Source organism: Chanodichthys erythropterus, chromosome 12, assembly GCF_024489055.1.
Source record: "Chanodichthys erythropterus isolate Z2021 chromosome 12, ASM2448905v1, whole genome shotgun sequence".
Taxonomy (NCBI): domain Eukaryota; kingdom Metazoa; phylum Chordata; class Actinopteri; order Cypriniformes; family Xenocyprididae; genus Chanodichthys; species Chanodichthys erythropterus.
In genome coordinates, this window is record NC_090232.1 from 1,399,705 (window position 1) to 1,520,661 (window position 120,957).

General features: G+C 37.0%; 7 protein-coding genes across 9 annotated transcripts; 3 read left to right on the top strand and 4 right to left on the bottom strand.

Annotated features, from left to right (window-relative positions):
- Positions 1-9,605: 9,605 nt before the first annotated feature.
- Positions 9,606-15,465, bottom strand: LOC137032297 (uncharacterized). Of its 3 annotated transcripts, none has more exons than XM_067404032.1 (4): positions 15,359-15,465; positions 14,666-14,983; positions 13,385-13,611; positions 9,606-10,278 (listed from the first exon to the last, which is right to left on the bottom strand). In XM_067404032.1, the coding sequence occupies exons 1-4, from the start codon at positions 15,396-15,398 to the stop codon at positions 10,219-10,221; spliced, it is 645 nt and encodes a 214-aa protein (XP_067260133.1). In that variant the 5' UTR covers positions 15,399-15,465; the 3' UTR covers positions 9,606-10,218. The 3 variants fall into 3 exon arrangements, with proteins under 3 accessions (XP_067260133.1, XP_067260134.1, XP_067260135.1); XM_067404033.1 differs by having other exon boundaries at positions 9,606-10,871; XM_067404034.1 differs by lacking the exon at positions 9,606-10,278 and adding an exon at positions 13,047-13,156.
- A 21,797-nt stretch (positions 15,466-37,262) lies between these two features.
- Positions 37,263-55,656, top strand: LOC137032590 (uncharacterized). The gene is made up of 6 exons (XM_067404405.1): positions 37,263-37,334; positions 47,332-47,661; positions 48,987-49,259; positions 51,562-51,801; positions 52,949-53,031; positions 54,083-55,656. The coding sequence occupies exons 1-6, from the start codon at positions 37,289-37,291 to the stop codon at positions 54,104-54,106; spliced, it is 996 nt and encodes a 331-aa protein (XP_067260506.1). The 5' UTR covers positions 37,263-37,288; the 3' UTR covers positions 54,107-55,656.
- Positions 55,657-61,603: 5,947 nt separating this feature from the next.
- Positions 61,604-63,705, bottom strand: si:ch73-41e3.7 (uncharacterized protein LOC572312 homolog). Its single transcript, XM_067405069.1, has one exon. The coding sequence runs from the start codon at positions 62,533-62,535 to the stop codon at positions 61,624-61,626; it is 912 nt and encodes a 303-aa protein (XP_067261170.1). The 5' UTR covers positions 62,536-63,705; the 3' UTR covers positions 61,604-61,623.
- A 353-nt stretch (positions 63,706-64,058) lies between these two features.
- mrpl16 (mitochondrial ribosomal protein L16) lies at positions 64,059-67,628 on the top strand. Its single transcript, XM_067403984.1, has 5 exons — positions 64,059-64,252; positions 64,483-64,554; positions 64,628-64,776; positions 64,856-65,149; positions 67,140-67,628. The coding sequence occupies exons 1-5, from the start codon at positions 64,195-64,197 to the stop codon at positions 67,329-67,331; spliced, it is 765 nt and encodes a 254-aa protein (XP_067260085.1). The 5' UTR covers positions 64,059-64,194; the 3' UTR covers positions 67,332-67,628.
- A 931-nt stretch (positions 67,629-68,559) lies between these two features.
- On the top strand, positions 68,560-79,398 carry cenpq (centromere protein Q). The gene is made up of 9 exons (XM_067403858.1): positions 68,560-68,591; positions 70,082-70,171; positions 73,484-73,538; positions 74,649-74,754; positions 74,853-74,921; positions 75,212-75,341; positions 75,413-75,532; positions 75,643-75,720; positions 79,246-79,398. The coding sequence occupies exons 2-9, from the start codon at positions 70,091-70,093 to the stop codon at positions 79,396-79,398; spliced, it is 792 nt and encodes a 263-aa protein (XP_067259959.1). The 5' UTR covers positions 68,560-68,591; positions 70,082-70,090.
- Positions 79,399-80,015: 617 nt separating this feature from the next.
- On the bottom strand, positions 80,016-82,674 carry LOC137032204 (C3a anaphylatoxin chemotactic receptor). The gene is made up of 2 exons (XM_067403857.1): positions 82,494-82,674; positions 80,016-81,086 (listed from the first exon to the last, which is right to left on the bottom strand). The coding sequence occupies exon 2, from the start codon at positions 81,077-81,079 to the stop codon at positions 80,024-80,026; it is 1,056 nt and encodes a 351-aa protein (XP_067259958.1). The 5' UTR covers positions 81,080-81,086; positions 82,494-82,674; the 3' UTR covers positions 80,016-80,023.
- Positions 82,675-94,916: 12,242 nt separating this feature from the next.
- On the bottom strand, positions 94,917-96,025 carry LOC137031567 (chemerin-like receptor 2). Its single transcript, XM_067402598.1, has one exon. It carries the CDS (start codon positions 96,023-96,025, stop codon positions 95,042-95,044), a length of 984 nt encoding a protein of 327 aa, XP_067258699.1. The 3' UTR covers positions 94,917-95,041.
- Positions 96,026-120,957: the final 24,932 nt, after the last annotated feature.

Here is a 120,957-nt window from a genome sequence, read left to right on the forward strand (position 1 = left end):
GTTTTGTCTGTTCTTGGAAAGCTGCTTTGCAGAGCTTGTGTTGCCATATCCACTCATTATAGGAAACTTTGAGCTTGTTGTTTGGGTTTGGCTCATATAATGATCAAATTTATGGAGTTATTTATGTGTACAGATGCAGGTAACAATTTTAGTTTTATATACTTAAATACTAATTAAACTCACACTCCACCCAGTGTCCAACAATAGAATTACAACATACATTAAATGGAGCATAATGTCTCTCTCTCTCTCTCTCTCTCTCTCTCTCTACATATGAGCCACTATGCTCCATTTAATGTGTGTAATTCCACTGTTGGACACTGGGTGGAGTTTGAGTTTAATTAGTATATAAGTAGCGAGAGAGTAAGAGAAGTCAGGTGTGTGATGGAGGGAAGCGCAACAGTTTTTGACCGTGTCAAGACATGCAAACATGTGGAATTGCAATGTGTTTGAGAAACTGTGAGTTTAAAATTTCATCTGCAAACTTTCTGATAAATGAATTTGATAAATGCAGTAGTGGACTGGATGAATCTTGTTTGCATCTCACGCATCAAAAACAACCCTTCAACACCTATAAGTGATAAGATGGTCATTTGTCACTTCAATATATGTAATCGAGACCTGATCATCTTACACTCCAGATGCCCCAAATAATGACCCCCAAATTTACAATCCTCCCCAATATCAGACTCACAACTAAATGAAAAGAACAGGCAGAAACATAATGCCCAAAGATCACAAGTTTATTTATCAAAGATCACTACTAATACACATTGAGCTCAACATCAATAATAAAAAAAGACACTTTACACTTTAAAAGTCAACCACATGGCTTAAACCAAAACTAACATTAATTGGCATTGGAAGCAGAGGTGGACATGACACTTTACTTATAAAGTTAAAATTGCGAGTTACAAAGTCAGAATTGCCTCATATTACTATAATTTTTTGCCCTCAAAATTGAACTTTATAACTTGCAATTGCAAGTTTATATCTCACAATTATGAGAAAAGTCTGACTTTATAACAAGTAATTTAATTCAACTTTATATCATGCATTTCTGACATTATAACACACAGTTGAGAGAAAACAAAGTAACAATTTCCAGAAAAAAATACAGAATTCTGAGATAAAAAAGTCAACAAGACAAACTTATCATGGAGAATTTGATTAACGTCTTGTGTTGACACCTGCATATATCACCTCAGTCTCCTGTTTCACATTCTGAAAGGAAACACAAACACAAAAGTTATAAAGTCTTAAAGGGGACCTATTGTGCAAAATTCACTTTTTCGTGGTGTTTGGACATAAATGTGTGTCAGCAGTGTGTGAACACAACCACCCTATAGTGATAAAAATCCACCCAGTGCTTTTTTTTAATCCCCATAAATCATAAGCAGTGTCTCAGAACAAGCCGTTTCCAGATCTCTGGCAGTGTGACGTCACATTAATTCATTTATGTCTGCGCAAATCATTTCACACCGGACTGCTTTGTGAACGAACATCAATACAAAGGGACAATACAAAACAGAGGTTGAGCTAAAAAGTCATTACTCAAGGATAGATCAGTAACTGTTCGTGATCCATCTTACAGTCACCAGAGTGATACAGCAGTAATGAAGGTGAGAGCACTTTATTACAGTTCATCGGAGTTGATTTACGGATATAAAGTTTACCAGTTTAAGCACCACCCGAAAAGGCATAAGGTCTTTATATATTTGTTTACTGTTAGTTGTAACGAGTGTTTCTGTGTTCTTCACTGTGTATGTTGGTGATAATGCAAGGGAGAGAGAGAGAGTTTATGAATAATATTTTAATGCACACTTGCAGTGTTTTATTAAGCTCTTACAGTGATTTCAGTGAACAACCAATGACTTTACATTCATTTTTTTTTTTTTTCAAACGCTATCATGTTTAGGATTTTGGATATCTTTTTTTTTTTTTTTAACACAATGTGTGTAGCCAAGGATAGCACATAATGTTACACATCTTTGTGTTAACCTTTCTGACACATTTATGTGTTAAAATCATGTGTAGAAATCAAGACAACAAATGTTGTCCCTAAACTCACCCAGTGATGTGTGAGAATTTAACACGGTTGGAGTCAGTTTTAACATCTCTTCTAAGAGTGCACAGTTTGTTCAGGAAATCCACAGTTTCCTGTGTGACTGTTTCAGCAGCAGAAACACTATACAGCTATAACGTTTTTGCCAGTAAATAGTTTAAATTATGCTATTTTAAGTATTCTATATGATATGAACAGTAATTATGGCCCAACAATACTTCATACCAGTGTTGTAGCACTTGAAACTGAATAAGACCGGACTTGGACTCAAGTGTGACTCAAGTGTGAATCCAAGGCTATTTCAGGAGCACTTGAACTCTGGTCTGATCTGGTCTTGACTATAGTCATAAAACTCCAGTAGAAGTCCGAGTTTCATCTTGAATACTATAGCTCTATGTTTTACCTCATGTGTTGCAAACATGGCAGTTAAAAAAATACTTATGTAAAGAAAGATTGTACATACTTTTACTAGCTGATCCAGTTTTGGACATTCAGCCACTGAATTCTTCAGCAGGTAGTACAGAGTACTGATTCACAGGTGGATCTGAAGACTAACTCTCCTCAAGCATGGTTTCTCGATGGCAACCTATAATTACAATTAACAATTGAAACTTAAACTTAGTTTTGAGTTTTATGTTAATTTTAGTCAAACAGCTTTTGGTATTACAGGAAACTCTTTAAGCATCAAGTTTAGAAATGTTTATAATAGCAGAAACACTGAACCCTGACACACATACCTGTGTTACAATTATTTTTGAACTGTGTCAAGATCTTATCTGATCTTTCTTTCTCTGGTTATTGAGGGCATTACCACAAGTCAAGCAATTTTTTCAGCACTTTTATTTCCTTTGTAGGTCAGCATGTGTGTGAAAGCCTAAATCTGTTAGTATACTGTATACTGTGAGGCCGCTGTAGATAATATACAGTTGCAATCAAAATTACTCAACCCCTAAATTGCAAATTATTACAATGGTTCAATTTGTTGAATAAAGTGATTATTTTTGTTTTGTTTTTGTGCACAATAAGTATTCTTGTCTCTTCATGATATTATTGCTGAACCAATGAACTGTTTTAACCACATTTTTAACTACCTTTATGGACGTCAAAAGGTGCAATGACATTGCTGTCTATGCGTGGATCAGATACCCTCGGATTTCATCAAAAATATCTTAATTTGTGTTCTGAAGATGAATAAAGGTCTTACAGATGTGGAATGATATGAGGGAGAGTAATTAATGACAGAAATTTTGGGTGAACTAACCCTTTCAGCTTCCTCACAGACGGCATGATGTTTTCTTGACTTTTTTTTTTTTTACTTTATATTTCTAACATGCAGTCAAACATTACACTCAACAAACCCCTAGCCAGTTCATGTATTTCATCACCCCCTGTACTCTAATTCACTCTGGCATCTGAGAGGCAGCTTTCTGTGTGCGCACAGAAATCTGAATTTAAAGAAACAATCCACTATTTTGAAAATAGGCTCATTTTCCAACTCCCCTAGAGTTAAACAGTTGAGTTTTACCGTTTTTGAATCCATTCAGCCGATCTCCGGGTCTGGCGGTACCACTTTTAGCTTTCATCAGAAATTAAAAGTTTAGACACCTCAATATGCATGGCGAGTTTTTGAAGGCTGTGATATGGTTCGTTTTAGGCAAAGACTGTAAAAAACATATGGACGTAGCGTCCGTGACGTCACCCATAGAGTTCTGAACAGCAGTTTTGACGCGTAAATGAGGCCGCGGCCATCTTAGCAGCACGTGACCGCACGTCACTCACGGATAACTGAAAATGGGCAAAGAGGCAGGACGTAGTTGGAGCCCATGCGACTTGTTGCTGAAACCACGCCCGCCCTAGCTATCTATCTTAGATACTATCTAAAATATTAATAAATATAACAATAGGCTAATTAATTTGTGTGGGGTGTGCAAATAACACAAATCAAATGGGATTTCATACCTTTATAATGAAATAGAGATCGCAAGATGAATCCAATCCGTGGCACTTGGGTAAAATATATATATATATATAGGGCTTGACATTAACTTTTTTGCTCACCAGCCACTGTGGCTAGTGGTTTTCCAAAGTTACTAGCCACTCAGCATTTTCACTGGCCACAATTGTGATGTTGGTAAATTACATTTTATATCATTAAAGTTGACTTTGTTATGCTTAAATTACTTTATTTTGAGTCATTTTACTTGATTTAGAAGATTTAAAACATTTAAGACATCTGTGTGCACGTGTATTTGACTATTCAGCAAGCGGCAACCTCCCCCAGTCTCTCATGAAGCCAATACGGAAGTAACTTAAACTGCGATTCATCGACTGGCCGCTAGGGACAGGCTCCAAAAGAGAGCAGAATCTCATAGAGTCCCATGTTAAATTGGCCAAGTTTATAGCAGAAAAAAACGTTTACAAGTTGGTTCAAATTGTGCTTTTGGTCTATACTGCTATTTTTGCCCTTCATGACAACTCTGAGGGGGGTGAATTTTTTTATAACTTATCCGTTTAAATTATATTAAGCCTTAAAGTTCTGCATAATTAAGGGCGTGGTCACTTGAGTGACAGGTGGATTGGCACTGCTCTCTGTGAGCCGTCACTTTACCTCAGCTAATTCCAGCCGCTGAATTTGGCATCTCAGCCGTATTTGTGCTTTTTTTCTCGATTATTTTATACAATTATAAAATATGGCTTGCTGCATAATATTCGAGACTGATGTGTGTCTGTGTAGATGTGCATGCATGCGGAAGAAACAGAACACACATTGTTGGATCGTGGCATTGGCTAAAAGTTCCTGAGATTTACTACAATGACAATACCGGGAGGATATACAACTCTGACAGCACTGCTTGGATATTATAACTAAAACTGCTGCACTATTTTGAAAAAAATATACTTTGGACACGGGCTCATTTGTTTGTTAGATACGATCGTATACAGTTTTACAACATAAACGCTGCTCAGATTGCATTATTTCTTGAAGAACGATGACAGAGAGCAGATCATTCAGAAGAAATGTGAAATGTTTTTTTGTTTTGCAATGGACACTCATATTTTACCCAAGTGCCACAGATTGGATTCATCTCGCGATCTCTATTTCATTATAAAAGGTATGAAGTCCCATTTGATTTTCCATGTTGTTATTTGCACAACCAACACTACTGGTGTTGGAGCATCTATATCTTAAAAAAATACCGTAGATTGACAGTAAACCTTTAGAACGTTCTGATGATAAAACTTATCTTCATTAATATTTTAGATCGTATCTAAGATAGATAGATAGCTCCTTTGCTTGCTAACATGGTCACGTCGAGCTAGGCGGGCGTGGTTTCAGCAACCAATCATATCAGCTCAAACCACCTCCCCGCCTCTTTGCCCATTTTCAGTTATCCGGGAGTGACGTGCGGTGACGCGCAGCTAAGATGGCCGCGGCCTCATTTAGGCGTCAAAACTGCTGTTCAGAACTCTATGGGTGACGTCACGGACGCTACGTCCATATTTTTTTACAGTCTATGCTATTCAGGCGCGAGGAGAACTGATCGCGCGCGCGACAGAGAGAGAGAGAGCGTACGCGAGAGAGCGCTTTTGTTGTGTGTCATTCAGCGCAATTCCACCTATCCCTCCTTCACTAACTGCACGTAAATAACGAATTGTGTGATTGGATTGTAATTTTGTGCTACGACGATCTTCGACGATCATTTGGCTGTAAACTGAAATTATATTCAACCCACCAAAGTGGCTAGTGGGAGTGGCTGTCTTACCCGCCACAGCTGAAATCTACCCGCATTTGGCGGGTTGGCGGGTGTTAATGTCAAGCCCTGTGTATATATATATATATGTATGTACCAGATGTATAACTCTCAAATGTTCTCTCAAACTAATGAGCATGTGTCCAAAGTATTTTCAAAATAGTGCAGCAGTTTTAGTTATATCCAAGCAGTGCTGTCGGAGTTGTATATCCTCCTGGTATTGTCATTGTAGTAAATCTCAGGAACAAAACGTTTAGCCAATGCCACGACGATCCAACAACGTGTTCCGCATGCGAGCACATCTACACAGACTGACATCTGTCTCGAGTATGCAGCAAGCCATATATTGTATAAAATAATCCAGAAAAAAGCACAAACACGACTGAGATGCCAAATTCAGCGGCTGAAATGAGCAGCTGAGGTAACATGACGGCTCACAGACAGCAGCGGCATCTACCTGTCACTCAAGTGACCACGCCCTTAATTATGCAGAACTTTAAGGCTTAATATAATTTAAACAGATGAGTTATAAAAAAATTCACCCCCCTCAGAGTTGTCATGAAGGGCAAAAATAGCAGTATAGACCAAAACACAATTTGAACCAACTTGTAAACGTTTTTTTCTGCTGTAAACTTGGCTAATTTAACATTCTGCTCACTTCTGCAGCCTGTCCCTAGCGGCCAGTCGATGAATTGCAGTTTAATTCACTTCCGTATTGGCTAAACGAGAAACGGGGAGGTTGCCACTTGGTTTTAGGCAAACAAAGCAAAAAATACTCAAGTACAGATACTCAAAAAGTGTACTTAATACAGTACTCAAGTAAATATACTTCGTTACTGTCCACCTCTGGCTGTAACACTGAAGTGTGGGACAGAGCCATTTTTCTTTTCATTTCTCTGTCCTCCTTATTATGTACTTCAAGGGACAACTATAAATTAAAACATGTGGTAAAACATGTATTATATAATACTTGTTACAGCTAGGATGTAAGTATACGCACGACAAGGAAGATAAAGGGTAGAACAGTCTTTAATAAACCCACAGGCAAGTAAATTGGCAAACACGAGACACAACCATACAATGAACGATACCAGACAATGATGAACTGAAAACACAAGACTTAAATACACAGACAAACGAGGTGGTTCATGGAAAACAGCTGATAGTGATTATGAAGGTGATCAGTAACTATGGTGACAGATTAGTGGCGGGAAATGGTGCAAAACAGGGTGAACTGGTGACATCATCCTCAATTATTAAATGTATGTTCAGACTGTACAGTGTATTATCTTACCGCTTTTTGTGCATTTTGCTTGTGGAACGGTGAATTATCATAAATCATCTGGGTCTGGACTGTTTCAATATCTTGATCCATATTTATGCAGATGCAGAAGATCACGACTGTGACCACAATCAATAGAGATCCAGCAGCAGCAGCAGCAGAGATCAGCACTGTGTGCACACTGGGCATCGACACTTCTGTAAGTGTAAATAAATAAGGATAGTTCTGTCAGCAGAAAACATCAGAACTATCAGAGATATAAAGCCTGGAGGATGAGAAGCTAATAATCCATGCAATCAAAAGAAAAAAAAAATTAAAAAAGTAAATTATAAAAAAACATTAAATAAAAATAGAACTCTTACTATATGTTTTTTAAGATTTATTTTTGGCATGTGATTGCCTTTATTATGACAGGACAGTAATTTGTTTTTCATAGTCTTAAAAATGTTTTGTTGTCGCTGACGCTTGTTTGAAATCTGTCCAGACCTTTGAATTCAGTCTGTAGTTCACAACAGGTTTTAAAGCTCTCTTCTCTTATCTATACCCAGAATCTTTGGTTTTATTCAATTTTAACACTATGTTTGGGACAAAGAACAGACAGAAGAGCATCGATGCAGACTTGTGGTTTAATAGTAGGAGGCCATATTAGGTTAAATAATTCTGCAGACCTATTAACTAACATTACAATGAACATTAGTAGTAGTTTTTTAATTTACATTTATTGGTGTAACAATAAGAACGTGAAGAGATTGGACAAAAATACACTGTTATTCTGCACTCACCATTAACAGTGACATTGAATTTCTTGATTGTCTCCTCGGTCCCAATGAAGATACTTAGTTGATAAACTCCAGAGTCTGTGATTCTCATGTTGTTGATGGTCAGAGATCCAGTCTGATTGTCCATCTTCAGTCTGTCTCTGAATCTCTCATCCTCATATTGAGGTTTGTCCCCGATCTCTATCTTGATTCTAGCAATACGCTCGTTTTCAAACCTCCACTCCATCCTGCTATATGTCTGTGTTCCAGTAAAATCACTATGTAGAGTTACAGAATCTCCCTTCTTCACTGAAACTTCAGCTGTTTCATCACAAAACACACCTGGAGAACAAAAGCAACAATTACTCAGAGAAGGATGAAGGATCTTAATGTAATGTTGTTTAAGCACAGCTGTTTGTTTGCTGCCAGCCTTTGGACTTTGCATTGTTTCCTGACCTGTGAATGATATCTGCCTGTATCCTGACCACGATTCTGCCTAGCCCTTGCTGTTCCTGTTTGCCCCTGCCTAGACCCTGCCTGTACAACCACGCTTACTTTTAATAAAGCTTGCAAATGGATCTCTGCCTGAGTCCCGTCTCATTACAATAATGCACACAAATAATGCTCGGCTCATAGAGTTTAAACTTGTTGGACTCAAATATAAAGAAATGCAGTCAGTGCTTATGTCAAGGAGTTCAGTAAAGTTGGCAATATACAGATTTGAGCTCTATGGCTGCATTTACAGTGCAAGTCTTAATGCACAGATCCGATCTTTTGACCATATCCGTTTTTTTTGGCTTCTATGATATTAGACTGCGTAGCCTATAGTAAAAGATAATGAATTTCAAACCTGAACCAAACATATTTTTATCTAGAGTCTGTCATTAGTCTTTAGTCTGCCACAAAAAAAACAACATTAAAATCATGAACTCAAATGTCATTGTGAAAAGAAAAAAAACAATGACTGTTGTAAGTAACAGTGCATAAATCAGACCTTTCTGTATAGCCTAATGCTAAGCTTAAACGAAAATAACGAAATAGTTGTGTAGTGAAGTATTTTTTTGTACACAGTGTCGCAAACAATAGCTTTTTTGCAGAGCTTGTGTTGCCATATCCACTTATTATAGGCAACTTTGAGCTTGTTGTTTGGGTTTGGCTCATAAAATGATCAAATTTATGGAGTTATTTATGTGTACAGATGCAGATCACAGTTTTAGTTTTATATACTTAAATACTAATTAAACTCACACTCCACCCAGTGTCCAACAATGGAATTACAACATACATTAAATGGAGCATAATGTCTCTCTCTCTCTCTCTACATATGAGCCACTATGCTCCATTTAATGTGTGTAATTCCACTGTTGGACACTGGGTGGAGTTTGAGTTTAATTAGTATATAAGTAGCGAGAGAGTAAGAGAAATCAGGTGTGTGATGGAGGGAAGCACAACAGTTTTTGACCGTGTCAATACATGCAAACATGTGGAATTGCAATGTGTTTGAGAAACTGTGAGTTTAAAATTTAATCTGCAAACTTTCTGATAAATTAATTTGATTAATGCAGTAATGGACTGGACGAAACTTGTTTGCATCTCACGCATCAAACCCTTCAAGACCTATAAGTGATAAGATGGTCGAGACCTGATCATCTTACATGCCCCTAATAAGGACCCCCAAATTTACAATCCTCCCCAATATCAGACTCACAACTAAATGAAAAGGACAAGCAGAAACATAATGCCCCAAAATCACAAGTTTATTTATCAAAGATCACTACTAATACACATTGAGCTCAACATCAATAATAAAAAAATACACTTTACACTTTAAAAGTCAACCACATGGCTTAAACCAAAACTAACATTAATTGGCATTGAAAGCAGAGGTGGAGAAGACACTTTACTTATAAAGTCAGAATTGCGTCATATTAAAGTTTTTTCTTGCCCTCAGAATTGGACTTTATAACTTTTGCGATTGCAAGTTTATATCTCACAATTGCAAGAAAAAAAGTCCAAATTGTGAGATAAAAAGTCAACAAGACAAACTTTTTTTCTACATATCGTTTCAAAACAGCTTTACAGAGAAAGCATGTCAACATTACAATTTAGAGAATCTGGTATCAGAGGTGACTGTATGTGATTTTAGAAATGTACATATCATTCAGTTAGCTAACGAAGTAATCATTTAGGCAGTTTAGTTTACAATCACTGTTAGCAGTTTAATGTTAAGGTAGAAGCAATGAGCTCCTGGAAATAATAAATTACATATTAACAATAATTAGGATATATAGAAATTTGGGAATGTGCATGTTGATCCAGATGTTGTGTCATCTGAAGTCCTTGCAGGAGTTGGTGCCAAACTTATGATGAATGTTTCGTGTTGACACCTGCGTATATCACCTCATCCTCCTGTTTCACATTCTGAAAGAAAACACAAAAGTTATAAAGAGACAAAATTAAGTATCGGACTAAATAACCATGCTTTACCACTAAAGAAAACCAAAGAAATCCCCTTCTTATTACAACAGTAAATAAAAACACAAGTTTAATCACACACTTAAACATTTTATTTTTAATGCATGCACAATCAAGAGAAAAGTCATTTTTATACATTAATTATGATAAAAAAAAAAAAAAAATCGACATACAACAACTTGGTGGCAACTTGATGCACTAGTGTTCACTGTAGAGGCTGATGTGCAACTATGCCTTCAAAGCCCATGCTGAAAGAAAATGCTTTTTGAATAGCTGTCCACTGTAGTGACCTCTATGTGTGAAAACGTTCTTAAAATATTATGTTATAACAGCATTATTATAACATTGCGCTATAATGCAACTATTTATTCTCTAAATTTTGTTTAGCAATAGCATTGTTCATGTTTAGTTTTAGCACTTTTGGTTAGGCATTATTTCTAATGAAGGATGGAATATTCACACTCACATTCACAGGAACACCAACAGTGTCCTCACATTTTGTTCAGGAAATCCACAGTTTCCTGTGTGACTATTTCAGCCTACAGAAACACTATACAGCTATAAGGTTTTTGCCAGTAAATAGTATAAATTATGCTATTTTAAACATTCTTAATGTTGTCTTGGAAGTCTCCTACAACAGGTTTACATGCAAACAAAGTAAAAAAACAACAAACAAAACAAACAAACAAAAAAAAAAACTTTAATTGTCAAATAATATACATTGAAGTATCAGCTCTTTTCTCAGTGTCTGAAAATGGTTCAATAAAGGATTCTGTCTCTTTAATCTCCTCTTTTCTTACAGCCTCTGTTGTGATTGGTCAGATGGCCCAGTGTGTTGCAAACATGACAGTTAAAAAAGAAATTATGTAAAGAGGGATTGTAGATGCTTTTACTAATTACAAATGACAACTGAAACTTAACTAAATTATAGTTTTCAGTTCTATGTTATTTTTTGTTGAAATGCTTTTCAGATTTGCAGAACTATCTTCAGCTTTTGTTTAGAAATGTTTATAATAGCAGAAACACTGTGAGCCTGGCTGACACACATACTGGTGTTACAGTTATCTTTGAATGAAGTGTCAAGATCTTATCTGATCTTTCTCTTTTTCTCTGGTTATTGAGGGCATTACCACAAGACAAGCTAATATTTTCAGCACTTTTATTTCCTGTGTAGGTCAGCATGTGTGTGAAAGCCTAAATCTGTTAGTGTACTGTGAGGCCACTGTAGATAATATACAGTTGCAATCAAAATTACTCAATACCTAAATTGCAAATCAGGCTTATTGGCAAAATTTGCAGACTTTCCGCTGTTAGCAATGAACTAATAAAAGAAACAACAAAAAGTTGTGCACAAAAAGTATTCTCGTCTCTTCATAACATTAAGGCTGAACCACTGCAGTCACATGACCGTTTTAACGATGTCTTTAGAACCTTTTTGGACCTTGAAAGTGTTGATTAATTGTCATGTTGATTATAGATAGAGTAATATACCTCTCGGATTTCATCAAAAATATCTTAATTTGTGTTCTGAAGATGAACGAAGGTGTTATGGGTGTGGAACGGCATGAGGGAGAGTAATTAATGACAGAATTTCATTTTTGGGTGAATTAACCCTTTCAGCTTCCTCACAGACAGCATGATGTTTTCTTGATGCTTCAGTTAATCTATCTTGCCTTCCACATGCTGCAGTTTTCCAGTGCCAGAGGATGCAAAGCAGCTCCAGAGCATCACCAAGCCACCACCGTACTTAACTGAATGAGTGTTCTTTTCATTCTTCTTCCTCCAATCCAAAGGGCCGAAATGTTCCAGTTTTGTTTCATCACTCCACAAAACAAAATCCCAAAACCTTTCATTTAATTTAATTTAATTTAATTATTTAATTTTGATCAAATTAGAGGCAACTTTTCTTGTTCTTTTGGGTCAGTAATGGTGTGTGTCAGTTGTTCTGGCATGGAAACCGCACATGCGTTAATGTGCAAACTGAAACCTCAGTGCTTGTTGCAACCTCAGTCTTTTGCTGCAGGACTTTTGCAGCCGCTTGAGTTTTTTTCCCCTCAGAAATCTGGTTGCAGACTTTAATAACTTCATTTTTTCTGTCTTGTTCCTTTACATTTGAACTATGCTTCCAACACTCTAGGATCACGCAGTCTCTTCACAGTCTTAAAGGCGATTATCTCTTCTCTACACTTTTTGGACCTATTTTTTTTACTTTACCATATTTCTAACATGCAGTCAAATGTTACACTCAACAAATCCATAGCCAGTTCAGGTATTTCATATTTTCATCTAACCCTGTACCCTAATTCACTATTCCCTACATTAGTCCACTAATATAGTTCACTTGAAGGAGTGAATGAAAGCGAGTGAGTGAATTCAGACAATGAGTGTCGCTTTTGCATAGTTTGCATTTGAAACGTAGCAAACTAACAGCTACAATTGTAAGATTAAAGGATTTATCTTGAACTCTGTATTGGAAACTGTGTAAACCTTAATTAAACAATTTAATAATCAATGATCAAAAAGAAATGTATACCTGTATTATATTATGCTGTATGTCATGGACAAGCGCTTTGTAAAATGAACGAACGGATGACTAAAATGGCATTTAGTTTTAGTTGACCAAGAATAATAATATTTTAGTAGATTAAAAATTCAGTACTTGTGTTCTGGCGTTTGAGAGGCAGCTTTCAGATTGATTTGATTCTCTTTCGTGTCGTCGCCCTTATTCAGATTTATCCACATGTCTGCTCTTCTCTCTCTCCCAGATGTTATCGGGTAGATCAGCACATTACAATTCAAAGCTAACGCAGGACATCATCCCTTCCTGTGATGTTCGTTTTAGGCAAACAAAGCAAAAAATAATACTCAAGTAAAGTACAGATACTCAAAAAGTGTACTTAAGTACAGTACTCAAGTAAATATACTTTGTTACTGTCCACCTTATGTACTTCAAGGGGCAACTATACATAAAAAATGTGGTAAAACATGTATTATATAATACTATCATCATCCTCAATTAATAAATGTATGTTCAGACAGTGTAATCTCTTACCACTTTGTGTCCATTTCGTTTGTGGAACGTTGGATTAGCATAAGTTATCTCTTCATCATGGGTCTGGACTGTTTCGGGTCTGGACGTGACAGATGTGTTGCCTTCATGGTCCGTTTTTCTGTGTTTCCTGCAGATGCAGAAGATCACGACTGTGACCACAATCAACAGAGATCCAGCAGCAGCAGCAGCAGAGATCAACACTGTGTGCACACTGGGTATCGACGCTTCTGTAAGTGTAAAAATAAATCAGCAGAAAACATCAGCACTATCAGAGATATAAAGTCTGGAGGATGAGAAGCTAATAATCCATTCAATCAAAAGTAAAAAAAAAAGAAAAAAAAAAAAAAAAGAAGTAAATAGTAAGAAAACATTAAATAAAAATAAAATGCTTACTAAAATATTTAATATGTTTTTTAAGATTTATTTTTGGCATTTGATTGCTTTTATTTTGACAGGAAGCGAAATTAGAGAGAGAGAGAGGACGGGGTCAGGAAAGGTCCATGGATGCCCAAAGCACAACTGGGTGAAAACTTTTGAACAGGATGAAGATGTCACATTTTTTCTTATTTTGTTTAAATATCATTGTTTTTCATTTAGTACTGCCCTTCGGAAGCAACAGAAGATATTTGCATGTTTCCTGGAAGACAAATTAAATACAATTTACCTTGATATTTGAATTCAAAAGTTTTCACCCCTCGACTCTTAATGCATCGTGTTTCCTTCTGGAGCATCAGTGAATGTTTGAAACTTTTTTAATAGTTGAGTTTGAGTCTCTCAGTTTTCCTCAGTGTGAAAAGATGAATCTCAAAATCATTCAGTCACGGCTGGAAAGGGTTCAAATATGCAAAAGATGCTTGAAAACTGATGAATCTGCAGGATCTGGAGGATTTTTCTGAAGAACAGAGCTCAGTTTAACTGCTCAGGACAAACAAGAGACTCATGAACAACCATCACAAAACACAAAAACAGTCGTGGATCATCAGGTAACACACACAGTATTGAGAATCAATGCTTCACAAACTTATGAATGGGGTTATTTTAATAAATTCAGCTATTGTTTTGTCTCATGAACTAAACGCAAACATCTTTTATGTAAAATATCTTACTCAGGACAGTACTAAACAAAAAAATAACATGCATTTTGTATGATCTCTCTTATTTTATTAAAATTGTTCACATTTTCACAGATTCTGCAAGTGGTTCACATACTTTTGCAACTGTATATTGGTGTAACAATAAGAACGTGAAGAGATTGGACAAACACTGTTATTCTGCACTCACCATTAACAGTGACATTGAATTTCTTGATTGTCTCCTTATTCTCAATCATAATAGTTAGTTGATAACATCCAGAGTCTGTGATTCTCATGTTGTTGATGGTCAGAGATCCAGTCTGATTGTCCATCTTCAGTCTGTCTCTGAATCTCTCATCCTCATACTGAGGTTTGTCCTCGATCGATATCTTAATTCTAGCGATACGCACGTTTCCAAACCTCCACTCCATCCTGCTATATGTCTGTGTTCCAGTAAAATCCCTATGTAGAGTTACAGAATCTCCCTTCTTCACTGAAACTTCAGCTGTTTCATCACAAAACACACCTGGAGAACAAAAGCAACAATTACTCAGAGAAGGATGAAGGATCTTAATGTAATGTTGTTTGAGCACAGCTGTTTGTTTGTTGTTTAATTAAAGCATCGCAGCATTTTGACTGAAATCGAAGTAATTAAGCATTTGAAATGGGATCTTATTGGATTATAGAAAGACCCAGCTGAAATAACAGCATTCAGACAGAATTTGCACACTGAAGCAAAACTAACCCTGCTAGATTTTTAGCTCATAGTTAAGAAACGTTTAGATGAGCGATTTACTGATGCCAATAAACTGCTGAATCTGTCCATTATTTACCCAAACACTAATCAAAGATTCAAACTAGATCTTATAGTCTATAAATGAATCAATCTAGAAACACTTACCAACAAGAAGCCACAAGAACAAACAGAGCAGAAGAAACATGTGGAAAATAGTCAGTTGAACAGCTCACAGTATATTAACACAGAGGGTCTGAACAAGCCACAATGGACATGTGGTATAGTGAGCATACCTCTTGCTGCCTCCACCTCTTCCTCTTCCAGATTGTGTTTGTCTGAAAGAAGAGAGTCATTCACACCTATGGCTTGAGGGTGAATAAATCATGGGGTAATTTTAATTTGAAAGTGAACTAATCCTTTAAGGCACACTGTATGATTTTGGGCTGTCCTAGAAGAAAGATGACCACTGTGAAACAATTATGGTGATTTCTTTTCTCTACCCATGACCGGATCTACGTTCTCTTCTTTCACCTCTGCCTCTTTTTTTTCAGCGCACACAAGTGTCAAAGTGTGATTCATCATGCTCTTTTTGTTCACCACTAACACATACTGAGTCAACAGGTGTCATCTACTGCAAAGTACCAAAGTCTAATATGCTCTGATTCGTTGTTAAACGAATAAACTAAACTAGACAAAATATTGTTTTGGAGATCCTACGGAATCACTGAAAAATGCCGTACTCGATTACATAAAGTTTCATGATTTAACAATATTTATTTTTTTTTACTTCACTTTACAAAAAAAAAAAACTATACAGGGACTGGTCATATAATTAGAATATCATGAAAAAGTTCATTTTTTTATTGTAAATTATTTTAAAAAATGAAACTTTAATTTATACTAGATTCCCTACATGTAAAGTAAAACATTTCAAACGTTTTTTTTTTTTTTTTTTTTTTTAAATTTGTTGATTAGAGCTCATGAAAGTCCAAAATCCAGTATCTCAAAATATTAGAATATTTACATTTGAGTTTCATTAAATGACCATCCCTACAGTATAAATTCCGGGTATCTCTTGTACTTTGAAACCACACTAATTGGGAAGACTGCTGACTTGGCAATGGTCCAGGAGACAATCATTGACACCCTCCACAAAGAGAGTAAGTCACAGAAGGTCATTACTGAATGTGGTGGCTGTTTACAGAGTGATGTATCAAAGCATATTAAATGCAAAGTTGACTAGAAGGAAGAAATTGGGTTGGCAAAGGTGCACAAGCAACAGGGATGACCACAAGCTTGAGAATACTGTCAAGTAAAGCCGATTCAAACACTTGGGAGAGCTTCACAATGAGTCAAATGAAGCCGAGTCAGCGCATCAAGAGCTACCACACTCAGACATCTTCAGGAAAAGGACTACCAAGCCACTTCTGAAACAGAAACAAGGTCAGAAGCATCTTACCTGGGCTAAGGAGAAAAAGAACTGGACAGTGAACAGTGGTCGAAAGTCCTCTTTTCAGATAAAAGTAAATTTTGCATTTCATGTTGAAATCATGGTCCCAGAGTCTGAAGGAAGACTGGAGAGGCACAGAATCCAAGCTGCTTGACGTCTAGTGGGAAGTTTCTGAAGTTAGTAAGGATTGGGGGTCCGTGACGTCTGCTGGTGTTGGTCCATTGTGTTTTATCAAGTGCAAAGTCAATGCAGCCATCTACCAGAAGATTTTGGAGCACTTTATGCTTCCATCTGCTGACAAGCTTTATGGAGATGCTGATTTCCTTTTCCAGCAGGACTTTAGCAACTGCCCACAATGCAAAAACCACTTCCAAGTGGTTTGCTGACCATGATATTACTGTGTTTTATCGGCCAGCCAACATGCCTGACCCCTGAATCGATGGGATATTTTCAAGAGAAAGATGAGAAACAGTCGATCCAACAATATACAGATGATCTGAAGGCTCAATAGTGCCTCAGCAGTGCCACAGGCTGATCACTTCCATGCCACACTTCACTGATGCTGTAATCTGTGCTAGGAGCAAGTCATTTGCTGTAATATGTGCTGCCGACCAAGTATTGAGTGTACAAATAAACATACTTTAAAGAACTTGAACTTTTCTGTTTTGAAAATCCATTTTTTGATTGATCTTAGAAAATATTCTAATATTTTGAGATACTGGATTTTGGACTTTCATTATCTGTACACTCTAATCATCAAAATTAAAAAAAAAAACTTTTGAAATGTTTTACTTTTCATGTAGGGAATCTAGAATATATAAAAGTTTAATTTTATATATAAAAGTTTAATTATATATATATATATATATATATATATATATATATATATATATATATATATATATATATATATATATATATATATATATATACATATATATATTTATTTATTTAATTAAAAACAAATGGAAAAAGTTGCAAAAAATATTTCAATATAATTTTCATAAGTTGAAATTTAGACTTACAGATATTTTAAATATCATTGTGGGATTCAATAGATAATAGAAGGATCTGAATACAGTACATTGAATACTTAAATGCTTTTTAAATGTGTTTTTCGGTTGTGGGACAGCAGTTTGCACCAATTCTGTAATGGCCCATATACATCCACATATTTTTATTATATTTATTATATTTTAATATATTTTTTAACTATATTATTATTATAATCAAACTGAATTTACCCTACTTAAAAAGGAAAGTACTTAAAAGAACTTTTGGATATTTTAATTTACATATTGTGCCTTTAACAACATGTTTTTGATTGTCCTGATGTTTGATTTTTTTTTCTTTCTTTTTTTTTTTTTTTTCTGTCCTGTTCTGGATTTGATGTCATAAACCAGAACAACACATGCCACCACAGCAGCCACGCCCATCAGAGCAGAGACGACCAATCGGATCACAGTGCCACAATTGTTGACAGAGTCTAAAGAAAGAAAGTGAATTCAGCTCAGATTAGCTAAGTAACTCTATTGAACACTATAGAAAAAGCTAATATCACACCAGACCTACCTGAACTCAACCAATGGAGTCTGCTGATATCCAGATGTTTGGTCTGATTGCTGATGGGATTGTTCAGCACACATCTGTAGGTCCACTAGCCAATTTGGCAGGTTATGATTCATAAATTATGTTCTATCACTTTGCATGCCATCTTTATCAGAGCCCGTCCCCTCAAACATTAGACAATGGCCTTGAGCAGGGCCATTTTAATATATATTTATAATCACATTCCAATAAACATAAAAAAATGATAATGTATCATGTCTGCTATAAAACACTCAATAAGTTACAGAGGAGAGGCTAGTAGCCTAATTTGACTTCTGTAAAGAAACTTTATAAATTAACAGCCTCTGTTTACCATTGCATTCATTGTGGAGTGAGCTATATTTAGAGTTCACAACAAAACAAATGCTGATAATTATAAGAGAAGTCCCAGAGATTTTTCTTTATCGTATTTTAGTATCTGCAGTGATTGACTATCATAAAGCTGAAAGCGATTAAATGATTCTGAACCAGATTTAATAATAAATAGATTTAAATCTAAGTTGTAACATATATAAATATATATATATATATATATATATATATATATATATACACACTGCATTCCAAATTATTATTATTATTATGCAATTGACATATCAGTAAGATTTCAGTACAATAAACATTCAAATTTTAGTTTTTCTAAGAAAATGTTTGTTTGTTTGTTTATCCATGTCTTTTTAGATAACTGGTATCAATCTCAGACAAAATAATTCAAACTCAGAGGTTGTTCCACATTATTAAGCAAGTCACAGTTCTCATGCAATATGGGGAGGAAGAAAGATCTTTCTGTCTTTCTGAAAGCATGAAATGGTGCAATGTTGTGCAAAAGGCATGAAAACAACTAATATTGTGTGAAACTGAATTTCAAATTATCATAAGATTTGTGAGTGATTTAGAGCACAGCAGAACTCGGTCAGATAAAGGCTTATTGAGGAAAATTCCTGTCAAAAAATGTATTGTATTAAAAGGGCAGCTATAAAAAAGCCAGTGTTGAGCAGCAAACAGGTATTTGACGCTGCTGGTGTCTCTGGAGTGTTGAGAACCTCACCATGCAGGCTGGCAGTTGTGCGTAAAATGAAAATTAATTACATTAACAATAATTAGGATATAAAAATTGTGCAATGTGCATGTTGATCCAGATGATTGCATCTTCTGAATTCCTCGCAGGAGTTGGCGCCGTCTCTTCATAGGTGTTGGTCATCTGAGGTCTTCTTAAGAGGCTGGATGAGCGACTTTAAACTGGGTGAGCGAGTCTGAGCCCCGAACATTATCAGGAAGGCTATTCCAGAGTTTCGGAGCCAAATGTGAAAACGCTCTCCCTCCTTTAGTGGACTTATATCCTAGGTACAACCAGAAGTCCAGAGTTTTGTGATCTTAAAGAGCGTGAAGGATTGTAGGGTGACAGAAGATTGGTTAAGTACACAGGAGCTAAACCATTTAGAGCCTTATAGGTCATTAGCAATACTTTATAATCGATACGGAACTTAATGGGTAACCAGTGTAGAGATGATAAGATTGGTGATATATGATCATATTTTCTTGACCTGGTAAGAACTCTAGCAGCTGCATTTTGTACTAATTGTAGCTTGTTTATTGAGGAAGCAGGACAACCAGCTAATAATGCATTACAGTAATCTAGTCGAGACGTCATGAAAGCATGAACTAACTTTTCTGCATCAGAAATAGATAACATATTCCGTATCTTAGCAATGTTTCTGAGGTGGAAGAAGGCTGTTTTTGTAACATATGAAATATGATTTTCAAAGGACAAGTTGCTGTCTAATATAACACCTAGGTCTTTAACTGTCGAGGATGGAGTAACAGTACATCCTTCTATATGCAGATTGTGGTCTGAGAGATTCAGTGTACAATAAGTAATACTTCAGTCTTATCTGAATTTAATAGAAGAAAATTACTAGTCATCCAATGTTTTACTTCTTTAATACATTCTGTCAGTTTGGATAATTTAGAGATTTCATCTGGTTGTGTTGAAATATATAAATGAGTATCATCGGCATAGCAGTGGAAACTAATTTCATGTTTTTTTATAATATTGCCGAGTGGCAGCATGTATATTGAAAATAGCAGAGGTCCTAACACTGATCCTTGCGGCACTCCATAGTTTACTATCGTGATCTTAGATTTTTCCCCGTTTATATAAACAAAATTGTGACGGTCTGATAGGTACGACCTAAACCACTGCAATGCCTGTCCCTGAATACCAGTGTAATTTAGGAGTATTTTATGATCTATAGTGTCAAACGCAGCACTGAGATCAAGTAACACTAGTATTGAGACACAGCCTTGGTCAGAAGCTAGAAGTAAGTCGTTTGTAATTTTAACGAGCGCAGTTTCTGTGCTATGATGAGATCTGAATCCTGACTGAAATTTTTCATAGAGTTTTTTTGCAAGAAGGAGCACAGTTGGACCGACACCACTTTTTCTAGTATTTTAGACATAAATGGAAGATTTGAAACGGGTCTGTAATTTGCCAATACATTTGGATCTATTTGTGGTTTCTTAATGAGAGGCTTAATAACTGCTAGCTTGAACGGTCGTGGGACGTGACCTAGAGATAAAGACGTGTTGATAATATTGAGAAGAGGCTCTTCTGCTACAGGTAACAGTTCTTTCAGTAGTTTAGTGGGTATTGGATCTAATAAACATGTTGTTGGTTTAGACGTAGTAATAAGTTTGTTTAGCTCTTCCTGTCCTATAGTTGTAAAGCACTGCAACTGTTCTTGAGGGGTGATAATTGAGGCTGAATCATAAAAATCTGTTAAAGGTTGTACATTTACAATTGTATTTCTGATGCTTTCGATTTTCTCAGTGAAGAAATTCATAAAGTCATCACTACTAAATTGTAATGAAATGTTTTGTTCTGGTGGTGTCTGTTTATTTGTTAATCTAGCTACTGTACTAAACAAGATCCGTGGATTGTTTTGGTTATTTTCTATGAGTTTGCAGAGATGCTCGGCTCGGTGCAATTTGACAAATATCATCAGTATGCAGTACGCAAGTTACAAGGTAGTGATCAGAGACGTCATCACTTTGCGGTAGAATTTCTATATCGGTTGGATTGATTCCATGTGATATAATTAAATCTAGTGTATGATTAAAATGGTGAGTGGGTCCAGTGACGTTTTGTTTGACCCCAAATGAGTTTAGTAAATCAGTAAACGCAGCCCCTAACGCATCATTTATATTGTCTACATGAATGTTAAAATCTCCAACAATCAGCGCTTTATCGACGTTGACCAATAGGTCTGAGAGAAAGTCTGCAATCTCTTTTAGGACATCAGCATAAGGCCCTGGAGGTCTAAAAACGGTAGCTAAAGCAAGAGATAGTAGCGACTTTTTACTTATATCTGAGAGTGTAATATTTAGCATAAGAATTTCAAATGAATTAAACCTATAGTTTGTTTTCTGAGTAACATTAAGATTACCTCTATAGATTGTTGCAACACCACCGCCACGGCCAATCAGACGGCATTTGTTTTTATAACAGTAGCCAGGTGGACAAGACTCGTTAAGACCGAAATAATCATTTGGTTTAAGCCATGTTTCAGTAAGGCAAATGACATCAAGACTATTATCTGTGATCATTTCATTTCTGATAACTCCCTTAGGTGTCAGTGATCTAATGTTTAGTAGCCCTAGCTTTAGAAATTGTTTTTGTTCAGTAATTTTGCGAATTTCTGGTTTGATTACGATCAGAATTTTTCTAGATCCTTTATTTTTATTGTTAGACCTCACTATTCGGGGAATAGACACAGTTTCTATAGACTGTACTACACTCACATTTCTATCAATTAAGTGGGCAGAACACAGACTGTGATTTGAGGTTGGACTTACTAGTCATACGGTGCGAAGCGTCGTGAAATTTAAAATCAACCATGTTTTATTTGTTGGTATTTGATAGAATCCATGATATCATGTATCTGAACAAGTTGTCCAGGACTTCCAGCAGAAAAATAGGGTCACAGCAATAATGATCCAGCAGTATATTTAACCGTGGGCATGGGGTCCTTTTTATCCATGTGTGCGCCAAACCCATCTGGTGGGTTTGCTGCCAAAAAGCTCTTATTTTAGTTTCATCTGACCATAGAAGCCGGTCCCGTTTGAAGTTCCAGTCCTGTCTGACAACTGAATATGCTGGAGATTGTTTCTGGATGAGAGCAGAGGATTTTTCTTGAAACCCTCCCGAACATCTTGTGGGGATGTAGGTGCTTTTGATAAACATTTTTTTAGGCTTTCTGAGACTCAAGAATCAACTAATCTCTGCAATTCTCCAGCTGTGATCCTTGGAGAGTCTTTGGCCACTCAAACTTTCCTCCTCACTTCACATTAGGACGATTTAGACACCCGTCCTCTTCCAGGCAGATTTGTAACATCTTTAGTTGATTGAAACTTCTCAATTATTGCCCTGATGGTGGAAATGGGGATTTTCAATGCTTCAGCTATTTTCTTACAGCCACTTTCTATTTTGTGAAGCTCAACAATCTTTTGCTGCACATCAGAACTATATTCTTTGTTTTTTCTCATTGTGATGAATGATTAAGGAAATTTGGCCTTTGTGTTTCCTCATGTTTATACTCCTGTGGAACAGGAAGTCATGGCTGGACAATTTCATGTTCATGATCACCCCGGTGTGCTAAAAAATGTAAATGTGAATGGGAATATACTTCAGAGATATTTTACTCATAGAATTTCTAGGGGTGCCAATAATTGTGGCAAACATGTATTGGAGAAAGACATTTATTTCATAATGTGAGTTTCCCCCACTTTCAATTGTTTTACATGAAAGGTTAAAATTTTGTACATTTTTTTGAAGGAAAGATCAAAAGGATAAAGATTGCCGATTTATTTTCACAGCCACCTTTGCTCATATTTACTAAGGGTGCCAATATTTGTGGAGGGCACTGTATATATGTAAAGGGGTTAAATTGGGATTTGTTATGTTGGGGGGCTGTGTGGTTTCAGGTGCATGTGTATGCGAAGACTACAAAATCATATCAATTGACAAACTAAAATATAAAGAGCCCTCTGCTATGAACACTAAAATGCTGATCAAAATTATTCTATAGATACTGGTAGTGTGCAAAGCTACATCTCATGACAATAAAATCTTTCTGCCTCAACAGCGCAGTAAGCTATCACCGCCAATATATACGTTAGGCTACATATATTACTATCCATTATTACTATCGCCACTTAAACTAATTGAATCATTCTCGTGTTTTGGTTGTTATTGACATTTTAATCAAGCTACTTATCTGGTCATGCAAGTAAAATTCTCTTTCACATCAAAAAATCCACTTGTCCTGCCGTTCCGGGCAAGCGTATGTCAAGCCCTGGTAAGCCCATGTGCTGGGGCTCAGCCCAATTTAACCCCAATTTAACCCTGTAAAATATATATATATATAGATATATATATATATATATATATATTATATATATATATATATATATATACAAACCCGATTCCAAAAAAGTTGGGACACAGTACAAATTGTTAATAAAAACAGAATGCAATGATGTGGAAGTTTCAAATTTCAATATTTTGTTCAGAATACAACATAGATGACATATCAAATGTTTAAACTGAGAAAATGTATCATTTTAAGGGGAAAATAAGTTGATTTTAAATTTCATGGCATCAACTCATCTCAAAAAAGTTGGGACAAGGCCATGTTTACCACTGTGTGGCATCCCCTCTTCTTTTTATAACAGTCTGCAAACGTCTGGGGACTGAAGAGACAAGTTGCTCAAGTTTAGGAATAGAAATGTTGTCCCATTCTTGTCTAATATAGGCTTCTAGTTGCTCAACTGTCTTAGGTCTTCTTTGTCGCATCTTCCTCTTTATGATGCACCAAATGTTTTCTATGGGTGAAAGATCTGGACTGCAGGCTGGCCATTTCAGTACCCGGATCCTTCTTCTAAGCAGCCATGATGTTGTTATTGATGCAGTATGTGGTCTGGCATTGTCATGTTGGAAAATGCAAGGTCTTCCCTGAAAGAGACAACATCCGGATGGGAGCATATGTTGTTCTAGAACTTGGATATACCTTTCAGCATTGATGGTGCCTTTCCAGATGTGTAAGTTGCCCATGCCACACGCACTCATGCAACCCCATACCATCAGAGATGCAGGCTTCTGAACTGAGCGCTGATAACAACTTGGGTTGTCCTTGTCCTCTTTAGTCCGGATGACATGGCATCCCAGTTTTCCAAAAAGAACTTCAATTGTCTGACCACAGAACAGTTTTCCACTTTGCCACAGTCCATTTTAAATGAGGCTTGGCCCAGAGAAAACACCTGCGCTTCTGGATCATGTTTAGATATGGCTTCTTTTTTGACCTATAGAGTTTTAGCCGGCAACGGCGAATGGCACGGTGTATTGTGTACACCGACAATGTTTTCTGGAAGTATTCCTGAGCCCATGTTGTGATTTTTCTCTGAGAAACTCCTTTCTGATATTGCTCCACTATTTTTGGCCGCAGCATTGGGGGAATTGGTGATCCTCTGCCCATCTTGACTTCTGAGAGACACTGCCACTCTGAGAGGCTCTTTTTATACCCAATCATGTTGCCAATTGACCTAATAAGTTGCAAATTGGTCCTCCAGCTGTTCCTTATATGTACGTTTAACTTTTCCAGCATCTTATTGCTACTTGTCCCAACTTTTTTGGAATGTGTATGTAACACAGTTCGTATATACGGGAAGAAGGAGGCGGGAACCGGCGAACATTCAACGTAACTTTAATATAAAATAAACAAAGAACAAAACGAAAGTAATGCCGGCACTGGCCTCAAAGGCTGCATCCTCTAGCGTCAATTGCTAGAGCATCTCTTGAAATCAGAGGAGTGAGGTTTACTCGCACAGCGCCTACTAGCTGGCCTCCGTTACACTCACCCCCCTAAACCTCACTCCCATCCGGGTCACGGTACCAATTTAACCCCTCCACCCAGGTCCTACTTGCCCTGCTCTGCGCTGGCCTCAAACTTGGGTCTTGAGAATGAGCTCAGTTTAACAGCACAGCTTCGTGGCTTTGTTTTAAATTAATCCTCTTTATGATGATGATATTGTGTTATATTACTCTGTGTTTCTAAAGATTGTGATATATTTCAGTAGATTAACGTTATTGATTGGTATTTTCTGCAGTCTTTCCTTTAGTTCAGCTTTCTGTTCTCATCGTGTTGACTTTGACACCCAGCTCTCTCATGCTCATAGAGGTGTTATTCTTGCCTTTACAGACTGGCAGAGGAACAGTCGTTGAGTATAGTGGAAATCTGTCTCCATCAGTCAACCACACAAGTAAACACAATGAGAGATGTTTTGTCCACTCAAAAGACACTGAAATAAACTTAAGTAGTTTCACACTGACTCAGAAACTGAGCCGCTGATGTCTCTAACACTTTCTGTTAAAGATATTTTGTCACTGTTTAGCAGCAAAAGAAGCCCTCCCTCTAAACTTACAAGCATTAACACCTTTTTTTGAGCATGTTTTTGATGCAGTCTTTCTCAGTTCTCTCTTTTGCTTCTTGTCTGGCACTTTTTTATTTAACTTCATAAACCAGACCAGGAGATGTTTTAACATGATGATTTTGTACTCACTGAATGCAAGCCATCTTAAATGATTCCTGTTCTCTGATCTAAACGCAGATTGTCTCAGTTCTTGTGGTTTAATTCAGACCCGTAGGGAACAAAATTAATCACATTTACAAACATCTCATCTCACAATACAATCTGAATGGAATACATGAACAGATTTGTTTCCATGAAATAACAAAACAGATCACACTCAGTTCAGTGAGACGAAGACAATCATAAGATTAAACAACAATATATGGTTGCTATAAGTGCAATAAAATGGATGCAAGTCGTTTTAGTTTTTATATTTACTTTTTATTCGTTTTTGTATGATATATAGCCTATATATAAAATCCTGACAGTATATTGTGTTCTCTCTCGGTTTGTCATGTGATCGGATCTGTAAGTGACATAATTCCGAGATTGGTGTATGCGTTTATGTACTTTATTTAGAAACCAGTTTCAATATATAAACAAATTAAGAACACTTCGAAATAGTGATGGGAGAAACGAAGCTTTTCAAACACCTGATGGTCGAAATGCAACAAAAACTCAGGCCAAAGTGTGCCACAAGTGAAGCCAAAGCATCTCGATCGCCCCCAGGTGGCTGGATGCAGTACAGGTTATAAACCCCGCCCTCTCCATGTAATAAATAAAATAATATGTTTAAAACATATTTAAACTGCTCATAATAAAATAAAAACAAGCAAACAACAAATATTAAACTTCAAAACACTTAAAAATTATAAGCCCATATCATGGCATTTCAAAACATCTTTTCATCCCTGAAAACGAAATGAATACGTTTTATTAATTAATATTTATTTAATATTAACACGATAAATATCTTTGACAAATGCAAAAAAAAAAAAAAAAAAAAAAAAAAAAAAAATCAATCTTGAACAGATTTAATAGCCTATAGAAGATAAACACTTAATATAAATATATAAATATAAATTCGTTCACCACATCATGACAGAAATATCATACACTCACCTTTTGTTGTTAAATGCCTCATTGGCTAAAATGCATGTTTCACTTGTTCAAAGATTTGCAGTGGTTAAATACATAGACCTATATTTTGACATTAAATGCCTATACGTGTCTTTATACTATTTGTCACAAGATCACAACATGAACATACATACGGAAATAATATCACATACAGTCAAGGGAGACATTTTACTATATAGTTACATATTTATTAATATATTTTTGAAATGATATGGTTAAAAGTATTTGTTCACAGTTTATACAAATTAGTTCATGCCTTATGGACTAACAAATCATAGTTTGTATTATCCATTAACATGGTAATTAAAAATCCTCATTGTACATCATGATATCTTATGCATATTATATGAACAGTAAAGTGACTTTATTTAAAAGTATTGTTATTAAATATTGTAGACATCAATCCGATCAAAATCCATGTAAAAACAACTTATATTTAACAAAAGAAAATGACATGTATGGGTAGCGCAAATATGTCCCCCCATAGAAGTTGTAGCGGCAGCCAGTACCCGCTAAGGGGCTAAGTAGTGGGAATACATCCATGACGCGTTTCGATGCAAAAGAGTTTTTTAATTACAAAGTTGGAATAAACAGCAACATGTTGAATGAAGAAGGTAAGATAGAAAACAAAAATAAACCAAATAAAATGAAACAAACAAACGAAATGAAACGGTCAACAGAAAGTGAGCGTCCCAGCTACTCACCCCCTCCCTCCATGCTATCCACATGCAAACTAACAAGTAATATGCACCTATACAAAATGACGTAACAAACTGGAAGTGACAATTTCAAAATAAAAGACATCAAACCGTATCTGGCACCTACACTCCAGCCCCTGATTATTACACCCAAAAAACTGTAATAATCACAATACATAAATCACACAGGTTATACATCACTAAACATTTACATGAAAATCACAATTTTGTTTTACAAATAGTGTAGTGAATACACAAATGTGTGTTTTTATATGTGTGTAAAAATGTCCAGTTCCTCAATGTATGAAGTGTCCATAATCAATTAAAATCAAAAGGTCAATCAAACAGTCTATAGTCATTTGTCATAAGTCTTCAGTAAGTCATTTGAGAGCTCTCATAAGTCAGTCAGTCAGTCAGTCAGTCATAGAGCAGTTAAAAGTCCTCCATTTCAAGGAGGAGGCAAATCTTAGTAATAGGTCTGGTTAAGCAGGTGCTCTTGGTCTTGATTTTTACTTGACGTGTCAATCCCTTTTTATCCTGTATGATTTGAATAATCTTGCCCATAATCCATGAGCTCCTTGGGGCAGTATCATCTACTACAAGCACAATATCTCCCACTTGAAAATTACGTTTCTTCACCAGCCACTTCTGGCGTTCTTGTAGTTGAAGTAGATACTCCCCAATCCATCTCTTCCAAAATAAATCCGCCATATATTGGACCTGACGCCATCTCCGTCGTGAATACGGATCGTCCTTATTAAATAGTCCAGGTGGTAAAAATGGCTGTGTTTTTAGCAGAAGGAGATTGTTAGGAGTAAGGGCTTCCAAATCATTTACATCCATTGATGCTCTGGATATAGGACGATTATTAAGGATGGATTCAACTTCACAAAGGAGTGTGTAGAGACCCTCCTCATCCAAACTTTGTCCTCTAAGGATAGAATTCAGAATCTTCCTTACTGATCTTATAAGCCTTTCCCAAATTCCTCCAAAGTGCGAACCAGCCGGGGGATTAAAGTTCCACTTAATTCCCTTTTGAAGCAGAAATGAATTGATTTGATTATGATTCCAGCATTTCATAGCTTCCTGCAGTTCTCGTTGAGCACCAACAAAGTTAGTACCATTGTCTGAACGGATCTCGACTACTTGACCTCTTCGTGCAATGAATCGTCTTAATGCATGGATGAAAGAGTCTGTATCAAGTGAAGCTGCTAGCTCAAGGTGAACAGCTCTTATAGTCAAACATGTGAAGATCACTCCGTAACGTTTTATCATGCTCCTTCCCCGTTTTACTTCAAAGGGACCAAAGCAGTCCACTCCAACATGCGTGAATGGTGGTTTGTCAGGAGTGACTCTATCTTGCGGCAAATCTGCCATCTGTTGATAACCCGTGGTTCCATGAAGGCGTCTACAAACTACACACTTGGACAAAATTCTTCTTATAGCCGTGCTAGCACCAGGGATCCAATATCTCTGTCGTAGATTAGCCAGCATATAATTCCGTCCACAATGTCCAATGTCACTATGAATCTGCCGCAGAATCAAATCCGAAATATGTAAATCCTTGGCTAGTATTACCGGATGTTTAATTTCTTCCGGCATCATAGCCTTGTCCAGACGCCCACCAACTCTGATAATATCAGAGTGAAGCACAGGGTTAAGTCTATAGAGTTCACTACTCTGTTTTACCAATCCGTCTTTTCTTAAACTAGTCAGTTCCTCGGAGTATCTCTTCTTTTGGCATAGACGGATAATCTCCAATTCAGACCTCTCCAGCTCCTCTGAAGTCAACAAATTTGAAGACACATTAGATCTAAATTTTTGCATCTCTTGGTTAATAATAGTCTCTTGTTGCAACTTGTCCTGATTATAGTAAACAGTCATCAACCTTTTCTTTTCCTTGCACCGATCAATCAGAATATTCCTGAATCGAAGGATCCAAGCCATGCCTCGTTTCAATCGCATCCATGAAGAGTAGTAATTAAAGTAAGGCATAAAATCATACTCTTGATGTACCTGTATAGTATTCACCAGAACACTCTCTTTTACTTCTGGGTCACAAGAGGACATCACACCTACATCAGTAGGATCCATGGGCCACAACTCTCGTGGTTGCACAAGAAATGGAGGACCAGAAACCCATATCTGGTTTTTCAAGAATGAATTCACCTTTAAGCCTCTGGATGCTAGGTCAGCTGGATTGTCGGATGAATTCACATACCTCCATTGTGTGACTTCAGAAACCTTTCGAATTTCAGCAACTCTGTTTGCTACAAAGCACTTGAACCTTGAAGTCTCATTTCGAATATACTTAAGCACAGAGGTGCTGTCGGTCCAAAAAACAGAATCCTGAAATTGCATGTTCAGCTCTCTCTTCCACAACGTATCCATGCGACTAGCAAGCGTGGCTGCCGTGAGCTCCAGACGAGGGATAGTGATCGATCTTAAAGGTGTCACTCTTGCTTTACTCATTAGAAGAAAAGAATGGGCAAGCTGTTGATCATTATGAAGGAGTAAATAGGACACCATGCCATAGCCCTTCTCACTGGCGTCCGAAAAGTGATGTAATTGGGCAGATGTAGCTTCTCCAAAGTTTTCAGGCTTCAAACACCTGCGGACCTCAAATTTCTCCAATTCATGTAGTTCCTCCAACCAACTTGTCCACCATTCAATGTACATTGTTGGAATAGTGCAGTCCCAACCAATTTTCTCTCGACACAGTTCTTGAAGTATCATTTTGGCCCGTAGAATAACAGGAGACAGAAAGCCAAGAGGGTCAAAGATAGAACTAACAGTAGAAAGAATCCCTCTTCTCATAAGAGGTCTATCCTTGATGGTCACCTTGAACTTGAAAACATCCGACTCCGCACACCACTGCACACCCAATGCTCTCTCCAAAGGTAGCGTGTCATGTTCCAAATCCAAGTTCTTTAATTTCTTGTCTCTGTCTTCCTTGGGAATGGCATTTAACACAGTGCGGCTGTTACTTGTCCATTTCGTTAAACGGAACCCACCTTTGGCGCACATTTCTGTGAGCTTCTGGTACAATAGTACAGCATCTGACTCTGTAGGCACAGATACAAGACAGTCGTCTACGTAGAAGTTATTATAGACAACGTCCACAGTCTTTGCATCATACAGATTCTTATGGTCCTCTGCACACTTTCTCAATGCATAACTAGAGCAACTTGGAGACGATGTCGCTCCAAACAAATGTACAACCATTCTGTACTCTTTCAAACTGCCATCAATGTTTCCTCCTGTCCACCATAGAAACCTCAAAAGATCACAATCCTCAGGATGTACCTTAACCTGATGAAACATCGATTCGATGTCAGCCATCATGGCGACATACTCCATTCTGAATCGCACAAGAACACTCACCAGTGAACTTGTTAAATCTGGCCCTTGCAGAAGATGTTCATTCAAAGATGTTCCTTGGTATGATGCGCCACAATCAAACACAACTCTAATCTTTTGTTTTTTAGGATGATACACACCATGATGAGGTATGTACCATAAACGTCCATCAAGTCTTTCGAGTTCATTTGTGGGAACCCTTTCTGCATGGCCTTTAGCGATGACACTCTCCATAAAGGTAGTATAGTCAGCATGTAAAGCAGCATTTCTTCGAAGCCTTCTTTTGAGATTTAGAGCACGTTGTTCAACAATTACTCTATTTCTTGGCATGATTACCTTTTCGTTTTTAAGTGGAAGACCAATATAATAATGCCCATTGATAAGTCTTGCTGACCGTGAAACAAAATCCATGAATTGATGATCTTCTTTGGACAATCCTTGCTGTTCCTCTTGAACACATTCAGGAAAGTCAGCCCTGAATTGTTGCTCCCACAATTCATCCAGTTTCATAACAGTGGTTCTATTAACAGTTGTGTAAGGATGGTCCTCAGCAGCACACTCTTCCTGACGCTTAATCGGTCCATTAACTGCCCATCCAAACATGGTCTTAATAGCGTATGGGCCATTATCTTGACTACGAACAATTTGCCATGGCTCCAAAGCTTCTGGCACGTTAGCACCAATCAACAATTCGACATTAGCATCAACTGAAGGCAAACGTAGGTGACTTAAATGAGGCCAACAAGCAAGATCGTTTTGTGTGGCGATGTTGGTTCTGTTTACAGGCATAGTCTTCTGCGTGTATACTTCTGGTAATGTACAGTAATGCTCTTGATCCAATCCTGACACTTCCAAATCCTTAAGAACATAACAGAAGATGGATTTATCTTGATTCATGGTTCTCATTAGAATGTTAATTTTCTTTGCAGAAAGATCAAGCTTAGACATCAAACTCTCTGTACAGAAAGTTGCAGAGCTCCCAGAATCCAGAAAAGCATAAGTGGTCACAACTTTACTTCCCTTCTTTGATTTCACACATACAGGAACAATGGACAATGCACAATTATCTTTACCAGCCCCAGTAAGAGCACTGGACTGGAGAGAGACCAAAGCACTTCCCACTGTTGACCTTGATTCATCTTTATTATTCTGAATGCCTCTTTTCTCTGATGAAATATGAAGAAGGCTTGGGTGTTTGAGATGGCATATCTTACATATGCTTCTCTCTTTACAATCACGGCTGATATGTCCTGTACATAAACAACCAAAACAAATCCCTTTCTTCTTCAAGAAACTCATTTTTTCACCATGGGATTTTCCAACAAGCACTTTACAGGAGTCCAAAGCATGTTTTCCTTCACAGAAAAGACAGATATTGTTTGAAGACTTCCCACCATACACATTTGCACCAGTTGCAGTGACTGTAGTGGCAAAACTGCTTCTGGGTTTTGAATGAGATGATTTAATATTTAAGTTTCTACCTCCACTAGGCAGGACATCTTGAATATTTCCAAAAACCGGATCTGTGACTATTTTCACTTGTTTTTCTATGAAGTCCACAATGTCAGAAAAGGAAACTGGGTGGTTACATTTTTGCTGTAAATCGTAGGCCACTATTCTCCATCTTTCTCGGAGCTTATAAGGAAGTTTTGCAAGAACAATTTGCATATTAGAAGCAAGGTTCAACTCCTTCATATAAGAAATATCCTGCATAGCATTACAGCAACTTCGGAGAAATAAGCTGTAGTCCTGCAGAGCCTTAGCATCCTCAGATTTTATTGTTCTCCATGAAAGCGCCTTTTCCATGTAAGATGAGGCTATCCTTAACTCATTGCCAAAATGCTCCTTGAGCAACGTCTTAGCTCTTAAATACCCCTGAGATGGAACCATGTGCTGACAGCTCCTGACAAGCTCCTTAGGTTGCCCTCTAGTATACTGTTCAAGGAAATGCAAGGAATCTGCATTATTACTTGTTTTCTTTTCCACAACCTCTTCAAATGTTCTCATAAAATCGTGGTAAAGCAATGGATCACCATCAAACAATGGGACCTCCCTCGGTGGAAGTGAAGACAAGTTCTGTTGCTGAACTAATAGGGCAGCAATTTCATTTTGCTTATCAATAAGCCTGAGGATACCTCCTCCTTCCAAACCATCCTGTAAACTTGATCCATGTGCACCTTGCAATCCAGATCCATGTACACCATGATGACTAATGCTGGGCAATGCAGAATACGTTGACACTATATTTGATCTTATACTGTGTTGTTGTTGTACTGGCGGAGTTGGAAGACGCCTTGAATCTTGTGCTGCTTGAGATACAGATGGCTGTTGTGGCATTGAATGTGGACTTGAGGGTAAAAATTCCACACTAGGGTTAGGAGAACTGATTCCTGCATGTTTCATTCTCAATGCATTGGTGTCAGGAAGGTTAGTACACTCAATCAATTCTGATCTAGCGCCGCTATACACTTTCATCTTGGCCATTGATACAGCGATTTTAGTATCAAGCTCCATTTGTTCTTTTTTCCTCTTCAAGTCCTCCTCTTCTTTCTGTAGTGCATGTTTGCGTTGTAACATTTCCTGATGTGCCAACAAAGCTGCCATTTCGGCCTCAACTTTAAGACGAGCAGATACAACAGAAGATCGACTGCTTCGAGATCCATGGGTTGTTGTTGTCGTTCGTCTAGATGTTTTCCTGCTCACATTAGAAACACTGTCTGTTGGTTGTACTTGATTCTGAGCATCATCATAGTCAATATCACTGTTCTGATATTCACTTAGAACATTCATATTATGAGAAGACGAAACTGGTTCAGAAGAAGGAGGAATATTAGAATCACAATTCAGCTGAGGTTCAGTAGGATTATCCATTACTCTTGCACTTGTCTCATGAACAACAGAGTGTGATGGGCAAAGATTTGCATACCTTTGAGTAGAACTTGACTGTGTTATTTGAGCATTTTTCCTCAGATTTTTAGCTTCATTCAGCCATCGTTCAACATCTTCCATAAACCCGTAATTGTGCTTAGAAACTGAACCAAACCACTCATTTTATCTGTTTTGTTCATCAGGAGGAAGAAAAGGAAGTACCTCTTTATGCAACACAGATGCATCATCTTTCAAACATTTCAAAGATCCCAACATTGAAGACACTTGTAAAGCATTTATCACATTTCATGAGATCCTTCATTGATAAAATCAAGGTTTTCACTTGATTCACCTTAGCTTTGCGATCCTTTTGCAGTGCTTCAATTTTTAGTGCCAATGCCTTTGCCGTTAGCTTAGGCTCTCTTTTGCTGCTCTCAGCAGCGCGCTCAGACTCATCTGCGTCCATTTCTCGCACAACGCGATCCAATACTCCAGCGCCGTATTCCAATAAATCAAACAAACAACTTCATGAATGGGCGCAGCACCACAGCGCGATAACAAGTGCGTAGCTTACGCTGCATTCCACAACCGCAATCCATCCCAATAAGCGGCACACAAACACTCCACGGCTGGCGGCCACAGCGTCTTTTCCCATCCAATAAACAGCAATGGCGCAGCAAAACATAGTAAAACCGCTCACATACCTCTTCTACACAGGATACAGAAGCGCGTTGTTTCACTTCAGTGTGTGCGTCAGCGTTTCACATGCCGTGTGCGAAGAAATCCTTTCCAATGATCCACGATGATAATCCAACAATAGCTGAATTTTCTGTTGACTAATTGTAGCGGCAGCCAGTACCCGCTAAGGGGCTAAGTAGTGGGAATACATCCATGACGCGTTTCGATGCAAAAGAGTTTTTTAATTACAAAGTTGGAATAAACAGCAACATGTTGAATGAAGAAGGTAAGATAGAAAACAAAAATAAACCAAATAAAATGAAACAAACGAAATGAAACGGTCAACAGAAAGTGAGCGTCCCAGCTACTCACCCCCTCCCTCCATGCTATCCACATGCAAACTAACAAGTAATATGCACCTATACAAAATGACGTAACAAACTGGAAGTGACAATTTCAAAATAAAAGACATCAAACCGTATCTGGCACCTACAGAAGTATCAGTTCAAAAACTGTAAATTCAGAATAGGAATAGAAGTTACCATTCTTTTTTAACAAATTTCAAATAAAAGTTACACCTTTGTCAAAATTCCATTATTCCCTTAATGGAATAATAGTTTGACAAAGGTGTAACTTTTATTATACCACATTTATTTTCTGAATGTGATTATGTAAATGATTTTTGGAAAGAAGTAGCCTGGCTTATTTTCTCTGCTTATAGCAAACTTTTCATTTTTGAAATAATTAATGTTCTGTTTTTGATGTGGGAAACAGGATCAAAGGAGATGGACAATGTGTTAAAATTCCTAACTATATGTGGCCTATTTCATCTGCATAAATGTAAAGTTACTGAATGTAAGCCCATTATGCTTTTTTGTATTGATTTAACCCTTTGATGCACAAGCTATAAAACCCCTTCTAGTGCACAACATGGGTCAAAAAATGACCCGTATTCATTTCCTATGTTATTTCAATCATGGTTGAGTGTTTCTTTGCTGAATCTTTAAAAGAAATGTATTTTATCATTCATTTATTCCAGGTATTCCTTAAATATCTTGATTTTGATTTTCACAAATCATTGTGTTTATTTTTTCTTTCTTTTTTTTTATAAACAAACGGAGTATTTCTACATCAATTTTACACACATGGGTCAAAAATTACCCATATACTGTAGAAAATCTTTGCGAATTTTCACAAGTAGGAACATATTTACTGCAGACCGCCACACATTTCACATCTCAACATGGCTGCTTTTGTATATTTGATGGATGAAAGTCATATTATATTTCATAGGCTATATATTATATTTCTTAATTTCTATTTTTTGTCATAAATCAATGCTACTGGTCACTCTTTATGTCTATCAATGTTCCTGAAAAGTAACAGTTTTGAACAAGGTTTTGAAATATAGTGTATCGATCAACGGTTTGATGTGAATATTCTTGTGCTTTTGATTTTCTTTATCTAGAGTGTGAGCGGCTGGTCCTCAACAGAACTGAGGTGGGTGATGACATCACTGTGAAAAAATGCTGAAAATATACTTTGCGAACAGTCAAACGCAATTTAAATGTGTATGTGCAACCTGCACATACAAAGTTACAGAAATCCGGCGGAAATTATAAAAAGTTACAAAAATCTGTATGCTGACCCTCATGTACACATAAAAAAGTGAAATATACTTTGGCCTTTAGAAAGGTAATGACACACAAAAAAATTTCATTCAAAAAGAAAGGAAAAATTAAAATAAGGATTTGTTTATTGAGTTATACCTGGAATAATGAATGATGAAAATAATTTCTTGTAATATATGCGATATAGACACTTTAGACCCATGTTGTATATGTCCAAAACTGTTACTTTTCAGAAACACTGACAGACAGATGGATTTATGACAAAAAATTAAAAATTATGAAATATATAGCCTAATATATTAAATATAATAAGACTTACATCCATCAAATATACAAAAGTAGCCTTGTTAAGATGTGAAATGTGTGGCAGATGAACAGTTGTCTGCAGTGAATATGTTACAAAAATTAGCAAATATTAAAGATTTCTATGTGGGTAATTTTTGTGTGTAAAATTGATGTAGAAACTGTGTTAGTTTATAAAGTAAGAAAGAAAAGATAAATATAATTATTTGTAGAAAATCAAAAACAAGATATTTAAGGAATATCTGGAATAAATGAATGATAAAATACATTTCTTTTAAAGATTCAGCAAAGAAACACTCAACCATGATTGAAATAACATAGGAAATGAATACGGGTCATTTTTGACCCATGTTGTGCATTAGAAGGGTAGTGATACAAAAATGATTTTTATTCAAAAAGTAAGAAAGAAAAAATGAAAATGAGGATTTTTGACGATCAAAAACAAGTTAATTGAGGAATACCTGGAATACTGAATGATGAAATTAATTTATTGCAAAGATATAGAAAATAAAAACTCAACTTGTGCATCAAAGAGTTAAAACTATTTTATGACTCTCTTTGTTCATCGCTCATCAAGAAAGCTGAAAAAACTGCACAACTGGTAAAAAAAATATGATTTCGTTATAATACCTTTTTTTAATTATATATATATTTTGTTTTAGTTTTTTTTTTGTCTTAGACATTTGTTAAATGTTTTTTTCTTGCTTGTTTATACATCCTTTTTTGTATTTTGTTTCAAATCTATTTCATGTATACCCTGTATGTTGTTTAATAATAATAAAAAAAAAAAAAAAAAAAAAAAAAAAAAGGGTAGTGGAAAATGACTGTTTAAGCCCCGCCCTTCACTTCCGTTCTGTGGCTGAAGCTGGAGACGGTCGGAAACGAAACCAATATGAGTCATTTTTATTTTCTTTCCTCTGTGGTATTGTTGGTGGAAGGTGAGTCACATTCTGTTTATCTAGTCAGGGTGTACGTCACATTAGGTTTTCTGAACCATGCCTGAATGCGTTAACCCTTTAAAGCCCGGTGCGTTTGACAAGTGTGTGAGTGGGACAGTTTCGATTTGAAAAAAAAAAATGCGTATGCTATCTGCTGTTGACTTAACTATATTTACTATAACTCGAGTATTTCTTAACATACAGGATTTTATCCCTTTTCTACATATAGAGGTTGTGGTAAATCAGACTGTCAGTAATGACAGATGACAGCACCGTTATTGTGTATTATGTGGGTGTTGTTCGTGCATGCGTGTGTTTGTGAAAAACAGGGTGCTGACGGCCTGAATTATTGTTCCACTTCTAACTCAACTTTAAATGCTGTTTGTTGTTAAATGCGATTCATTTTTTCCAGTTTAACTAAATATATTAAACAAATATATATTTAGTTACCACTCTCTTAGCACACTATGGGTTCAAATGTACTATAAGTAGTATCTAAATACACTTTTTAAATACAGAGATAGTATATTAAAAGCACATTTAAGTTCATATTTCATGGTGTCTCAAAATAGCACAGTTGAGTACGCTTAGATGATCTTAAGAAGTACTAAAGTAGAATTTTTAGAACATTAAGTACAAAATTAGCGTTTGAAAATAGAGCACTTTCAGTACATTATAGAAGTGTACCTTTTTTTCACCACTGTAAACCCTAATGCTCAAAATACTTAACTGGTTTGAGTAGGACCAACTTAAATTAAATAAATTAGTTCATTTAAATGAACTGTTATGAGTTTTTTTTTAGAACATTTTTTTTTTCAAGTTTACAAAATTTATATATTTTAAGTAAACTGCACTGTTTCATTGCTTTCAGTTGTATAAACTAATTTCTTTTTTCATTTAGACTAACTTAAGTTTAACTGAAACTGGGCTGGGATTTCTGTTTCCCAGCATGTTTTGCCCATGACACTTGAAAGGGAGAGTAAATGCTAAAACTAAGTGTTATATAATGTTTTTTGCACAAGATTAATTGTGTTTTATGTGTCTTTTCTATAAGATACAAACATCTGAAACTAACTTGACTCTTCCTAAGTAAACTTGTGAGCCCTACACACATTTTACATGTGGTTACCCTGGGTGTGCTCCCTCTTTTCAGGCCCCCACTACAACAGAACATACAACAATTGATTTAGTAGTGATTTTGTTATGCTAATTTAGAAGAGTTTCTGTTAATGTGGGTTTTTGGAGTTACCATCATGGTGACAGTTAGCACATGTGGCTTGGTATTAGAGCAGGTAAGTTACATGCTTTAAGTTGTTGTACTCATTCAGTAAGTGCTATATCATGTTATTGTTAGCATGTTAGCAAGTTGGCATTTTTTGCATTTTCTTAAAGCTGCAGTCCGCAATTTTTCCTCTTTGTTGCCATCTCTTGTTTGAAACCTGCAATTGCAGTCATATGCAGAACAGTTATCTGTACATGCGTTGTGCGTCGGCACGGCTCGTCAGCACGGATGAATCTAATGTTTGCTGTCAGTCACATCACCAGTGTGGATACTGAACTTCAGAATCACAGATTCTATGTCTTGAAAGTATGACCAATATAAGAATTTTCACTGGAAAATATCATCTGAACTAGTAAGTAACATGTCTGCCACTTTTGTTCTGACCAACTGAGGAAAAAAGTATTAGGCCTACAATAAATCGCACTGCTAATGATGATTAAATCTAACGATCGCTTAGCTCTGATCACACCAAACCGTGCAAATTATTATTACTGTTATATTGTTCTTAAATTGTTATTGTTAACAACATCAGCATTGCGTGACTATGTGTATTTATTGTATATTACCATTACCTGTAGATTTCAATGTCTGTAGCCACTCCGCAGTCCAAGTCTTTTGCTTTTTGACTACGGGTGAATCTCCAGTTGTCACTGATGATTGTCTTTTGGATCTTTCTGGGTTACAATCCATCATCAAAATGATAAGTTTAATTATTTCAGCTGCTGTGAGAAAATGCTATAAATGATGCACTACCAGCTGCATCCTGACGTGATAAAACCGACTAGCCTGGACCCCTTCCTTTCTGTTTACGGACGTGGCGTAATGACGCATAGAGGAACTGCTGCATGCTCAAATTTCCCGCGGAAATCCACCATGTCGCTCTTATTATAAAACATTATTACAAGCTTACTGTTGTGAATCGAGCTATAATTAGATAGTTTTGAACACTGGCTGGTTATGTACTTGCTCAAAAATTGATTTGACCAAATTGACCAAAAAAAGTTATAGACTGCAGCTTTAAGATTTACAGTGAAGTAAATAACTCATTCGATTTGCAATAAAAAAGTTTAACTAAACATTTTGTTAATTGCTATCAAAATGAATGAGTTACTTAACTCAGTACTTCAAGTTGGGAGCAATTAACATGCATGAGTACTACAAACTCAAAACTTGATAGTTCTTCTTACTTAAAATTGGAAACATCATAACTCAATAAATTTGATGTAGCTGATTACCTCAAATTTTTTGAGTTAACTTAACTTATTCGGGTTTACAGTGTGCCTAAGTTGTTTTTAGCACTCTTCTTCAGGGAAAATGGCATGGCATTGCTCTGCAGCCAGTGTTAGGAGTAAAGCGCTGCTTGGATCACCACTCGTGTTAGCCCCGGCAGATTCGAGCCGCATCACGGAAGAGCTAGAACTGAGTCTTCAGCAGGTAAGTCGCGATTCTCTTTCCTCCCTCGAACACTTCATTTTCTCTCCTCAAGTTCTACTTCCCTTTTATAATTTCCACCTAATTGTTTACTTTCCAGATATGGGCATGGATGGCCAGAAAGTTCACAGAACTTTCCTCACATCGCCATGAGAGGGTTTTCATGAAATAAATAGCCTAAATAAACAAAGAAAAATAAATATAAAAGACACTCACAATAAATGTCCAAACAGTGATTCTAGTGCATCAAGTTTCATTAGGTTACTTTTGAGTACATTATCAAAAAAATAAATAAAAAAGCTGTCACCGGGCCACTACCCATTCAAAATTGTACACTTCTGAACTTTATTTAACCCTACATCGTACATAGTACCTTAAAGGTACAAATTAGGCTACAGCCTTTAGTGTACATACGGTATTAGCCTAGTACCTGTATTACTAGTAGGACTGTCAAACATTTAATTTTTTTCTTTCTTTTACTAGTCCAAAATATCCAAAATAAAATTTGTGCTGACATAATATGTGTGTGTTGTGTATATTTATTTTGTATTTATAAATGCATACATATTCTCATGATGTCTGAAATTAAAACATGAAGGAAAATTGATGGAAAAGCTTTATTTGTAGAGGAACCTTATGATTTGAATGATTTGTTTCAGTCTTTTTGAATGGAAATTCCCCAGACTCGAAGTGCCAACCATAATTCAAAAAGGTGGATAGGTGTTTATTTATCTGTGTCTGGTTTTGTTTTCATGCGATCTTAAAAAAGATAGATTAATTTTTTACACACTGGTTTTTGATTTTACTCAGTTTTAGGGCAAGAAGTAAAACAAAATTAAATATAGCTGCGAGCAGCGATGGCGGGCCCAAGCCCGGTGGCACCGCCACCCCGGTGGCTTCAGGGCAACTGTGCACAGCGGGCAATAGGCACTTAAAACGGTTAAACATCAAAGGACTATGTCAAATTCACTCCACATTTACTGCACTACAAGGTGCCGCTATAGAGCCCCTCCTCCCTGCCCATTTTCAAAGGATTACATGTGCCAAGTTTTAACATTATTCTGATTAATTTTGAAGCAAATCAGGTAAAAATAAGAGGGTGATCTCAATGTATGCTGAAAGTGACACATTTTCTGCTTCCAGTTGGTGGCGCTATGACTTTGAATCACAATAGTCAAATCCATGTGATCAGCCTTGTACAACGAAGACTGAGCCAAAGTTTCATCAAAATCAATTAATGTATGCAGAAGTTATAACACTTTGTTGCCCTTTTCTTGCCATAAATTCGTTGCCTCGCCACGGCCAAACCGTTTGAGATATCCAAAATCCGTTTGCAATTAAACAACTTCAATGTGTTAGCAACAAGTTAAAAAAAGCTTGGTGTAAATTGGATAAACCCTGTAGGAGTAGTAGTATAAAATTCATAGCCTGTTTTTTCAAAAAATTAACATTCAAACCAAAATAGCTGACTTCCTGTTGGTCGGAGCTAATGAATGTAAATTAGAAAATTGTCCGGCTTGATGAGAATAATATATGTACCGAGTTTGGTGACTGTAGGAAAAACTAACCCCCCACTTTTGTCAAAAGGTGGCGCTACTGAGCCCCTCCACCACGCCCATTTCTATGGCTTTGTCCATGTCTACTGGTTGACAATATTGATGTGTGTGTCGAGTTTCATGCAATTTGAAGCATGTTAAGAGCCTCAAAAACACTCAAGAATATTATTACAGTTTGACCTGTTGCCATGGCAACAATATTTCAAATATCAAAAATCCTGTCATAGGTCTACATCTGCTGTGTATTGACATTACACTGATGAAGTTTGAAGCAAATCAGGTAAAAATAAGAGGGTGATCTCAAAGCATTTTAAAAGTGATACACTTCTTGCTGCCATTTGGTGGCGCTATAACTTTGACTCACAATAGTTACATCCATGTGATCAGACTACTACAACCAACACACTCCTGAAGTTTCATAAACATCAATCAATGTATGTAGAAGTTATAACACATTTCCTGTTTCCCTTTTCTCGCCATAAATTCGTTGCCTCGCCACGGACAAACCGTTTGAGATATCCAAAATCCGTTTGCAATTAAACAACTTCAATGTGTTCGCAACAAGTTAAAAAAAGCTTGGTGTAAATTGGATAAACCCTGTAGGAGTAGTAGTATAAAATTCATAGCCTGTTTTTTCAAAAAATTAACATTCAAACCAAAATAGCTGACTTCCTGTTGGTCGGAGCTAATGAATGTAAATTAGAAAATTGTCCGGCTTGATGAGAATAATATGTGTACCGAGTTTGGTGACTGTAGGAAAAACTAACCCCCCCACTTTTGTCAAAAGGTGGCGCTACTGAGCCCCTCCACCACGCCCATTTCTATGGCTTTGTCCATGTCTACTGGTTGACAATATTGATGTGTGTGTCGAGTTTCATGCAATTTGAAGCATGTTAAGAGCCTCAAAAACACTCAAGAATATTATTACAGTTTGACCTGTTGCCATGGCAACAATATTTCAAATATCAAAAATCCTGTCATAGGTCTACATCTGCTGTGTATTGACATTACACTGATGAAGTTTGAAGCAAATCAGGTAAAAATAAGAGGGTGATCTCAAAACATTTCAAAAAGTGATACACTTCCTGCTGCCAGTTGGTGGCGCTATAACTTTGACTCACAATAGTCACATCCATGTGATCAGACTCCTATAACGAACACACTCGTGAAGTTTCATAAAGATCAATATATGTATTAAGACGTTATAACACATTTCCTGTTTCCTTTTTCTCGCCATAAATTCGTTGCCTCGCCACGGCCAAACCGTTCGAGATATCAAAAATCCCCTGGCAATTTTTAATCATCAGTGTCTTGACTTCATGCTGACCGAGTTTGGTGGCGATCGGATTAATCGTCTAGGAGGAGTATATCAAATTCCAGAGCATGCGTTTTTCAAACAACCCTTAATAGCTGACTTCCTGTTGGCGTGGCGATTAACTTAGAGCGCGAAAGTTGTTCGGCCCGATGAGGTCTATATGTGTACCGAGTTTCATACTAATACGTGCAAGCATGTTTAATATATGGACCAAATTTTCAGACTTTTTTCAAGGGGGCGCTGTCGAGCCCCCCTGCCACGCCCGGGTACCAGCCTCTCCGGCGTCCTAATGGCCGCGGATTCCAATGTGTGTGCCAATTTTCAAGAGTTTTTGAGCATGTTAAGGCCCCCAAAAAGCCCCGGAAGACGGAAAAAAAAAAAAAAAAAAAAATAAAAAAATAATAATAATCCTTAGAAGAACAAGAGGGCCCTGCGCGAATTTTCGCTTGGGCCCTAATTATCTTCCTTTTAAACTTATTTTCAGTCGAGCTAAGTTAACGTTGTTTTTAGTTATGAGTAGATTCCAATATTTATTAGGGCCCGAGCACCGATGGTGTGAGGACCCTATTGGAATTGCTCAGCCAATTCTTCTTATTCTCCAAAATGAATCACATTTTTGAGGACCTAAACGTTCTCAAAAACTCATGAAACTTTGCACATGCGTCGGATGTGGTGAAAATTTACATCTGATATGGGTTTCAGAATTAGATGTGGCAAAATGGCTCGATAGCGCCACCTACAAAATTTCAATTAAGCGCCCTTTGTGCTACGTTTCACGTACAATTATGAAATTCGGTAGACAGATGTAACAGCCCAATACCTACAAAAAAGCCCTTGGGTGCAAAGTTTGTAAACCCAACAGGAAGTGAGATATTTTGAATTTTATTTTCAAAATTTGTGCAGTTTTTGCCATTTCCACATGTTGTACTTTAACGAACTCCTCCTAGAGCTTTAATCAGATCAACATCATATTTGGTCAGTCTAATCTAAAGGCCTTTGAGACGTTAAATTGCGAAGATCTAGAGTTTTCGATGAAGGGCGTGTTCGTGGCGGCCTGGCAAAGTTCGATGTTTCGCCATGAAACAGGAAGTTGTTGTAACTCGGGCATACAATGTCTTATCTGCCCCAAACTTCACATGTTTTATTAGAGTCCTGGCCTGAAGACATCTATATGACAATATTCAGTTACAGTCATAGCGCCACCTGGGGGCAACAGGAAATTACATGTTTTACACTGTGATTTACTATCTAAATGTATCTAAACTATTAAATCTCCTAGAGATTTAATCAGATCAATGTCATTTTTGGTCAGTCTAATCTTAAGACCTTAGCGATGATAAATATCAAAGATCTTGAGTTTTCGTTGAAGGCCGTGTCCGTGGCGGACTGACAAAGTCTGATGTTTCGCCATGAAAGAGAAAGCTGTTGTAACTCGGGCATACTATGTCTGATCTGCCCCAAACTTCACATGTGTGATAAGAGTCCTGGCCTAAAGACATCTCTATGACAATATTCAGTTACAGTCATAGCGCCACCTGGGGGCAACAGGAAATGACATGTTTTACATTGTGATTAACTCCTCATAGAGATTAAACCAGAAGCACATCATATATGGCCAGTCTAATCTTAAGGCCTTTGAGATGTTAAATATCAAAGATCTAGAGTTTTCGTTGAAGGCCGTGTCCGTGGCGGACTGACAAAGTCTGATGTTTCGCCATGAAAGAGGAAGCTGTTGTAACTCAGACATATTATGTCTGATCTGCCCCAAACTTCACATGTGTGATAACAGTCCTGGCCTAAAGACATCTATATGACAATATTCAGTTAGCTATAGCGCCACCTGTTGGCAGCAGGAAGTGTGGCACTTTTACATGATTTTGCCATAATTCTCCTGTATTTACTCGCTCACATGCATGTCGCCCACTTTTCACTGTTTTCCTGAGGCCAACGGATGGCGGTGAGCCCGGGTGCGAGGGCCCTTTCATCGCTGCTTGCAGCTTTAATTTATGTCTGTGATTTTGAGTAAATGGCAAAGACCTGTATGTGTTAGTAATTCATTTGTCCTATACGTCTAAAATTCTGAAAAAGAAAAAATGAATCCATACAACTCCAGGGGTTAATAAAGGCCTTGTAAAGTGAACTGATGCATTTATTTAAAAATGTATAAAGTGAAATAACGAACTTCCGGCATGACAGCCATATGCATCCGAAAAAAAGCGTTAACTTCCATGACATAGTACACAATGGCAAGATGTTGTACACAATGGCATGATGTACTATGCATAGTATAAGGGTCATGAAACCCCCTGTTTCAGCAGCAGAGTGAAGCTGCGGAGTGAAGGGGAATGAGGGGAGACTGACAGCCGCCCATCTCCTTACTCCTGTTCTCGTAGCTCTCTTGAGACAAATGCTTCCTAAACACATACAGCTCTGATGTGTAGGTAGTTGATGCCAACTAACCGCCTGCAGGCAGTCTTGTCCTGGCAGCATCGTTGGGAAAGCCATGCAACACACCTAAATGTTTACATCAAAAAAACAAACACTAATGACCCATGAACGCCTCTCTCATCTACTGCGCGATCTAACAGTTTGACATGTCTGTCATTTTAAAGAATAATTAAGAGATGGTGCCTTCTCATAGGATGAGAAAACTCATTCTCATTAATAATTATGAGACACCGACACGCCATCGAAGTGTTCTAGTGCACCGCCAAATCATAGCCTGTGACGTGAACACGGTGTAGATTTTAAACCCGGAAAACAAAAATATCGGAAAAAATCTCAAAATTAACCACTTTCCCTCTACAATTAAATCTAACAGATGCTAACATTGTATTCAATGATGTTCAATGCACATACCTCTGTTAAAAACTCAGAAAATTTAGTTTAGGGTTTCATGACCCTTTAATCCTCTGGAGTCAACAAAGTTAACAAGCTATATCATTAGAAAGTTCTAAAGGTTTACTGTCAATCTATGTTATTTATTTTATTTTTTCTTTTATAAGATATAGATGCTCAAACACCAGTAATTAATTTGTGAGATCTTCATACCTTTATAATGAAATAGAGATCGCAAGATGAATCCAATCCGTGGCACTTGAGTAAAATGTCCACTGCAAAACAAAACACAGTACTTTTTTGTCCACGAAAGCGTTAAATCCATGAAATATTGATATATTATCCATTGTTTGCATCACATTTCTTCTGATTGATCTACTCTCCATCATCGTTCTTCAAGAAATAATGCAATCTGAACAGCGTTTATGTTGTAAAACTGTCTGTGATCGTATATATCTCTCAAACAAATGAGCTTGTGTCCAAAGTATAATTTTTCAAAATAGTGCAGCAGTTTTAGTTATAATATCCAAGCAGTGCTGTCAGAGTTTTATATCCTCCTGATATTGTCATTGTAGTAAATCTCAGGAACTTTTAGCCAATGCCACGACGATCCAACAACATGTTCTGTTTTCTTCCGCATGCGTACAGATCTACACAGACGCACATCAGTCTCGACTATTAATGCAGCAAGCCATATTTTATAATTGTTTAAAAAAAAAAGAGAAAAAAGCACAAATACGGCTGAGATGCCAAATTCAGCGGCTGGAATTAGCTGAGGTAAAGTGACGCTCACAGACAGCAGCGCATCTACCTGTCTCCCTTAATTATGCAGAACTTTAAGGCTTAGTATAATTTAAACGGTTGAGTTATAAAAAAATACACCCCCCTCAGAGTTGTCATGAAGGGCAAAAATAGCAGTATAGACCAAAACCACAGTTTGAACCAACCTGTAAACATGTTTTTTTTCTGCTCTAAAATTGGCCAGTTTAACATGGGACTCAATGAGATTCTGCTCTCTTTTGGAGCCTGTCCCTAGCGGCCAATCGATGAATTGCAGTTTAATTCACTTCCGTATTGGCTTCAAGAGAAACTGGGGGAGGTTGCCGCTTGGGCTAGACCGAATGGAAGAACCTGATATTGGTAAGCTTCGTCCCCGAAAGTGAACCTCAGGAACTTCCTGTGATGTGGCAATATCTCTATGAAAATATGTGTCCTTGAGATCGATCGTGACGAACCAATCTTGATGTTGGATTTGCAAAACGATCATTTTTATGGTTAACATCTTGAACTTGATAGCTTTGACTGAGCGGATTAAGCCTTGAAGATCTAAGATTGGATGCAACCCCCCCGTCCTTTTAGGAACTATCTGCTGTAGTAACCTGACTCTCTCTCTAGAGGGGAAACATGCTCTATGGCGCCTTTTTTCTCCTATTTATTTTGCTTATATATACATATTATATATAATTTTTATAATTATATATATATATATTATAAGGCCATTTCAAGTATAAACAAGTTAAATATTTGTTTTTTTATAACAACTGATTTTTTTTTTTTTTTCTGATTTTTCTACAGGTGTGTTTGGTGCTGATGAAGTGAAATCAATATCAGCAAAAGTAGGAGATGATGTCACTCTAGAGTCAGATGATGCTGAAGTACAGAGAGCTGATGAGCTGTTGTGGAGGATTCGAGGTGAAAAAAGTTTCATAGCAGAGTTCGATAAAGAAGCCAACAAAGTATCAATAGACACAAATGACGAGAGATTCAGTGGGAGACTGCAGATGGATGAGACGACTGGATCTCTGACTATCAAGAACATCAACACCGCAGACTCTAGAGTTTATGAACTAGAGATAAGGAGCCGAAGTGTGACCAAGACAAAGACATTCAGTCTCACTGTACACTGTGAGTAACTCCATGTGATCATTATGTGGATTAACTGTGTGTGAAAGATGCATTGGAATAATCACAATAAAACACAACAGCCCTTCTATAACCTGAATGATTAGAAACTCGTAAAGAGGTTTAAAAAAAATCAGTGCATTGTTTAGAGACAAATAAATATTTGTAAATGAAATATTAATAATAATAGTAGACATATATAGGTCCTTTTGTAACCAAAAGCAAAACTTTTGCCAGGTGTAATTCAGAATTAAGTTTGGTGTGCAATTATAAAAACCTTTTAAAGCAATTCATATCCAATACAGGACCTGACATTTATATGAAACTCTTGTCCTGAGAACAACATTCAGTCATTCATATTACTACCTTTTAGCTTTTGTACCTTTTTCCTGACTGTGTGATAGAGTTAAAGGGTTAGTTCACCCAAAAATGAAAATTCTGTCATTAATTACTCACCCTCATGCCGTTCCACACCCGTAAGACCTTCGTTCATCTTCAGAACACAAATTAAGATATTTTTGATGAAATCCGATGGCTCCGTGAGGCCTGCATAGCCAGCAATGACATTTCCTCTCTCAGGATCCATTAATGTACTAAAAACATATTTAAATCAGTTCATGTGAGTACAGTGGTTCAATATTAATATTATAAAGTGACGAGAATATTTTTTGTGAAAAAGCTTTACGAATCTTTTGTTTCAAATCAGTGATTTTAGTAAACGAGGCTTCGTTACATCATCAGTGTTTCGAAACTTCAATAGTTCACGTGACTTTGGCAGTTTGATACACGCTCTGAATGACTGATTCGAAACAAAAGATTCGTAAAGCTTCGAAGCTTCATGAAGCAGTGTTTTGAAATCACCCATCACTAGATTTTGTTGAATAAAGTTGTTATTTTGTTATTTTTGGAGCACAAAAAGTATTCTTGTCGCTTAATGACATTAAGGTTGAACCACTGTAGTCACATGACTGTTTTAAATATGTTTTTAGTAGCTTTCTGGGCGTTGAAAAAGAGAGTGTTATTGCTGGCTATGCAGGCCTCACTGAGCCATCGGATTTCATCAAAAATATCTTAATTTGTGTTCTGAAGATGAACAAAGGTCTTACGGGTGTGGAACGACATGAAGGTGAGTAATTAATGACAGAATTTTCATTTTTGGGTGAACTAACCCTTTAAATAATTAATTGATTTGGTAAAGGAACTCATATCTGTTACAGACACCAATTCGGAAAAAGTCAGATTAAATACATACATTTAAAAGTCTAAATGTTTAAATGAGTAACAACATTATAATCTCTGTTTAGAAATGGTGTCTGTTTGTTTTCCAGCTGAGGTTGTCGTTGTTGAAGTGTCTGTGATGGAAGGAGATTCAATCACTCTAAACATTAATGATACTGAAGTACAGAAAGATGAGGAGCTGAACTGGAAGGTGAAGCCTAAAGATGAAAATGTATTCAAAAGCATTAAAGACGGAAGATTTAAGACAAGTGAAACTGGATCTCTGACCATCACAAACATTAACATCAAAGACTCTGGACTTTATCAACTAGAGAGCAGCAGTGACATCAGATACAAGGCAAGATTTAATATTGCTGTCCACGGTGAGTGACTGAATGTGATTATTGATGTTATCATGTAGATTAACTGTAACTCAAGGTGAACTGGAATAATAACAACAATACACAATAATTATTTATTACTATTTATTTATTTATTTTTATTTAAACTGAATGGTTAAAAGTAGCAACTGCTTAAGAGGTAAAAAGAACAGTGTATGTTAATAAACACTTGATGGCCGATTTCAAAACACTGCTTCAGGAAGCATCTGATCATAAATGAATCAGTGTGTTGAATCAGCTGTTCGGAGCGTCAAAGTCACGTGATTTCAGCAGTTTGGCGGTTTGACACGCGATTCAAATCATGATTCGACACAAAAGATTCATAATGCTCCGAAGCTTCCTGAAGCAGTGTTTTGAAATCGGCCATCACTAAATAAGTCGTTATTTAGTTTTTTTTGGCGCACCAAAAATATTCACGTGGTTTTATAATATTAATATTGAACCACTGTACTCACATGAACTGATTTAAATATGTTTTTAGTACATTAATGGATCTTGAGAGAGGAAATGTCATTGCTGGCTATGCAGGCCTCACGGAGCCATCAGATTTCATCAAAAATATCTTAATTTGTGTTCCGAAGATTAACGAAGGTCTTACGGGTGTGGAACGACATGAGGGAGAGTAATAAATGACATTATTTTCATTTTTGGGTGAACTAACCCTTTAAAGAAGCCGTGTGTAAATTTTAGCGGCATGTAGTGGTGAGGTTGCGAATTGCAACTAACGGTGCTCACCCCTCTCTTTCGGAGAAGCTATGGTGACTGTCTGGTCGACATGTCATCGTCTGAAAGAGCAGAGAGTAATGCAATGAAGCAATGAGGTTCTTCTTACTTCTAACAAAGAACGGTCTCTGCTTCTAATAAAACAGATGACTACTACTACTTTATTCATATTCAACATAATAATGATGCAAGATGCCTCTAAAAACACCAACGAAGAAGAAGAAGAACAGCATAGTGACAAATCACACTCTGTAGAGCAGTTTGTCCATTTAGGGCTACCGTAGAAACATGCCGATGCAAAAGTGGCGACTTCGATGTAAAGAGACCCGAGGTGTGTGAAGATAGAAATGACTTATTCTAAGATAATAAAAAACATAACGGTTCATAATGTAAGATCTTTATACCCCACTGAAAACATAGTTATGTATTTTATATTGCATTTCTGTCAAAAGATCCTCCTAGATATTACAAACTGAACTTTCAACCTTTATAAAAATGACCATATATCTGGCATAAAATGAATGGAAATTAAAAATCAGACACATAATTACTAGATACAACAATAATAATCAAAAGGTGAACATTTAAGCAATATAAAAAAAGGTTTATTGTTTAATTATTATTCATTAAATATATTAATAAATGTTCATTTCCAGCATTCTTTGGGTTTATTTTAAACAAGCAACACAGTTTTAAACAATTTTAAACAATAGTTGAGTTTAATAAAACTACCCAGGTTGAACAAACATTTAACCCAACTGCTGGGTTTGTGAATTTTCAACCCAACTTGGGGTTGTTTTTAACCCAGTGTATCTTCCCCTGAAGGGCTGAAGGGCTGGGTAGCGTTTCCCAAAAGCATCGTAAGCCTAAGTTGATCGTAGCTCCATTGGTTTCAATGGAGCTACGATCAACTTAAGCTTACGATGCTTTTGAGAAACGCAGCCCTGGCTGGTTAACATGGGTCAGTTATAGCCCCTGCTGGAGATTGCTGTAACTACACTTCTCTTAGCATCTTTCATTTATTTATTTATTTATTTTTTTTCTCTTTGTGAACATTTAAAACAAAAGTATTTTAATATTTTATTGTATTATAGATATTTTACCCTTGACAGTTGCTGGAGGGTTCAAAAATGTGAAAGTGAAATAAAACTCTAATACTTCCATAATGAGATGCATTTCAACGTTTCAAAAAACAACAACAAAAAAATATTTTTTATGACATGATGGAATTAGTTTGTAAATGTATGTGCAGCATGAACATATTTATGCTCTAACTCCAAAAACATGAAATATTTGTATTCAAAGTAGATTCAAGATTTTTCTTTATATAATCGGAGGTAGAGATTTATTCTGCAGGCAATCTGCAAAATTTATAAAAAGATTTTTATTTTTTTTATTTTTAAATTTTTAATTACCATTTCACACTTAAATTAGAATTTGAGGCACATGTTTTTAGGGTTTTGGCTGTTTTTTTTTTTGTACTTTACTTAAAGAATTATAATTATAATCTCTCTGTTTTAAAGAGTTTCTGTTTGTCTTTATATGTTTGTTGTTGAGACAGAGGGACGGAAGTCAGTGTCAGTGATGGAGGGAGAAACTATCACTCTACACACTGGTGTTGCTCAGATCCTCACGGATCGCTTAAACGGCACCAGCGCGAGCCGGAGTAACATTAACCTGAATAAGGAGACCGGAGAAATCACCATCAGTAACATCAGAGGAGATCAGTCTGGAGATTTTGAAGTGGAGATCAACACCACCACTGTGACCGTGCACAGAAAATTAAGTATTAATATTAGCGGTGAGTAATAATGGTATTAACTCAAATTTACACTAAATGGGACAGAAGATGCTGGATAAGATCTGATCAATTGTTGGGCTGATTTACAATTGTTTCTCTGTTGTTAAACAATGTCAAATTTAATCAAAAATACAAATATCTCTAGTCTGACAAATATTATCTTTATATTTTGGTCTCTTCTAAACTGTGGTTTCTGAGGGAACTTCAAAGGAGTTGATCATAATAATTTGTAAAATTAAATTCTATAAATAATTTTCAGATAAAAAAAAAAAAACTAAAATAAATAAAAAACTAAAAGAATATTTTTACCAAAAATGTGAAATATTTTATGTGTTTGCATGTCATGCGTCTTGATTTTCCGATCAGATTTTTTTTCCAGGCACATCTTGCCAATTCCAAACCACATCAATCTTAATAACTACTATTAATTTTGCATTTAATCACTTATAAGTGATATTTAATTGTTCATGAAGGCTGGAAATGTATATTCAGGTGTGCAGAATTATTAGGCAGGTATTTTAAACAGATAAAATGAGCCAAAAAAGAGATTTAACTCAGACTGAAAAGTCAAAAATTATTAAATGATGAATAAATTAAAGGATCATGCAATACTAGAAACTGCAGTGAACTCAATGTCACTTTTTCTTTTATCAGCCAATTGCATTCATGCAACACCGGAAAGTAATGTGATTGGCTGTTATCACTATAATGGTTGCATCAGCACAGGCTTCGGACATGCCCTCCATCAAACGCTGATGCCACTGAACATGCTGAATTCTGTGTGTTGAGTGGCCCAACCAGACATTGGTGGGCGGAGCTAGTGTAAATAGTGTTTGCCAACAAGGGACGCTATTTGCACCTAATGTATATAGACACTCCGAAGCATTGTTTCACATAGAAACATAGATTTGTGTTTCAAGTGTATGTTCATTATAAGAAGAGAAACAGGTTTTAAATAATGCAGTGGATCTGTCACAGAAGAGCTTTAATGTTTTAATGTTGCCATTTATGATTGTCTCTTTGAATCAGCTCACTATTATTTCCAAATGTCGTTTCACTACAGAAATTCATCCTATAGGTTTTGTGAAATGACTGAAAGATGATATTAAAGACTCATTCACACTAATGACTGTCTTTATCATTTCAGATTCAGGTTCCTCAGCTGCTGTTTCAGGTGGGGTCAGTTTTGGTCTGCTGGTTTGGGCTGTAACTGTTTTGTTACTGCAAGAGGTATAAGTTACCAAACATGCGAGTATTACACTACAAGTGTTTGAAAACGATTCCCTTATCATCAATGTTCCCTCTAATTTTTTTTTGTTGCTGAGCGCACATTTTGGCCACCTGAGCAAAAACATCCTTTATATCAGACCTGTATCCAGTGTATCAGTGTATTTTATCATGCAACTGTAACTTTTAACTTTAATGTGCCATTTTTATTTTATTTGACCCTTGATATAACTTAGTGATATATTAAATATTTTAATTTTTATTTAATATTTTTGAAAACAAGCAGTTCAGTCACTAATTTAAGCACATTTTAGTTTTTTTCACATTGCTGTGTTAACTGTACCAGTCTTTACCAAGAAATTCTATTAAACAATAATTTACAAATCTCCTGCAGGACAGTTCTTTTGTACAGTAAATTATTAGCAACAGACAGTGTTAAACCATCAAAATTACATGTTTATTGCTTATGAATTTCCCAGATTTTCTATACTACGAGGTTTCAAGATTTTTAGTGGCAAAGAGCCCTAAACAATCTCCTTGAGATCCATTTTTTATTAGGCTTACATTTTAATATAATATAATAAAATATAATACAATCCTGAAGTATTTAAACTGATATAGAGTATTTTAACAGTTTAAATGCTTCAATTTGTTTTAATTAATATATTATGATATGAAAACAAACTGAAGCATTTAAACTGATCTGATAGCTAAATAATAATAGAAAAGTGAACGTTAACTCTTTTATAGTTATCTAAACATCCCTGAAACCCACACCACCACCACACACAATAATCTATTTAAACTGAGGTATATCTCTGATGTATTTTGAGACTCTATAGCGACAATAACTATAATAACTAATAATTATTCTTTCTGCGTGGCCGCAGCTTAGAGGGAACATTGATTATCATAAACACAAGTGACGTCAGCAACATAATACAGCATTTTTAGTTATTTTGTCACAGATTTGTTTGAACTGGCATTATTATCAACACTTTTTTCATTTTTAACCAGGTGTTATACTGTGAATCTTTCTGTGTTTTTGTCACAGGTTTCAGAAAAAGGATCAGGATGAATAATGAGGAGAATCAGCTCCAACAGAACATAATCATAATCTGTAATAATGTAAACACAGGCTTTGTAAGGAATACCAATCAGTATAGAGGCTATATGCAGCAATTTTCTTGGATTAATCGCTTGTTTATTGCCAATATGTGAACATCTTGTAAGGAAGCTTAAAAAAATGAGACCTTCGCCAACTTAACTAGCTTGTCTATAGCAGTGGTTCCCAAAGTGGGGTTCACAAGACAGCAAGGAAGGGGTTGCAAGAGGATTTCCAGAATTTCAAAAACCATGCAAATAAACCACATTCAGAAAAAGATTGTTGTCACTGCACCACCCGGCCAGGTGGCTCACCTCGCTCCTGTAATTTGTCTCATCTCGGTTGCTAATGAGACCCAACACAGTCGTGTCGTCCGCAAACTTGATGAAAAGGTTGTAGTTATATGACGGTGTGCAGTCGTGGGTCAGCAGAGTGAAGAGGAGGGGGCTCAGCACACATCCTTGAGGGGCCCCCGTGTTCAGTGTGATGGTGCTGGATGTGTTACTGCCGACCCGTACTGTCTGAGGTCTCCCAGTCAGGAAGTCCAACAGCCAGTTGCACTGAGAGGTGTTGAGGCCCAGCTGGACCAGTTTGTGAGTGAGCTGTTGAGGGATGATTGTGTTGAATGCTGAACTGAAGTCCATGAACAGCAGTCTTTTTTGTCCAGATGTTTGAGGGCAGAGTGGAGGGCAGAGTGGAGGGCAGAGTGGAGGGCAGTAGTGATGGCGTCATCGGTCGAGCGGTTGGACCGATATGTAAACTGGAAGGGGTCCGGGGGGTGGGGGGGGGGACAGACTTGATGTTGTGCATGACTAATCGTTCAAAGCACTTCATAAGGATAGGAGTAAGTGCGACTGGACAGTAGTCATTGAAGTAGGATGGCATTGAAGTCAGCATTGCGATTCTCTTTGTATATACTTAGTGTATTTCATAGATTTCACATTTATACATTTTATTCATTTAATTACTTTACATTTATATGAAATAATACTTTCGATTTATATATTATGTTGCGCACTGCAAACAGAGCGTTAATGCGTGTGCGCCATTGTGCACAACGTTTGTATACATTAACCAACCAAGTCTCTGGCATCGTTATTTTGAGGGTCGTGGGCTGAAAAGTTTGGGAACCCCTGGTCTATAGCTTGTAGCTTCACCAGGAAAATAGTCTCACAGTCTTTTTTTTACTTCATTGAATCACATTCAGTCTCTTGTACATTATGTGTTCATGAGTGTGAGCATGAGCATTTCACTTAATGGCCACTGTTTTAAACATATGTTTTTGACATAAATCACACTTCAGTATTTTTTGCCTCATGCTTGAGTACTTAAACAAAAGGAAATTTTCTTCTCAGGTATTTGTCAAGCTCATATAGCATAAGTAATGTTTGTTGTTTCTTCATTGTGTAATAATTTGAAGTTTTATTTAAATTGTGACTGATCTTAAAGCTGCAGTGTAATTTCTGTTCCGTTAGTGTGTGTTCATACATGTGGATCTGTGTGCAAATAGACAATAAAGCAAATGGACAAAACTGAGAGTATTTTATATTGTGTCAGAGTGGTGAAATTGCTTAAAGCGTAATGAAAGATTAGTCAAGATGTTAATGTCTATCAGTAGGATCTCTTGCAAATGTTTTGTGTTCCCTGAAAAACTTTGCGTTCTCTTGGAATGAATGCAAAAATGTTCAGGTAATGAAAACCAGGAAGTAACCATTCATATTGTCTACTGTATGGTAAAAAGATTCATTACTCGAAGCTTTTCAAAACACACAACATCTTGTGATCAAAAGGTGGAAAAAATGCCTTTTAGGGTTGTCACGATACCATAAAAATGTCTTACGATACTATACCAGCTGAAGTATCACGATACCAAGTAGTATCGCGATACCATGCAGTATACAAAATGAACCAAACTTTCATAAAAAACATGAAAACAGACCAGATTTTTCTCTGAATAGCCTACTTCATTAATGAGAATGAATAACAGGCTTTTATTACCAATCAAATGAATCATTGTAAACAAAATTCATCTTAGCACTGCACAGAAGCTGTATGAACTGACATTACGATGTAACATTTATGCATTTACACTTCAATTACAATTGCATAAATAATGTTATGATATTAATGTTTCAAATATAAAATTTGAATATAGAAATAAAAATGTTGGCGGAAAAAAATGATAGAATAGACCTACTTTTAGATGGGAGACTAAAGTCGCCAGTAGGTGGCAGCAAGTGTTAATGATCAAGTCAATGAATCATTCAACCGATTCGTTCAAAACGGCTGATTCATTCAGGAACGAAGCAAATGACTTTCTTAATGAATGGATTAGTGAGTCAGTGACTCGCCCAATTTGTTCAAAAACAGATTCATTTAGAAACGAAACAAAAACAGCGCTCTTGCTCGTGTCACGAACTATCAGGAGCATTTTTGCCAGCCTATCTTGAAATATCTAACCCTGACTGGAGAGCAGTATGTATATTAAAACATATAATACATTTATAATTATAAAATCACGATTGATATGACTGATAAGAACCGAGAGCAAACCCGCTATAACTTATTGATGAATGGAATTGCATTTGTCTGAATCGTGTTTGTCGTGTTTCTAGAAACAAACTATTTAATCTTTTCCAGAAGTGGCCAAATGAGCATTGGAAAACTGCGAGAATTCAGTCTTATATAAAGATTTTATGATGTTAATTAAGTGAATTTCAGACCCTTCCTCCAGATTAAATGACAACAACAACGTGCAAGCGCAACTTTATCTCATTGCAAAATTAACTGAAGCATCAGGAAACAATAAGGCACAGCAGACAGTCAACCAGTCTCTTGTAATGTTTTTGCAGGCACGCATGTTCAATTGAAGTGTACATGCCGCACATACAACATTCCTTACGGTACTGACGATACTACCGTTTGAAAAATACAATGGCATCGCCAGTATTTTGAAGCTTTAGTATCGCGATACTACCGTAGTACCGGTACACCGTGCAACCCTAATGCCTTTGCGAGTTTGCGTACCAGACGACCCAGACATTTTTGGGCTTTGTGCTATGAAAAGCATATAAAAACAATGAAAATAATTAGTCTATGTATATAAAATGTTTTTCACTTGTCAGTTTTACACAGTTTGAATAAATGATAAATTTCTGGGGGGGAAAATAGGCAAGCTTAGGCATATATTATCAAAATAAATGAAGATTATCATAGAATGGTCGGTTGAAGTGCTTATGAACTGGGAATAAATACAAACTGAACATGCACAAAAACTACACATGTAAATATTTAGCCTATATAGTATGTTGCAACTGTCCTTATCCTTATAAAAATAAAACATTGTTAGGCATGATTGTGTTTCCAGTTTGTTTTATTATGCAATACATAGACAATTCATAATATTTCAATTTCATATTGTTTCTGCACTTAATGTAATAAACATCATATATTAGTGAAATAGGTTATAATTAGTCAAGATATCACGATAACAACTTTTAACTCGATTCCTCATGACACCGGTACAGACTGCATAACTGTAGCTGAATGAACGACTCTAACGCGAAGACTCAATTCTGTTTCCGATGGTACAGCTAGATACGACGTGACAAAACAATGAACGACAGATCGGGATGTGAGGTAATCTAACAGACTGCATAGCCTGGAGCAATGAATTAATCGTTTCTGTTTGTCATGATTTGATAACTTGGTTGCATTATAGCTTTTTTCTTATTTGAAATACACAAATCAGGCATAACACATGAGCACTGACAGGTGAAGTGAATAACACTCATCATCTCTTCATTACGGCATCTGTTAGTGGGTGGATATATTAGGCAGCAAGTGAACATTTTGTCCTCAAAATTGATGTGTTAGAAGCAGGAAAAATGGGCAAGTGTAAGGATTTGAGCGAGATTGACAAGGATCAAATTGTTTTTGACACGTACCACCTACCTAAGCATTGTTGAGACCATGTGTCATGGAAACAGTATTCCCTGGTGTCTGTGGCTCTTTCAGCAGGATAATGCTCCTGACACAAAGCACAAATGGTTCAGGAATGGTTTCAGGAGCACAACAATGAGTTTGAGGTGTTGACTTGGCCTCCAAATTCCCCAGATCTCAATCCAATCGAGCATCTGTGGGATGTGCTGAACAAACAAGTCCGATCCATGGAGGCTCCACCTCACAACTTACAGGACTTAAAGGATCTGCTGCTAACATCTTGGTGCAGATCCCACAGCACACCTTCAGGGGTCTAGAGGAGTCCATGCCTCGACGGGTCAGGGCTGTTTCAGCACCAACACAATATTAGGAATGTTATGTCTGATCGGTGTATGATCAAAGTCACATAAGTAGATGTGTTGGGTCATATGTGTTGGGTTATATTATGCTGAAATGAACGAAAATATTCATTTTGATGAACGAGATTCAAAGCTCAGAGTCAGTGAAATGGTCCCATTACAATGAGGAACGCAAAACACAAAACCAAGGTGGACTGCCAGCCACTGACGGGTCACGTGAAGATTGCACCCCTACAGGAGTCTTTGGATGTTTCCTTTAAGGTGAAACATGGAGGAGGATATTATACTGTTCATGCCAGTTTAAGAAGCATGAAATGTATTGAATGTGGGGCATAGAGAACATGTTAAAATTACAGAGCGTCACAATGAACAAATGCATGATACAGAAAGGCCAGAAGTTCCTAGCAGCAAGTTTACTATTCAGGGAGAACGAATGCATTGTGCAGTTAATGAAAATGCTGAGAAGAATAGAGATGGTGAAGTAGTTGATGGGTTTTTGGAACAGTAAGCTTCTGTTGATGTTGTGATGGTTTCAAAATATCTTAAAATACAAGGGGAAAACTGGTGAAAGTAAAACCATGGGTGAAAGTGTTCCTGTTGATTGCTTTGTCAAAATCGAGAAATCAAGCGGAAAGTGATGTGGAAGAGATGGAACAGTACGAGTCCGATGGAGAGGGTTTTTAAAAAAAAAATGCAAACGATGGTTAGTTTTGATTTGTTGGACGAACAGAAAATGGTATAATTTGAGAAAACATGTCACAGCACTGAAAAAGATTTCCAAGTCAAATAAAACTAGCATATAAAACAAGGCAAACAAAAAGAAAAGTGATGTCAATCTTTATCATGTTGCACATCTGGCATTTATTTTTTTCTGTTTTTTTTTTTTTTTTTCTACGGAGAGTTTAAGAGTGTGGGCTCTTTAAAGATGCAGGGGTAGTACGGGGTGGAGTTCCCTCTGGTGGCAATCAAAGGCAGTGCAGCTGGAGACTGACAGCCTCCATCATATATATATATGTATCACTATTTCTATTTGCATTATTGCATATTTAATAGCTTATAAATGCTTAATTAAATAAGAACATATATATTTATATATTTTATGTATTTTTATTTTCTGTGTGTATTTTAATACATGAATGTTTCAATTTAATTAAAAGTAAATACATAAATTCAATTTAATTAAAAGTAAAATCATGAAAATGATGCGAAGTAGCCTCTCATGTAGAGTATTAGAGTAAACACAGTCGTGTTTGTGTTGATTGACAGCTGTCAAAGACGGCTCATGATCTGAGTAACATGGCGAGTGTTTATCTGGTGGATGTGGACACGGCGCCGGTATATACCAGATACTTCGACATCAGCTTCATTCCCTCAACAGTGTTCAACGGGCAGCACATGATGGTCGACTACGGGTGAGGATTGACAAAACATCATCATCTGCCCTCCGTTTATATTTAGATTTACAAGAACCGCTAATTTTCTCGTGAATCTCATTTGCCTTTGATCTTATTAATCATTTGGCTCTGACCCAGAGAGAAACAGGATGTTTTCTGCTGCAGCACAGGATATGTGGTTAAAGTGAGAAGTTACTTTTTTGTAAAACTACATTTAAGTTCTGCTGAGACGATGTTTCCAAAGACCAACAAGACAGATGAAACGATCAGAGCTGTTCAGAGAAGACGCATTACTGTGAAAACATGCTAAAACATGTTGAAACATGCTATAAACATACTAAATCATGCTAAAACATGTTAGCAATGTGTTCACCATCTTAGAAACATGTTAGCAGTTACATCAGGGTAGAAACATACTAGGCGTGTGTTAAAACATGTTAGCAATGCTGCATCGTGGTAGAAACATGCTAGAAAAACATAGTAAATCATGTTAGAAACATGTTAACAATGTGTCAGTGTGTCAATGTTGAAACATGCTACACCGTATTAAATCATGCTACAATGTTAACAATGTGCTGATCATGTTAGATCATGTTTCTAATACTAGAAACATGCTAAAGCATGCTAGCAACATGTTAAAACATGTTACCAATGTGTTAAATAATGCTAGAAACATGCTAACAATGTGTTAAATCATGCCAGCAACATGTAAAAACATGTTACCAATGTATTAAATAAAGCTAGAAAAATGCTAGTAGCCTGTTAAATCATGCAAGCAACATGTTAAAACATGTTATCAACGTGTTAAATACTAGAAACATGCTAGCTGTGTGCTAAAGCATGCTAGCAACATGTTAAAACATGTTACCTATGTGTTAAATAATGCTAGAAACATGCTACCAGCGTTCAAATAATGCTAACAATGTTAAAACATGTTACCAATGTGCTAAATAATGCTGGAAACATGCTAGTAGCCTGTTAAATCATGCAAGCAACATGTTAAACATGTTATCAATGTGTTAAATAATACAAGAAACATGCTAGCAGCATGTTAAATCATGGTAGCAACATGTTAAAACATGTTACCAATGTTTGAATAATGCTAGAAACATGCTAGTAGCCTGCTAAATCATGCAAACAACATGTTAAAACATGTTATCAATGTTCTAAATAATACTAGAAACATGTTAGCAGCATGCTAAATCATGCTAGCAACATGTTAAAACATGTTACCAATGTTTGAATAATGCTAGAAACATGTTAGTAGCATGCTAAATCATGCCAGCAACATGTTAAAACATGTTACCAATGTATTAAATAATCCTAGAAAAATGCTAGTAGCCTGTTAAATCATGCAAGCAACATATTAAAACATGTTATCAATGTGCCAAATAATACTAGAAACATGTTAGCAGCATGCTAAATCATGTTAGCAACATGTTAAAACATGTTACCAATGTTTGAATAATGCTAGAAACATGCTAGCAGTGTTCAAACCATGCCAGCAACGTTAAAACGTGTTACCAATGTGCTATATAATGCTAGAAACATGCTAGCAATGTGTTAAAACATGATACCAATGTGTTAAATAATGCTAAAAAATGCTAGCAGCGTGCTAAATAATACAAGCAATATGTTAAAACATGCTAGCATCTTTTTGGGTGAACTAACCTTTTAACACAATGATGTGCACTGATAAATAATTTATCATAAACACTGCAATATTCCATAAAAAACAAGAATATAAAGGACAGAAATGATCATTGTGATGCAAGTCAATTTATTTGAGATTTGGTCAGTGATCAGCGTTGTTATTTTGCTCGTTCGCACGGCTCTTGCTCCTGGTGATGATCTCGAAGGGAGTCGGTTCGGCTTTAGGTTTGATCATCTTGGCGAAGAAGCGGAATACAGACTCCATGCAGACGGTGGGCGCAGAGTCATGGCATTGAGTTCCTGCGGACATCTGCGTGCAGCCGGCCTTCAGCGAGCCCACGGAGCGATTCAGAGGCTTCGTGCTGAGAATCCATGTTCTGGAGTGGGATTTCAGCCAGTCACGTCCGGCGTTCCCCAGTGGCTGGTGCCAAAGGCTGTGGGACGAATCCAGGAAAGCCACGGCCTTCACACGCCGCTGAACCTCCTCCAGCTGACGGCACAGCAGATCCACAAATGCCAGGCCTCCATATCCATGTGCAACCACAAAGACGTGCTCGGCAGAGCTCTGGGAAACCAGGCATTCCCAAACCAACCGAACGTGATGTTCTTGAGTTCGCATGCCCTCATTGGGGTTCGTCAGGATAACGGCACATGATTCCAGCGAAGCCCAGCGCAGGTACGGGATCTGACTGCCTCGCTCCAGACCGCCGTGGGCCGCGAGCTTCCAACTCCACACGCCGCTCCGAACTGTTCCCCAATCCTGGATCAGAACCAAAAGACTCCCAGGATGCTCCAGTGCTCCTGGACTCATGAATACAAAACTGCCGTCCTCCAGATTCTCCCTGATAAGCCGAAACTTTCTTTCTAAGAGGCCGTACACGTGCTGGGTGATGTAGAGACACAGGCTCCGATGCTCCCGCTCGGTTTCATGGGCGTCGTGTAGTTTGAAGGAAAACCTGTAGGGTTCGGAGGTTTCTCTGTGCCGCAGGTGACCGTCCTCGGAAAATGAGTACGGAAAATCAGATTGAATTGGATTTTGGCTTGCCTCCAACATCTTATGGGACCTGAGATATGAATATGCACAACATTTAGGATCATGTCAAAAAAATTCACCTTTGATCACGGAATATAAACTACATCTTACCATATATTCACATAGAAAACTGCTGTTTTGAATTCTAATAATATTTCAGAATTTTTACTGTATTTTGATCAAATAAATGCAGCCTTGATGAGCAGAACAGACTTTTGATGGTAATGTATCTTTATAATCTATAATTAAGTTGGCTTGGGAATGTATCTATCTATCTCTCTATCTATCTCTCTATCTCTCTATCTATCTATCAATCATAACATCCACCCAGAACACCATGGCAACTGCCTAGCAACCACACAAATCACCCTGGCAACATCCTAGCAACCAGCCTGAATACCCTAGCAACCTCATAGCAACACCCTAGCAACCACCCAGAATACCTTAGCAACCGCATAGCAACACCTAGAATACCTTAGCAACTGCATAGCAACACCTTAGCAACCACCCTTAGTACCATAGCAACCGCATAGCAACACCTTAGCAACCACCCCAAGTATCCAACTGCATAGCAAAACCCTAGTGACCACTCAGTTTACCCTAGCAACCACATAGCAACACCTTAGCAACCACCCTGGGTACCCTAGCAACCGCATAGCAACCACTCAGAATACCTTAACAACCGTATAGCAACACCCTAGCAGCCAGCCCTAGTACCTTAGCAACCACATAAAAACACCTTAGCAACCACCTTGAGTACCCTGACTCATCTATCTATCTATCTATCTATGTACTAAACTAAAACAAACCTTCAAACTGAAAACTTTCAAACTTTTTGGACCGGCTTTTTCAAGCCAACTTAAAGTTTGTCTCGATGAACTTTTTCATCTAGTTCATCATTGCACTGTAAATGAAAGCACTTGTTTCATATATTTACCTGAGAAATATTACCTATAGTTAACACTGTAGTCTGAGGACTAGATAAAGTTTTACCTGATTTCTGTTCCTGACTGCTGAGATGTGTGAATATGTAAATGATCAGTGATCATGTGACAGGTGTCGCCGATTGTCATTAGGGCGTGGCTTCACATGTTAAATTGTGCACCAAACTGCAGTGTACTATTTCTTAAAAATAATATTTGAACAATTTGGAAATTTTCAAATGTTAGAATGTTACATTAAATGTCCTAAAATTCAGTCTAGTTATCATCTCAGAGAATAAATTTGGCATTTTTGGTAGAATAACTGTTTAAGAAAGAAACGTTGCAGATGTTGGATATATTATACACGTGCACATATTTGACAAAAGTAGTAGGACATGAGGAAATTGCATGCACAAAGTATGCATACTGTGCGCAATTTAATTTTTATATACTAGATAAATATTTATATGCTGATTTAATAATACTTTGCAACTATTTCCCATTTAATTGTTTAGTATATTTATTTATTTGCTTACTTTCAAACTACCACCATCTGAAATAAACACGAATTAACACGCGGAACGGATCATGCGCGCGACTGCATCCACCGGCGGACTTTCACCGACGCACCGGATGTTGATCAAACATGGCAGCGACCTTGTGGATCCGCGAGACTCTGCTATGAATCATAATAAGAAGAAATGAAGATTAATGCATGTTTATATTTCGTATATATAATTAATCTCAAGAATCAGTCATGTTCTCAGCACTGAAGAACGTGTTTTTGGGTTTTGTCCGGACATCAAGCCAGCCAGGTAGATTCAAGACCAATTATTTTACATATATTAATAGTTTTATCTTCCATTAGTATCACTAACAAATAAAATGACACATAGTATGGCGCAACTATAGTTTTTGGACACGTGTACATGGTATTTTTACTATCTTAACTCATGAATATGGCACTACAGTACTGGTTTGCATTAGTCTGATGATATTTGACCCACTGAACTTGTTAACTGGCAGCTGAACTCTTTCTCTTCAGATGTCCTGCAGAACAACATGAAGGTCCTGTCAGCGGGACTGAGGACTTATGAAGTTCCACCGGACTTCAGCGGTAATGATGGTTCATGGTGCTGTTTTATTCTGATGAATCGTGCAGCGATTGACTGTGTTTTTCTCCCTCACAGACATTGTTCTTCCAGAGAAGCCGAAACTGAAATTCCTGGAAAAGGTCCCGAATTTGAAACAAGCAAAGAAGGAGATGAAGAAGCTGCGTGACATCCAGGGGCCGGCCAAAAGCGCCACTACCTTCACCAAAGGACAGTACGGCATTGTGGTCCGTATCTTTGCATCTTATTTTGAAATGGTGCATGTTTGTAAATAGCCTCATTATTGTCACATGTCTCTGTCTGCAGGCTCTGGGCGGAGGATACTTGCACTGGGGTCACATGGAGATGATGCGGCTCACCATCAACCGCCGCATCGATCCCAGCACCACGTTTGCGCTGTGGCGCTTCAGGGCGCCTCACAAACCCATCACCCGGAAAGGACTGGGTCAGCGCATGGGCGGCGGGAAAGGTGCCATCGACCACTACGTGACTCCGGTGAAGTGCGGCCGGCTGGTAGTAGAGGTCGGAGGTCGCGTCGAGCTGGGCGAGGTGGAGGCGGTGCTCACGGAAGTGGCCAAGAAGCTGCCTTTTCCAGCCAAGGTTTGTTCTTCTGAGCAGCTTCAGTTTCACCCACACAACTTCCTCTTAATGCTTTTTCATAATCGGCTGTTTCTGCAAAAATATGTGGCAATAACGCGGAAATTGTTGAGTAATGTCTATGGAGAACATGCTGTTTACCCTCTGGTAGCCCTGTTTACATTTTTAAAAAGTGTTTTACTTAAATTTTTCTAATTAAATTTTGATTCAAATTATTGCTAACAAAATGCTTTCGTTCACAACTGACTGTAATCATAACTGCAAAAACTGACATTTCAAACAAGATTGTTTTTGATAATGTGTAAGTATATATTCAAATGCAAATCTTGTAAAAACTTGTAATTATGTCTGAAAACACTGTTCTCAACGATTAGGGATTGCACAACTCTGTTTATGTATTTAAATGAATATTTGATATTACATATGATTTTCTTTATTTCTTTCCACCAGCACCAATTTTTTATTAAATCACTTTTTATATGGCATTAATTGAAAAAAAAAAGTATAATTTGTTTTTATGAGATTTTTATTATTTTATATAGAAATAAATGGTGCATAAATTAGACGTAAATGTTGTTTAGTACCATGAAATCTCTTAAAAATACAAAATATTAAAGAATATATATTATGGGACTAAATTATAGTACATTCATTTCAAATACATTTGTTTAATTTTAACTAAAATACTGCATTAATTGATAAGAAGTTTTTTAGTAAACTACAAATAGTTTTTTTTTTAATAATATTTGTATTATTTTATAAATATTATTTAGTAAATATTGTTCAATACCATGTATTCCCTTATAAATACAAAATATTAAAGAATAAATATATATAGAAATAAATAGAATAGAAAATAGGAATTTATATATATATATATATATATATATATATATATATATATATATATATATATATATATATATAAATATACAATAAATGGTACTAATAAATATATATATATATATATATTAGTACCATGAAATCTCTACAAAATATTAAAAAATACATTTTAGGGGACTAAATTATAGTACATTCATTTCAAATACATTTGCTTTATAACTTAAATACTGCATACATTTTTGTGATATTTGTATTATAAAATAATACCAATCATATAGTTTTTAACAATTTATATTGTTTTTTTCCCCAATTAATTCAGTAAAATATTTGTATTATTTTTATCTAGAAATAAATGGTGCATAAATTAGAAGTAAATATTGTTTAATACCATGAAATCCCCTCAAAACACAAAATATAAAAGAATAAATATTATGGGACTAAATTATAGTACATTCATTTCAAATACATTTGTTTAATTTTAACTAAAATACTGCATTAATTGAAAAGAAGCAGTATAAATAGTTTTTTTTAATAATATTTTTATTATTTTATATAATTATAAAATAATACAACTCATATATTTTCCCAGGGAAAGCAAGAACTGCTAAAATATGCATCTTAAATGCAACGTAAGTCGCTTGGGTTAAAAGCATCTGCCAAATTCATGAATGTAAATGTAGAAATAAATGGCGCATAAATTAGAGGTAAATATTGTTTAGTACCATGAAATCCCCTCAAAATACAAATATTAAAGAATAAATATTATGGGACTAAATTAAATTACATTATTTTAAAATAAAATGCTCTGTTTTTAACTTAAAAACAATTTATACTGTTTTTTTTCCCCCCAATTAATTCAGTATTTATGTATTTGTATTATTTAATACAGAAATAAATGGTGCATAAATTAGAAATAAGTATTGTTTACTTACCATGAAATTCCCTCTAAACACAAAATATTAAAGAATAAATATTTTGGAATTAAAATATAGTACATACATTTCATTAAAAGTAAGTTTTGACTGCCAGGATCAGAAGTGTGAACCCAGACTTAAGAGTTAAATATGGAAGTTTTTCTGAGAAACAGGTTTTGATTTGTACAAGCACTCAGTAAATGGTCAGAACACATGTGTCTGTGTTTCTGGTGAAGGTGGTGAGCAGGGAGAGTCTGGCGGCGCTGCATCAGGAACAGGCCGAACGCGAGACCAACAACCAAAACCCCTGGACCTTCCAGAGGGTCGCGCGGGCCAACATGCTGGGCATTCGCAAAGTCCTGAGCCCGTTCGACATTCACAATCACGGACGCTACGCTGGGAAGTTTTTCTACCCCAAAAGGGTGTAGTGTGTTTGAGATAACACCTCAGAACTATAATGTCAGCAGACATAAGATGGGCAGGATGTGGTGTGCTAATATCCTGAATGTTATCACTCTCTTTTGAGTGGTCTGTCATTTACTTATCAGACACGTTCTGCAAGACTTGCAGGTTTCATAACAGTGATAGACACACGAAGATCACCTGTTTACTTGATATGCTCTTTTATCAAACATGGAGTTTTGAGTGAGAAAATGTTAAGTGCTGTATAAATGTTAAATACAATATGTAAGGCAAATAAATGTGGTTTCTTTGTAGTTTGGCTTGAGTTGTTTTGTATATGGGACACTACACTATTTTATAGAAGACATAAGTTGAAATTATGAGAGATAAAGTAATATTACATAAGTAAAAATTGTGAATGATAATTAGATGAGTTAAATTAAGATTTGGTATGCCACAGTTATGATTTTTTTTTTGTTTTTGTCACAAGTATGACTTTTTATTGCAATTTTGAATAAACGGTCAAAATTATGGCTTAGTATGTAATAATATTGGCTTTTATGTGGTAATTTTGACTTTGTCAAAAATATAAAATATGACATAAAATATCAAAATATGTCAATTGTGAATAAAAAGTCAAAATTATGGCTTAGTATGTTATAATATTGGCTTTTATGTGGTAATTTTGACTTTGTCAAAAATATAAAATATGACATAAATATCAAAATATGTCAATTATGAATAAAAAGTCAAAATTATGGCTTAGTATGTTATAATATTGCCTTTTTATTTGGTAATTTTGACTTTTTATGTCAAAACAATATGACAAATATCAAAAAATGTCAATCATGAATAAAAAGTCGAAATTATGGCCTAGTATGTTATTGGCTTTTTATGTGGTAATTTTGACTTTTTATGTCAAAAATATAAAATGAAAATATAAAATATCAAAATATGTCAATTATGAATAAAAAGTCAAAATGATGGCTTAGTATGTCATAATAGTGACTTTTTATGTCATAAATATAACTTGGCGTCATTCACCAAAGCATTATTTTTTTCTTATGTGGCGGAAATGAGCTTCCATATTATTTTGTTTTATATAAAATACATTTTATGTTAAAACTGTATTACAGATGTAATATAAAAATGAATCCAAACGAGAAGTTTTAATGAAAAGAAAGTTATCAAACAACAGCACGTGGTACAAGAAGGAAGTGTCAGTTCTCTCAGCGCATGCGCAGTTCAGTTCCCGCTTTGAATAGTGTGGCGCGAATCTGACTGAGGTGAGTATTGAAGAAGATGCTGTCGCGGTGGATCTGTCGTATATAGACGATTAATTAGCGCAGTTTGATTGTTTTGAACGCACAATATGTCCAGAATCGTTATAGTTTTTTCTCAGAATGTTTTCTGTGAGCTGTTTCTAAACTAACCGTGAGCGACGCGACGCGACGCGATAAAAGCAGACGCTTCCGTTCATTAACGAAGCTAAATTTGACGCGTCGCGTCGATCTCTCTAAGTTTACACAGAGTGAAAAATTCTCAAATATGTACATTATATTCATATAACATTACCATGGTACTTCAAAGAATACTATGGTATAACCCAAGCTATCAAAGAACGTTCCCACAGCTTTCACTAATGTTTTGTATATATGTTAAGATAAAACGTTATTTAAATAGTATTAATAATTTATATGCGTTCTCATGATGTTGAGAGAAATGATCATAGAACAGCGTTCTTCATGATGGTTTTACTTTAATGTTCTGAGAACAGCACTTTTGTAATATCCTTATGTGTATTTGATTATAATGTTAACCTTCTTGTAATATTACAAATAAACATTCAAAGAATGCTATATTGTGAGTAAAAATACGGTTAGTACTAACATTATTATAACCCTTTAAATAACATTCCAGTCACGACAAGAAAACTTGACATTTTAACGTTTTAGAAACGTTGCAAATCACTTTTCCCACAATTTGTTAGCTGGAGAGAAAGTTTGTTTGATGGAAAAAAAAAAAAAAAGTAAAAGTAAAATCTTGTAAATTCACTCCTATTTATTCATATCAATATGTACTTAAAGGGTTAGTTCACCCAAAAATGAAAATAACGTAATTAATTACTTACCCTCATTCCTTTCCACACCTGTAAGGCCTTTGTTAATCTTCAGAACACAAATTAAGATTTTTTTGATGAAATCCGATGGCTCAATGAGGCCTGCATAGCCAGCAATGACATTTCCTCTCTCAAGATCCATTAATGTACTAAAAACATATTTAAATCAGTTCATGTGAGTACAGTGGTTCAATATTAATATTATAAAGCGACAATAATATTTTTAGTGCGCCAAAAAAACAAAATAACGACTTATTTAGTGATGGCCGATTTCAAAACACTGCTTCAGGAAGTTTCGGAGCATTATGAATCAGCGTATCGAATCAACGGTTCGGAGCACCAAAGTCACGTGATTTCAGCAGTTTGGCTGTTTGACACGCGATCCGAATCGTGATTCAATACACTGATTCATAACGTCCAAAGCTTCCATTATATGAATCACCAATGACCACAGTTTCAGCTTAGTGCCTTTAAGCTGTCTTTGTACTTTTTCATATTTGTGTACATGCACTGTAAAGGGCCTTTCGATGTGAATGTATGTGTTTTATTTTAATCTTATGGATCTTTCTGTGGTCTTGTCTCTATAGAGAGAAGTTTTAAATGTTAGCTGGAGGTTTCCTTAAGTTTTATAGACTCAGTTTATGTTTTTCTGTGAAGCTTTTCAAGATGAAACCAGCCCGAGGATCAGGAAGGGCCTCCACACGGGGCCCCAAAGGAGCCGCAGAGAGGAAGATGCACAAACCTCAAGTGAGACAAGTGAATTTATTGTTATTTTTACTATTTATTTTGCTATTGCAGTCTTTTATTGAACATTTATATGACACTGCACACAATAAATAACATGCGTAAATAGTGTTACAGCTACAAATTATAGAAACTTAACATCCAAATATTATGCCAAATTAATCTGACAATAATATAGTTGTTTTGATATGCTCTAAATTTGATAATTTGGCTTCTAAAGTGCATCTGAAAAAGCATGTAATTGACGTTAAAATATATATATTTTTTGATCATTATAATGTTTCAAAAAATCAATCTTTAAAATACAGTGTTCATAAGAAGGAAGTAGTAAAGTGGAAATATTAAGGACTGTTACAGGCGATTGTCTTTTCTTCCTTATTGTAATGAGTAAAAAAAGGAAGTTATTTTGATTAAAGGTTACAAGACACATGAATTAAAAAAAAATAATGATGTGTACGGATAAGATTTATTTATAATAAACACTGCAATGTTGCATAAAAAATAAGAATTGTCCATTTTGATTTCAAGGTGACTTTAAAGGATTAGTTCACTTCAGAATTAAAATGTCCTGATAATTTACTCACCCCCATGTCATCCAAGATGTTCATGTCGTTCTTTCTTCAGTCGAAAAGAAATGAAGGTTTCTGAGGAAAACATTCCAGGATTTTTCTCCATATAGTGGACTTCACTGGGGTTCAACGGGTTGAAGGTCCAAATGTCAGTTTCAGTGCAGCTTCAAAGAGCTCTACATGATCCCTGAAACTGATATTTGGACCTTCAACCCATTGAACCCCAGTGAAGTCCACTATATGGAGAAAAATCCTGGAATGTTTTCCTCAGAAACCTTCATTTCTTTTCCAGTGAAGAAAGAAAGACATAAACATCTTTGATGACATGGGGGTGAGTAAATTATCAGGAAATTTTCATTCTGAAGTGAACTAATCCTTTAACCCTGAGGCTGAGGCTGATTTGGGGCCTGGAGAAGGTTTGACATGCCCTGACATTTGTTGTTCTTTCAGTTCTTCATAAACATATTAATGGAAAAAGTGTCATTACACTGTATTCAGCACAAACTAGACTACCATAATATGTGAGAAAAATGTATGTACATGTTTGTGTTTTTGAAGGAATAACGTTTATTGATGGTTATTGAAAAAAAAAAACTTAAGTCACTGAAATAAGGCCAAAAAAAGTATAGTAAATCTGTGTTTACAATACTTTAGGGTATTGGAGGTTGTAGACTAGAGTTTTTGCTTCAAAATTATGTAAAAATTATGCTGCCTACTCCTTCATATAAAACAATAGAGAGATTTAAATTTTCTAAAACATCTTTGGTCAAGAAACACAGTATGCGTGGAGGCGTGAATCATCATGAATAATGGGTGATTCTCACCTGAGAAGACAAAAGAATCGCATAAAAAGCTCTAATGAGCTGCATAAATAATGAGCTCTTTCAGTCAGGTAGGCTGTGAAAAAACCTCTGTGATCATGTCTCAAGCTCATCATGGTGTATATCAAACATACAGAAAAAAATGCAATACTGTGAAATAATATTACAATTTAAAATAATGGTATTCTATTATATACTTTAAAATATAATGTATTTCTGTGATGCAAAGTGTCTGAACAATTATGTTACCTCTGTGGCATTTCATATAGGCTTTTAGCGTAAAAGCATGCACATTTGGAGAAATATTGATGGATTCTCATATGTTTGTCAATTTTCTATACAGAGGATTAATATTTATTCAATATTTATTGTCATCACTATGAGCGCTGGATACTGTGTTTTCAATTCATACTTGCAGGTGCTCTGTGCACTTTTAGTCCACAAATTCATTTAAAGAAGAATAGGAACCAGGAACTAATGGCATGTCTTCTAGAGGTCGCTAACCATGGTTTTAACATCCAGATAAACACTTTTCAAGATAATAAATACACAATTGAGATGATGTATGCATGTTTTGACTCAGAATTTGTGTCTGAATAGCGCTGGCTCCGTGGGCGTGGCCGCATTAGTGGATAATGACCTGAATCACAGGCGTCTGACTTGTGTCTCTTTTCATAGAGATTACATAAACAGATATTTTTTGTTTTCGATTTGACTTACACGATTTAAAACCTGACATTTCAACGTTTCTTTAGACATTAGTCTAATTTTTTTGTGATTAGTATTCATAAGTTACAGTTCATTTTCTGAGAACTATCAGATTGGACTTCGTTCAGAGGGAGACGAGAGATCACGCATAATGTTAGTTTTCTTTATTTTACAAAAAGCACAACATTGTGTTTTTACTCTGAGTATACACAAATAAAAGAAGACATTCTATAGTTTCAATTGATATATTACTTATGTCTCTATGACAAAAAATGACAGAGTTTTTTTGTCTGTTTTGCTGCAACGTGAAAAAAATCCTGCAAAACGCGCCGGCGCGTTACCCGACTCCAGAGAGTTAACTTCATATTCAGTTATGTAACCTGAATTTCATGTTATGCATTAAAGGGTTAGTTCACCCAAAAATGAAAATTCTGTCATTTATTACACACCCTCATGCCGTTCCACACCCGTAAGACCTTCATTCATCTTCAGAACACAAATTTAGATATTTTTGTTCAAATCCGATGGCTCCGTGAGGCCTGAGCAATGACATTTCCTCTCTCAAGATCCATTAATGTACTAAAAACATATTTAAATCAGTTTATGTGAGTACAGTGGTTCAATATTAATATTATAAACCGACGAGAATATTTTTGGTGCGCCAAAAAAACAAAATAACAACTTATTTAGTGATGACCGATTTCAAAACACTGCTTCAGGAAGCTTTGGAGCGTTATGAATCAGTGTATCGAATCATGAATCAGCCAAACGGCTGAAATCACGTGACTTTGGCGCTCCGAACTGCAGATTCGATACACAGATTCACTGTGCTCCGATGCTTCCTGAAGCATTGTTTTGAAATTGGTCATCACTAAAAAAGTCGTTAATTTGTTTTGTTTTTTTGGTCCACCAAAAATATCCTTGTGGCTTTATAATATTAATATTAAACAACTGTACTCACATGAACTGATTTAGATATGTTTTTAGTACATTAATGGATCTTGACAGAGGAAGTGACATTACTCCCTATGAAGGCCTCACGGAGCCATCGGATTTGAACTAAAATATCTTAATTTGTGTTCTGAAGATGAACGAAGGTCTTACAGGTGTGGAACGGCATGAGGGTGAGTAATAAATGACAGAATTTTCATTTTTGGGTGAACTAACCCTTTAATAATGAAATCTGCCATATAAAATTGTTCAACTCTTTCTTTCAGAAGTCCAAGCCCACTGCTGAAGGCCCACATCTGGAGCCATCTAAAAAAAACAGCGGTAAGTTGAGCAATGATGGCAGTTGTCTGTACTTGAACACATTTGCAGACTCGTTGCGTAAAGTGAGGATATTTTGAAATTCATTTGTCAATTTGTTAAAGAAAGTTTGCCAAAAAAATCAATGGGCTACTGAAAGGGCTTTGTTTCCTCTTTCTCCGGAAATGTAAATTCTTTCATCATTTACACACACACGTACACACGTATGACTGTGTTTTCTTCAGTGAAACACTAAAGGAGAAGCAGAAGACTCATGCTGATCTTTATCATGCAATGAAAGCAGTGATCAGAAGAAAGTGGCATAAAAGTATTAAAAACATACTCCATATTACTGTTGTGAATACAGGGGAAAACTGAGTATCTTGCAAAAATATCATTGATGAGCTTGTTTCCAACACAGAATAAAAAATAAAAAAGTGTGACTTTTAATCTCACAATTCTGACTTTATATCTTGCAATTGTGAGTTTATGTCTGAAAAAAGCTAGAATTGCGATATCACAATGGCAGTTCTGGCTTTTTTCCTCAGAATTGTGATATTAACTCACAAATGTGAGAAAGCATTACCACAAAATTAAAAGAATTATACATTTTTATTTAAAGAGAGTGTTTTCTGTTAGTTTTCTTGCATTAATGACATCATTTATTTGAAGCAATTTCTTTGAAGCATTATTTCTTTAAAGCAATTAAGCAATTTTCACATTACTTTAATGCAAAAAATTTCTGCATTATAGAAAATATTTATACACATTAGTAGTTGTTTACTGCTTTAATGCTGATTTAAAATATTGAGTTACACAAATGTGAGACTTATGACAATCATGAAAGAATGGAACTTGCAAAAAAAGGTTTATTGTCAGAATTGTGAGATTAAAAAGTCGCAATTAAATTTTTTAAAATTGATTTATTCTGTGGCGGAAACAAGCTTACATTGTTCAGAGCTTGCAAATCGGGTGTGCTTCAGATTGTTTGTAGATATGCAAGTCTGAACAAAGTAAGTAAATGATGACAGATTTGGCATTTTCAGCTGATTTTTTTCTTTAAAATTGTGTCTTAATATAATTGCAGTAAAATATAGTCTGTTTTTCTGTTGTTTTTATTTCACCTGATTTCAGTTAAAACCTCAACGATGGCTAAAAAGAGTAAAAATCAGACAAATTGGAAGCCACTGACCAAGTCTTCCTTACTGGCTCTGGAGAACATGCTTAGTTTGTCGATTCTGTGAGTAACGCCATGTTATGTAATAATTATGTGCTGTGCCAGATTGCGTCATCTTCACGGTCTGATTTTGTTGTTGTTTTATCTTGCCTTTGTGTCAGATCTGTTCTGGCATTGAAAAACAAAGAAAAAGAAGAATCACAGAAGCATCTCAACCGCCTTAAAAATCAGTAAGAGACAATCTGTCAGACATCTGCTTTGGCATCCCAGCTAACAGGGAACGTTCTTGCAAGGTTCTGTGAGTTATGAGCAAACGTTCTTCCAGTAACGTTAATGGAATGTTTGTTCAGAGTCATCTGGTCTTTAATAATGTTCTCAGAACGTTAGCACAAAAACATTGTTCATAGAACTTTTTTGCAGCAATGCAATGTTCGTTTAACATTTTTAAATGTTACTAATATTTTTGTGATGTTTAGAGAATGTGAACGGGCCTTAACGCTTTCTCAATACGTTTTCGCAGGTTCCTGGCTAAGTGTGCGCAGCTTTCTGTTCCCCCAAGAAAACATGGAGACATTATGCGTGTGTCCCATCAGTTCAAAGCTGAGAGTAAGAAGTCCGAACACGGCAAGAACACGCTTGAGTCTCTAGAGGTGATTAATGAGTCAAGATGATCATTTGTTTGTGACATAACCAGACATTAATTTTTACATGAACTGTTTAGGAGAACATGGGCTCGATTGTTAGCACTCTTGAGGAGATGGAGGTGAAGACTGATCGTTTGGAGGAGAAATGCAGAATGATGAGAATCAAACTAGACGATGAAGAGGAAAAGGCACAGGAGGTTCAAGCACACTTCAGTGATTTGATGACACACAACTGGTTTCACTTAAACAGACTGTGACCGCTTCTATCTGTTGTTTTGTCATGGTGTTTAACTCTGATCTGTTCCAGTTTCTTCAACTGTCAGAACAGACTGTCCTTCGTCTTCCTGCTGTACCGTCTCGTCCTGCCAATGAGCCGACGCTACAGGTACGTCACACTTCCCTTAAGAAAATTAATCTTGGTTTTGCAACAATAAAACTGAAGAAATCATGGTTATTGTAGTTAAACTGAGGTGACCACAAACTAACCAAGGTTTTGCTACTCTAACCATAGTTTAATCGTGATATTTGTAGTAAAACTGTGGTTATAAAAATGATAATCTGCCAAAAAAACAAAACAAAACATGGTTACTACACTTTTACTATAATAAAAACATTGTTTCACTTCCTGTCAAATGAGCCCTATGAACTAAAGTCAAGATTATTTTGAACATTTAGAAGAAGTCATAGTTCATCTCAAAATCAAAAGAATAACAAATTAGGCCTTACATAAAAAGAATGTTTTCTGTTATGTTTTTTTCTTTGTTTGTTTTTTTGCATGATGACATTTTTTTTGACAATTTTCACATTACTGTAATGCAAAAAACAAACAAAACTAAAACTTTTTTAACTAAAAAAAGACTAACAATCAGGAATGAATAATGGAAATTACAAATAAAGGTTTATTGCGTTGTTCTAATTATGATTTGTGGGCAAAATATTTATTTTCCATAAAAATAATGTCACTCTAATGTTTTGACATTTACTGTAAATGCAAAAAAAAAATTCTCAATTGCATTACAGAAAATATTTAAACATGTTAGTATTTGCTTAATGTTGATTTCAATAAAAAAAATATAGTTGCAACCAGCAATTATCGGGGTTCAAGCTCTTTAAGGCCTTTAAGCACTTGCGCAAAAAGATTACATTTTATTTAGCAAGCATGTAACCACTTAAATCATAGAAGGAAAAGACCATTTACAGCCAATACAGGCAATTTACCATAGGAAATATATTGGTTTTAAAGGTTTTTAACAGTTATAGCGCCACCTATTGTCCAATCTTCAAAAATTTGGAGTACTTGTTTACAATCACATATGTCACAATTTTCGTGAAGTTCCGAATTTTCGTTTTGGAGTTTTTTGTAAGCACTTGGCCACGCCCCTTTTCTAAATGACCCAGTTATAGCTACCCAAAAGGTGAAGTTAATCTGTTTTTGATGACTTTTGACCTAGAGAGTCCCGAGAATTGTGCCGCAGTTGTTTTATCGAGGTTGAGCAAAAAACTTAGGACTAGTTCGCCAAAGTTTTTATTTTAAAATAATCTCCAGAATTTAATAAACGATTCGATGGACAACGGCGGTCCTAGAGGCAAAGTTGCTCAGAATGAGGAGTTCTACCACGTGGCACGAATGTCGTGGGCATGTGCAAAAAATTGAAACACATGAAAAACCTTGTCCGATAGCTGCTCAAACTTCATTGGCTAATGGCGGCCATATTTTTTTAGATGCACCAATGTCCTCATAACCACTCATGGCACCTCGGACAAAGACACTGTATGCAAATTTAAGCCAATTGGACTAACAGTGAAGTAGTTAAAACCGTTTTCATGTTTTTTTTGTTTTTTTTTCCCTGTTATAGCACCACCAAGTGGCCAGTCGCCACGTCCTTTTTCACATGACCACAGAATGAGCTCTTGCATAGGTGTGCTGAGTTTGGTGAAAACATCTCATTCCGCTCACAAGTTATAGGCATTTTAGGCCCCGTCCACACGGAGACGCGTTTTTGTGAATTTGCACACATTTTGTATCAGATATGTGTTTTGTCTACACAGATCCAGCGTTTTCGGAAGGTGAAACTGCTATTTTTTGAATATAGCATCTTTGCGTTTTCGTGTGGACAGCCTATCCGTATATTGTGAAACGATGATGTCATCACCCCATGTGTCGACCCTAGTCAGACGCCGCTTACAGCATAAAAGAGCAATGACAACAATAGCAGACTCTAGATGCTTGTGTTCGTAGTGCAATAAAACGTTATTTCTAAACTTTACTATAGTTTGTATAAAGCGCGCAAGGTTAATGTGCATGCTCCAAGTCTTATTCGCTATTTTAAGTGTATCTCTGTGGCAGAATTACAGCGCCACATACTGGTCTGGCATGTATACTACATCGTTTTGAGTCGTTTCAGTGGTTTCATGTGGACGCAGATATTTCTTGAGATGAGGGGGAAAAATAAAATCCGATAGGGTAAGCTCCGGCTTCGTGTGGACATAGCCTTAGTAAAAGTCGCTCCGCCCACTTTGAACGTTTTGCCGCCCCTTAGGGAATTTCAAAACGAAATTTATAATTATTGACAGACTCTGGAGAATCTCACTGGACTGGTTTGGTTCCGATTGGGACAAAAACCTAGGACTAGTTCAAAAAAGTAGTTTTTTCCAAAAAATCCAAAATACCTGAAAATTTTGACTAGCGAATCCTTGAGCCAACAATTCCAACAATAAGACACGTGAGCCTACTCCTAACGGTTCAGGAGTTATGAGCCATTTCATACTTTTGACCACTGTAGCGCCCCCATCAGGCCGATCGGGGCAAGCCTTGGTGACGTTGTTTTAAGTCTCTACGACGTACGGTTTGGTCTGCCCGATAACTTTTAAAGGAGAATGCTGATCCCTGGAAATTTTAACAAGTATAATAAAGTTTTGCACTATGCGCTTGAATCCCTAAAAAAAAAAAAAAACAAATCGCGAGAATCATGAAAGAATAATGGAAATTACAAAAAAAAAGGTTTTATTGCATTGCTGCAATTAATGATGATTTACAGGGAAAATGTTTATTTCCTGTGAAAATAATGCCATAATGCTGAAAATCTTAATATTTTCTTTATGCAAAATATCATTTCTTACTGATTTATTTTGATTTCGGGTGAATTGGGACATATTTTAGTATATTTTAGACCTTTCTCCCAACTGAGTAAGTTGTTTTGTTCACTTGGCTGCGATCTGAGTAATATCACTATTGATTTAATCACTTTGGAATTTACATTTAGATTTCACTTTGACCACAAGTCGTGTCTTGTTATAGTATCTCTGTTGATATGATAAAACATGTTATTTTGAAAACAGCCTTATGTGCCAGTTCACAGTTTAACCGCAAAAATGTGAGACGTGGTCAGTAAGGCGAGAAAAAAAAGTGTTAGACTGCAAAAGATGCAAGAAAAACAATGAAAAGTAGCTCAGTGAAATGTAAAAACTTGTTCTGTATAAACTTGCTCTTATTGCTTTATTTGAGGTTAATGAATCAACCAAGGGTGGGCATGTTCTCAGGCAGAGCCTGTCTGTGTGTTTTGACAACAGCATATCGTTTGTTCTGATAGTGAATGGTTTTGACACCTCCCTCAACACATCTTCACGGAAATGCACCCTATAGTACACAGAACTTAAAAGTCATGTTGTGAAACGTGCCTTCACCTTATATGGAACAGTAACAAACTTATACAGACAGACTTGATGCAATATTTTTCAGGAAAAGCAGTTTCAACACCAAACACTTTTTAGAAGTGTTGTGCAAGTATGCTTTTGTTAATGACAACAAATGTTTGACTAGGATCCAAAATGAAGCGGTCATTGCTGCATAATGAAGGTCAGGCAGGTGATTTGATTTGCCTGCTAAACTAGCGTGTGATTGGTCCTTCAGGAGCACCTGATGAAGATCATCCCCAATCCTCCCGCAGTGGTCAGAGCACTTCAGACGGCTCCGGCGCTCGAGGATGTGAGGGCCTTTCTGGAGCTCGCACATAAACAGGTGGATTCAGTACAAGCCGCTCATAGTGACACAGCCCTGGACTGACCTTCACAGCAGGAGAACGTTTCTTAAGCTTTACACAGACACAAACAGCTGATAAACAAAATAACTGCTTATTTATTTAAAAAATGAAAGGACTACACACCGAAATTACATTCATCTCAAGCATTAATGCAACCATCTCAACACAAACAGTGAAATTCAGAAGATTTAGCTTTCTCGGAAATCAGATAATATATGGCAAATTGATCAACAGCTTCTTTATTCATAATCTTTAAGATGGAAATACCAAGTTTGGTTTGTATCAGATGTTCTTTCATTTATGTGTGAGCTGTTTTAAATGTTTTGCCAAGTTAAGATCAGATAAGATTTTCAAAGCCTTCAGTCAAAGCAAGCAAGTCCAGAGGGAAAGCCTTGTGCTGTTAAGTTTCTAAAATGCAAAGTGCTACCAGAATACATCACAATTGGTGTTTGAAACACTTTCATGTCCATCGAATGGTTATAAAATTGACTGTAAAGTCTCAGTCCATCACTTGCACCGTGTTTTATTCCAGTTGTCAATTTTTCATGATTTGCCCACTCCAAAGCACATGAGATCTGCTTTGTTTGTCCAAATTTCTTGACCTCAACTCTTGCTAGAGCCGGTCACAGATCGGCACTTTACGCTCCCCTAAAACTGAGAGTCTCTCCTTCGCAAGGACTTTCTTCGCAAAGACTCAGATAATTCATCATTGAAGACTCGCTCGATTGTCGAGAGAAGTGAGGCACGAATGGTGCGGCCGAGTCCACGAGCTGCGAACACGTACATAATGGGGTTGAGCGCGCTCTTAATGTAAACTAGAAATAGCGCCACATAAGCGCCTGCAATCACCCGTTCTTTGAGCTTCGGCTGGTCATGTGAGAGAGCCCTTAAGAAGCGGCAGGTGAAGTAAGGCACCCAGCAGGTTAGGAAGAGGAGCATGGTGAGAAAGAGGACCCGGTAGAGACGGGTCAGCCGCTGGGTTGTGTAACCTGGTCCTGACGAGGTAGGTGAAGTCATTGCGCTTTCGGCCTTCTTTGCGCAAAAAAGCACAGCGATATTGCACGACAAGAAGATCACCAGCGGTAGCAAGAATCCTGCCAAGGTTTCCACTACTATTAAGGCATGTCCTACTCCAATATCGCTTTCTATGCAGGCCGAACGGTTCTGCCAGGAAATGATTTTGGATGTGAGAATGTAGGGTGAAGCGAAGGCTGCCGCCAACACCCAGATTGCAGCGCAGGCCGACGGCACGGCCCAACGAGGGCGCTTCATTCGTGCCCAAACTGGTCTGAGGAGACACAAGCAGCGCTCCACTGCGACGGCACACAGCAAAAACGCGCTCGCGTACAATCCGAGGCAGCGCAGATAAATGACCAGCTTACATGCGGTTTCCCCCAATGTCCAAGTGAAGTGGTTCGCCAAGTACGGCAGCATTAGTGGCGTACGTAACAGCAGCACCAAGTCTGCAAGCGCCAGGTTGACTACATAGATCCGGAAGCTGTCGGCGCTCTGCGTCTCCCTGCATGATCCCTTATTGCGGCACCAAACTCGAACTCCCAACGCCCAGACCACCAGACTGTTTAGAGAAACACCCACGATGAAGATCATCACGGTCACGATCATCTGCAGAACACGCATGCCATCGCTGGGGTAGACGGACGTGTTGTTGGAGCTTGAGGAGTCATTCATCATCTGGTTAGACATCGATACTCTGAAAATGCAGATGAGACAAGTTCACACCTAGTGTACTCCAATCACACATGGTTACAAAGGTCACAAAAGGGGGTTTTCTCAGCAATGCAATAGAAGCAGCATTTTTGTTTGTGTGAAGAACATTTTTCCGCTTTACACTCTTAAAAATAAGGGTTCTTTTATTGGCATCAATGGTTCCAAGAAGAACCTTTGCATTGCCCAAAAGTTCTTCATTCCTGAAATGTTCTTTGGACAACCAAAAATGGTTCTTCTGTGGAAATGTTGCGAAAAACCTTTTGGATGTATTTTAAAGGAACCATAAATGCCAATAAGGAACCAAGGAAGGAGATTTTTCAATGGTGATAAAATGAAGCAAGTGCAGTTTCCTCTTTCTTTTCAAAAGTATTATGAAATTATAGAAACATGCTTTTTCAATGTAAAGTATGGCCAGTAGGTATTCTGTGCAATTCTAACAAGTATTCGAACACAAACACAAACATTGTACAGATGCATAAACACAGCCACTATATCAAGATCTAGTTTGGCCAACCAGCAGTTAACCAATGAGTAATCAATCTTACTTTTCAGATTCAAGTTAGTCTTCATTTAGCTGACCTGAAGAAGTTATGACAGGTTGCATAAACTGCTTAGACTAGTCTTACAAGTTTGTCATCAACTTTTTTTTTTTTTCTTCAAAATTGGTCATAACTTTTTAGAGTCAGTTACATTTACATTATTCATATAGCAGATGCTTTTATCCAAATAAACATTAGACGTCCTAGTAATACAAAGTTTCTGACCTTCAGAATAGCACAAGCTAGGGATTAAGGATATAATAAATTCATACATTTATACAACTAGTCCCAGTCTTAAACAAAAATATTAGATGACTAATTATCGTGTTCATTGTGAAAGGTCCTTAAGTATTAAAGTTGAGAGCACGAATGATTCCTCAAATCATGTCTAATTGAAGAGAAGTTTTCACTTGCTGGATCAAAAAAACCCCACAGATAAGCAATATAGACTAAAAGATCACTGGACTTTTGACAGCAAGCAACTACCCATAATACCTCAGCAACTCTCCTTTAATCACCCAAGACCTTTGCCATGGACTGGTAGAGTTGTCAGACCATGCGGCGTGATGCCATGCATGTTCCTACGAATGGCGAATTGTAGGAATGTTAACTTTTATCACCTGAAGGCTTACCAGCTCGCCCACAGCTGTCCTCCCATTCACAACCTGTTTACACACATCCATAATGCATTCCTGGTATGTGAACACACCTTCAGCGCCACTCATCTAGAACGTGCTTGTTCGCTATGTACAAAAGTTTTGTCTTAAATTCTCTTGAAAACAATTGACTTTATAGAGATGCATTTTGTAGTGTTTCATAGATTTATGAGTTGTAGTAGCAGTCTGTCTTACCTTTTGAGGCTTTAGTCAGCTGTCATGGGTTGACTCAGAGATCGGAGAGCATGTGTGGTTAACACTGTTTCAGCTGGTGGATGATGAAAAACTGAGTGAGAAGGGAGTGTTTCCTATGCTTTAACCTATCAGTGAAGACAGAGGAGGGTTTTGAGCAAGTCTTTTGCAACATTAATGGACAGTCAGTCACCATTATTAACCGAATGTCACTATAGAACTACATCTAAATATAGCTTAATTCACGTGTCACAGATTTGCTGAATTTATAGCTTCACAAGGTCAGGGATTACAGATTATGTGAGTGCAGGGGTAAATTGAGAAAATGAGACTTTTTTTTATTTTTTTTATTGTAAAATTATCCTTTTTTGTTTTGTTTTTTTATATTTTATGAAGAAAATGTGAATTGTTTGCCAATTTTAAAAAAATATTAAACTGTTCAGTGTGATTTCACCGAGAAACTATTATAGTTTTTATTAATATTTTACTCATTTTGTTTTTTTTTTGGTCATTTTTATTTGTTTTTAAATGTTCAATGAAAAAAAAAGTAGAATTTACTTTTGCATGTTTTTGCATGGATATTTTACATTTAAAAATATATGGCTAACTTTTTACGAAGCTAACTCATCATTAAAGGGATAGTTCACCCAAAAATGAAAATTTGATGTTTATCTGCTTACCCCCAGGGCATCCAAGATGTAGAGGACTTTTTTTCTCCAGTCGAACGCAAATTATGATTTTTAACTGCAACCGCTGCCGTCTGTCAGTCAAATAATAGCAGTTATTGGGAACTTGAACAATAAGAGTCGAAAAAACTTCCATAGACAAATCCAAATGAAACCCTGCGGCTCGTGACGACACATTGATGTCCTAAGACACGAAACGATCGGTTTGTGCGAGAAACCGAACAGTATTTATATAATTTTTTACCTTTAATACGCCACTATGTCCAACTGCGTTCAGCTTCCGGCTAGTGAGGTCTGATCGCGCTCTGTCAACGGAAGTGATGTCTCGCGCTCATTGAAGTATATGGGCGAGACATCACTTCCGTCACCAGAACGCGTTTTTTGACCTCACTAACAGGAAGCTGAACGAAGTTGGACATAGTGGTGTATTAGAGGTAAAAATTATATAAATAATGTTCGGTTTCTCGCACAAACCGATCGTTTCATGTCTTAGGACATTAATGTGCCGCCACGAGCCGCAGGGTTTAATTTTGATTTGTCTAAGCAAGTTTTATATACTGTTATAGTTGAAGTTCCCAATCACTGCTATTATTTGAATGACAGACGGCAACGGTTGCAGTTAAAAATCATCATTTGCGTTCGACTGAAGAAACAAAGTCACCTACATCTTGGATGCCCTGGGGGTAAGCAGATAAACATCACATTTTCATTTTTGGGTGAACTATCCCTTTAAGAACACTTTAAACTTTAAATGTACAGAATTAAGTGATGACAACACCATCATCGATTGAAATTACATTTGCTGAATAAATGAAATAAAATAATAAAACGTAATATAATACAGTTTTTACTGTTGCTTACCTGTCGAGAGCAGATGGAATGCAGTTTGGAGAAGCCCTCTATGATTGCGGGATTTCTTCTTTCCGCACATGCGCACATTCCTTGCTTAAAGATGTACATTTTACACAATTTTTAAAATTTGCTTAAGTACTTAAGCAAATTACTTTTACTTTTAGCAAATTAAGTACTTTATTAATAATTAATAAAAATTAATTTGTGTAAATTATTCCAGAGAATCAAGAGTCAAATTTACTTGTCTGTTGGATGTCTAATATTTGAGTATGTATTTAGATTTTACTTAATATTGTAGAGTTTTCATTTTTATAAGATTATTCTTAGCAAAAGATGTTTTATTTACTTATGTTTTATTTTATTAACATTAGTTGAAGGAGGACCTATTATACTCTTTTCACAAGATGTAATATAAGTCTCTGGTGTCTCCAGAATGTGTCTGTGAAGTTTCAGCTCAAAATACCCCACAGATCATTTATTATAGCTTGTTAAATTTGCCCCATTTGTGTGAGCAAAAACACGCCGTTTTTGTGTGTGTCCCTTTAAATTCAAATGAGCTGCCCCCTTTTCAGAAGAGGGCGGAGCTTTAAAAGCGCAACAACAAAAACAAAGCTGGAGAATCTCACGAATCTTGTCAGTAACGGTGTTCATCCTTACATTGTTCAAACCGGAGTCGACACTGATGGAGAGACTCAGGAAGAAGTTACAACTTTTAGACGTTTCTGAATGGTTAGTGGATAAATTGATGTAGTTGCTGTGGAGTTGATTCAACTCATCCACTAGCATGTGCCGTCATGTTCATCTTTTGTGTTGAATTGACCCTCGTTTGTGAAGCAGTCCGGCGTAAAATGATGGCATTTACAAAAACAACTCTTCCTCTTCTCTAAAGCAGCCCAACATGGCCCCGCCCCCTTTGTTGCGTGTTCTCGGGGGCGGGGTTTATGTAAATTTTAGGGTTAGTGATGTCACTAACCCAGGATGAAGTTTGTTGTAGTCCTTGAAGGGAACCCCTGGTGTTAAGACTTGTATGGCTTAATATAACGTAAATCATGCCTCTTACTGAAATATGTAGTAGAAAACCCATGAAAGATTTGTTATTTTAAAAAATCCATGACATATGCAGATCATTTTGTTTAGGTGCACAGTGCGTTCTATGTCGGTGACGTCAAATTGTTGCACTCGGGGATCTACTGACACTGTCCTATTGCTATTTTTTAGTGATCGACCGATATATCTGTTTACCGATATTTTTCCCGATATTTAAGCATTTTTCCATAATCGGGTATCGGTTTTGTAATATCGGATTCGCCGATTTTACGGCGCCATCTTGTGGCCGTTTTGAGATTTCCGCCATTGCATCCCGGGCGTCTGAGGAGATCAGTCAACAACTCAGTGCACAGGTAAAGTATATGTTCTACTTGGTTTGCTTTAATTAATCAACTTTATTTAACATAACAGACATGCACAAATGAGATCTGAGACATAAATTCCTGATATAGTTAATTTATGCAGCATGTTTCTAAACAATTGAGACGAACTCATTGAGTCACGTAGTGTAATTCGTCATGTCCTGCCCCAATAAAGACGTAACTTTACATGAATTAAATAAAACAGACATGAATGAGTGCATGTTGAAAATAAAAGCGCTGAATTTAATTCTCGATCTTGTATTTGGTCACCGTTAGTCTAGAAGAAAAAGTTCGTTCATATTGCTTAGCAACTGACGGATGATCAGGAGGCTTAAGCACGGCCACTGAATGAAACTTTTGACAAGATTATCTTGTTTAAACACCCTAGATTATATTATCATTTACTACATAACAATTATTTCGCTAATACACATATAAATATAGCCTACCGCTTTGTGGAAATTAATTATTTATCTACATGCGCGATCGCGGTAGATTAAGTTATAGTCAAACAGCACTTTGTCAGTTGGCATTTCATGATTTAACGTTAGATTAAATTTAGATCATAAAATGCCAACTGACAAGTGCTGTTCAACTTTATATAGTCTCGGAAAAAAAGTTCGTTCATATTGCTCAGCACCTGAATGGGTTGATGATCAGGAAGCCTCAAGCACGGCCACTGCATGAAATTTTTGACAAGATTATCTCGTTTAAACACCCTAGATTATATAATCATTTGATTTACTACATAACCATTATTTAGTTAATTGCACTTTAATTTTTTGGACTCAGACCCCTCTGTTTATTTGTGTATAAATATAATTTTTTTTTTTTTTTTTTTTTTTTTGTATGCAAGGAGGGAGTGATTGTTATAAATAAAATGGTTTGTTCAGCTCACTTGTGTTGTAATAATTGTCAAAAACAGAAGTATAACAGTAAATAAATATCGGTTCTGCATATCGGTTATCGGGTACATAAACACGCAAATAAACGGTATCGGTATCGGTATCGGTTATAAAAAGTCAATATCGGTCGATCACTACTATTTTTACAGCAACACAACTCTGAATATAATTTACTATGCCGCATTATGCATCTTTTGGTTGTAATTTTCAGTCAATGAGCCACAAGAGAAGCGATGTAACACTGTGTCTTAACCAGACACGCCGCGACATGCGATAAAAGTATCTTTTCCATGTTAATCTGAGTTTTTGTCCTAAACAGCCACGACACACGACTATTCTATTTTAGAAATGGTTTCTATTTTTCCGCGACGTTGCGACTGGAACAGCAACACAAAGTATGGCAATGATTATATCAGGTACTGTTTTTGCGCTTTATTTAATGTTAAAAGCGTATTATGTGAGTTTGAATATCATTCTGTGTTGTGTTCCCAGCTTTTTAGCTGTAATGAAAACAACACTGGCTAATTCACCTCAGATCTTAAAAATAAGATTAAGCACAAGAACGTTCAAACTGTCGACTCTAAACTGTGTTCTATGACAAAGATTGGTTCAGTCACTCCGTATGTATTTTAAATAATGTTTAAATTGTGTAATATTTATGAATTTTACTACGTACTTGCCCATTGTGTCTGCTGAGCTCTTGCCGAGAGAGCCCGCCCACACTCTCCTCTGATTGGCTGTGGTTTTTGATTGATTTTATCGCTTCTCATTGTTGCGGTGTGTCTAGTGTGGACAGTCAAATCGCCCATCGCTGGAATCTTACCGCATCGCGTCTGGTTAGAACACTGTATGAGCATGAAAATATTGAAGACATGCAATGGCTATTCAAACTACTGATGTATGATTGACTTCTGATCACCTGAATGCATACACACAGTTAAACATGCTGAGAAGATGCTACTGTTTTATGCAATCACAGATATCTCGTAGATCACACAAGCTTTGAGTCTGTCTCAATCGAGATGTGTTAAAGGCTGCCCACGACAGGCGACTGTAAGCTCTTTCAGCTGTGGTCTACTAAAGGCACCAGGGCTAAAGTGAAGAGAACAGAGACGCGGGTCTTTAGGAAGTTTTATTCGTCCACATTTTTCACAACTTCACATTCTTTTCTGCTCTTATCGCTAATGAAGACTTACATTGTTTCTCTTGTGGCTCATCGACTGAAAATTACAACCAAAAGCTCCACAATGTGGCATCGTATATTATATTCCGAGTTGTGTTGTGGTAAAAATAACAATAGGACAGTGTCAGTAGATCTCCGAGTGCAACAATTTGACATCAGCTACATAGAACGCACTGTGCATCTAAACAAAATGGCGCCGCCCATTGTCCAAATATGGATTTTTTTAAATAACTTAAATCTTTCATGGGTTTTCTACTACATATTTCAGTAAGAGAAATCATTTACGTTATTTCTAATATCTGTTGACATTAGTTCATGCACTCTGAACTAACATGAACATTTTTACTAACTAAATTTAACAAAGGTTAATATTTGCTGTAAAATATATATTGTTAAATGAGACCTTATTGAAAAAATGTTATCAAAATGTATATGCATTTATTTTTTATTTCAGTTTTAGTTATTTTAGTACATTAGGCTACTAAATGAAAATGAGAAAAGTAGCTAAAAGTTTTGATTTCTTGTTAAAAATATTTTTTTAATGGTTTCTTTGTTTTAGTTAGCTAAAATAACTGGATTCTACTCATGTCCTCAACTAGATGCATTTGTGCAAACATTCATATCTGGAGTGCAAACGCTGCACCAGTTTCTGATGTTTATACTTAAAATTTGGAAAAAACAAACAAACCATAACCTATGAGCAATAGTAAGTCATTCTTACCTTTGCAAACATTACTAATAAAGCAATGGTCTTATCATTTGTAAATGATTCTTTACCTGAGACTGATCTAGTAGATGCTTGTCTGATGTCTGAGCTCAGTCGGTGTGTCATTGTTTTATCGTTGCACTGTTGAGACACTGTAAGCTTGGTGGTACTGAAACTTCCGTATAAATCAACCATGAGATCAGAGTCAGCGATTTTCAGATGTGTTGGTTTAACTGATGCTATCAAAATCCTGTGGCTTTTTTATTTTCTTCATGCTTTTGTCACTTTCTATGAGAATTGAGTTCTTCAGTGTTCTCACATAAAATGTAGGTTTGTGTTTCCAATCAACTATATATATATATATATATATATATATATATATATATATATATATGTATATAAGCATGTTAGTGGATGGTTTTGAATCAATGTGACTAACAACTTTATTCATCTGGGGCTGTATGTATAAAGCCGTTTAGAGTAAAATTTCAGTCTTAAGTGTGTCAAAATTCTAAGATTGATGTAATTTTACTCTTATTCCTAGATTCTTAAGTGTCAAGACTAGGTCTCAGCTCCTAAATTATTTAGGAGAGCTGGAGAGGTCTCCTAACCTAGTTAGGAGTAACAAGATGGCAGCAGAGATGAGGATGATATGATGTATTGAGTGAGTGAGTGAAGTAACATGTGGCCAAGTATGGTGACCCATACTCGGAATTTGTGCTCTGCGTTAAACCCATGCAAGTGAACACGCACACCGTGAACACACACCCGGAAGCAGATAATATAACTCGTATTGAGTTATATGATGACTTGAAGTTGATAAAATGATATAAACTTGATTGACAATTCTTTTTTGTAACTGACCTAATAAGAAATGTAATAGGGGCTGCATTCACAAAACATCTTAACCCTCTACAGCACAGCGTTGCCCTCAGGCAACGGAAAGTTTTCTTAAGCCCTATGTTTAGAAAATATTTCTTTTAATGATAACAACCAATTAGAAAGGTAGAGAAAGTACCAAATAACCATTTAAAGGTGGGACATCCTGTTCTGACACATGGTCACAGGAGCACATGGTGTGAGAAGAAGGCAATATTATTTGCTTTAGTAATCTTATTTAAAACGACATGAACTGTACATAAAAAATATGTGTGTGTGTTTGAAGGTGTAGATAAGCCTTTTGTCAGGTTTTATGACGTTTTTTTTATTTTGCATGTTCAGAAATTCAGTTTTTCTGAGGCAACGTTGTGCGATAAGGGGTACTTTTTGAGGAGGTTTTAGACAGTACCTCTCATTGGCAAGAATGTATTATAGGAAGGGAAGATGCAAGGTTCCTGGGTGTGCAGGAACACCCAAAGTGATGTGCAAAAATTGTAACATACACCACTATGTCACAGCAGAGAAGAACTGCTTTTTGAAGTTTCGTACAGAGTGAAATCTTATCACATGAAGTACATTATATTGCATAGCACACTACATGATACAGAACTATGCATGAATCAAATTCAATACATCAATGTCTTTCAAGTGTTTTTCCCTTTTTACTTAATGATTTATTGAATATTTTTTTTTTTTTGATTTTGGTGATGATTTTCTTTATGACTCACCATTGTCGCAATTTTTTTTTCAAATCAATAAAATGTTCCCAAAAGAACCAAAAAATTATGTGGAATATTTTTTTTTCATGTGCCATCAACATGTGTGCAGTAGAGGGTTATGGTTAAACTTAATGATTTAGGAGAAACTCTTAAAAATAATGTGTGTCAGTCCTATATTTAGGACTCCTAAAAGTATTTAACAAAGCGTTAAAACTAGCTCCTAAATCTGAAAAGTTAGGAGTAGTCAAGAGGACTCCTAAATCACTAAGACTAAATCACAAACAATCCAAAAATGGATGTTGCCAGCAATCTGCCCAAAGACACTGAGCACCATTGAGGCGATAGGTGATAGAGCCTTGAGTGCTGAGCCCTTTCTTTATAAATGCAATAAATATTTTGATTGACGATTAAAATCTATAAGTGCTAATAGCCTTGTGGGCAGCTCAGGTGACCCGAGTTTGAGTTCCGGTGTTGTGCTGAATTTCGACCCCCTGCCAAATTATTATCCCCCCGTTGAAGTCGCTCCCTGATTGCCTAATCCTAACCCCACCCCTAATCCTAACCCCTCCCACAGACCTACTCCTAAATCTACCAATACTAGGGGGGTAATAGTCAAGTCAAGTCAAATTTATTTATATAGCGCTTTTACAATTGGTAATTGTTTCAAAGCAGCTTTACATATTAGAAGCACAGAAAAAAGGGAAATGGTTAAAAATAAGCTGTACAAACAAGCGTGGTAATATGTAACATATACAAGATGCTGCTACATTAAACCAATGTTGGCCGACTCCCAGGGGTGGAAAAAAACCCCTAGGAGAAAAACCCAGCGTGCTAACACTGGGAAAAAAGTCCTAGGAGGGAAAAAACCCCTTGGAAGATATATATAATATATGTAAATGGATATGGAGATCAAAATCTGAATTATACATTTTTATTATAGAGATTAAAAATAGATTATATATAAATATATGTAAGCGGATATGGGGATTAATAATCTGAATTATAGATGTAATAATCTGACAGGGGGTACCAATCCCATCCCCGCTTTCTCTCTCCCACTTCGCTCCTTGTCTACTCACTGTCCTATTATAATAAAAAGGCAAAAATGCCAAAAATAAACCTTTTGAAAATAAGAAAAGAAAATAATGTCAGATTACCTGTGGCAGTTGTTTTCATGTGTTCAAATGATCGAATAGAGTAAAAGAGTAAAACAAGCGTATTTGAGGGCTCCTAGCTCGGAATTTAGCCTAAACCCAGAGTACTTCCCTTTATCCTGGGAATAGGAACCAGCCGAGAGTGAGGAGCCAGGGTGGCGGAGAGATGTAGAAAACTGTCGAGGTTTATAAAACATAATTTTTCGCTTGAATTCTGCAATCTCGCGAGCTGAACATATACTTGTTTAAGTAGTGACACTTACATTTTAAAATCTTCATTTGAATATGACAAAATAAATCACTGACAGAGACTCCACCCCCTTCAGCCAATCATTGTGGGCAGAGTTAGTAAACGTGTTGACATCATCCATAGCAACAAGGTCAACCCCGCCCTTTCTCTTAGCTTAAGACTTCTCTCTGTTCCTTAAGCCGCGCACACACTTGCATTATTCATTATGATTACAGTCGGTCAGGCTGTCATACAAAGAAATTATGAACAATGAAATGTTAATAACTGTTTATGTTGTAGTCAATGCTTTTCCCTGTCAGCTCTTTGGTTTTCTGTGCATTTTTTTTAAAAACCTGTAGCTGTAGGTTTTTTGTGCCATATAATTATATATATAATATATATATATTTAAAAATGTAAAACATAAAATATTTTCCTAATGTCTTGATGGTTTAAACTTTAATCAAAGTGTAGGGTCATTAAAAACAAACATCCCCTCCGGGCGTCACTTTTGGACACTACTGTATGTTTTTGTTTAAAACACTAGAAGTGTCCACGGAAAGTTAAATTTTGACAGCTTCTCACTCATTTTGTGTTGTTTCTTGGCAAATTATTCAAACGCTTGTGCTCAACCTGTTGGCTTATTTCAGGAGGCTTAACTATAGATAGAGCTGAGTTAACAATGCTAACGATGTCCTTGTTAGTCCAGGTTAGTTTAGTATTAGCAGTTCAGTGTTGTGTCTTGTATTGTGCTGTTTATAACTGTGCCTACATAACTATATCTAACGGGCAATCTTTGATCTTAATAATTTATTACTTGTTCCAGAGCAAATGATTTGGGTTAAGGGGGAAATTAAATTTCATAATTTTAATCCTGTACTAGAGCGCTACTTTTGTACATTTGACTAAATTGTTTGCTTGTGTTTTTAGGGGCCAAGCCCCGAAGGGGCTGTAGCCCCTATTGTAATTGTACGTTTTCTCTTTTATTATTATTCTTCCTCCCGAATGGGAGTCTATGGCAGCCCTATCAACGGAACATGAGAAAATGATGAAATTTGGCACAATTGTAGAGATGCTCATGAGTAGTGATTGGACCAATTTTGGAGTCTCTAGAACCAACTCTATAGCGCCACCACCAGTTCAAAAATTCACTATTCTAAAGGTTATAACTTTTGAACCATTTGCTCTAGAAAAATGTAATTTAGTACATCTGATTCATCTCATTAAGCTGATGCTACTCAACATCTTACATTAAGTCTCCGCCCATTACAGTAGCGGCCATTTTGAAAAGTACAGTATTCAGTTTTTTCGCTACTCCTCCTTCAAATTCTGTCCAATTTTGTCCAAACTTTGATCAGATGATCTTTGGACTGAGCCGCACAGAAATGACTGAACAGATTTTTTTAATTCATCTTTGTTCAAAAGTTATAATGTCACAAACTTAACGAGGTCGACCCGAAATTAGTGTAGAGGCTGTATCTCGGCCAAACTTTGAGCAATCGAAACAAAAATTGGTACGCTTCATCAGGACCATGGTCTGAGGGTCTATGCCAAACTTGGGAACAGCGCCACCTATAGGTCATGAGATATGAAAAATGGCTATTTTGGCATATAACTTTTGAACAGTTTGTCAGAAAATGAAGATCTTGGTGTCTATGGATTCCTTGGATCATGCCGAATCCGAAGATTCTGTCAATATTGGATGAATCACGTGTCCGCCATTTTGAATTTTGTCATAAATTGCAATATCTTTTAAACAATTTGACATATCTTCACAAAAATTGGTACATATGACCTTTAGAATGTCCTGAAGGTACCTGAGTTTCAGCACAGCGCCACCTACTGTTCCACAGATGTAGTGATTATTGCAAAAATGCTTGTAACTTTTGAAAACACTTTCCAAAATGTGTATGCTTTGTCATTTCATTCCCTGGCTTATGCTGATTCTGACAATGTATCATTTGTCATTTTCCTTAAATGTACCTGTCTGCATATTGAAGTAAATGAAAAACAGTTTTTTCGCTACTCCTCCTACAAATTTTGGTCAATTTTGTCCAAAATCAGCTCAGATGATCTTTGGACCGAGCCGCACAAAAATAACTGAACGGATTTTTGATATTCACTACCATTCCCAAGATATTCATCTCTGAATGTGACCTTGCTTGTGTTTGTTGTCTTATGCTAGTTAGCTTAGCATGCTAATTGCTTAGCATGCTAACCAGTTGTCATTCTCTTTAATGTGGCTCTTCAGTTATCAAGTTAACCATGAGCTTCATTAGCATTAAGTTAGCGTAGCATGCTAATATGGTTAGCATGCTAAGTAATGTTTTTTTTGTGAATTCTTTGTTACACTAAAAGTTTTCTTCCACAGCCTGTTGAATGTGTGTCCTCAAGTAGCTCAATGTGTCAAGCCAGTTACCTGATGAGCCCTATACCCCAAGATAGTGGGTTCGAATCCCAGGTGGAGCGGTCTTATGAAATGGTGTGTTTTGATTCCTTTACTGCCTCTTGGATTAGAAATAAATGCTTTTTGTTTCATGCTGTGTTCATTTTCATCTAAGCTTATGTACATTCTGAGTTCATTCTCGCACGTAATTCTGAACCAGCTGTTTCATGTTTGTTCATTTTCTGCTGTTTTTCCTCTTCCTGCTCCGTATTGTTCTACAGCATGATGAGCTGCAGAATGATGTAAAGTAGTTATTAAATATAACATTCAGTGCAGTTTTATGAAAATTCTTCATTTTAAGTTCATTTTCACATGAACTAATGAACTTCGGCATGTGTGCCAACATTCACCTGCACAGTGGTGCAATGAGATGAGAAATGGACATTACACCCTGAGGTAGTGGGTTCGAATCCCGTGTGGGGTCCCTTTATACAATTGTGTGTAACGAGTCATTTTGATACCTTTTTTTATCCAAATAAGCATTGTACTAATCTTTATTCCTCTTGAATGAGATACAAGTGTTTTTAGTTCATTCCATGTTCATTCTCTGAACTTGCATGTACATTCAATTTCTGCTGTTTTTGCTCTTCCTGCTCCGTATTGCGCTACTGCCCCTTCTGGGGCTTGGCCCCGAATTGCTGCTTGCAGCTATATTTTTAATTAATTTTATTGTGTTTATTGTTTGCTTGTATTTGTGTATTTTTTATAATGGCTATCATTGTTAATTTAAATATTGTTGCTCAGTAAATATTATTTTATAAATAATATGCCGTTTTTGGTATTAAGAAAGGGTCTGTCAATAGTATCAGTGAAAGTTACACTATTAGTCCGTTAAATGGCAGCAAAGACTCTCTTTATGAGTGAGTCAGAACAAAGAAGTTGTTTTTTGTGCTGTGGGAAATCCCCTTAACTTTTAAAAGGTCAAAGGACGCTTTCCTCAGCGGACATTCAAACTGATTTTTTATAATATGGACATCGACCTGAAGAATGAATGCTATATCAGATGCAGGTAATGCACTGCTGTGTTTACCTACAGCCATATCGCACGGCTACTCGTGTGATATTGCTTTATTTAACTATATATTATTATTAAGTTATTAAGTTTTATGAATTCGCAAGAAGAAGGGGAAGTTATTGTGATTCAAGATTCGAAATTTAACACAATAATAATGTGCATGTAGAAATACATTTATAACATTTATAATAAATACTTCAATATACCATAAAAAACAAAAAGTCAGTTTTGATTTAATGGTGACTTTAATTTTACTGTAAAAATGTCATGATTTATATACAAGTCTAGACATCAGTGCTCTTGAAATGATCATCTGTATCATTTAGTATCGGGGATCGATGCCACATCTCAGTTTTGACTCCTTTCCACTTCATACTCCAGTATCATGGCAAAAGTTAAAACAAGCACATTTTACAGGAGTTGCGATTACGTACAGGATGGGGGTGAGCACGCTCTTTATGTAAACTAGAAATAGCGCCACATAAGCGCCTGAAATCACTCGTTCTTTGAGCTTCGGCTGGTCATGTGAGAGAGTCCTTAAGAAGCGGCAGGTGAAGTAAGGCACCCAGCAGGTTAGGAAGATGATCACGGTGAGAAAGAGGACCCGGTAGAGACGAGTCAGCCGCTGGGATGTGTGTCCTGGTCCAGATGACGAGGTAGTAGAAGTCATTGCACTTTCGGCCTTCTTTGTGCAAACAATCACAGCAATATTGCATGACAAGAAGATCACCAGCAGTAGCAAGAATCCTGCCAAGGTTTCCACAACTATTAAGGCATGTCCTACTCCAATATCGCTTTCTATGCAGGCCAAACGGTTCTGCCAGACAATGATTTTGCCTGTGCGAAAGTAGGGTGAAGCGAAGAATGCCGCTAACAGCCATATTGCAATGTATGTCAACGGCACGGCCCAACGAGGGCGCTTCATTCGTGCCCAAACTGGTTTAAGGAGACACAAGCTGCGCTCCACTGCAATGGTGCAGAGAAAGAATGCGCTCGCGTACAATCCGAGGCAGGGCAGGTAAATGACCAGCTTACATGCGGTTTCACCCAATGTCCAAGTGAAGTGGTTCACCAGGTGCGGCAGCATTAGTGGCGTACGTAACAGCAGCACCAAGTCTGCAATTGCCAGGTTTACTACATAGATCCGGAAGCTGTCGGCACTCTGCGTCTCTCTGGTTGATCCCCTATTACGCCACCAAACTCGAACCCCCAGTGCCCAGATCACCAGAACGTTTAGAGAAACACCCATGATAAAGATCATTACGATCACGATCATCTGCAGAATGCGCATGCCATCGCTGGGGTAGATGGTCGTGTGGTTGGAGCTTGAGTCATTCATCATCTGGTTAGACATTGATACTCTGTGAAAATGCAGATGAGACAAGTTCACACCTAGTGTACTCCAATCACACATGGTTACAAAGCATTTCACTCTTAAAAATAAAGGTTACAAAAGGGTGGTTTTCCCAGCGATGCAATAGAAGCAGCATTTTTGGTTCCCTCAAGAACCTTTAAGTGAACAGGTCTTAAAAGCTTTTTTTGTTAGTGTGAAGAACATTCTAAAAATCTAAAGAACTCTTTTCCACTTTACACTCTTAAAAATAAAGGTTCTTTATTGCATCAATGGTTCCATGAAGAAACTTTAACATCCATAGAACATTTCCAGTGCCCAAAAGGTTCTGTAAAGTGGAAAAATATTCTTCAGATTATTAAAATGTTCTTCACACAAAGGAAAAAAAAATTGGTTCTTTTAATAACTGTTCACTGAAAGGTTCTTTGGGAAACCAAAAATGTTTTCACCTGTCACACCATGAGCTATTCTATTCCATAATCTAATGTGTTAAAGTCTCCCTGTAGTCAATGATTTTATTCCTCAAAACTCATCTCCGATTACCAAAATGACATATTAATGATTTTTTTCCTCTGGGAAAAAAAATACTTAATGCCCTAAAATAGCTTATCATTTATTATATGTGGATCTATGAATATGCTAATTAGCCATGCCATCCACTCAGTCAACATACTGAGGTAAACACTGCAGAATGGCATCGCTTTTTACAATGTCGGACACATACTGTAAGGGTAATTAATATGATTAGCCTTTTGCTTGACTACATTATCAAACAGCAAATAAAGTGTTGCTAATTTTACACGAACCATGTCCTTCACCATATCCCCTCCTCCGATTCCTGTGGCGTGATCTTAACAGAAAGGAAATCCCTACCATCTATGAGTGGCAAATGCTCTCATTTGGAACAGTGTGCAGCCCGTGTACGTATGCACCGCAGAAGCATGTAGTTGATCACATTGAGCCGGGAGACACAGTCCAATACAATCGAAAGTTGTTTTTATGTAGATAACTGTCTACAGTGTGTCGCAACACCTGAGCAGGCTAAAGGGCTAGTGAATACACTGAGGATCTGTTAGCAGAAGCACGATTTGAACTACGACAGTGTGCATGCAATTTCCCTAATGCCATCCATCATCTGCTGAAGGAAGCCAGATCTAAAAGCATTGAGCTTTGGCTTAACCAAACTGAATCAGATCCTCAAGAACTTGCATTAGGTTTACGTTGGATGTGTCAATCTGATACCCTTGGATACCAGAGTCGCCTTACTGACTATTCAACTCCCATGATACAAGGTAGTAGCGAGCCAGTATGACCCTCTTGGGGTCCTTGTTCACTATATCACTTGGGCCAAGATACTTATACAGAGTCTGTTGGCGAAGCAGAGAGAGTGGGACAACCCACTACTGCCAAGGGATATGGCGTGACTGGCAAAGAGAACTGCCACATCTGACCCAGATCACAATGCCCCACTGCTATGTGATCTCTCAGATTGACTCCCTTAATTGTTGTCTCCAAGTACATATTTTCATTGATGCCTCCGAACGAGCTTACAGGTCTGTAGCATACTTGGGCACAGAGGACCCGGTGTTGAGGTGGCTTTTCTCACAGCCAGGTCAAGAGTACCCCCAAACGCCTGAACATTGTATTCTTTGTACTGTGGACAGACTCCAGTTCAGTCCTGACATGGCTTCAGTCAGAATCCTGCCGCTACAAAGTATTTGTGGGCAGCAGAATTGCCTAAATACAAGAACTCAGGACATACATAAAGAGCTGGTTCTGAATGGGTCTTTGCAGAGCTCTGTCGTAAATACTGGATTTTACGTGGTAGAGCAGCAGCACTTATGTCCTGATTGTCAAAGGTGGCGAGCTAAACCAATAGTGCCTCAAATGGCTGATCTCCATTAGGCCCAACTGCAAATATTCAAGCCCCCATTATTCTCTACCGAAATTAACTCGGCCCCTTTACCCTTAAAGTGGGTAGACGGTATGAGAAACGTTGAGGCATATTGTTTAAATGCCTGACTACTTGTGCTGTTCACATTGACCTGTTAAGCAGCCTTGATACTGACTTGTTTTTGATGGCCCTAATGCTGCGTTCACACCGAACGCTTCTGGGGCGTCAAATTCGCGCCAGACGCGTCTAGTTGGACGCTTGAACATTTTGAAGTCAGACGTGCGTAAAATTCTCTCTATTCGCGCGTCTAAATAATGTGTGTTCAGACGTGAATTCACGTCATGGGAGGGGCTTTCATCTCTTTCTGCACAGATCCTCTGAATAAACACATAATCTCGTCAGTTGGAAACCTGTAGCGGCAATTTAACTCTGTTATGCCGGCCGACTTTTGCTAGCTAGAAGGTGGGCTAGTATCATCGGCTAAAATCATGCAAAAAGTTTTACAACTAATCAGATTGTCCGATTTCTTCGCATATTCTCTTCCAGGCAAGGTCCTTTTTATTCCTGTCTCGATAAAAATATAATGACACATCATAGAGCTCAGGGTGGCCACACACACAACGACATCTTCGTTCTGGTCTCCACCACTGATCACATCATAAACACGTTACTACCAAAGCAGAGTCCCTGATTGGTTAACGCGCCGCGAATTTACGTCAAAGTTTAGATTTTTCAACTCGGGCGTTTGGGCGTCAGGCGCTCAATTCGCGCCACACCATTTGCGCGTCAACGGCCTATTCGCGCCGCGCTAGACGCTTGATTTGCGCCGCAGGACACCATTGACTTTACATTTTACATTGTTTACATTGTATACATTGACTTAACATGTGAATCAGACGCCTCAGAGGCCCCAGACGCGTTCGGTGTGAACGTAGCATAAGGCGCTTCACATCACACTAAGGAAAACCTTCAGAATTACATCAGATCAGGGCACGAACTTTAAAGGTGGTAAAAGAGAGCTCCAAGAGTCATTCAGTCATTGAGTCCTACCCTGCAGATGGAGCTGGCCAAACAGCCAATCCAGTTTAGATTTAATCCTCCCAGTAGTCCCCATTTTGGAGGAGGTTGGTAACGTGAATCGGATCCATCAAGTCTGCCCTATATGCCACGTTACAAGGACAAAATATGACTGAGGAGGTCCTGAACAAAGGATTCTAAACCTCTGGGTAACATCTCCACAGATATTGCTGACCCCAACCCGGTGACTCCAAACCTTCTTCTCATGGGGAAGCTTGACCCATCACTTGTCGCAGTAGATGGACACACTTCACAAAGTACTATCTGCCCAACTTACAAACCCCTGGTAAATGGCAGAGGGACAATTGCAAACGGACATGATCATCATGATTGTGGACCCACAGTTACCCAGAGCTCTCTGGCCAGTAGGAAAGATCACTGATGTTATCCCTGGGACTGATGGACGAATCAATTAAGGACACAACATATATCAGTGCCTTATTAAACTACCAGCACTCCCAGAAATGGACATAGTTCCAAATAAGCAAATTTGACTGTGCAACTTTAACGAAGGACTCTTTATTAAACTAACACTCCAGGTAATAGATTTATATTATTAAGGGTTGCACTGAGAGTTGACCAATGAAATGACTCTAGACTGTTAGCACCCCCTTGTGAAATTCTATGGAGTATGCAGAGTATTGCATCCTGACCAGATGCACCACAGTGATTAATTTACCCAAGCCACATTGCTTTCTAATTAACAGTAGCCGCACATCTTACCTTCTTTTGAAGCTTTGGTCAACTTTCATGGATTGACTCAGAGATCTGAGAGCATGTGTGGTTAACACTGTTTCAGTTGGTGGATGATGAAAAACTGAGAGAAAAGGGAGTGTTTCCTACGCTTTAACCTATCGGTGAAGACAGAGGAGGGTTTTGAGCAAGTCTTTTGCAACGTTAATGGACAGCCAGTCACCATTATTATACTGAATGTCACCATAGAACTACATCTAAATATAGTTTCTTAATTCACAGATATGCTGAATTTATTGCTTCACAAGGTCAGGGATTACAGATTATTTGAATGCAAAGGTAAATTTTATAAAAATCACTTTCAGTTGGAGAGAAAATGAGACCAATGTTTTTTAGCAACTGTAAATATTATCCATATGTTTTTACATTTAATGAAGAAAATGTGATGCTAAAAAAATGTTAAAAAAATTAAACTGTTCAGTGTGATTTCACCAATGTATCACTGAGATAGTATTATAGTTTTTATTAATATTTTTAAGGTTTTCATTTTTAAATTTTTGATTTTAGTACATATTTTACTCATTTTGTTCTGTGTTTTTGTCATTTTTGTTTGTTTTTAAATGTTGGTAACTCTAAGAATAAGGTTTCATTTGATAACATTAGTTAACTACATTAGTTAATGTCTACATTATTTATTTATTTTTATCATAGTTGATGTTAATTTCAACATTTAATAATACAATTTTAAGAGGAAAAGTTGTATCTGTTGACACGAGTTCATGCACATGAACTAACATGAACATGAAGGTTAGTAATTGCTTTACAAATATATATTTCTCATTGTTTATGTTAATGCATTAATTGTAACAAATGAGACTTTACTGTAATGTGTTACTAAAATAACTCTGGATTCCACTCCCGTCCTCAACTAGACATATTTAAGCAATCATTCATATCTGGAGCACAAACGCTGCACAATATTTATCTTTTACTTAAAATTTGAAAAACAAAACAAACAAAAAACCCATAACCTTAAATATGAGCAATAGTCATTCTTACATTTGCAAACATTACTAATAAAGCAATGTATGGTCTCATTTATCATATGTAAATGATACTTACCTGAGACTGATCTAGCAGATGCTTTTCTGAGCTCAATCGGCGTGTCATTAGCGTTTCATCTTTGTGCCGTTGAGACACTGTAAGCTTGGTGGTACTGAAACTTCCGTATAAACAAACCATGAGATCAGAGTGAGTGATTTTCAGATGAGTTGGTTTGATTGTCACTATCAATATCCTGTGGCTTTTCTGTGGTTTCATCCCTTTCTCACTTTCTGTGAGAATTGAGTTCTTCAGTGTTCTCACATAAAATTTAGTCTTGTTTTCAATCAACTATATAATGTATGTATGTTTTTTGTTGATGTTGTTTTTGAGCCATTACTAGCCAAAAAACATTTTATGCAAATAAACTAAAACAACAATTTGACTCACCTGTCATGCCTCTAATCAATGTGACTAACAACTTTATTTTTCAGGACTATACTAACCAGTAACCAGTAGGTGTCATGGTGTCTTTCCAAGCGAAAAGCTTCACTTGTGCTGTTCCGTTCATCACCAATAGATGAAGCTGCTGCTCTACATGTGAAGTAGTAAGTGAGAGTTTGTAGAACAGTTGTACAGTTAATTGTTATCCATACATAATATTTTTAATTACTACTTGCAGTAGTGGCCAAAAGTGATGTCTGGTCTGAAAAATTGACATCTTCACCCTTCATTCAAATATTATTATAAATGTGTTTTTGTAAGCACATTGTAAAACCTTTAGCTGTAAGTTTTTTTGCCCAATGATTTTGTCAGAAAACCAAGTTTAGTGTTTTGCTCTTCCCTCATATTTACATATAAAATATTTTCCTAATGTCTGGTTTAATCGAAGCGTAGGTCATTAAAAACAAGCGTCCCCTCCGGGCATCACTTTTTGACACTACTATATGTTTTAGTTTAAAACACTAGAAGTGTCATTTAAAGTTAAATTATGACAGCTTCTCACTGTATCTCATTTTGTGTTGTTTCTTGGCAAGTATTCAAACGTTTGTCCTCAATCTATTGGCTTATTTCAGGAGGCTTAAATCTATAGATAGGGCTGAGTTAACAATGTTAACGATATCCTTGTTAGTCCAGGTTAGTTTAGTATTAGCAGTTCAATGCTGTTGTTTATAACTGCTATATAACACATTTTGCTACAAAAAGGCTAATGCAAATACATTCTGAACTAAACATTTTAAATAATGTCTTTGAATGGTCCTGATAGGTGTGTTATTTAAGTCCAATCAGATAATTTGCTTTTCAAAATCATAAGCCCTTTGAAACAAACTTTCATATTGAACTAACAGACCCTTCGATCGCAAGAGTCTTAGATTTAGAGCTGTTGCGCCATTATTCTCTAGTGACAGGGACTCTTCTGGGCAAGATAATGATAAAGGTTATCTTAAAGATCTGGCTTGGTCAGAAAATAGTGCATCTAGGTGGTTTCTGTAGCAGCTGCTCATTTTCATGTCGGCATGAAAGGGAAGTTGCACGAGTCATATCTTCCCTATTGTGCCGTATATCTGAGTAAAACGGCTTCTGGGACAAGAACAAATGTAGGGCGGGGCTTGATTTTGTCTGTGGGGAATTGATTGGATGGTTTTGGTTTGCTATTGGTGGATCTCATGTGAGTGACAGGTAGCCCCGCCCTTGTCATCAGAGAAGAGTTGCTGCAAAAGGGAGGCAAAGATATTCTGATTCAAGATTATGAATTTGACACAATAATAATGTGCACAGAGGGATATATATGATAAATACTGCAATATTCCATGCAAAAAACAAAAAAAAAGTCAGTTTTGAGTTCAAGGTGACTTTAATTTTATTGTCAAAATGTCATGATTTAGAGTCTAGACATCAGCGCTCTTGGAATGATCTCATCTGTATCATGTAGTATCGGGGATCCATGCCACGTCTCAGTTTGACTCAAAAACATTCCCCCTACATACATCATAGCAAAAGTGAAAACAAGCACACGTTACAGCATCTGTACTTCCCTCGCCAGTGAAAGTTTGATTTCAACCTAATTCGTGCCACCTTTTATGCTAATTGAGTTCCTCATGACAAGAATAAATGAGAATCCATCACCTCATGCTCACGCCTTGCCCACAGTGTGGTTTGCACCCTGGACTTTCCAGAACCAACACGGTCTTAAATGTGAGATGGTAATGAACTTTCACTGATGAGGGAAGATTATACTGGAGTTGTGCCATAATCATTCATGCATTTAGCGGATGCTTTTATCCCACGTTAAAAAAGGAACAAACAACCCTGTCTGACTTTTTTTCCCTTTACGTCATGATTCACGCGTTCATGTCAGTCCATTTATCATTAGTGATGTTACAGTTGCTTTTACTCACAAAAATAAAGTTGACGTAATTATTAAAGTACAGTTTAGGGGATGTCCAACTCTCTTTATTTGGCATGTATACTATATTTAAAACTAAATAAAAAGAGAAACAACCCAACAGAGAAATTCTCACAGCTGTCGTTCCTCTAAATGATAAAATGAGTATCGCAGCTGTGACGAAAGCGTTTTACAAGAAATTTTCTGTGATCTTTAAATGTCAAGCATGTATGAAGTCAGCACATGCAATATGATGCATTTTCCCCTAACTCTCGCTCGCTCTCCCGTCTCTCTCTCGCCCACTCCTCTATGTTTCAGTAAATTTAGATCATCGAGACAGGATGCTCTACCTTAACTCTTTAGTGAACACTGAAGCATGTGTAAATTTCAAACTGTTTTACCGTGTGTCCACCAAAAAGCATTGGTTGCTATGATACAAAATATCCACGGAAGTGTTAGTAGTATCTGATTTCTCAGATAGTTTGTTTCTAAATAATAAAAAAAGTTGATACAATGCATTTGCTCTGGTACAATACAATGTATTTGCTCTGGCTCTTTTTTTTTTTTTTTTAGCAATTGCAATAAACACAATAAAACCGGACAAAATATAACTATTTAACCATTAAAAACACGAAATATCAAGGAAAACAAACAACGTCGGACAGGCAAATCTAGTGGTCCTGCGAATCCAGCCACTTCGCTTCTGAAATGCTTCTGGTGTGAGTTGACACCGCATAGAGGACGGAAAAAAACCTCGCCAGAGCCGTAACACCCCGCAGACGTGTGCAGTGTAAACAAAGGGTTGCTGCTGCTGTAGATTATTGCTTATGCTGTTATTCCTGCTGCTGCTGTTATTGCTGCTGCTGCTGTTATTGCTGCGGCTTCTGTTGATTATTGTTGTTGCTGCTGCTGTTTTTGGTGTAGTTGCTGTTTTTATTGTTGCTGCTGCTGTTTTTATTGTTATTGCTGCTGCTGTTATTGCTGCTGCTGCTGCTGTTGATTATTGCTGCTCCTTCTGTTGATAGTTGTTGCTGCTGCTGCTGCTTTTATTGCTGCTGCTGTAGATTGTTGTTGTTGCTGCTGCTGCTTCTGTTGATTAATTGTTGTTGCTGTTGATTATTGCTGCTGCTTTTATTGCTGCTGCTGCTGCTGCTGTTGATTATTGCTGCTGCTTTTATTGCTGCTGCTGCTGCTGCTGTTGATCATTGCTGCTGCTGTTATTGCTGCTGCTTTTATTGCTGCTGCTGTTGATTAATTGTTGTTGCTGTTGATTATTGCTGCTGCTTTTATTGCTGCTGCTGCTGCTGTTGATCATTGCTGCTGCTGTTATTGCTGCTGCTTTTATTGCTGCTGCTGTTGATTAATTGTTGTTGCTGTTGATTATTGCTGCTGCTTTTATTGCTGCTGCTGCTGCTGTTGATCATTGCTGCTGCTGTTATTGCTGCTGCTTTTATTGCTGCTGCTGTTGATTAATTGTTGTTGCTGTTGATTATTGCTGCTGCTTTTATTGCTGCTGCTGCTGCTGTTGATCATTGCTGCTGCTGTTATTGCTGCTGCTTTTATTGCTGCTGCTGTTGATTAATTGTTGTTGCTGTTGATTATTGCTGCTGCTTTTATTGCTGCTGCTGCTGCTGTTGATCATTGCTGCTGCTGTTATTGCTGCTGCTTTTATTGCTGCTGCTGCTGTTGATCATTGCTGCTGCTGTTATTGCTGCTGCTTTTATTGCTGCTGCTGCTGTTGATCATTGCTGCTGCTTTTATTGCTGCTGCTGTTACTGCTGCTGCTGTTATTGCTGCTGCTTTTATTGCTGCTGCTGCTGCTGCTGTTATTGCTGCTGCAGAGCAAGTACGGGACTTGCTACTACAATACATACACAACACACTGCTGTGAGCAAGTAAGACATGCTGCTGCTGTACAATATAACATGCATGAATTACCCATGGCAGATCTATACAGGTGGCGCTGGGGAAGGTGGAGGGTTTCTGAAAGCGCTGCAAATGCTACAGCAAAAGTATTTGAAGGTTGAGCAGCGAGCTCATTGGTTCCTACTGCACATTTCATTTACTTATGACGTCACAAATGCAAACCAATCAGATTTAATGTTATGGTATTAGCAGATAATATTAGGCTATTATTATACCTAGATGTTGCACACAATAAATAACAAATAAAAGCTAACTTACTGACATTAGCTTTACAATAATAATCAGATAGTAATGCTCAATGAACACACAAACTGTATACAATCACTTTAAGTTGCTATTTAATTCTGTATTCTGTAGTCGCCAAACAATCACAAAAACCAAGCGCCTTAATAAGCAAATGTTAATCAGCTATTATCAAGCATTCTGTCACGTCGCAATCCCACGCGCAGCATCGGATCCATGAGCGCGCGCAGAATTGGTCTCATTCCAGCCGCGGGTGTGCTGATGCGGTCATTTTTATTGATTTTAAAATATAAGTACATCAAACACATCAAATTCACAGTTCAGTCTTTTGAAACTGTAGGTTTTGCAAATGTCAAGTAAGCTGCTTTACTACAGAGCAAACAGAAAGGATGCCCATCTCGCTCATTAACAGCAAACTGATTTTACATTCTTCTTACCTAAATGAGCATTATAGCTCATTTAAAAAAAAAAAAAATTGTAAAGCTATAATTTATTTTTTAATAGTGCTCGGCATATCGCAGGCCGCAGGTTGTGAACAACTGCTATAGAGAATGATGTGTTTTGAATCAGCCTGCGCCATCTAGAGTTTAATGACAGAGCTTTGTATTTGTTCTCTTGTTGTGTTTGTTGTTGTCTGTTAACAGTGTACAAGCAAGATGTGGTGGTTGGTCTGTGTGATATTAGTCCCGCCCCTTCTGCACCGTGATTGGACGGCTGGGTAAAGTGACAGTGATGAGCACTGCGTTTTACTCAGTTGGACATTCTCTGTGTCCACAAGAACACACAGCTGCTGATATTAAAGGTGCCCAAGAACGTTCTTTCACAAGATGTAATATAAGTCTAAGGTGTCTCCTGAATGTGTCTGTGAAGTTTCAGCTCAAAATAGATTTTTTTTAATTAATTTTTTTAACTGCCTATTTTGGGGCACCATTAACAATGCACTGATTTACACTCGGCGCCGCCCCTTTAAGACGCATGCTTCCTGCCTCACGAGCTCTCGACTATATTACAGCTCATTTACAAAGTTCACACAGCTAATATAACCCTCAAATGGATCTTTACAAGATGTTTTGCAAGTGTTTAATAATGAAAATAACACCGGCTCTTGTCTCCGTGAATACAGTAATAAACTATGGTAACTTTAACCTCATTTAACAGTACATTAGCAACATGCTAACGAAACTTTTAGAAAGACAGTTTACAAATGTCACAAAAAATATCATGTTATCATGGATCATGTCAGTTATTATTGCTCCATCTGCCATTTTTCGCTGTTGTTCTTGCTTGCTTACCTAGTCTGATGATTCAGCTGTGCACAGCTCCAGACGTTAACTGGCTGCCCTTGTCTAATGCCATTCATAATGTTGGGAACATCATGGGCTGGCATATGCAAATGTTGGGGCGTACACCCCGACTGTTACGTAACAGTCAGTGTTATGTTGAGATTCGCATGTTCTTCGGAGGTCGTTTAAACAAATGAGATTTATATAAGAAGGAGGAAACAATGGAGTTTGAGACTCACTGTATGTCTCTTCCATGTACTGAACTCTTGTTATTCAACTATGCCGAGGTAAATTCAATTTTTGAATCTAGGGCACCTTTAAAGGGTTAGTTCACCCAAAAATGAAAATTCTGTCATTAATTACTCACCCTCGTGCCGTTCCACACCTGTAAGACCTTCGTTCATCTTCAGAACACAAATTAAGATATTTTTGATGAAATCCGATGGCTCAGTGAGGCCTGCATAGCCAGCAATGACATTTCCTCTCTCAAGATCCATTAATGTACTAAAAACATATTTAAATCAGTTCATGTGAGTACAGTGGTTCAATATTAATATTATAAAGCGACAAGAATATTTTTGGTGCGCCAAAAAAACAAAATAACGACTTATTTAGTGATGGCCGATTTTAAAACACTGCTTCATGAAGCTTCGGAGCAAAAATTAATCAGCGATTCAGAGCGCCAAAGTCATGTGATTTCAGCAGTTTGGCGGTTTGACACGCGATCCGAATCATGATTCGATCCACTGATTCATAACGCTCCGAATCCTCCTGAAGCAGTGTTTTGAAATCGGCCATCACTAAATAAGTCATTATTTTATTTTTTTGGCACACCAAAAATATTCTTGTCACTTCATAATATTAATATTGAACCACTGTACTCACATGAACTGATTTAACTATGTTTTTAGTACATTAATGGATCTTGAGAGAGGAAATGTCATTGCTCCCTATGCAGGCCTCACGGAGCCATCAGATTTCATCAAAAATATCTCAATTTGTGTTCTGAAGATGAACGAAGGTCTTATGGGTGTGGAACGGCATGAGGGTGAGTAATTAATGACAGAATTTTCATTTTTGGGTGAACTAACCCTATAAATATGCTACCAAAACAATGTAAAGTATTTTTGCTCCAAAGTGAACAAGTAAAGCCTTCCTATAGCTCATGGTCATGGGTTCGATTCCCAGGGAATGCCTAAATTGAATAAAAGTATCTGCCAAATGCATAAACAGCTTCATATTTTTGTGGAAACCATGATGCATTTTATTTTTCAGGATTCTTTGATGAATAGCAAGTTCAAAAGAAGTGTTTATTTAAGTCTTTTGTAACATCTGAAGCAGCACAACTGTTTTCAACATTGAAAATAATCATAAATGTTTCTTGAGCATCAAATCATCATACTAGAATGATTTCTGAAGGATCATGTGACACTAAAGACTGGATTAATGATGCTGAAAATTCAGCTTTGCATCACAGGAATAAATTACACTTTACTATATATTCACATAGAAAACAAATATGTTAAATTGAAATAATATTTCACTATTTTTACTGTATTTCTGATCAAATAAATGCAGCCTTGTTGAGCAGAAGAGATGTTTCAAAAACAAACCAAAACATTCCAAACTTTTGCTCAATAGTGTGAATGTAAATAAACTTGGATCAGATCGTTCAGAAGACTGAGTAGAAGTATCAGAGTGTGACTTGCAGTAGAAACCTTGGGAATTACCGCCACCCACTCACATAAACACACGCTTACCTGGCCGTTTGATTATTACTGATCAAGCTTCTCAGTGTCTCGTCCACCTGTCGCACTGATCTCATCTCCGAATGAAAACTGTTTATTAACATGTCTGTCATGTGGTTTAAGCTGCAGTGAAAAGGGAAGTGACATAATCGTTTATTTCTCATGGTTGAACATCTGGATGGGGGTGAAGAATTACTCACTAGAAATGTGCATGTTTTTCTTGAATACTCAGAATAGTGTTTACAAGCACAGTGTAAGAGTCCTTTGCTTTTAGTTTTCTTCCTATCATCATTCTTACAGAAGACTCCACTTTGACTCGTAGTCCATGTTGAACTGTAATAACCTTTGGGAAGAATCTTCATCCTGCGTACTGGTTTTTTTTCTAACCACTTCAATGGCGAGCAGTGTAGGCTGTGAATTTCCAGCATTTAGGGGTGGCCCCTTTTTCTGCGCCACGTCCCCTCCCTCTCTACATCTCTTAATCTGTGCTCTATTTTATCAGCCACAATAACCACTCATTTTCCCAACCTGTCCTAACTGTCCCCAGAAAGACACACAGTCAGTTCACACACAAACACAGATTGGACTCTTGAGTCACACTTGTCACAAAGAAAGAAAGCATGTGCACACTTTTGTGACCTTGCAAACAGTATCAAGTGTCCAAATATGTTCTGTATGTATGTTTACAAATAACATGTTTCCTGTTTCAAATGACATTAACAACTGGTGCTCGGTTGAACTGAAATATTAACATGAATGTGTCAGTATTTGATGTGTCTCTCAGCAGCACTGGAGCTTTATGAAATAAACCTCATGATCATGATCTCCAACATGATCTGAAATGATCCAAATGGATGAAGGAAATATGACTGAATCACATGATCAGCGATATGCATTTTACTTATATTTACATTTCATTAAGTGTTTCTTATTCAGTTTACTTTAAATTTTAAATTCAAAATCTTGAAAGTTTGGAATAATTAGTTTATTAAGAACAAGGGTCAAGGGACAAACAAGGGACAACTATCACAAAACAATAGTCTTTACACTTTTGAGCATGACTATATGCATCAATCAGGCATAACATTATGAGCACCTTCCTAATATTGTGTTGATCCTCCTTTTGCTGCCAAAACAGCCCTGACCCGTTGAGGCATGGACTCCTCTAGACCCCTGAAGGTGTGCTGTGGGATCTGCACCAAGATGTTAGCAGCAGATCCTTTAAGTCCTGTAAGTTGTGAGGTGGATCCTCCATGGATCGGACTTGTTTGTTCAGCACATCCAACAGATGCTCGATTGGATTGAGATCTGGGGAATTTGGAGGCCAAGTCAACACCTCAAACTCATTGTTGTGCTCCTCAAACCATTCCTGAAGCATTTTTGCTTTGTGTCAGGAGCATTATCCTGCTGAAAGAGGCCACAGACACCAGGGAATTCCGTTTCCATGAAAGGGTGTACATGGTCTGCAACAATGCTTAGGTAGGTGGTACGTGTCAAAGTAACATCCACATGAATGGTAGGACCCAAGATTTCCCAGCAGAACATTGCCCAAAGCATCACACTGTCTCCGCCGGCTTGCCTTCTTCCCATAGTGCATCCTGGTGCCATGTGTTCTCCAGGTATGCGACGCACAGGCACCCGGCAATCCACGTAATTCATCAGACCAGGCCACCTTCTTCCATTGCTCCGACTCATCTGTTGGATCGGACCACACGGGCCAGCCTTCGCTCCCCACGTGCATCAATGAGCCTTGGCCGCCCATGACCCTGTCGCCGGTTCACCACTGTTCCTTTCTTGGAGCACTTTTGATAGCTTTTGTCAGTTGTAATAATTCATCTACACAGATTATGAAACTGCTTTAAAAATACATACAAAGTGAAATTTACTGAAGGAAAATAACTTAAGTTAAAATAAGTTATTGATCCAGTAAAATAAATATGCTACCATATGAAATTCTGAATCGATCCATTAGAACAGCAATTAATGAATGCAATTAATCAGACGTAACAACCCAGTGTTTGGGTAGTTTTTGTGTTACCCAGATCCTGGGTCAGATGTAACAACCCAGTGTTTGGGTAGTTTTTGTGTTAGCCAGATCCTGGGTCAGAAATAATAACCCAGCGTTTGGGTAGTTTTTGCGTTACACTGATCCTGGGTCAGATGTAACAACCGAGTGTTTGGGTAGATTTTGTGTTACCCAGCTCCTGGATCAGACGTAACAACCCAGTGTTTGGGTAGTTTTTGCGTTACACTGATCCTGGGTCAGATGTAACAACCCAGTGTTTGGGCAGTTTTTGGGTTACCCAGCTCCTGGGTCATATGTAATAACCCAGTGTTTGGGTAGTTTTTGTGTTGCCCAGATCCTGGGTCAGACGTAACAATCCAGTGTTTGGGTAGATTTTGTGTTACCCAGCTCCTGGGTCAGACATAACAACCCAGTGTTTGGGTAGTTTTTGCATTACCCAGCTCCTGGGTCAGACGTAACAACCCTGTGTTTGGGTAGTTTTTGCATTACCCAGCTCCTGGGTCAGACGTAACAACCCAGTGTTTGGGTAGTTTTTGTGTTACCCTGATCCTTGGTCAGATGTAACAACCCATTGTTTGGGCAGTTTTTGTGTTACCCAGATCCTGGGTCAGATGTAACAACCCAGTGTTTGGGTAGTTTTTGTGTTACCCAGCTCCTGGGTCAGACGTAACAACCCAGTGTTTGGGTACTTTTTGCGTTACACTGATCCTGGGTCAGACGTAACAACCCAGTGTTTGGGTAGTTTTTGTGTTACCCAGATCCTGGGTCAGACGTAACAACCCAGTGTTTGGGCAGTTTTTGTGTTACCCAGATCCTGGGTCAGACGTAATTAACCCAGTGTTTGGGCAGTTTTTGTGTTACCCAGCTCCTGGGTCAGATGTAACAACCCAGTGTTTGGGAAGTTTTTGTGTTACCCAGATCCTGGGTCAGACGTAACAACCCAGCGTTTGGGTAGTTTTTGTGTTACCCAGATCCTGGGTCAGACGTAACAACCCAGCGTTTGGGTAGTTTTTGTGTTAGCCAGATCCTGGGTCAGACGTAACAACCCAGTGTTTGGGTAGTTTTTGCGTTACACTGATCCTGGATCAGACGTAACAACCCAGTGTTCGGGTAGTTTTTGCGTTACACTGATCCTGGATCAGACGTAACAACCCAGTGTTCGGGTAGTTTTTGTGTTACACTGATCCTGGATCAGACGTAACAACCCAGTGTTCGGGTAGTTTTTGCGTTACACTGATCCTGGATCAGACGTAACAACCCAGTGTTTGGGCAGTTTTTGTGTTACCCAGCTCCTGGGTCAGGCGTAACAACCCAGTGTTTGGGCAGTTTTTGTGTTACCCAGCTCTTGGATCAGACGTAACAACCCAGTGTTTGGGTAGTTTTTGCGTTACACTGATCCTAGGTCAGACGTAACAACCCAGTGTTTGGGTAGGTTTTGTGTTGCACAGATCCTGGGTCAGACGTAAAAACCCAGTGTTTGGGCAGTTTTTGTGTTACCCAGATCCTGGGTCAGACGTAATAACCCAGTGTTTGGGTAGTTTTTGTGTTACCCAGATCCTGGGTCAGATGTAACAACCCAGTGTTTGGGCAGTTTTTGTGTTACCCAGCTCCTGGATCAGACGTAACAACCCAGTGTTTGGGTAGTTTTTGTGTTACCCAGATCCTGGGTCAGACGTAATAACCCAGTGTTTGGGTAGTTTTTGTGTTACCCAGATCCTGGGTCAGATGTAACAACCCAGTGTTTGGGCAGTTTTTGTGTTACCCAGATCCTGGGTCAGACGTAATAACCCAGTGTTTGGGTAGTTTTTGTGTTACCCAGATCCTGGGTCAGATGTAACAACCCAGTGTTTGGGCAGTTTTTGTGTTACCCAGCTCCTGGATCAGACGTAACAACCCAGTGTTTGGGTAGTTTTTGCGTTACACTGATCCTGGGTCAGACGTAACAACCCAGTGTTTGGGTAGTTTTTGTGTTGCCCAGATCCTGGGTCAGACGTAACAATCCAGTGTTTGGGTAGATTTTGTGTTACCCAGCTCCTGGGTCAGACATAACAACCCAGTGTTTGGGTAGTTTTTGCATTACCCAGCTCCTGGGTCAGACGTAACAACCCTGTGTTTGGGTAGTTTTTGCATTACCCAGCTCCTGGGTCAGACGTAACAACCCAGTGTTTGGGTAGTTTTTGTGTTACCCAGCTCCTGGGTCAGACGTAACAACCCTGTGTTTGGGTAGTTTTTGCATTACCCAGCTCCTGGGTCAGACGTAACAACCCTGTGTTTGGGTAGTTTTTGCATTACCCAGCTCCTGGGTCAGATGTAACAACCCATTGTTTGGGCAGTTTTTGTGTTACACAGATCCTGGGTCAGATGTAACAACCCAGTGTTTGGGTAGTTTTTGTGTTACCCAGCTCCTGGGTCAGACGTAACAACCCAGTGTTTGGGTACTTTTTGCGTTACACTGATCCTGGGTCAGACGTAACAACCCAGTGTTTGGGCAGTTTTTGGGTTACCCAGCTCCTGGGTCAGATGTAATAACCCAGTGTTTGGGTAGTTTTTGTGTTACCCAGATCCTGGGTCAGACGTAACAACCCAGTGTTTGGGCATTTTTTGTGTTACCCAGATCCTGGGTCAGACGTAATTAACCCAGTGTTTGGGCAGTTTTTGTGTTACCCAGCTCCTGGATCAGATGTAACAACCCAGTGTTTGGGAAGTTTTTGTGTTACCCAGATCCTGGGTCAGACGTAACAACCCAGTGTTTGGGTAGTTTTTGCGTTACCCAGATCCTGGGTCAGACGTAACAACCCAGTGTTTGGGTAGTTTTTGCGTTACACTGATCCTGGATCAGACGTAACAACCCAGTGTTCGGGTAGTTTTTGCGTTACACTGATCTTGGATCAGACGTAACAACCCAGTGTTTGGGCAGTTTTTGTGTTACCCAGATCCTGGATCAGACGTAACAACCCAGTGTTTGGGCAGTTTTTGTGTTACCCAGATCCTGAATCAGACGTAACAACCCAGTGTTTGGGCAGTTTTTGTGTTACCCAGATCCTGAATCAGACGTAACAACCCAGTGTTTGGGCAGTTTTTGTGTTACCCAGATCCTGGGTCAGACGTAATTAACCCAGTGTTTGGGCAGTTTTTGTGTTACCCAGCTCCTGGATCAGATGTAACAACCCAGTGTTTGGGAAGTTTTTGTGTTACCCAGATCCTGGGTCAGACGTAATAATCCAGTGTTTGGGTAGTTTTTGTGTTAGCCAGATCCTGGGTCAGACGTAACAACCCAGTGTTTGGGCAGTTTTTGTGTTACCCAGGTCCTGGATCAGATGTAACAACCCAGTGTTTGGGAAGTTTTTGTGTTACCCAGATCCTGGGTCAGACGTAATAATCCAGTGTTTGGGTAGTTTTTGTGTTAGCCAGATCCTGGGTCAGACGTAATAATCCAGTGTTTGGGTAGTTTTTGTGTTAGCCAGATCCTGGGTCAGACGTAACAACCCAGTGTTTGGGCAGTTTTTGTGTTACCCAGCTCCTGGATCAGATGTAACAACCCAGTGTTTGGGAAGTTTTTGTGTTACCCAGATCCTGGGTCAGACGTAACAACCCAGTGTTTGGGTAGTTTTTGCGTTACCCAGATCTTGGGTCAGACGTAACAACCCAGTGTTTGGGCAGTTTTTGTGTTACCCAGATCCTGGGTCAGATGTAACAACCCAGTGTTTGGGCAGTTTTTGTGTTACCCAGCTCCTGGATCAGACGTAACAACCCAGTGTTTGGGTAGGTTTTGTGTTGCACAGATCCTGGGTCAGACGTAACAACCCAATGTTTGGGCAGTTTTTGTGTTACCCAGATCCTGGGTCAGATGTTACAACCTCTTCAGGAGAGAGCAGTGCAGCTCTGTCAGATTGGTGCATGTCTTCGGTAAAATTCAGGTTTGTGTACATTTTATTTAATCTATAAATTTGTTCTTGTTCTGTATATCTTTTAATTTTATGCAAAGCAACATACAGGGGCGCGATGTGAATCACCTAAATGAGTGTCACATCGGCCTTTATGCGTGATGGAAAGCCTGATGCTTTGCATAGAATTTTATGATAATCAATAAGTGTACAATCTGTATCTTTTTGAATATGAACAGGTTATGGAGTCAGTAACAGCATTTTTCGGCTACGAGTGAAACGCAGGTGGCGGTCTGAAGTTATCAGTTCCCCCGCCGAACACGAGTCATCTCCAGCATGAGATCCAGCGCCGTTATGGTGGAAACAGGACAACAGAGACTGGTCCATTACACATAAATTACTTCAAAATGTTTAATTTTTACTTCTAATATTTGTTAAACAAGCTTAAATGTAGGCAATATGTATTCAGAAACTATATAAAATATGCTACACTACAAAATATGATTGAAAATAATGGTATTATCAACCAGTGGTTGTGTATTCAAAAAAAGTGTAGAGGATTTAAGTTAATAACATAAAAAAAAAATAACATTTAAAAAAAAAAAAAGCTAGTATTACAGTAAAAATTAATCAACCCATTAACCCAATTTGCTGGGTAAAATTAACCCAACATGTGTTCTGTCCTATATTTACCCAGCCCTTGGGTTAAACAGTGTTTTTAGAGTGTAATGTTAAAATGTACCAAAAAAAAAAAAGTTGTTTTTTTGCTAACATTTTGAGAACATTATAAAAGACCAGTCAACTTTGAACAAACGTTCTATTATGGTTACTGGAAGAACATTGGTTCATAACACAGAGAGAACCCATTAGTTACACGTGCTAAAAGGTGGATCAAGCAGGTCATCTGAGGAGAAATGTAAAAAAATTGCGTGAGACAGTCATATAGTGAATAACAGGTTCATCCAAAGAGTGAAAATCCCTGATTGACTCATGCCAACTGACATAATCATCATCATCATCTTCATCTTCATCAATGATTATTGATCAGGTGGGTGAAATATATACTACATACAGACATTATAAAGAGGAAATTAACCAGTGTTGTGTGTCACAACTTAATGAAGCACCAAATGAATACAAACACACAAAAATAAAAACATAAAATCCTTAATCTAAGATGTTTCTTGTGATTGATAACACATAAGTCATCTTCATCATCTGAAACTATGCTGAATGTTACTGCTGTCATTATATGCACAACTTATTGATTATTTTTTTGTGGTTTGTGAAGAAATATCAACAGAACTCAATCTTAGAAATTCCCTAATCACAGTTTTACTAATAATAAAACAAGGGGCAACTTCTCACTAACACTTTTGATTTCCTAGATATGGGTTTATAATAGTGAACTATTGATTTTAATTCACACTAAAGACTGTTTCATTTGCATAAATTGCATAGATTCCCCTTGTAAATTTCCGTTGGGGATTTTGTATGAGTCACATTCTGATGTATATAAACCTCTGAGAGGGAGAGAAAGAAGAGACAGAGAGAGAAAGTGGATGCGAAGAGTCTCTCGTCGTTTGAAGTGAATGGAATATCTCAAAGACACGTGCAAAAGGCTCAGGACTAAAACCAGCCACACGTCGAGAGAGTAAACCAGAGGATCGGCAGATCTAACGGAGGAATTTATCAACACGACGAGGACGGAAGTCAAACAGGTAAATGTGTTTCAGAGCTCTGAAGAAAAACCACACGCTGCTGCGGCTTCAACGTTTCCTTCCTCTCTTCAGGGTTTGTGACTTTAAAAATTTAAACGGCATGAGCCAGTGATGTTTGAGACCAACAGATCCAGATAAACGTTAAAAACGAAGGGAATAAGAGCAAAATGACGGATGGAAATGTGATTCAGAATTACCATTAGCACTTAAAGGTCATAGATCACCTCCTTTCTGAAGTGGATGTGTGGGCAATGGAGACGAAGATGTAAACCACACTATTTAAATAGAGTTCTTCCCTCATTGCATTAGATAAAATGAGATAGTTGCCATTTATTGTGTGCCATAATATCTGATGCATAATTTGCAAGTTGATGTGGCAGACAATATTTTCAAGTGTTTATATAGTATAAATGTGATTTATGGTCAATCTAATGTTCTTTTTCCTCTCAACAGGTTCCGGTCCGGATCTCGACGCCGTGTTTCCGTGTCCCAGCTCGGGATTAATGCTAATCGTGATAGGGGTTTTGTGCTTCTGAACACCTATGCTGTTAGCATTAGTCCTGCGCTGGCGACCAAACCGCCAAACCCAGCAGTCTGAGGATCATAAAGCACGGCACTGCGTTGTGTTGATGCGGTCTGTGAGTTGGTTGCACATTCACGCTTCAGAAGAAGCGACTCCATTTGGAAATATTCACAAATGGCTTAAAAGTTAATATCACCTGTTCGCTGTATAGTCAAATCGTTCTCGCAGTTTCTGTACGAATTGAAAGCAAATAAAAGGAACCTGGCAACCATTTGTCCTTTGCATTAACTTTCGTTTCCTTTGTTGGATGGGTTGAATGTGAGTTTTTATGCATATGAATGAATGAAGTTTTCTTTTTGTGAATGAAGAGATTTACTACAATTGTAGTCTTACAGAACATGTTTTGCTAACATTACCATTAAGTTATGAAAATGTTTTTACAGTTTTTCTCAATCGATTTGACACATTTCTCCAATGTAATGTACCTGCTCTCAAAACTGATCTAAACACACACTGACCTTAGCCAAACAGTTAAACTTTACTGCAAAATAATGCATTTATTAAAAGTAAAAACTACAGGCGTATTGTCTGTTGATTTTAGAACACTTTCAGCTGTAGATGTAGAAATACACTAACGTTTATAGTCATTTTTTTCCAACAGTTTTTGGTATTTTAGAGATATCTGCAAACCTTTTCACTCTGCCACAATGATCTATTGGGTCCTCTTATGTTGCATTACAGTATCAGGTTTAACATTATTACCGTCAGTTGGTAATAAATATTTGCAGTTGTGCCACCCTGACATTTGAGAATATAAAGTTATAAAGCATATAAAGTATATAAAGCAAAAGTTTTTCAATTATCTCAACAACTTCAAAGCTACAGATATTATTAAAATTTGTTTATATGTATATTCAAACATAACATTAAGCCACAGTATTTTATCCTGAATTTCTTATATCCAAAATCCCACATACCCTCAGAATCAGATAGGGCTCTTCGGGTCCAGGATTAAGAAGCACTGAATTAGGGTAATTCTGATTTCATTTGATGTCCATGTCTTCTTACAGTTTCTCTTTCTCTTGCTCTTTCCACTACACCATACTACCTCATTCTATATGTTGCACTCCTTTCCTTCTCATTACACACCTTCCTCTACCCACACCACCACCTTTACAAGCACACATCTTTATTTTCCCATTCTCTTGCATATTTTCTTGCTCTGTTTATACTTTCCCTTATGTTCCCTGTTATATAATGCAATTGTGATAAATGCGTAAACTGAATTTCCTGTGTTGTGTGTATTATTAATCAAGCAGATATCAGTTTGGGGCTAATTGAAAACACCATGTGCATTTGATAATATAACAAATTCCAGAGTTTTGTTTGTTGTGTTTGGACAAATGGTATGTTTGGGAATTGTGTAAAGCCAATAAAAAAAGCTGTGATCGTTTTTTCCTGATTTATTAAAGTTTTGGTTGGATGTTTGAACTATTATGAAAACATCTGAGAATTGTGTGTGTAGTGTTTTGAGAAAATTATTCACATGATTTGCAATTTGTGTGAAATGAATGAAAACATGCAAACTGTTTAGGACAATTACAAAGTGTTCAGATTGCTGTGTTTTGAGAATGTCTCAAATCGATTGAGAAAAACTTTCCACACATCCAGTTTTTTTAATTTACTAAGAATGCTTTTTTCTTGGTTTATGTGAAAATTAAAGGAACATTCCATTGTATAATTTTGAAAATGTTATGGAAACGTTATCCTATTTCTGAATATTTTTTTTATGTTCCAAACATCCAATTTTTTTATGTATTAAGAATGTTTTTTCTTGGTTTATGTGAACATTAGAGGAACATTCTGTCATTTTGAAATGTTATTTCTGAATGTTTTCTGAACAACAACAACAAAAAAGTTACACTCAGGGTCTTTGGGGTCTCTGGAGACCTCAGGTAACAAAATGTAAATATAATATATTTTTTAAAACAAATGTAATTTTACTCTGTTTATTAATGTTTTTACTCCACATTTGTGCAGTTTTTGGAGGATTCATGATATCTTTTAAATTCATATAAATAAATTAAAAAATATTTTTTAAATAGGTTTTTATGCAAAAGCAGCTTTTAATGTAAAATTCACTTTATAAAAGGCCCAGATTTCTAACTTTAATTCATGTGGATAACATGGATAATTTGACATGGTTTAGTGTAAGATTTTTGCCCATCTTTTGAAAAATGCAGTTATAAAAGTAAAAAAACTATAATTTTTACTAGTGTATGTGCTATTTGAATGACTGAAAGACATCTTTTCAGTTTTTTTCAGTTGGATTCATATCTAAATATGAAATCAAAATTATAACAATAAAAATTAATTTGTCAAAGTTTAGCATTTTTTGTACAAGACAAAATAATTTTATAATAAAAATAATAAATATTTTTTATTTTTGTCCATTTTGTATTAAGGATGTTTTTTGCATTTTTGGAAGTGTGCCACTTCATTTCTGTCTGTGTGTTGTGCGTTGTTTCTGATTATAAAGTTATCACGAATCCTCCAAAAACTGCACAAATGTGGAGTAAAAACATTAATAAACAGAGTAAAATTACATTGGTTTTTAAAATATATATCATATTGTTACAAAATTACATTTTGTTGCTTATGGGGTCTCCGAAGACCACGAGTGTAGCCTCCAAACGAAGACTGCAAAGGGTTAAACAATGTGTATTGTGAAAAGCACTAGGCTATATATATATATATATAAAAGACTAATAACACTCCAAGGACATTTCATGAAAATTGTTCATTCCAAAAACAAATATTAATAACATCATTCCGAGAATGTTGTTCTAAGAACGTTTTCTCTGAACATTATGAAAACATTCATCAAGTACAAATAATGTCATAAGGACGTCTGTTAGCTGTTACCAAACATCCTCCTGAACGTCACATCTTCATCAGAACAAAAGTCATAAGTGCATTTACATTATATCTCAGCCGTTGTCAAACCTCAATATCAGTTGCGGTTGGATTTCGTCAAGCCATGCCCTAAACGACTGGCAGTTTAGTGGTTAATGGGCTGTTCTTGTAACCTGAAAACTGTGGTTTCTGATTCACGACAGAGTGATTCATGAAATGATTCAGTAAGACCCCTGTACGAGAACGTTAATGAATGCTAAACTCATGGGAAAGTCCCCAATGCATAAAAAAGCAAATGGCAAACCCTTGTAAACATTTACCACAATGACTATAGCAACACTTAACAAGCCCTCATTTGACAGCGAGTAATACATTTTTACAGCATGGTTAAAGTTAGTAAAAATCGAAGCGTCACAAGTAGACCTTACTTTACTCATTAAACTAAGATCAACGATTGGATTTTTTGTGATCAACATTTTTGAATGTTGAAGCTGCTGCTACACTCTAAAAAATGCTGGGTTAAAAACAACCCAAGCTGGGTTAAATATGGACAAACCCAGCAGGTTGGGTTAAAAGGCACCTATTATGCACTCTTTCATATGATGCAATATAAGTCTCTGTTCTGGTCAAGTTTCAGGTTCAACCCCTCAAATTTGCCCCTATTTGGGGGTGAGCAAGAACATGCCTTTTACTATATTGTTGGCTAAAAAAATAAATACAAAATTGGTTGAAAAAACGTCTGGGTGAAAACAACCCAATCCCTGGTTTTGTCCATATTTAACCCAGCAGGTTTTAGAGTATTTTCCCTCAGAAATTGCTTGTAAATTTAACAAATAATTACAAAGAAACGGCAAGGAACACATTGAAGCAGAAAGACTGAAATGGTGTTTTCTTCTAAAATGTACACTGTTATTTACAACTTCGCAAAATCATTTTTCATTCAAAATCATTCAAGATTTTGAGTTTACATCATGACATACGCAATCATTGCAGTCCTTCCTAACAAAAGAACTTTTGCAAACGTTCCCAATACGTTATTAAAACGTTATTGAATGTTCTCTGAAACGTCCAGTTTTAAAAATGTTTTTTCTTGGTTAAGGGAACATTCCATTTTATCATTCTGCAAACATTAATGGAACGTTACTTTTGAATGTTCTCTGAACGTTCTGAAACAACATTTTAAAAAAGTTACATGAACATCTAACTGAAACAATTCATAAATCTACATTCCATGAACGATGTATAAATAATGTGCGAAAGTTTTGAGAACATCATTAAACATCAGATAACAAACATTCTATAAATGTTACTGGAAGAGCTTTGAGAGAACCTTGGCAGAATGTTAGCAGCAAATGTAGCAACTTTGTTGCAATATATATTACAATATAAATAGCCTTTAAGTTTAATTGAGTTTGTTATATTTTGCCTTTATATTTTCGATATTTATTATTTGTAAGTAATTATATTATTTTTATTTATTTATTTTTAAATATATATATATATATATTTATATATTTTATCTTTCAGTGTATGTTGCTTAGATTTATTGTTAATGATAATGTCTGTTTAATAAT

Coding starts and splice junctions, on each gene's coding strand:
- LOC137032204 (XM_067403857.1), bottom strand. CDS start 81,079: ATGTCTAACCAGATGATGAATGACTCCTCAAGCTCCAACAACACGTCC.
- LOC137031567 (XM_067402598.1), bottom strand. CDS start 96,025: ATGTCTAACCAGATGATGAATGACTCAAGCTCCAACCACACGACCATC.
- si:ch73-41e3.7 (XM_067405069.1), bottom strand. CDS start 62,535: ATGTTGGAGGCAAGCCAAAATCCAATTCAATCTGATTTTCCGTACTCA.
- cenpq (XM_067403858.1), top strand. CDS start 70,091: ATGAAACCAGCCCGAGGATCAGGAAGGGCCTCCACACGGGGCCCCAAA. Junction 70,172..73,483: donor GGAAGATGCACAAACCTCAA/GTGAGACAAGTG, acceptor TCTTTCTTTCAG/AAGTCCAAGCCCACTGCTGA. Junction 75,721..79,245: donor CCAATGAGCCGACGCTACAG/GTACGTCACACT, acceptor TTGGTCCTTCAG/GAGCACCTGATGAAGATCAT.
- LOC137032297 (XM_067404032.1), bottom strand. CDS start 15,398: ATGTTTCTTCTGCTCTGTTTGTTCTTGTGGCTTCTTGTTG. Junction 13,612..14,665: donor ATTCAATGTCACTGTTAATG/GTGAGTGCAGAA, acceptor TTACACTTACAG/AAGCGTCGATACCCAGTGTG. Junction 10,279..13,384: donor AACGAAATGGACACAAAGTG/GTAAGAGATTAC, acceptor GTTTTCTTTCAG/AATGTGAAACAGGAGGATGA.
- LOC137032590 (XM_067404405.1), top strand. CDS start 37,289: ATGAGTCATTTTTATTTTCTTTCCTCTGTGGTATTGTTGGTGGAAG. Junction 37,335..47,331: donor TGTGGTATTGTTGGTGGAAG/GTGAGTCACATT, acceptor ATTTTTCTACAG/GTGTGTTTGGTGCTGATGAA. Junction 49,260..51,561: donor ATTTAATATTGCTGTCCACG/GTGAGTGACTGA, acceptor TTGTTGAGACAG/AGGGACGGAAGTCAGTGTCA.
- mrpl16 (XM_067403984.1), top strand. CDS start 64,195: ATGTTCTCAGCACTGAAGAACGTGTTTTTGGGTTTTGTCCGGACATCA. Junction 64,253..64,482: donor CCGGACATCAAGCCAGCCAG/GTAGATTCAAGA, acceptor CTTTCTCTTCAG/ATGTCCTGCAGAACAACATG. Junction 64,555..64,627: donor AGTTCCACCGGACTTCAGCG/GTAATGATGGTT, acceptor TCTCCCTCACAG/ACATTGTTCTTCCAGAGAAG.